The sequence below is a fragment of the Suncus etruscus genome, chromosome 5 (genome assembly GCF_024139225.1).
Source record: "Suncus etruscus isolate mSunEtr1 chromosome 5, mSunEtr1.pri.cur, whole genome shotgun sequence".
NCBI lineage: Eukaryota > Metazoa > Chordata > Mammalia > Eulipotyphla > Soricidae > Suncus > Suncus etruscus.
This window is the reverse complement of record NC_064852.1, coordinates 155,410,090-155,554,268: the sequence shown is the minus strand read 5'-3', so window position 1 is coordinate 155,554,268 and position 144,179 is coordinate 155,410,090. Positions and strand designations below refer to the sequence as shown.

General features: G+C 43.8%; 1 non-coding gene across 1 annotated transcript; it reads right to left on the bottom strand.

Annotated features, from left to right (window-relative positions):
* Nucleotides 1-73,587: 73,587 nt before the first annotated feature.
* Nucleotides 73,588-73,694, bottom strand: LOC126010440 (U6 spliceosomal RNA). The gene has a single exon (XR_007496470.1). It is a non-coding gene; the product is annotated as a U6 spliceosomal RNA (small nuclear RNA).
* Nucleotides 73,695-144,179: the final 70,485 nt, after the last annotated feature.

Here is a 144,179-nt window from a genome sequence, read left to right as displayed (position 1 = left end):
TGGATGTATTTCAGCAAGAAAAGCAATGAAATCTAGAAACTTGGGCAAGGATACAAATAAAATAAAGGACACACATAAAAAGAAAGAGAAAGAATTCAGTCAATTATATTGATAAATCAACTAACTTTTACTTTTAAAGACAAATGATACCTGCTTATTTGTTTTCATTTGATGTGGGCAAATACCAGATAGCGATGATAAGAGTTACACTATATAGGGGCATTTGTAGGTTAATTAAAGTATGATGAACATCTAATTCTTTAAGGGGCTTCAGAAAAATGATGAAAATAGCGAAACTTCATAAGTGGCTAGAGTTGTGTGTATATTTTGAAGTTGTAAGAGTATCTGCTAATGAAAAAGACAAAGATTCAGTCATCTGTATGGGCAAAGAAGAAATAATAAATCTCTGTTAACCTGAGAAAAATGCAGAGAATGAAAAAGCACACTGGTAGAAATGATCAGTGTTATTAGTAATTGCAATAAAAGTAAGCAGATGGGGCTAGTGTATTAAAAGACAGAGTGCATTAGATTTGACGAAGGCTTAGCAATTGGCTGCGAATCACCCAGTGGTCCCCAGGCTCCTGAGCACTACCTGGGGTCGCCCTTCGACTACCAAAATTAGAAATGGATCACTTCTTAAGAAACAAAAAAAATCTAAGGAATCATTTCCTAACTTTCTGAGGAGGACCCATATCGTCTTCCCAAGAGAATGGATGGGTTGACTTTCCAACCAACAGTGAGTGAGGGTTCATCCCCCTCCCCACATTTCCACCAGTACTGGCTTTTTTATTTAAATCAGAAAACATGCCACTCCTTGGATGGATCTGGAGCGTTCCATGCTCAGTGCACTGAGGACAGTGCAAAATGATCTCAGGAGAGAGATCAATCAAGAAACAGTAAAGATAACAAATGCCCAAAGGCAGTAGAAACTGAGAAATGGTTTTCAGTAGGAAGCTAATCACTATAGAAGGAATGGGGGGGGGGGGGGGAACGACAAGAGAGGATACAGGAGGCCACTGAGAGAATGAAGGAGGAAAGCAACAAACACTCTGGTGGAGATTGTGCTGGTGGAATGGTTTATGAATAAAACCCTGCCATTGTCAATATTGTAAATCATGGTACCTAAAATTAGAAAAAACAGAACCGGAAAAGGTCTCACTTATAATTTCAGTCTGGCTTTTATATCTAAATATAGGTTTTTGGGCCATACATGGCTGTGTTTAGAAGTCACTCCTGGCAGGCTCGGGGGACCATATAGAATGCTGATAATCGAACCTGGGTCCATCCTGGGTCAGTGGCATGCAAGGCAAACACCCTACCACTGTGCTATTTCTCCAGCCTATGGCTCTTCTATATTCTATTTATGAGAGTGCTGAGGCCTGAGAAGTGAGGCTCGGGACCCTCAAAGAGAATCACCCTCCCTTTGCTGTAATATTGATTATTCACATCAGAGTTAGACATGATAGGTAGCTTTGTTGATTGACTCAAGCACAATACGTCCCTGTGACTGAGCCTCCTTTTAATTGTTTTTCATTAATTTCATTCTTTCCATTCCAAGTGAATATGTTTTTTTTTTTGCTGTATGTTTATTTTTTTTTTAATTTTTATTTTGATCATAATGGTTTACATAGTGTTGACAATAATATTTTAGGTACATATTTACATAAAATCAGGGGGGATTCCCATCACCAAATTGTCCTCCCTACACCTCCGTTTCTGTCCTACCTCCCATTTCCTCTTCCCTCATCCCAGGTCGGCTAGAATATGTGGTCCCCTCTGTATCTAACCCACAACTTAGTAGTCTTGCACCTGTTTGGTCTTGATGCCTCCCTTAGTTCCCCCTCTAACTGGAGGCAGGACTAGCTAGTTCAATTTGCGTGGTTTTGTTTGAAAAAGAGAAAAGTAATAAACTGGGGTAAGGATCTAATACCCCGAAACTGGGCGGAATCCTTCTAGAGGCTCTCATCATCGATTTGAGAGATGGAGAAAAAGAAGGTGAAACACTCCACCAGTACCAAAAGAAGTGTCAAATATCTAGTGAGGGCTTGAGCCGTATCGCTAAGCACCACAAAAAAAAAAAAAAACAGGCAAACAAACAAACAACAAAAAGCAAAACCAGCAAAAACAAACAAACAAAAAAAACACGCCATGGTCTTGAAATGAGAAACATGGCATAGCACATAACAAAAGAAAAGAAAGGAAGAGAAAATATAAGTATGGTTGGGGACAATTTCAATAATCACTCCCAAACAGAGAAATCGACCAAAATAGATAGGTGAATACAAATAATAACAACAATAATAAATGGAGGTAAAAAATATATAGATAATAACCAAGGTTTTGTGCTTTTTGTATTTTTATTTTTTCCCTCCTGCCCTGGCACAGTAAATATTGGGGTCATTCGAAAAGGAGTGAATATGTTTTTACTGTAAAAAATTCAGGCCTGGTCCTGAGAAGAATGGGCATTCTCCATTCACCCCCGAACTAGGAAAGCCACCTACGAAACATCCAACATTGTCTATAACATCACCTGGCAGCAATCCTCTACCAGGGAAGACCCTACCACTGCTCTGACATCGACCTAATCAAAAGAGACTTCCCTTAACACTGAGAAGACTTAACAACAATAATGTCCTGCTTACTGGACAGGGCTCTCTGCATTGCCCTTTAATTGTGAGGTGAAACTAGAGGACACTTGACACCAGCCTGACTTCAATGTAGGATATGCAGATTCCAGGATCTTTTGCAAACAACAGAGACTGTTTGAAAATTAAAACTGTATTGGCACTACAGACAAGGACTTGGATTAGACAAACTATTCTGCCAGAACCTAGAGCTGGTCTTATGCCAGGAAACTTCAGGGGTAGGGTCTCCTTGTATTTATGCCAAGGCTTTTCCTTTTCATGTCACCCATATTTTGGTGGGCCTATGCAAACAATAATTGCCACTCTAACACCGTTTTTACTTTGCTCCTTTGACTCTAAACCTTAAATTAAAAAAAAACCTACTTAAACTTTTGAGGTTAACATAAACTAATATGTATATACATGGAAATGTAGAAAATATTATGCCTTCAATGTTTTAGGAGTTACACAAATATCATGGCTTTAAATTGCATTGTGTACCACTAAGAAATGTTATAATGTATATCTGGAGACTTGAGGGACAAAGTAATTGTACATGGGTTCTGTTTTATTTCTTCTTAATGTTCCTTGACTTTATGTTCAAAATTAAGGTGTCAGCAAGGGGATTTCTTCTGAGAACTCTGTTTATTGGTGATTGTCCTTCCACGGTAACTTTACCTTGTCCTCTTTCTTTGCATCATTGTTCTCATAATTAAAATAAATAAATAATTTAAAAAAATTCAGTCCTGTTTAAGAATGAAAGGCAAAACTTGCCTTCTCGACTTCCTATCCAAATCAATGCATCATGGGCAACTGCGGCTTGATGTGCACATAAGAACACATGAACATGGTGGGTGAAGGTCGTGCCTTCCACAGAGCCCTCCTCAATCACGCAGTGCTTGTGTCTCTTATAAAATGGGTGTCCAGTCTAATATTCAAGTGTTGAAACCCTACATCCCACCATTTCAGAAGTGGGTTCTACTTGGGGATAGTCTTAAAGTGCAATCAGGTTCAAATGAGATTGCTGGATGCATCCTAATCCAAAGCATTGTTTCTTGAAGATAATGTCATTTGGACCCATCAGGGAGGGGACTATCTTGGGAGAATACTAAGAAAACAGAATCCCTAACAGGCCTAAAGAGGCCTCCTAAGGAGCCCACTAACATCATCTTGCTCAGCCTTCTCAGTACCCAGAGCAGGGAAAAATATAAAGTTGTGTGAACATTCTGTTCAGCAGCACTTTGTTATGGCAACCTAAGCTAAAACTGGCCTGAACAGTCCTGGATCTTGCTAGACAAGCTCAGTCAGGGACTGAACTTGAGCTCCCCCCTTTTGAGAGGTTCCGTTCTGTGACACCTACTTCTGTGTTTCAGGAAACTTCTGAACACAAAGTTCCCTGACTTTGGAGAGTAGGCAAAGACAGCCAGTGAACCTTCAGCCCACAACATTACATGGTAAACCCACAAATAATAAGGACTATGTACCCACAAATCCTTTCACGCATTGCCCACATTTCCAGATCACTCCATGCAGAACTGAACTTTAAGCTACTGCACTGCAACTCACACTCCCTAACTTGCCAATTCCTGAAAAACCACTACATCTCTCCTCTTCAAATCCGCCTGACATTCCTGACCTTCCTGGCTTTGTTGTAATACATTCTTAAAAATCCCCTAAAGCTGAAGTGATAGCACAGCGGTAAGGCATTTGCTTTGCATGCAGCCGACATGGGATGGACTGGGTTCGATCCCCGGCATCCCACTTGATCCCCTGAGCCTGCCAAAAGCAACCTCGGAAGAGCCAGGAGTAACTCCTGAATGGTGCTGGGCGTGGCCTAAAACAAAAACAAATCCCCCAAAGCCATAAAAGAGTCTTCCCTATTCTGATCCTGCACATGGCCAGAGAAATCAGCTTGTCTTACTTTAAGTGTCTGACTGAATCCCTGAGGATTCAATTTGATCCAAATTTTCCTACCTTTCCAAGCTCAGTCACTCTCTCACTTGATGTGTCCCTGTGTCTCAGATCTCCAACAATATTTTGCTCACAATTTCTGCTTAGGTCTCCAACAGTTTCTCCCTCATAATTTCTCCTCGGGTCTCCAACACTCTCTCACCATCTCTCCTCAGATTTCTGATCATCTCTTCCTCTCATTTTCAAGTCTCCAACACTTTCCAACTCTCCCTCACTTCTTGGATATAACAATCCATTCTTTTCCTCTCCTCAGATCTCTGATTTTTTCCCTCACTGTTCTTAGATCTCCAGCAATCTCTCCCTCATCATTTCTCCGAAGGTCTTCAATAATCTCTCCTCCATTTCTCCTCAGATACCCAACAATCTCTCCTACTCCTCAGATATCCAGAAATCTCTCCTCCTCAGATCACCAACCTTCTCTTTCTCTCTCTCACCATCTCTTCATAGATTTCCAATTATCTTTTCTTTTCATTTCCTCAGGTCTCTAATGATATCTTTTCCTCACTCTTCTGACATTCAAGAATCCCCTCTCCCTCTCCTCATATCTCTGATTTCTCCCTCATCATTTCTCCTGAGAACTCCAGCAATCTCTCCCTCTCAGGTGATGGCATTGCTTCTGGCTTGAAAAATAGAAATGATAAGAAAAGAAATGCCACACGTTGGTACTCCCACACCTCCCCACCTTTCAGCATCTGTACCTACACCTTCTGCCTTCTCTTCAGGTCTTGTAGATAAATTCTCTAAGTGACATTTGGGGACCAGCCCCCTTCTCCATCTGAGGTGGAACCCTCTCTCCCCTTCTCTCTCTCCTACTTAAGGACCTGGCAACAGTGATTTTCCACTCCCATCTGCACGATCGCTTCCTCTTAGATCTTTTATATAAGCATGAAGCCACACTCTGAAATCTCACATCTGAATACACTAGTGTTGATCATCTCACTTTCTCTTCCCTCCTATGCTCCATTTCTGCTCTTGTTTTCAGCTAAACTCGCCCAAACACTGGTCTACTGCTCCCTTCTCCCAATCCTCTTCCTTTTGTCTTAGACTCTGAGCCTGCATCTGTCACCAGTCACTAGAGTGATGACTCTGGGCCAAATCAAAATTGGGTTCCAGGCTGTTCAGTGGCCCTGAAGTAATTTCTCAGTTTACTCTGAGTCAAAGTACAAGAATCAGTTAATATAGTTCATGTTGTCCCTCTTCAAACTTCTTTGGGTTTTTTTTTTTTTTTGACAATACATTCATTGGTTAGGGGCTCAGCAGAGAAAGAGGAGATATGTGATAGAGGTTTCAGCTATTTTTCCATAAGCAGATGATTTGGAGAGAAGTGAAAGAGAGAAGTGGGCTGAACTGGCAGAGGGTCAGCAGCCCAGGAACTCATCAGCTTCCTTCTAAACAAAAGGCTGCTTGACAGAAACACTTCTCAGGGACCCGATTAAGAGCTGAAGCTGAGATAAGAGAGAGAGAGCAGCTGTGAGAAAGGCTGGGGGGTACTCCCTCCCCCCCATTTAGGGCCTTGAGGAATCCTACTGTCCCCACTGCTCTCCCTTCCTTTTTCTCTCTTTCTCTTTTTCTCTCTCTGCCTCTGATTTTTCTCTTAGAAATTTGTAGGATCCCCATCTCCACCTGTACACAGTCCTGCCCCATTCTTTCCTCCGAAAGAGACTCCCCCAAAATATAGCATTGGCCCTTCCCCTCCTCTTCTTCAAGCCATCACTAAACGTCTCTTTGGGGAAGCATTTACCCAATTTCCCTCTCAAATTCACCTCCTGTCTCCAGCTCTACTTCCTGTTCTCCCCCAAACCCATATTTTCTCACAATGGCACCTCTGTTTCAGTACCACCCCTCATGTCCTCTTCTTCCAGACATGTTTTCTATTTTACCCATGGCCATGACCTCAGAGCAGGCTATCAGTATGTGTCTGCCCAGTGAGGCAGCTACAGTTGAGCACTGCAGAGATGAGTGTGGTTTTATGACCTTCGATGGGTTTGCACTGTCTGAGCATGTAGGCTAGTTAAGAAGGGATTTGAACCCACACAACTTGGAGGGTGTTGTTCTGCAGCATATGTGGTTCTCAAGAAAAATTCAACAAAGCACGACTTCCTAGTCAGGAGGAAACATTTGGGAGTGACTTAAAAACTTAAAAATGTTCTTAATCTTTTTCAAAAAACCTTCTTGGAATATTTTAGTCTCGCTTTGGGACTCATCGGGCCAGAGGCTTGAGGGGCAGACATGGGAACACGTAAAACTTTCCCCAGTTGAGGTTCCTTGCATGAAGCCCATCTGGGTTCTATCCCTGGCATACCATGGAGGTCTCCCAAGCACTGCTGGGAGTGATTTCTGAGGGTAGAGCCAGGAGTAACTCCTGAGCACTTCTGAGTGTGGCCCCAAACAAACAAAATATAAAATAAAATAAAACAAAAATTAAAATTAAAAAATAGAACTGTGACAGGGTAACCGGGGTCACTTGCCCAGCTCTTGCAAGCTTCAGGCCATGGCACCATAAATCTTTTCTTACCCATTTAGCTAGCCGATATGGGTGCCTGGAGGCTGCTGGTCTGAGAGTATTAGTTTGTGCCTTTAAGGATGTATTTTAGTGAAAGAACCTGCTGATGATGGCGCTGGATTTCAGTTTATTATCTATCTTCCAGGCTGTCAGACCAAGAAAGAAAAGAGGATGAATTATTTATTTTAACTTCAAATTATTGGACCATTTATTAAAGTAGATTTAAAGTCATGATCCATTATGCACCAGGTTTATAGCAGGGCAAAGGCGTAAATTGGTTTTCCTGGACCCAGAGAGTTTCAGCTCCATCGCCCTCTCCTACCTGCCGGTTGAGAAAGAATTTTGGCCTGAACCAGGGAGCATCCAGACCTGAGCTTTCCTGAACCCAGAAAAATAGGGCTTGGCTGTTTGTTAAAAGGTCATCTTCAAGTTGTACTTGTGTATGTTGAGTAGTAAAATAAAATTTTTCTCCACACTCATCCCTTTATGTATTTTTAAATTCAGAAGGAGGAGAAATTAATCTTTGAGCTTGTGTTTTTATTTTGTGGAGCATTCTGGAAAATAATGGAACTATTATACTTAATTTATCAGCATTGTAGACCCTCCCGTTCCAGTCACTAAGACAAACAGGAAAAAAGATAATGAACAAATTCATCACTCTCCACAAGTTTTTGGGTGACTCCCTCATTATCTCAGCCTGGCATTCTCCCTCTTCATTGTCACAGGTTCCCAAGCAATCTCGACTCAGCTTTCTGTCAAAAGATGAGAGAAAAAAAAAAAGTTGAACAGAATGACACAGCATGATCTGCCTCGTTTGGGGCCTCCCTGAATTCTGTCTGTACAGTTGCAGGAAACGGTGGCTGATTCTCTTCACAGTGGAATCCCATTGTGTGGACATTGCAGGACCCATTTCTACTGTCATCGAACCCATTTCTAGTAGTCCCTTGGCCAACAACATGTCCGTTTAAAAGTATTTGCATGGACTTCATTGCCCTTTATCTGAGGTAAAGTCCTCAGAATGAAATATTTTTTTCTAGAAATCCATTAAACTATATTCTGAAGTGATTAAACACTTTTACTATCCCACCGAGGAGTCTCTCCCAGGCAGAGCTGGAAGATCAGGTACCAGACACTTCCAAGGACCCCCAGGAAGATTCTCCTACCTTTTCCTGGTGTGGTGACAGGTCAGACCATACTGTCCCCAATAGTCTTCTGGTGGGTCATGCTGGGGGACCGGGTTCCTTCTTAGCTGGTAACAGACTGTGGAGGAACTTAAGATGTCAGGCCTTCCCTTTCCTCATCTGGGGGGCCCTGGGCGTGCCACAGGCTTTTCCTCTGCTATTTTCTTATAGTAAGGACATGATGGTGTCATGTGTAAAGTAAGACAGTTTGTTTTTTCTTTTCCAAGCCAAGTGCCTTTGGTACCTCCCTCCCCATCTCTCGCCCATCAATTGTATTTGCCTGTAGTATCCTCACTCTGTTCCCTAGGTCATGTGGAAAATAGTACTCTCTCTGCCCTTTCATCTCATACTGACTACAGAAATCTGTAAAAGTCCTTTCACCACATGGAGAAAGGCCCCTGGCCCCAAATTGCTAAGAACCACTGACCAGTTGACCAATATTTTGTCAAGTGCTTCTTTTTCTTCTCGTTTGTTTGAGGGCCATACATGGCTGTGCTCAAGATTCACTCCTGTCAGGCTTCTGTAGGGGAACTGGGGTCTGCCACATGCAAGGCAAATACCTTAACCCTGGTGCTATCTCTTGGACTCCTTGTAAACTGATTTTTCTGTACCTGTTGAGATTTTTTTTATCTTTTATTTTCTGAACATTACATTTCCGAATTACAATTGGTTTCTGAGGAAATGTCCAGTCTTCCATCTAGAGAGAAACCACACAGAGGCATACTTTCTGGTGTTTTTTTTTTGTTGTTGTTGACTGGTTTTGGTTTTGTGTGCACTGTTGGCTCTGATTCTGAACCTGCTGGTCTTGCTCTCCTTGAGGGAACTGCCACAGATTGGGATTGAGTGCTGATCTCTGCAGGTTGCAGCCTCCTGAACCAGCTGACCCCAAAAATGTGGTTTCCTTGGAAGGGACTTCCAGCCCCTCCTTCAGTGCTGGTGAAGAATATAGGATTCATCAGTAGGACAAGGAGACTTGCATTGGAAATATTAGGACTGACAGAGGGGAATCACTATAGATTGTTTCCTGACTCATCTGCCAAGAGGATGTTTGGTTTTATTGATGTCCTGAAAGAATTGGATTTTAATTCATTTGGATCTAGATTGATTTTCACTGAATTTATTTAATTGATAATGACTGTTATTTTCTTTTAGATTTCTTGAACTTTTGACTCTGTTCTTCATCCCTTTATCTGTTGACTTTTTAGTTTGCTCTTATTTTGGTTTTCCTTTTGCTTTTTGTGGGGAGGATGAAGCATACCTGGTGTAGCTCACATCTCACTTCTGGCTCTGCACTCAGGGATCGATGCTGACAGGTTCCAGGGACCATAAGTGGTGCTGGTAATTAAACCCAAGCCAGCAGTATGCAAGGCAAGCATCTTATCTAAATCCTTTGGCCTTTTAACTTACTTTCGCTTAAGCTGATTTAAATCAATGGGTACTTTAATATTCCAAACTTTGGAAGTACTACTTCACACCTCTGACTGTATATGGGATTCACCACAACCACCATCAAAATGCCAGCACCCTTCACCCCATGGTGAGAGCCTCTTGCTTCATCCTCTCTCCACACCACTCCTGTTTTCCCTTGCAAACCACCATAGTTTTCACCCAGTGTAGGAGTTAGTTCTTGAAGCAGAAGCTAAGATGAAGCCAATGGCATGAGATAATCCTTTTCTAATATACCTCGTAATGCTATAAATTTCCAGTAATGTCTCAAATACTTAATGACATTCTGGAAAATTAAAATGTAGTGTTTTCCTCACTGTGAAGTACTTTCTGATCTCCCTTTTAATTTCTTCTTTAAACCATATTGATTTAGAATTGTACTGTATACTTTCCAGAGATGTGGGGATGTGTGTATTGATTTTTACTTTTTATTTTACAGTACTTAGAGAATATATTCTGTACACTTTGAATCTCTTAAGCTAAGTCAGGCCTGTTTTTGGACAGGATGCGTTCTAGTCATAATAAATAGCCCATATGGATTCTGTTGGGTGGTGTGGCCTCTAAATATCTATCCATCAACTTGCTTGATGGTGTTAGTCAAAGATTTTATACCTTTACAAATTTTCATTACACTTGTTCTTTCAATGATTAAGAAGATGTATTGAAATGTCTGATGACAATTATGGATTCATCCATTTTTCTTTCATACTCAGTTCTGACCTCATTGATGGATTCTTTGTAGGTAATATACATTGAATATTTTTATCTCCCATAATAAATTGACCTATAAATTATTTAAAATGATGCTTTTCAGGCCTGTTAACCATTCATGCCTATGACACACATTATATAAGAATGTGCAAACCTTACACTACATTTCTCTTAGAAATGTATGAATGTCTTTATTCTTAGGGTATTACTTATTTCTTCTTTTTTTTCTTTTTATTCCTTTATTTATTTATTTATTTATTTATTTATTTATTTATTTATTTATTTATTTTTGGTTTTTCAGGCCACACCCGTTTGATGCTCAGGGATTACTCCTGGCTAAGCGCTCAGAAATTGCCCCTGGTTTGGGGGGACCATATGGGACGCCGGGGGATAGAACCGCGGTCCTTCCTTGGCTAGCGCTTGCAAGGCAGACACCTTACCTCTAACGCCACCTCGCCGGCCCCTATTATTTATTTCTTAATTTTATTTTCAGATCGTTCACAAAATACATACAGAACTTAGTTAACATATTAACCTTATATTCCATTCTGCTACCTTCTAGGCTTGTTTCTAGTACTTGTTTCCAACACTCATTTCATACTGAGTCATTAAGGTTTTCTATCCATTCTTTCGTGTCATCAGTGAGCAAAGGTAGCTGTACTTCTCTGGCTAGAGACGTGATATTACTTCTTGCTTTCCGATTTGTTCTTGTTGACCTGCCCTGGCAAAACCTTTAGAACAATGTGAGATAGAAGTAGTGTGAAAGACATCCTTGGGTGTGGAAGAAGCGCTTTCCACCTTTGGCAGTAATTATCTCACTCTCTCGGAGTCTTTGTACGGGCCTTTGTTGGGTTCAGAAAGTTCAGTTCTATGTCTGGTCTGCTGGGTTATTTTTCTAATCATGAAAGGAACTGTATTCTGTCAGATGTTTTCTTGAGTATATGGTTTATATCCTTTACTCTGTTTAGGTGGAGATTGTTACATTAAAAACTTTTTTGGAGGGGAGGCACACCCAGTGGTGCAGAGGATTTACTCCTGGTTCTGCACTCAGAAAGCGCTCCTGGCAGATTCAGGGGACCGTATGGGATGCTGGGAATTGTACCTGGGTCAACTGTGTGCAAGACTAACTCCCTCTGCTGTGCTATTGCTCTGGTCTTATGAGAATTTTATATGTTGAACTGATTCTGGGATAAATCCCTCTTGACTGTGGACTATGTTCCCTTCTATTTGTTGCTGGATTAGTTTTACTAGTAGTTTCTGGGGATTTTGCAGATAGATAGATCTGTGTATTCTTGTAAATGGCTTATTTCTCTTTACCAAGATAATACAAAGTTCATAGAGTAACTTAGGAAGTGTTCTCTTTTTCTGTATTTTGAGTGAATTTGAGAAGAATCCATTTAAGTTTAGGTATAAAATGAGGTCCAGAGAGATCAGCTCTCTCTGGATCGTGTCTTTGCCTCACACACAGTTGAACAATGTTCTATCCCTTGTATCCCACATAGTCCCCTGGGCCTGCCAGGAGTGATCTTTGGGCACACAGCCAAGAGTAAACCCTGAACACTGCTGCATGTGACACCAAAACAAACAAACAAAAAAATGATTGGCAAAATACACCTTGGAAGCCATTTTGGTCCTAGATTTCTCTTTATAAAAATATGATTTTGATTGTTGGCTCATTCTCTTTAATTGTTCTATATTAGTTGGCTTTCTATGATTGGGAATATGTTTATTTTTTGTCATTCTTTTTAAGAAATTTCCCATTTTACTAGGATATGTTGCCAAAATATTTTCAAAGTATTTACTTACTAACCTTTTTATTTCTGTCGAATTCCAAGTATCATCCCCCTTTCATTTCTGGTTTTAGTTATTTTACTTAAAGTTGATAATGATACGCCCACTTTCATTCCTGGATTTACTTAGGTGACTCTTTCCTCATCAGTCCTCACATTTTGTCAATTTGTCCGTTTTTTTCCCCCAAAGAACCCATTATTGGTTTGCTCTGCTGTTTTTCCCTTTCCTTCTTTGATTTAATCTTGTTACAGAAAGTTTCACTATGAACCACCAAAAACTAAGCCACTCACTCTAAGAAGTGGGAAGCCTGGGGTTTAAAGATGTCAGGGGTTCTATCAGGACTCATGCTCCAAAGACCAGACCCCAAACAAACACAAGAGCTCTGTTGTGTAGAATCGATAATGGGATGTTTGAAGACAGCTGACCAGAGGAGACAGAGCAGAAATTTCATGGGGCCGGAGTGAAAGCACATCAGGGAGGATGTTTGCCTTGCAAGAGGCTGACACAGGTTCTCTAGCATCCCACAGCGTCCCCCAAGCCTGCCAAGAGTAATTTCTAGGGCCTGGAGAGATAGCAGAGCGGCATTTGCCTTGCAAGCAGCCGATCCAGGACCAAAGGTGGTTGGTTCGAATCCCGGTGTCCCATATGGTCCCCTGTGCCTGCCAGGAGCTATTTCTGAGCAGACAGCCAGGAGTAACCCCTGAGCACCGCTGGGTGTGGCCCAAAAACCAAAAAAAAAAAAAAGAGTAATTTCTAAGTGCAGAGCCAGGAGTAACAGCTGAGCAGCACTGGGTAAGAAGGAAGGGAGGGAGGGAGGGAGGGAGGGAGGGAGGGAGGGAGGGAGGGAGGGAGGGAGGGAGGGAAGGAGGGAGAAAGAGAGAAAGAGGAAAGAAGAAAAAGAAAGAAAGAAAGAAAGAAAGAAAGAAAGAAAGAATGAATGAATGAAAGAAAGAAAGAGAGAGAGAGAGAGAAAGAAAGAAAGAAAGAAAGAAAGAAAGAAAGAAAGAAAGAAAGAAAGAAAGAAAGAAAGAAAGAAAGAAAGAAAGAAAGAAAGAAAGAAAGACGCAGGAATTTCCAAGCATATTATTATTTATTAGTAATTACTTTATTTGAGCACCATGGTTACAAATAGTTGATAATTGAATTTCAGTCATAATTGTACATTATGCTTCACCAGTGCACTGTTCCCACTACAAATGTCCCCAGTTTTCTTTTTTTTTTTTTTGTCCCCAGTTTTCTTTCCAACCCCACCTAACTCCATCTGTTCCTGTGGCAGGTATTTTGTGTGCGCACGCTCTCTCTCTCTCTCTCTCTCTCTTTCTCTCTCTCCTTTTTGGCACTGTGGCTTGCATTATTATTAATGAAGGGGTATCATGTATCTCTTTTTATCCCCTTTCAGTACCCAGTTCTTGTCCAAAGTGATCAGTTCCAGGTATCATAGTCATTGTAGACCCTTCTCTATTCTAACTGCATTGATTTTGTGGCAAGCTTCCTATCATGGACTGGTCCTCCTGGTCCTCATCTCTATTGTCTCTGGATAGTATTACCATACTATCTATATTTTTCTTATATCCCACAAATGTGTGTTATCCCTCTCCCTCCGACTCATTTCACTCAGCATAATAATCTCCACATCCATCGTTGTATAAGCAAATTTCATGACTTTTCCCTTCCAGCTGCATAGTATTCCATTGTGTAGATCTATCACAATTTCTTTAGCCACTCATCTGTTCTCAGGCACTTGGGTTGTTTCCAGATTCTGGCTCTTGTAAGTAGTGCTGTGAATAACATAGGAATGCAAAGGGCTTTTCTGCATTGTATTTTTGTGTTCCTACAGTACATCACTAGAAGTGGTATTGCTGGGTCATATGGAAGCTCAATTTCTAGTTTTTTTGAGGAATATCCATATTGTTTTACAGAAATGCTGGGCTAGTGTTATTCCCACCAGTGATGAATTAGACTCCCTTTCTCCTCATCCATGCCAACATGGATTGTTGCCAACATGGAACATGGTTGTTCTTATTCTTTGTAATGTGGGCTGTCTCTGTGGTGTGAGATGATACCTTATTGTTGTTTTGATTTAATCTCCCTGATGATTAGTGATTGCTGGAGTAACCAGTTTTCACTCTATGCAGGATGATTATTCTTTGCTTGTTACTCATGAACTGGAAGTACCTCTGGATTACTCCCTTACCCCACCTGATCTCTACCCAAGGAGGTAGTCTTTCTCTTCCCATAAAAGGCCTCAGGTCCTAAGGAGAAGCTGCTGGAGGTTTCTGTTTTCACAACTAGACTATCTGCCTGCCGGTTTCTTTCGCTAGTGAGTGGAAAGCTTGTGGTGGAATTTTCCTGAATCTGTTTTATTCTCTTCAACCTTGTGTGGATTATTTCCTGTGTCAGCATTTGCTTCCAGACCAGTTCTCTCCAATCCCTTCCACTGTAAGTGGCTTCCACTTTATGTGATGTGGAACATTTTTTCATGTGCCTTTTGGCCATTTGTATTTCTTCTTTGAGGAAATGTCTGTTCATTTTTTCTCCCCATTTTTGGATGAGGTTAGATTTTTTTCTTGCTAAGTTAGATCAGTATCTTATATATCTTATCATCAGTATTGGGTGAAAAGTTTCTCCAACTCCGTGGATAACCTTTGTATCTAGTTACTATTTCCTTTGAAGTGCAGAAGCTTCTCAGTTTAATGTAATCCCCCCCCTTTTTTTTTTATCTTCCCAAGCATGCTATTCTACAAATCAGGGTCTGGACCACCCTCAAGGACATGAACCCATTAGCAGGACACTCCAAGGTTACAAAGTGAGACTGTGGTTGTCTCCAGGGCAACTCAATTTACATTTTGGTTATGTCAGGTCACCCAGACTCAGCTGTCCTGCCCACTGTCCTGCTCACGTGGGCAGGGTTCCGTTGTCCTCAGCAACCTCTTTTCCTTCCTTACACTTGGGAAGAATTTCTTTCTGTTCTTTCTCTACTTTCTTAAAGTGAAAAGTTAAATTAGCAACTTGAGGTCTCTAATTTTGTTGTATTGTGTTTTGTGGATCTCAAATCTGGCAGAACTTCTCTAGCTGCTTTGGGGTTGCTCCTGGCTATGTTTGGAAGAATGTGTGGTAACCAGAAACTGAACTCGGGCTCCCCCAATATGCAAAGCACTCAGCCCTTTCTAATCCCATCTCAAACTCTCTCTAGCCCCTAGATCTCTACCCTGTAATAAGGGAGTGGGCAAGCTTTCATTTCCTTCCAAGAACTACTTAACCAAACTTTGTAAAACTTCAACCTGTTGCATTTTCTTTTATCTCAATGTATTTCCTTGGAGAGTTTATTTCTTTGACTCAGCTGATGTGATTTATACCTGTTTATAAATTTCCTTTTGTTATTGATTTCTCATTTTATTCCAATGTTCATCTGAGAATAGAATTTGTATCTTCTCATTTCCTTTCCACTTATTCAGATTTGTTTTATGAGTGGACACATTCTGTCCTAGGGAACGTCACTTCCCCCATAATCTTCTTTGGTTGGATGTAATTGTTACTGATTTGAGGCCTACTTTGGGCTTAGACTTCTCAAGTCTTCTATGTCCTTGTTGATCTTCTGTCTTGTTGCTTGGCACCTTATTGAAAGGGTGATATTACAAAATTCAATGGTCTTTATTAAATTGTCTGTGTCTGTCTTAAATTCTGACATGAATACGCTTTTTCCTATGCTCACTGCACGTTGACAGACTCTGTTCAGGATAAAATACTGATTGACAAAAGCCAGACAAGGAAAGAAATTTTCTGTCCTGACTTTGAATCCCGGTTGATCTTAGTGAATTGTGTCCAAAGTGGGGCCACAGAGGTTAAAGACTTTGCTCAAATCTTGAGAGAATAACTTTCATCCGGTCATGGAAACAAAGAAAAACACATGACAAAAGAAATACCAAATATGCAAGAAAATAATAAAACTCAAAATGACTAGACTGAGAAAGGAAAGAGGGCAATTTTGCTACAATGACGTGACTGGTTGCAATATAAGTAGTGAAGGTAATGCAGCGGGGTCTGATTTGTTCAGGCTCTTTTTTCTCACCTCCCTCCCAACATTCATTACCTCTTTATGTATTATTCTGAACTTGGATATTAGAGTGAGCTGTGTGAATAAAGTTTTCATTATTTCTTTTCCGGACACAAAAACATCCATTACCTATTCATCTGCTTTGTTTTTCTCCCGTTAGTCTGAAACAATACGTTCCATCTTACCAGTCACTGGGGGCCCTGTGAGTCTTAAACAAAAATAATTATGCCTTGGTTCAAGTAGACAAGATATTTTAAAAATTCACCTTTATTCCCCTAGTATTTCAAATAATCCAGTCTTCTGATTATCATGCAATCAAAGCAGGTATCAAAGTCTAAGAACCTAGTTAAGCAAAAAGGTCTTTATGAACAAATGTATAAACAAGAGTACAGATGATTTTTCCCAATTGGCCTTTCCTTGGCATCATCTACATTATCCAATAAGCTTGTCTCAAAGTCAAAGGCAGAATGGTTTTCCTGAGCTTTTCTACACACAAACCATCCTGAAAGGTAGAAGCTTTCTCATAACACCATTGATAGACTTAAGAACTAGTGATTTAGGGGCCTGTGCTGGGCTCAACTAGTAGCTCTGGTGAATTGATCCAGACGTGGCTGATTTTGATGGCAGCTTAGGCGAGGAGCAAGGAGAAATGCTACAGGGGCACCCAAGTTCCCTCGCACATGGTGTCCTGTCCTCCCCAGGAAGCCGTGTTCTGTTGCCATGGAAACTAGGCTCTAAGTGGGAAGGAGGAAGCTGATAGTCCCCTGGGGCCCTGACTGGAGCTGGGATCCATCTGAACAGCTGCAGCCTACTGGGCAAAGCAAGTATGAAGGAAAAAAGAAGACGCTCTTGACAGGAGTGTTGCCAAATCATGGCCACCTTTCTCCCTTTCTCAATCTCCCAGTGAGGCCAATCTAAGAAGTCAGAAAAGTTTGTGGTTCCTGACTATTTATCTCTGTCTGTTTTGACTGTTAGTTTTTTGGATAAATACCCCCTGTGCATTCCCTACTGTTTTAATTATTTAAGATTTATGACTGTTGCATCTTTAAAGGAACCAGGTCTCACACACACACACACACACACACACACACACACACACACACACACACACACACACACCAGGACTTTTCATTTCAAACCATCTTGGTCTTTTTGATTTAGTAAGTTGTAGCAACCCCTTTGTCAAGTTTGAGTCTTGCTAAGTTCAAATTAGTTTTGTATAAATATAAAGAAGCCGATTTGAAGTCCCTGCCCCCATCCCCTAATCAGAGTCAAAAAAGACCTGCCAATTCTACACTATTAAGCGTGCCTACTTGGGAGCATGTTCTGGATCTTTATTTATTAAAATCTGTGTGTCCATCCATCAGCTTTTGTCATATTTTAGCACATGGTGGCTTGTGTATCTTTGGTTTTCATTATTTTGTTTGTATTCAATGAAGTTGGGCTCATTTATTTTAAATTTGTCAAGGTATTTCATCATTTTTATTGCTCTTATGAGAGAAAAATGTTTTAATGTACTTAATAGTAAAATGCTCAGGCACATTAGAAAAAGCCATTAAGAAATACATCGTGGGATAATTTAATTAAGCCAGTGTCTGAGACGCTCCATGCTGCACCTCTTTATTAGCTTTTTCTGTGCATGTTTAAGAGCACTTGAAAACAGATGATCACATACCCCTGGAAACCGCTTTAAAATGCTCCCCTCAAATAGTCCCAGCCCACACCCCACTCCTTGAAGAGTTCGTTCCTCACTCCAACCCTACATTTCTGCCAGATCCTATTAACCCTTCTAGGTACATCCTGAAGTCCCAGCGGCACCTTCTCCTTCTGTGAATTGGCTCAAAATTATTCTTTATTTGTTTTTTAATTTGGGAGCCACATATAGTGATGCTCAGAGGTTACTTCTGACTCTGCATTCAGGGATCACACCTGGCAGTGTTAGGGAGAACCATGGGGGATGCTGCAGATCAATCTCTGGTTGACTGCATGCAATGTCCTATCTCATAGCCCTGATGGTCCTGGATTTCCAACTTAGCCCCAGAATCTTCCTTCCATGCTCTCTCCCCAGGAGAGTGTTAGACATGGCCTTGGCATTGATTGGGTTTGACTTGGCTCAGATAATGAGAAATATGAGCCAACAGAGCCAACAGACCAAGAAACAGCTTCCTATGACTTCTCGATTCCCACTGTGGGGAACCCACCTCCACATTTGTGCCTTTTGTCCACACTGAAGAAGAACAAAACAGACCCTCTCTCCTTCCAGTGAGCAGGCACCAGCATTGTAGGGCAGCTTGGAAAGGAGACTGGTGCCAGGTGCTCATTGGTGCTCTCCACTCTGTGCCAGCTGAGGCTTTGGCTTCCTTACAAGTATACCCAGTCACTATCAATATGCCTTGGGCTCACAGAGTGGGCAGACTGCAGTGGTGAATCACTCACTGTGCCTGGGCCTTGGAAAAGACTCCGAGTGACACTCATTTCATATCATGTTTGTCCCTCTGAGAAAAATGGTTTCACTAATTGGCCACAGCATCTCTTGGTTGACCAGATTTTGTTGCATGAGCTGGGGATGGGAAAGATCTGGCAGAGGAGGGTGCTCCAGGGCCCCCCAAATAGAGAACGTGAAGGACAGAGATTAGCCTCTTTGCCCAGAGCAGAAGGGCCTTCTTGGGGCCACAAAAAATCATATCTTCTTTTTTTAAGTTATTTAAACCATTGTGATTTACAAAGTTACTCGAAGTTGAGTTTTATACATCAATGTTACAGTACCAATCCCACCACCAGTGTTAACCTCCTCCATCAATATTCCCAGAGTCCATCCCATGTCACCATCTCCCTCCCCAGCCTGCCAGCATAACAGGCACCTTTTACAACTTTGTTTGTTAAAGTTTGGGTCACATGATTTCATTGTTGTTGACTCTGGCTTGAATATTTAGTTCTGTCCGTCATTAACCCCACCAATGCACCTGAGACACTTTGGCCCCATCCCTTGTCCTTTCATATTTGTCTTTCTCTTCCTCCACTTGATTTCTTTCTTCTCCTTATTATACTCTGGGGTCTATCGTGTTCTTGACAGTCCCCGATTTATGCCATTGCATTCCTTCAAGAAGTTATTCAAAACCACATATAAGAAAATTATCTCTTGGGCCCGGAGAGATAGCACAGCGGTGTTTGCCTTGCAAGCAGCTGATCCAGGACCAAAGGTGGTTGGTTCGAATCCTGGTGTCCCATATTGTCCCCTGTGCCTGCCAGGAGCTATTTCTGAGCAGACAGCCAGGAGTAACCCCTGAGCATCGCCGGGTGTGGCCCAAAAAAAAAACCAAAAAAAAAAAAAAAAAAAAAAAGAAAATCATCTCTTTCTGCAGTTCCAATGAGTAGGTTGCAGCATCCCCAGCACAGAGGAAGAAAACCCTGGACTCCTGCATAGCAAACATCAAGGCTTATCTGAGTAGTGGTGAGGTCTCCGGTGAGGGAGTTATTGAATTTGCTCCACCTAGGATTCTTCCCTGTGTCCTGAAGTCCAGGGCCCACATGTCAGATGCCAGGGCAGACAGACAGGCGAGGAGGCCCTGGGCTCATACTTGGCTCTTCTGTCATCTTATTGGTGTGATTGATTTTCTTGTCCCAGCAGACTTCATTGAACTCAAGGCTGTTCCTTCATACTGGCCATCTTCCTGACCTTATATTTTCAGTATTTTAACAATAATGCCTAATATTTTGGTATCGCTAAATAGTGTTTAATGCTGCTCAAATGTAGGCTCTGGGTCCAAGACTGTAAAATATATCACATGTTATGAAATCACCCCACACACTGTATCTCCAACCCCAGGCAAAGGGTTCTAAGGCAGGTAGGGTAGCCACAAAGAATTAATAAACCAAGCTAGTCAGGAGTCATGTAGTGAGTTTGCTTCTTACCTCATGGTATCTCTGTCTGAGCTCCATTTCTTTATTTTCCAATACAATTTAAACCAGATAAGGGATGGTAGAGTGAGGTCCAAGCTCTTTTACGTATCAAAGGGCTAGGTTTAAAAGAGGAAATTGGGGAATGCCTTTGTTTTGGGTTAATAGCTGGGTGTCATCTTACACAAGTCTGAGCAGATACTTTAGTTCAATGAACTCATGATGCTTGCTGACTCCTGTGCGGACAGACAGACAGACACTAGCTTCAGCCCCTTTTGCTCTGGAGAGGTGGAGGCCAAGATAAATGAATGACTTGCCACAGGCCATGCAGTTATTTGAGAAGAGCAAATTCAAGTCTTGGAACACTGGGACCAGAGTCCACAGTCCTAGACTGCATCCATAGCACAGCAGGGAGGGTGTTTGCCTTGTATGTGGAAGACTGGGGTTCAGTACCTGGCATCCCATATGGTTCCCTGAGTCTTCCAGGAGTAACCCCAAGTGCCCCCTGATGAAAACTGAAGTATAGCACAATGATGTTACACTAGTCAATAGAACAGAGCTACTGGTAAAAGCCTTGAGTATAGTCTATGCTTGATAGTGGTTATCACCTGCTGACATGTCATCATCATCATCATCATCATCATCATCATCATCATGCAGCCATCCCTTCCCACTGATCAAAACATTCAGACAAATAGACCAAACGCACACTGAGCCTTCATCGTTTCCCCATCACAGAGTTGCAACACAGGGTCTGGGGAAATGACCTTTTCTGGAGACAAGTTAGTCTAGAAAAAGTGGTTTTGCCTCAGGCTGCCACAGCCACAAGACCTGCACCATAGCTCTGGGCCGATCCTTCTGGACACTCCTTCCTCTACTCCACAGTTGCAGCTAGTTGCATGCTTCAGGATGGGCACTTTCTCCACCATGAAGACTTGTGGTGGGTCTGACTATGAGAGGATGTGGACAGCCACTACCACTTGGTGGGAAATACTTGTCATGGTCCTTCTGTAATTGAGATGCAGAGAACCAATCCCTTGCCGGGGTGTGGGGGAACTGGGCAAGCTTGGGGTGGGAGAGAGCCTGGGGGCACTCACTGAGTCTTTTCACAAATCAAAAAGGACAACCCAGTTGTGTGCAGGCACTCGTTCCCACAGATGTGCTCATCGGAGGAGGGAGGACAGCCAGGTGTGTGCAGAGAAGAATGATCCAGCTCAGAAATTTACTTTGTTGGAGCTAAAACAATAGCACAATGGAAGAGGGTGTTTGCCTTGCATGCCAGGTTCGATCCCCGGCATCCCATATGATTCTCAAGCCTGCCAGGAGTAACTTCTAAGGACTGTTGGGTTATCGATCCTACCCAATCAATAATTGTACTCCACCTTAGGGTGTGACTTGGTGTTCGTATATTGGATTATTCATTACTTGGTATTCTTCTCCCATCCTGATTCTTGTCAATAAAAGCAAGGGTCTGAGGAAGGCAAGGGCTCATTCTTCGGTCTTCTTCCACTGAGCCGCACTCCATCTTGGGAGCAGAAAGCTTTTGTGGTTTGAATTCCTTGCTTGAGCGCTGGATTTCCTGAATCTATTTTTGTACCTTTTCACTGTGTGAATTATTTCCTGTGGATCCCTACAACTGGAACTGTTCTCTCTGTCCTAGTCGGACAGGGGAATGAGAACTGCCTTTCTTGTCTGAGAGATTGGTGGGAATCAAACCTCAACCAAAAACGTGACATTTCAAGGACCACCAGGTGTGGCCCCAAAACAAAAACAAAACAAAATAAAAATCTGAGCTGGGTTTGGCACAGAGCAGCGTCATTTGAGTTCCTGGTCTAGGAACCCTTCAGCGGAGCAATCAGCCCATTCACACCCACCCAGAGCAAAGCTAGCCTGCCCAATTTCCTTCCTGCTTCCTCACCAGTGAGGTTACACAGAAGGATGTGTAGGGAAACAAAACTGTAAAAGGCCAGTAGAGGAATATTGCTCCTCTTCTGCTCCCAGGGCTCATCTCCATGAATTGAATATGGTGATTGGTCTGCAGCACCCAGAGGAAGCCTGAGGGGGTGCAGGGTAGGGGGTTCAGACAGGAAATAAGTGGAAGAAATAAGGAAGTCGCTCCTGGTCCTGAATGGCTGAGGGTGCAGATGTGTAGACCAGGCAAGGACAGTCCTGCCAGAGCAGGCATCTACAGTGAAGGGTTGATCGCTGCCCATTTCCTTCAGGCATAGCCAAGTTGTAAAATGTTTGCTTTTCCATGAAGCCAGATCGATATAGCTTATCTGCTTCCTTCATTCTCTGTTCCATGATGTGTGATTCACAGCACAGGAGGGAACCAGAAACAGCTTGCGGTGGTTGGTCAGGCAAACCCTCATGTCTTGGTGCGCCAGCTTCAATCAATGATAGCAGCCCTGTGGAGACCTCAGAAGGTGAGCACAGGCTTTGACTGCAGGATGTTCATTAATCCCCAACACTATGTGGTCCCCCCATACCACCAGGGGTCAAGCCCCAGCACCACCAGGACACCCCCAGCATAGAGCCATTGGGTTTTATACAAAACAAAGCAAAGTGGAGGGGCTGATCTCTGACCAGAGAGACAAGGAGCATAAAGTCAGAACCGAGAGGTTCAACAAGGAAGGGTGAGAGAGTTGGTCACACTAACATTCTGGAAGACCAGGGAAGGGCACAAAGGACTGCAGAGGCTGAGGGTGAACAGATGTGGGGCCTGGGTGAACTGATCACATTAATCCCTGTGATAACAGAGGAAGGCCTGGGTACCTGTGATGGGTCCTTTAGGGGCTGTGAACCCTGAACACTATATGCACATCTCATGTTTCTGGGGAAAGCGCCCCCTTGTCCACCCCTTCCCAGAAGCAATGCTTGGGGGCATGGCCAGGGGAGGGGGTATGAATACTTACCAGCCTGAGGTCAGTCTGTGCTCTGGATTGATTGGGACACCCTGGGGCTGCTGAAGGGTTTGGGCAGAATGTCACTTAGCTACTGATAGGCAGAGAGAGAGGGAGGGAAGGTGCCAGGTGCAGGGCAGGCATTCAGGAGGCCTGGCACTGGCTGGTGTCCCTGGAGACTTCAGAAGGCCTGAGCTGGAGCTGGCACATCAGCTACGCTGGTCTTTTGATTAGCGCACAGAGCAAGGGAGAGAAAAAAGGCCCCCCGACACAAACAGTTGATTCCCAGGGCCTGGAGGGGCTGACATAGAAGCTCTTTGCGGTCATCTCTACAGGAGGTAGGTACCCAACTCAGATCCCTGGAGCTTCCCTTAAGCACTTTCTAACCCACAATCTGTAATGAGAATGAGCCATAGCATACCTTGTTGAGTCTGGTGCACCCTGGCATGCCCAGTTGTGCCCTGGTGAGCTTTGGCATACTCTGAAGGGCCCTTGCATACTCAGATAATCTCTGGCATGCCTTGGTGATCCCTGATGAGCCCTGGCAATCTCTGGAGTAACCTGGTGTGCTCTGGTGAGGCCAGACATGCCCTGTTTTTGTGCCATGATCCCAGGGGCCTCCATGTGAAGCAAGCACCTCAGTGTGATGTGTGTTCAGGGAGGTCAACATGGACCAGCCCAAGAGCTGTATGAGAGACAAAGAATGGGTTGGGGAAAGTGATGCCTCCCATATTCCTTTTCCCAAGGGTTTTACTAGCTATCCATGGCCGTTAATTTTTCCAAATAAATTTCAGGAGTGTTTGATCCACTTCTTTGTAGAATGTCATGGGTATCTTTAGAGAGATTGGATTATATCTGTACAATGCTTTGGGGAGTATTGCCATTTTAATGATATTAATCACATCAGTCCATAAGCAGGGTATGTGTCTCCATTTCCTTGTGTCCTCTTTTATTTCTTGAAGCAGGGTTTTGTAGTTTTCTTTGCACAGGTCCTTCACCTCTTTAGTTAAACTGACTCCAAGATATTTGAGTTTGTGTGACACCAATGTGAATGTGATTGTTTATTTCAATGTCCATTATTGGTGTACAAGAAGGCCATTGATTTTTGTGTTAATTTTGTAGCCTGCCACTTTACTATATGAATATATTGTTTATAGAAGCTTTTTGGCAGAGCACTTAGGGTTTCCTAAATATAGTATCATGTCTTCTGCAAACAGTGAGAGCTTGATTTCTTCCTTCCGTATCTGGATACTCTTGATGCCTTTATCTTGCCTAATCGCTATGGCAAGAACTTCCAGCACTATATTGAATTGAAATGGTGAGAGAGTGATGTCTTGTAGCAGACTTTAGAGAAAGGCTTTTAATGTATCTCCATTGAGAATAATACTTTGTAAATGGCCTTGACTATATTGAGAAAAGTTTCTTCCATTTCCATGTTGATGAGTTTTTTTTTTTTATCAAGAATGGGTATTGGACTTTATCAAATGCTTTCTCTGCATCTATTGATATGATCATGTGATTTTTATTTTTATTTTTGTTGGTATGGTGTATTATGTTGATTGATTTATGTATGTTAAACCATCCTTGCATTCCTAGAATGAAACCTACTTGATTGTGGTGTAGGACCTTCTTGATAAGGTGTTGTATCTTATTTGCTAGAATTTTGTTGAGGAACTTCACATTTGTGTTCATCGGGGATATTGGCCTGTAGTTCTCTTTTTTGCAGTATCTCTGTCTGGTTTTGGTATCAAGGTGATGTGAGCTTCATAAAAACTCTTTGGAAGTGTTCCTGATTCTTCAGTTTTGTGAAAGAGCCTGAAGAGGATTGGGAGTAGTTCCTCTTGAAAGGTTTGAAAGAATTTATTAGTGAATCCATCTGGGCCTGGGCTTTTGTTTTGGGGGAGACTTTTGATTACCATTTTAATTTCCTCAGTAGTGATAGAACTGTTTAGATATTCTAGGTCATCCTGGTTTAACTGTGGAAGGTTATAAGAGTCCAAGAATCTATCTATTTCTTCCAGGTTCTCATGTTTCGTGGCCTAGAGTTTCTCAAAGTAGTCTCAGATTCCCCTTTAAAACTCTGCAGTATCTGTAGTGGTCTCCTTTTTTTTCATTTCTAATCAGGTTTATTAAGTTTCTCTCACCTCATTTCTTTGTAAGTTTTTCTAGTGGTTTATCAACCTTGTTTATTTTTTCAAAGGACCAACTTTTGCTTTCATTGATTATTCAGATTGGTTGTTTTTTGTTTTTTGTTTTTGATTTTTGGGGCCACACCCGTTTGATGCTCAGGGGTTACTCCTAGCTAAGCACTCAGAAATTGCCCCTGGCTTGGGGGGACCATATGGGACGTCGGAAGATCGAACGGGCGGTCGCGATTTTTCCTTGGCTAGTGCTTGCGAGGTAGACACCTTACCTCTAGCGCCACCTCATTGGCCCCCAGATAGTTATTTTGATTTCCACTTCATTGATTTCTCTCTAAGCTTTGTTATTACCTTCTGCCTACCTATTTTTGTTGATCATTTTCTAATTTTATAAGCGGTGTCAGTAAACTTTTTATGTAGGCCTCTTCTTCCTTTCTGATGTGTGCTTGCAGAGCTATATATTTTCCTCTATACATTTTGCCATATATTTTGCTGTGTCCCATAAATTCTGGTAATTTGTGTCTTCATTGTCATTTGTGTCCAGGAATGTTTTGATTTTCTCTTTGATTTAATCTCTGACCCACTGGTTGTTCAGTAGTGAGCTGTTTAATTTCCAAGTGTTAAAGTTTTTCTTCTGTGTCCCCTTGTAGTTCACTTCTAATTTCAGTGCCTTATGATCTGAAAAGGTAGTCTATATAATTTTTATCGTCTTGACTTTATGGAGATATGTTTTCTGGGCCAGCATGAGATCTTTCCTGGAGAATGACCCATGTGCATTGGAGAAGAATATGTATCCATTTTTCTGTGGATGAAGTACTATATATATATATATACACATATATGTATACATATATATATTATTATCGTTGGGTTTCAGGCTGGTTGACCTATCAAGGGGTGACAGAGCAATGTTGAGGTCTCCCACTATTATTGTGTTGCTATTTATATTTTCTTTCATATTTGTCAACAATTGTATTAAATATTTTGCTGGTCCCTCATTGGGTGCATATATGTTTAGGAGTGTGATTTCTTCCTGTTGTACATATCCTTTAATTAGTACAAAATGTCCATCTTTGTCCCTTATAACTTTTCTGAGTCTAAGGTTTATGCTGACAGATATTAAAATGCCCACTCCAGTTTTTTAAGAGAGTTGTTTGCTTGGATGATTTTCCTCCAGTCTTTGATTTTGAGTCTATATTTGTTCTTGCTATTCAGATGTGTTTCTTGTAGGCAGCAAAATGTTGGGTTCAACTTTTTGATATATTTTGCCACGCTGTGTCTTTTACCAGGTGCATTTAGTCCATTGATGTTGAGAGAGAAAATTGTTATGAGTTTTAGTGTCATCTTGTGTAGAAGTTTGGTGTGTCTGTTAGTCTGTCTTGTCTTAAAGTAGACCTTTCAGTTTTTCTTTTAAGGCTAGTTTTGAGTCTGTAAAGTTTCTGAGCTGCTGTTTAAATATGAAGCCATGTATACTTCCTACAAACCTGAAAATGAGTCTGGCTGGGTGCAGTATTCTAGGTGAAGCATTCATTTCGTTGAGTTTTGTCACTATATCCAACCACTGCCTCCTGGCCTTGAGAGTTTCTTGTGACAGGTCAGCTTTAAATCTTAAGGATGCTCCTTTGACTGTAATTTCCCTTTTTGATCTTGCTGCTGTAAGTATTCTATCCCTATCCTTGGGATTTGTCATTATGACTAGGATGTGTCTTGGGGTGCTTTTCTTCGGATCTCTTTTAGCTGGTACTCTTTGGGCATGCAGGATTTCATTGCATGCAGTCTTTAACTCTGGGAGTTTCTCTGTAATGATGTCCTTGACTGTTGTTTATTCCTGGGGATTATCTTCCTGGATCTCTGGGACTCCAATTATTTTTGTATTGTTTTTGTTGAGTTTATTAAAGACTTCTATTTTCATCTGTTCACATTCTTTGAGTAATTTTTTCATTGTCTGATAATTTGCTTAAAGGTTCTTTTCAGATATCTTCTGCTGTATGGAATTGTTTTCTATCTCATATTCCAGCTCTCTCTGATTCTGTCCTCAGCTGCTGTAGACTTTCTATTGAGGTTTTCATTTCATCTACCAAGTTTTTCAGTCCTGTTATTTCAGTTTGGAGTTTTTTTTATTTCTATCTTTGTGGTCTGTTTAGCTCTATCTATGCTTTCTTTGAGTTCTATGAACATCCTCCATATTTTTACTCTAAACTTATCTGAGAGGCTAACTATGCTGTTGGTACTTTTGAGGGCATCAGAGCTGCCACCTTCATTTTCTTTGCATGAAATTGTACTGCATTGTTTTCCCATTGACCCACTTGTAGCGTGGATTTTTCGACTTGTTGTGGTAAGGATCATGGGCTAGAGGATGTGTGTGGCCACAAAGCAGGGAGCAAATCAGCAGGCAGAGAGCAAAGCAGGAAACCCACAGGGAGCAAAGCAGAGAGGCCTTTTATGTCTTTTTTGTGCCCAAACACATGGCAGGAATCAGGCTCCACTCTTCGTGGGTGCAGTCAGTCTACCTTGTGCAGAGCCCTGAAGAAATTATGGCTTTAAATTTATTACAAAACTATCATCATTAAAACAGCATGGTATTGAAATAAAGACAGACCCCCAGGTCAGTGGAATATACTTGAGTATTCAGAGAATGTTCCCCAGGCATACAATAAATTAATTTTTGACAAAGGGGCAAGAAATGCAAAACAAAGTAAGGAAAGCCTCTTCAACAAGTGGTGTTGGCACAACTGGTTAGCCACTCGCAAAAAAGCGAACTCAGACCTCCAGCTAACACCATGCACAGAGGTCAAATGCAAATGGACTAAAAAACTTTGATATCTTACTTGAAACCATAGGGTATATAGAACAAACGTAGGTAAAACACTCCATGACATTAAACTAAAGACATCTTCAGGAGGAAACAGCACTCTCCAAACAAGCAGAAGCAGAGATAAACAGATGGGACTATATTAAGCTGAGAAGCTTCTGCAACTAGAAAGAAATAGTACATAGGATACAAAAGCCACCCACAGAATGGGGGAAACTATTTACCCAATGTCTATCAGATAAGGGGCTAATATAAAAAAATATACAAGGTACTAACAGAACTTAACCAGAAAAAAACATCTAACCCCATCAAAAAATGGGAAGAAGAAATGAACAAACACTTTGTCAAAGAAGAAATACAAATGGTCAAAAGACACATGAAAAAATGCTCCATGTTACTAATCATCAAGGACATACAAATCAAAACAACAATGAATGAGGTACCATCTCACACCACAGAGACTGCTACACATCACAAAGAACAAGAACAATCAGTACTGATGGGGATGTGGAGAGAAAAGAACTCTCATTCACTGTTGATGGGTATGCCATCTAGTCCAGCCCTTATAAAAAACAATATGGAGATTCATCAAAAAACTGGAAATTGAGCTCCTATATGATCCAGGTATACCACTCTTAGGGATATACCCTAGGAACATAAAAAATACAGTTCCAAAATGCCTTCCTCAAATTTATATTCAATGCAGCTCTATTTACAATAGCCAGAATCTGGAAATAACCAAGATGCCCTCAACAGATGAATGGCTAAAGAAACTGTGGTACATATATACAATGGAATATTATGCAGTCATCAGGAGAGATGAAGTCATAAAATTTTTCTATACATGAATGGACATGGAATCTATTATGCTGAGTGAAATAAGTCAGAGGGAGAGAGATACACAGGATAGTCTCACTCATCTATGGTTTTTAAGAAAAATAAAAGACATTATTGTAATAATGCCCAAAGACAATAGAGAGGAGGCCTGAAAGGATTGGCTCATGATATGAAGCTCACTACAGAGAGTGGTGAGTGCAGTTAGAGAAATAAGTACACTGACAACTATGGTGACAATGTTAATGAGTGAGAGAAGTGGAATGCTTATCTCGAAAACAGACAGTGGTGTTGGAGGAGGGAGATTGGGGACATCGGTGATGGAAGTGTTGCACTTGTGAATGGGACTTTTTTTTTAATTTTTTATTTTGAATTATGAGAACAAAAGATGCAAAGAAAGAGGACAAGGTAAAGTTACAGTGGAAGGACAATCACCCATAACATAATTCTCAGAAGAAGTCTCCTTGCTGATATCTTAACTCTGAACTTTCAGCTAAAGAAAGTTAAGATAAATAAAACAGAATCCATGTGCAATTACTTTGTCCCTCAAGTCCCCAGATTGTAGCACATTATAATATTTCTTAACAGCACACAAGGCAATCTAAAGCCATCAAACTTACATAACTCCTTAAACATTAGAGGCATAGTATTTTTTTACATTTCCATGAACATGCATATTAGCTTAAGTTAACCTCAAATTTTAAGTGGGTGCGTTTTAAGGATTAGAGTCAAAGGAGCACAGTAAAAACGGTGTTAGAGTGGCAATTGTTGTTTGCATAGGCCCACCAAAATATGAGAGGCATGGAAAGGAATAACCTTGGCCTAAATACAAAGAGATCCTACCCCTGAAGTTTCCTGGCATAAGACCAGCTCTAGGCTTCAGGCAAGTTATCGTTCAATCCAAGATATTGTCTGTTATGCCAACACACTTATCACACAGTCTCTGTTGTTGGTATCATGTTTCTGTATTAAAGATTCTGGAATCTGCATGTCCTACATTGAAGTCATGATGTGGAGTGCCTTCTCGTTTCACCTCACCATGAAAGGGCAATGCAGGAAGCCCTGTCCTGTAAGCAGGTTGTTGTTGTTAAGTCTTCTCAGTGTTAAGGGAAGTCTCTTTTGAGCAGGACGGTGTCTGAGCAGTGGTAGGGTCTTCCGTGGTAGAGGATTGCTTCCAGGTGATGTTATAGACAAACCTCACAATTAAGGGGAAATACAGCAAGCCCTGTCCAGTAAACAGGTCATTGTTCTTGTCTTCTCAGTGTTAAGGGGTGTCTCTTTTGAGTAGATCGATGTCAGAGCAGCTGTAGGGTCTTCCCTGGTACAGGAATGCCTCCGGGTGATGTTATATACAACCTTGGATGTTTTGTAAATGTCTTCTGTAGATCAAGGGGTAAATGGAGAATGCCCATTCTTCTGAGGCCTGTGCCAGGTCTTTATGTCAATGTTCAGGGTGTAAGGTCTCATTGCACTACAAGATTTGTGTGTTCCCATTTCTATTAGATAAGAACTTATTGGTATGTATAGTATTTTCCCATTTTAGTGTGCCTAAGCAAACAAGAAATAAAGCCACATGGTGCTATCAGATATATGGGGCGTAAGAACATTTCCAACAAGACCCATGACTTGGTTCAAACATAAGTATTAAACTGAGGGATTCTTTCACACCAAATTCCATATTGAGCAGTTCACAAAGAGACGATAAAAAAACATGGGGGTGGGGGGGATCGTCACTGTATAAGAAAATATTCAGCAAAAGTTTATAGCCGTCAAAGAAAACACCCATAAAATGTTGAAAATATATGTGTCCTTTTTATGCCTTTTAAAATAGTTGGGTGGGTGTTAACTCCAGGGCACCACTTTGGTCTGTGACTTAGGACTCAACAGTACTTAAGTTAGAAAGGGTAAATGAGGAGTAATGATGATAGGAGTTAAAAAAGTTAAAGAGAAATATGAAGTTATGAAGGGGTATGCAAAAGGGCAGAGTACAAAATGGACATTCTGCATACATAAAAACATAATTCAATGATAGTGAGTACTATTAATGTTTCTTGTGAGAGTACTATTAATGTTTCTTGTGAGAGTACTATTAATGTTTCTTGTGAGAGTACTATTAATGTTTCTTGTGAGAGTACTATTAATGTTTCTTGTGCTACTTGTGTGTTTCTTTCTACTGCCCCCGCGCGATTTTGAAAATATAGACTGGACAGAGATTACCAGTGACTACCCTAAGGAGCTGCATGGATGATGGGGGAAGGCCTAGGGTACCTTCAAGCTCCACCAAGGGACCCAACTCACCGGCTTGCCCAGGCATGTGGCCCGGGGAAGCCCTGGAGATCTGGAGCAAGGCGGTAGAGGGGTGCTGGGGTTACCCAAGTCCCGCACCTCCACTAGGCCTGGTCAAGCAGGCCTCCGGCATGGCGGGAGCCTGCCAAACCTCCTCCTGCTAGGCTCCCTGCTCCCAGGAAGGAGAGCGAATGGGACTTTTTTTTTTTGGTTTTTGGGCCACACCCTGTGACGCTCAGGGGTTACTCCTGGCTATGCGCTCAGAAGTTGCTCCTGGCTTCTTGGGGGACCATATGGGACGCCGGGGGATCGAACCGCGGTCCGTCCTAGGCTAGCGCAGGCAAGGCAGGCACCTTACCTCCAGCGCCACCGCCCGGCCCCCTTTTTTTTTTTTTGGTTTTTGGGCCACACCCGGCATTGCTCAGGGGTTACTCCTGGCTGTCTGCTCAGAAATAGCTCCTGGCAGGCACGGGGGACCCTATGGGACACCGGGATTCGAACCAACCACCTTTGGTCCTGGATCGGCGGCTTGCAAGGCAAACGCCGCTGTGCTATCTCTCCGGACTTCTTTATGACTGAAAACCAACTACAATCACATTTGTAATCAAGGTGCTTAAAAAATTAAACAAAGAGATTGGATAAGCATGCATCTGGGGTCCTCTTTACACAGAATAACATCCCCCACCCAGTAAGCCCCACACAGCACATAAGCAAAGCCTCCTTTTGTCCTCTGGACTAGCCAGTGCAGTTGGCAGATGAGGAATCTGAGGTTCTAAAAGGCCTAGCAACTTGTCCAGGGTTATTCTGCTATTGGGCAATGCCCAGGAGACCAGCCCCCAGCTGTATTTCAGGACTCCACAGGCTGCTGGGCTTCAGGTTGCAGCCCATAGACCCTTTCACTGCTTGAGGGGGTCTCCCTAAACCCAATGGGTATTCGGAATTTTCTGCTCCTGTCTCAGTTTGTGCTTCTCCTGAGCATGGCCAGGAGTGATTCCTGAGTACAGACTCAGGGGTAACCACTGAGCACTGCCAGGTGTGGTCCCCAAACAAGATAAAAAAGAATGGTTCCATTCAAGCTATGGTTGAAAAAATTGAATCAACCAGGAGATTCTTATTTCTGCTAGGACATTTGTAGAATTGTATGTTGATGCAGGCATGAATTTAGGAGGCAACCAGCTTTTGAAAGAAAAGACCAAAAATTGAGAAAGGGGAAGCCACTGAACTCTGCTGGAACTCAGATGCCAGCACCCCTATCTGCCGGTCTTCTGTGCTGTGCTGCATTTTTGGCCTGATTTCATCCTGTGTGTGGCTCATCTTCGGACGGCTAGCTTTCCCTGAAGGTGAGTTTACACGCCCAGAAAAGGAGGAGCCAGAGGAGGCTTCGCTTCGCTATGCGGCCGCGCACATCATTTAGCCAATGAATACAACCACAACACGTAGAAAAACCCACAATACAAGTGTGACAATGGGGAAACAACTCAGGCCAGTGCCAGACATAGAGAATGACGATGGCAGCTCTGATGACTTGAACATGACCAACAACTAGTCAGTCTCTCAGATAAGGAGTTTAGAGTCGCAATATGGAAGATGTTCAAAGAACTCAAAGAAAGTGTAGAAGAGAACACTAATAAGAACCAAGAGAATATGAAGATAGAAATGAGAAAACTCCAAACTGAAATTTCAGGTCAAATAATAGGTCTGAAAAACTCAGTAGATGAATTGAAGAAAAACATGGATGAGCTTTCCCACAAATTAACAGCAGCTGAGGATAGAATTAGTACACTGGAAGATGAGATGAATAACAACTCCATACAGCAGAAGATACTGGAAAAAAGCCTTAAAGCAAATGATCAAACAATGGAAAAATTACTCAAAGAATGGGAACAGATGAAAATAGAAGTCTATGATAAGCTCAACAGAAACAACTTAAGAATCATTGGAGTCCCAGAGACCCAGGAAGAAAATCTCCAGGAAGAATCAACAGTCAAGAACATCATTAAAGAGAAACTACCAGAGCTAAAGAATACATGCGATCAAATCCTGCATGCCCGAAGAGTACCAACTAAAAGAGACCCCAGAAAAAACACCCCAAGACACATCTTAGTCACAGTGACGAACCCCATAGATAGAGACAGAATTCTGAATGCAGCAAGATCAAAAAAAGAAATTACATTCAAGGGAACATCCTTGAGATTTACCGCAGACCTGTCACAAGAAACACTCAAGACCAGAAGGCAGTGGTGGAACATAGTGACAAAACTCAATGAAATAAATGCTTCGCCTAGAATACTGCACCCAGCAAAACTCACTTTCAGGTTTGAAGGAAGAATACATGGTTTCACAGACAAAGAAAAAAACAAAGAATTGTCTAATTTTGGTCTTCGCAGGAAACACGGGTTCACTCAGTTTCTAAAAATAGACAGTTCTTTGGGATGTGATTTCTAGTCCTTACAACTCCCCATTATGGGGAGTGTAGTTCAGTATACTTTAGTATATCTCAAGTCTGTATATCCATCATTGCATCTTAGTGCACTTCCAACATCCCCAAACCCTACTCATCCCAATTTCCTCCTTCTCCTCCTCATCCATCTCAGACCACCATGCCAGGTCCTGAGTTCCCTGTCTGGGGGCTAGTGCAGATAGAATTGTATGGTATATGGGCATCATGTTCAGCTTCTTCAGAACTGCCTTTATAGCTTCTCTGTCTATCGGGTTGGATCCCTTTTGCATCCCCCACATGTCTTTTATTAGGTGATGCTCAAAAATTCACCTATATGTCCCTTTACCTTCTCTTGAGAGCTTCCCTAAAAAGGACTCTGCTGATATTATGGTGACCCCAGGGCCAGCATTTGACAACCATGTATCACAGCTTCATACAGGACACAGCCACACTCAAGCTCCAGTCCACCATTGCCCACAGCCAGCACACATGGCACAGAGCATGGGCTCCTCTCCATTTACCACCTATTGGCTTTCATTATTTATGTTTTACTTTGGTTGGAGCTTGGGGCCAAATCCTACTGTGCTTAGGGGACACTTCTTGAGATGCTTAGCGAACCGTATGTGGTGCTGGAAGTTGTAATCAGGTTACCATGCAAAAGGCAAGTTCCTCACTGCACATATTTGGCCCTTTGCCTTTGAAAAACTGGCTCTATCCTATGAGTGCAGAGGATTGTCTCAGAATAGGTTTATTTTTCTTCTCTCAATGACTCATAGTGTCAAGCTCGCTGATAGCCCCCATAAGTCCTTCTGATAAAGGCCTGTTCAAATCTTTGGGCTATTTTTAACTGGACTGTCTTTGATTGCTGAATAGTAAGACACCAGACTCAAGGCCCTTTGTGGGCAGAGGGCTGGCAAATACTTGCTGCCATGTGGGGGCTGTGGGTTTGTCTACTGTTCTTTCTGAATGTTTTCTTTGGAAGCACCAACTTCTGCATTTCAAAATCCACGTAGGCTTTTGTTATCCCAACTAAGTCTTCATGACCTCCCCAGAGGTCACAAAGCTGACCCATGTTCTTGCTAAGAGCTGTATAGTTGTTCTTTCATTTAAGTCTTCTGGGCACACTTGAATTGCAGAAAAGCAACTGAAGTTCATATTTTTAAAAGTATGAGCAAGATGATGGAAAGCCCAAAAGAGCATGGTACCCACAAGTTGGCAGTGTCAGCTTTCTTGTTTGTTTTGGGGCCATACCTAGTGGTGCTCAGGGGTTACTCCTGGCTCTTCACTCAGAAATCACTCCTGAATCAGGGGACCATTTGGGATGCCAGGGATCAAACCCATGTCCATCTTAGCTGTGGCAAGGCAAACACCCTACCACTGTGCTACTACTCTGGCCCCTAAGGCAAATAACTTATCCGCTATGCTATTGCTCCAGATTTGGCAGATAGCTTTGACAATAAGTTCTCTGAAGTGTCAAGGAGAAGTGGTAGTTTGGGGAACATAAATAGGAGGCCAAGGACTCCTTGGAGCACAATGTCAAGTGAGGAGTCATGAGCTATCCCCATGGAATCTCCAGCACAATTGGGCAGCATGAAGGGAGACTCAGGGACACATCCAGGATGGATCCTCTCACCCCTTCTTTGGGGCTTCTTAGCTGCTCCCTCAGTCTTTACACATACCCTTACCCCCTGCCCCCCAGTCCAAAGAGAAAACATAGGACCAGCTGGAGAGGATTCAGTTGGCCAATAATGAAACAAGGCAAAGAACTGCATGGCTTGTGTTTGGAAACAGATCTTGGTGTTTGCTGGAGGAGCTGGAGAGTAAGTCATGGAGGTGTGGGATACTCTCCAGTACTCAATCTGAAGATATGATTTCTGGTGGGATAAAAACTAACTGGGCAGGGTGGGTTGTGGTCATGCCTTGGGACCCAGCTGGCGCCTGTCTTCCTGCCCCATGTCACATACATCCATCTAGGAAGATATGCTCAGGCAGCAGGACTGAGACTTTTTGTGAACAGCCCTTGTAGATGATGATCCTGGCAAGTTCTCACCCTGTTAGTCCACAGCTTATTTCACCCAAAACAAAGATCACCACTGGTTCATTTGTATCTATTTGTTTTAGCTTGGCTTTACACCAAAAGAGATATTGTCTTACATGTAAAACCTGGGCAGACTGGCTCAAGATAACCTGAGCTATCTTACTTACTCTGTCCTTACCATCTGGGGGTGGTCTCTGTGATCAATTAAAAAGACAATTCTGGCAGGCAACTTGCTTTCAACATGAGATAGAAGATTGCCAGAATACCTGTATTTCACCCTCAGCGTGGTCTGGATTATTTTATGTAGTGATTCTGCTTTAGACTTGTTCATCTTCGGTTGGAGATACAGCACGTGGGGTGATCTTATAGCGACCTTGCCTAAGTCTGTTTATGGTGCGGAGGAAAGCAGAGAACCAGAGTATGCATAGAATCAAAATACTGGGAGCTACTACAGTGAGACGACTCTTTATTAGCAAGGGAGGAAAATAATTTAAATAGTTATTCAGCTAACGGGATTTACCTGTGTAGGATAATTGAGCAAAGGGAAGAGAAGATCCTTACTGGTCATATGTGTGTGCAGTGAGGATGTGACCGATGTGACTAGGGAAACGTGATCTCTGTGATTAGGGGAAGGTGATCTGTGTGCCCCGGGGAAAGAGCAGGAGGTGAGTTTTGTTGTGACAGAGTGCCTCCTTTGGGGAGCTCCATTTTGAGGGTGTGAGGGTCTGCCTTCCTAGAGTGACAACCTCAATGGGATCCAATGGGATCCAAACCTGTCTCTGAAGGGCCCCAGCTACAAGCCTTGACTTGGGAGAATTCAGGGACAGAAATGGGAGCTATAGGACAGTGAGGAAGGCACTTGTCTTGCATGCAGATTATCCAGGTTTGAACCCCAGCATCCATATGGTTTCCTGAGCCTCACAGGAGTGATTCCTGAGTGCAGAGCCAGGAGTAAACCCTAAGCATCACTGGATGTAGCTTCAAAACAAGCACAAACATAAAAGGAATTATGGGGAAGTCATTGCCCATCTCCATCACATACTATATCACATACTATATATCACATACATCAAATACTATTCAGTCTTGTCCACATCACCCCTTGATCTCTTCGTCCATGGACCTTGTTGCAGCCTAACATAAAATCCCTATCTTTGCGCCCCTGAACACACACACACAACCCTTCTCCCCAGGCAGTCCCAACGCTGCAGACTCCTGCAGCCAGCTGCCCATGCCCTGCCTGCTTAGTTGAGTCGCATTCCCTTTGGGCAGCTTTTAACTTACCCCCTGGTATGCAAGATCAACCACTGAAAATACATCTGCTGCTGAAGATCTGGGAAATGGCAGAGGAATTGAAAAAGACCCAATTGAATTCACACACAAATATAAAAGTTAAGAATCAAATGGATACAGCATTGCAGGAATTCCCAGGGGTGGGTGGGGGGCACTATTGGTGTTCACAATTTTGGTGTTTTTTTGTTTTTTGTTTTTTTTTTTTTACCTTTTTGAAAATTGCACCAACTATGACTCATAGCCCTGTTCTCCTTGTAGAACCCAGGAACATACATGGTGGCAGAAATCAAATTCCTGTTTTCTGTGTGCAGGGCAAGCATATCGAAAATCTCTCCAGCTCTTCTTGAGGTTTTCAAAGTGCTGCCCACTGCTTGCTGCCAAAACCAAGTCTTCAAAGCATTGTCCTACCGCTCCCTAGAGCTCACTGACTTGGAGGACCACTGGTAAATGATGCGAACATCATTTACGCAGAGTTCTTTGTTGGCCAGAGGCATGGAGGGATGGTTCCCCACAGGAATGACAGGCATCTGAGGTGGAAGGTGGAAGGTGGTGACTTGGGCAGAGGTGTTGTGGACAGGGATGAGCCCCCTGACCAGAGAGGTCTCTGGAGAGAGCAAGGCTTAAGGCCTGAGAGAGAACCCTCAGGGAGAGCTGCTTCTTGGGATCAATGTGCCACGCCTGGTCCCTGCATGCCAGTGGTGTCCCTCAGGGTTGGTCTCTGTAGTGAGGCATTGGGAGTTTAAGTGACACAGCCAGATGGGCACCAGCCTTTGGTGGATGACAGGAGGGGAGAGAGAAAGTTGGTCCTTTCAGTCACTGGCATGTTGAACTCCTCTCACATAGAGCATCTCTGCCTCAGACTTTCTGCATTACAAATGTGCCAGCTACCTCAGTGTTCATGAGCCACTGTTGACAGAGCTCTCTGACAATGCCCCCACCCCAGTTCTTGCAGGGAAAGAGGGGTGCATTCCCCACCTTGAAATTCTACTACTACTGGACAGATGCCCTTTGCTTGCTTGCATGGTCTGTAATTTCCTCATGATGTTTCTTCTTGAAGCTATTTTTCATTTTGTGATGGTTCCAGAGTCTGGAGAACAGTCTATACCCAGAAACCCCAGCCCCAGTAACAGTATTAGAAATCTTAAATAGTGGCCAGAGAGCTAGACAGCAGTGGGGTGTTTGCCTTGCATGCAGCAGACCTGGGAGAAACCCAGTTTGACTCCCTGCATCCCATATGGGCCCCACGCCTGCCAGGAGCAACCCCTAAGCACCACTAGGTGTGGAACCAAAACCAATCAATAAATAAAGTTAAAAAAAAAAAAGAAGTCTTAAATAAAAGAAGTGTGTGTGTGTGGGGGGGGTATCTTTCACTTCAGATATGAAGACATCAGAAAATGAATAAGTTTAGCCAGAGAGATGATAATCTGAAGAGAGGGAAGAAAAAAGTGATTTAGAGATTTAGAGATTCTTAATTTCTTATTTTTTATTAATTTTAGTAATTTATTTTTATTAATTTTTATTAATTTCTTATTTAGAAATTCTCAATTTCTAATTATTGGAAAGCCATTACCCTGAGAGAATGCCCTATTTGTGGGGGTCCTGTAGTCACTCTTTTATCTGCTTCCTCTCCCAGATGACAATCCAGACTTCTGCATTAGTTGCCTGGGTCCACCTTTGATATGCATATGCATAGTTAGGTTAGATGAGCAGAGATAAGCATGTGATGTTTGCCCTTCTCCCAGTGTTTACTGGTTCTAAAGATAGTCAGGGCTCTCAGTTCACAAGGTTGCATTCACAAACTTCCCTGGCCCCCTGATTTTCTCTCAACATCTGTCTTATTTTCTTAATCCTTGAATCATCCTTGCATCAGGCCCATTCACCCAGGGCTGGTTCCCAGCATCACTTCCTAGTTCCACGGAAAGGAGGGGGAGGTGTCTTACAGCAGGCAAGAGGGAGAAGAACAACAAACCTGATTGCCTGAGATGTTCGTGATCACCCATGAGCCTTGATACACTTTGGCCCCAAACATTGCACACACCTTTCCACAGAAAGGTGGAGGACCACAGAATGCACCTAATATTACCATCGATTGGATTCCACAACATCTGCTTTGTGAGGAGAGGGTTTAGGATGTCTCAAGGTCAGAGGAAATTAGGGGGCATCTCACCTTGGAGGAGAGAGTGAGAAGAGGGGTGAAACAGACCATCCAGTTTCCCTGATGCTAGGACCACCAGCAAAAGTTCACCCCAACATGTACACAAGAAAAGGGAACTTGTCACTTTGCCTCGCAACCCCCAAGATTGTGGGTCTCAGGGCAGTCGCTGAAGAAGGCTCAGAAAGGAAATATTCATCATGTTGCATTTAGAAGCATGTCAGTAAACAAACAAGGGGGACGCTTCTATCAAGGTAACCTTGAATTTCCATCAGTTACTTATTTATTAAGTCCATCCTTGGAAGGCCACTGCTTATTTCATGCTCATTAACCTCAAACTCCTTGGGGTTTGAGTTTGGTGAGCTGAGAGCCTTCGTGATTGACAACACATTCGAACTCTTTCTTTATCTTGACCATGAGGCACAATCAAGAGAATAATTTGGAATTTCTGGGTCTCTCCCTGTTCTGGACAAATAATTTGTAAGAAGTATCCCCTCTTTTGAATTAAAGGTTCTAAATTTCAGCAACATTAAGGTAGATGATTTAGCACAGCCCACATCATATACAGCCACTCTTCCAGTATGGGAATTGATAAGTAAAATATGAGGACTGGAGAGAAAGTGTGGTAGGTAAGAGAGTTGCCTTCCCAGAGGCTGACCTAGTTTCATCTCCAACACTACATATGGCTTCCCTGAGCACCACCAGGTGTGATCCATGAGCCCAAGAACAAACAAACAAACAAACAAAAATGTTGGGTAGAGAATATAGGCATACACTATTAGACATTTATACCTTGAAATAGTTGTCTAATAAAGCACACAAAAAAAGACTTTGATCAGCCACAATCCTTATGAACCATGTGAGAAAAGCCCAAAGCTATGATTGGGTCTCTTAGTTGACCAGGAGAAGAAATATGGAAGAAACAAATTAACCAATCACTGGCAGTTCTCATGCATCCATGGATATTCCAGAAACTAAAGACAATATACTTGAAATAAATCAGAATTTTGTTTTCCCACAGTGTCCAAACTAAATGAATTTCAGAACTATTCCACTGTTGGAAATCTTTGGTTTTTTAATTCTTAAATATGTTTGGTTTTACTTTGGACTCGCATTCATTTATTCAACAACTGTTTAATTTATTTCCCATCTACTCTGCCATCCCTGCCTTTGGTGGACGACAGGAGAGGAGAGAGAGTACTTGGTTCTTTCAGTCACTGGCGTGTTGAGCTTTCATAGTGTCTACCTATATTGTAAACACGGAGCATCTAGAGGTCCAGCCCCAGATCTCTGCATCACAAATGGAAAGGCATAACTAAACAAAACCACAGAAAGGTATTCCCTAGAGTTCTTCTATTTAACTACATTATTGAGGGTTTTATTAATGGGAAGAGTATTTTTAGAATCATTTCAGTGGCAAATGCCTAGATATTTGACAGGTAGCAGCTTCAGATGGGAAGGTGTTTATAAGTTATCTAGCAAAACACCAGAAGCAAGTGGCCCCAGGACTGAATCTAATGTTCCCAGTACATCCTGGGTTTGGCCATCCCAGTGCTTTGTGATTCTGATGCAGCTGCAGGAACTTCCATCCTTTTACTGCAGCCTAGCAGGCAAGAATCAAAAATCAACCAAACAGTTGCATGGACTTGCTTCTCTTGTAAGTCTTTGGGAGACTCCTTTGTTGGAACTGCCAGATTTATTTTATTTTCCATGTTAACAGTTGCATTTATTCTTCATTTACCCTTTAAAACACTGATATATTGACTATTAAAATGAATCCATTTTAAGTAGGGAGCCAAGCCTTCAGTCCTTGGGTACTGCATATAAACGGACAGCAGGGATTATTCAGCAAGATCATTCATCATCAGCATCAAAAGGTCTAACACTGAAACTCAGATTACTCCACCTTTGGTCATGGCACCAACTTTCCCCATTAGGATCCAACCCCACCTTGTCCCTTTCATCAATCTCTTTGACTTCCTTCCTCTCAGGAAGAATGTTTTCCAGCCAAGAGAGCTTATCAGGAGAGAGAAAGCCATTCTCAAGGAAATCTGCCTTTATTTTAATGACAAGGGAAGTCTTTTCATATGCCTGGACTGAGCCCACACTTGGCATCTTCACCTTGATACCCTGGATGAGAGGGGATGACAGTGTTAAATTTTCAAGAGAAGACCATGGCTTTTGGAGGCCATGCACTTGAAAAGGTGGTCTCACTTTTGAAACTAGTATGGTCCTTCTGTACTTGTCCGATGCTTGACCAGCCTTTTTCTCTACGGCCTGAGCAGTCTATCTGACCCTCCCCCGTTCTATCCATCACTTCTTTCGCCATCATTTTCTTGGCCAGCAATGATTCATTCCCTGTCTGATGGGCAAATTGTGGCTGGGGGGGGGGAGGGTGAAGGGAAATATTACATCTGTTGGCCAGGCTGACTCTGTGCTTGGCTGCCTTATCTTTAATTTAATCAGTCTCCGCTTAAACATTTTCATTTTGAAAATTTTGTAAATATGACTCAATTGTTCTATGACATCGATATTGATGTAGAGATATTTGAGTCCTGATGATGTTTGGTTTTTAGTGATTTATTAGTTTTGCCTTGGAGAAAAAAAGATTGCTGAGTACATTCTATTAATTGGGATATGCCACAGAGTGGAAGCATTTGAAACCATTTTTCTTGGATCACATATACATTTCCATCTTCCATTTTATGTTTTAGAGGAATTTACCTCATATATATGTATATATACACATATTTAAATATGTGGGTTTGGGGGCCATGCCCAGCAACACTCCTGGCTCTATGCTCAGAAATTATTCCTGACAGGTTTGGGGGATACATATGGGATGTTGGAGATTAAACTTGGGTCAGCAGGCATGTAAGAAAAACGCTTGCTGTGCTATTGCTGCAGCCTCCTAAATCTTTTTTTTTAAATATGCTTTTTGTTGGATTTCTACTCTTTAGAACCACAAGTTATACTGGGTTTGGATTGCCTAACTAGAAATCAGCTTATCTCGAACTGCTTTAATATTTCTCCAGTTTGCCAGAAGTCACAGCATAAAGCTCAGACCCTACATTTATAGCTCAAAAGCCACCACCCTGCGTCTGCTTAATCAGCTTGTTCATTGGATGATGCCAACTTCATCCATCTTCCTTACATACTACTGAAGATAAGGCATAGAACAGATTTCTGCTTTGAAAGCAGAAAAAGATAAACGTGAGGCACAACTCTTCTTGTAAAATGAGAGCACTCTGTTGACATAGCCCAGCATGGCAGGCACTGAGCCGTGCATCAGGGCAATGCCAACTCACACTGGCCACGTCCATTGCCTACCTTAAGAGTGGTGTTCGTGGACAGATGGCAAAGCTCCACATACTATCTGTTCAGGATTCAACCAGGTGAAAGGAGGCTAGAAGAGTGAGAGGTGTGTCTTGTCTCTGTCCTCACCTGCAGGACCAGTGCTAGACAGTGGTGGTGTTCCTCTCTCTACATCCTTGGCTCTGTCAGGCAACACCCTCCCTACAGTCCTAGCTGGCTTCTTTCTTCCTCCTTCCTGATCATGACAGCTCCAGAGTGACTTAGGCTCTTGCATGTCTGCGAAGTCTTCCCCCAATACAAATACACACCTGTGGGGCCGGAGAGATAGCATGGAGGTAAAGCGCTTGCCTTTCATGCAAAAGGTCATCAGTTCGAATCCCGGAGTCCCATATGGTCCCCGGTGCCTGCCAGGAGCAATTTCTGAGCATGGAGCCAGGAATAACCCCTGAGCACTGCTGGGTGTGACCCAAAACCAAAAAAAAAAAAAAAAAAAAAAAAAAAAAAAAACAAATACACACATGTGCATCCACAGACCTTCCTTCATGCTTCCCTCTCGTTGCCTAAGAGGCCATTCACAGTGTTCCTCCTTTTGCTTTTTTGGAGCATGCCATCTGCTTCCTGTCTCACCTAGACTATACAGTGATCTCAAGACTAAAAAAATCTTGGCGTGGTGGAAATTGATATTCCTCAGGAAACACATAAAACCCTGGAAATCCAGATGTCTGCAGAGAAATGAGTCCCATGTGTTGACTTTGTGCATCTGGTGCCCCTGGCTCCCTCTCCCTGAGCAGCTCCCAGGCCACTGACTACCTTGGCAGCATCTCTGTCACTGAGCAAATGACTCAGTCCTTTCTAGAAGCTTTGATGAAATGAGGAGGGCTTGACTTCTGACTCCTCCTAGGTGAGACCTCACTTTGCTTTTAGAAGTGGATGGAGCCCTCAGCAATCCTGAATCAGATGATGGCCAGAGCTCACATTGCTGCTGCTAGTCACCTGAGAGATGCTTCGCTCACCTCTGTAAAATTGAGACTCCCTATTAGCAGGTCAAAGACTGACCAAATCTTAGTGGCTCATTGCACTGAAACTGGGCTCAGCACCAGAGAGAGGGTGCATCAGGGAGGCACTTACCTCATATGTGGCAAGTTTTCTTCCTTTTGCTTTTTGTGGTCAACCAAAGTTCGGTCTCCAGTCCCCCATAGGGTCCACCCAGCACTACCAGGAGTGATACTGGGGCACAGAGCCAGGAGTAAGCCCTGAACACAGCCAGATGTGGCCTTAAAGCTGATAGAATCCATCTATCCATCAATCCAACTGAGCTCAGGGGCCAGAGCAATAGTACAGTGGGGAGAGCATTTATCTTGCATGTGGTCAGCCTGAATTTGATCCTTGGCACTCCATAGGGTCCCTCCAGCACCACCAGGAGAAAATTTGGAGCACAAAGCCAGGAATTAGTGTTGATCACAGCTGGATGTGGCCCCAACGCCCATCCATTAATTCATCCATTGATCAACTTGTCCCTCTCTTCAGTCAACTGGGCTTGCTTCTAGCTGGACAGAAACCTGCAGAGTTTCTGGGGCCACCATTGGTGACCTGCAGATTCTGACTGGATTTTAAAAAAGCAGCTGTTCTGAAAGAAAATGGCCCAAGAGTCCTGTGTTGTAAAAAGCCTTGGTTCACAGGGATGAAATCTTAGTGGGGAGGAGAAGAAGCATTGATGGAAACAGAAAAGAGAGAAGCTGAACATGTGCGAGAACTCCAGCTCCCACTGCTCCCCAACACTTCTAGAAATAGCCCCCAAAGGTCCATCCCTGGCCTTCCCCAATTCCTGGGCCACACATTGAGCTACAAGAATGTGACTGGGGGGTAGTTGTGAGTTAACAAATATAACATCAAGCTTGTGGGTAGAAGTAAGTTAGCAATAAGAACATTGAAACAGCCTGGATCATTCTGATCATTCTCTTGTTCTATCTCTCTCCAGTTCAACCAGAAGGAAGGTCCAACTGGAAGGAAGATCCATATTTTCATTCTGCTCCATCTCTCTGGATTCAAAAGGTGACACACCATTTTTGCTTTGTCTTAGGGTCACCGTGGGCTAGTTTGGTCCTTTTACTAAGCACTGGAGGGAGTACTGATAGGATGTCACAGCTGGTAGAGTGGGAGGAGAAGCCACGTTGGCCTCCAGGAAAAGATAGGGCAATCTTTACTCTTTTGCTGTTTGACCAATAGTCATGTGGCCCTGAGGACTCTAGTGGCAAGACCATCCTAAGGCACCGTTCTAAGGCCATGGACAGACAAATCCCACACTGTGAGACCTATGGAGGAAGGTGCATGCAAGCTCCCAAACGAAGGTCTGGAGCATCAGATAGAGAGCTTTGTGAAAAAGGGCAGAACCAAGGTGCTACTGCACTTCCCGGGATGCAGACCCAACCTCTTTGCATCTACCAAGCCCTCGAGTTCCAGCTTCCACCCCTCAAACCCTGCTGAGGCTCTGCTAATGCCGTCTCAGTCTGCAATTTGCTAGAATTTCCAGTGCCAAGAAATTCCTTCCCAGGTGACCTCACCTTGGCGCACCCCAACAGCACCTGGAAAGCTCTTTGCTGCCCCCTACTGGCCCTCAGAAATGAGGATTGAGGATCTCTTGTTCCAGGGTCTTCAAGTAGGTGCTGCACCCCACTGTCCCCGTGTACCTCTAAAGATTCCATCCCATGGGCTGTGGGAAGGCTGTTGGCTAAGAGGGGGTCCTGTGGGGACTTACTTTGGAACTGTCCTAGAGAGCTTCACCCCACCCTCGCTATCCAACTCAATTCAGGGTCTCAAACTCAATTTACCTGGGGGCCACAGGAGGCAAAGTCGGGGTGATCCTTGAGTGCAAAGTCAGTAGTAAGCCTTGAACATTGGGGGGTGTGACCCAAACAACTAAAACAAAACAAAACAAAAAAAGATTCCTCTAGGGCAGGGCCACAAAATGCCGGGCCGCAAGTTTGAGACCCCTAAGTCTGAGCCATCTGATGGGGATTTCTCAACTTCTGCATTTCCTGGACTTTTCATGACCTTAGCACTTCTTTCTTTTCCCGTGAATGCAGAACTGAGCACTGTCCCGGGGAACACCCTACAGCATACTCCCACCACCAGCAGCAGCTTCCTACTAGTTGAGGCAAAGGGGTGTGTATACAACTACCACCGCCAACTTCAACAGAGCCCCCCAGGAGGTGTCTGGAGCCTAAATCTTGGGGAGTCTTGGCTTCAGGATTTGGGAAAAGCACTAATGGGATTGGCAGCGTGAGGCTGGTGTTTGCTGGGCTGGGGCCTAACAGGCCACATCATTGCCAATGCCCCCACCCCCAATCTTATCTAGATAGTCCCCCTTCCAATTCAAAGGAGATATCTTGGTGATTTACTTGGAGGGAGTAGGTGGTCATGCTGGGGAGACAATGCTTGCTGAGTGTGCATGTTTCTGAGTTTCTGGAGGTCACAGAGTGGCCCCAGAGAGGTCAGAGCTAAGCTAGTGAGTTGAGTTACAAGTTAAATTGAGCACAAAGCCCCCTTGTCCCAGGAGGTTGAGGCTCAGATCTCCTGACATGCTTTATTCTGTTTTCAGACATTATCTTTCATGTTTAATAGCGTACATCTCCTCTGGGTAAGTTCCAGTGTCATGCAAAAAGTTTCAGAAAGTTCCAGAAAGGTTTTGCACTGGAGCCAGCTCTGGGCTAAGCAGACTCTCTGGAGGGCTGGTTGTAGAGCACCTGGGACTCCAAGGAGCTAAATACTTGGGGGTGAGGGGGAGCCCTGTCATGCCAAGGAACACAGGCACTATAGGGCCAGTGGCAAAGGGGCCGAGACAGAGTGAGACAGATGCCCATGACTGGGTCTCGGGAGCTGCCTACTTGCTCCTGCTCCCAGCACTTGGTAGCCCACACGTTGTCCCCCACCACTCTCCTCACACTCCCCAATGCCTGCTCCACATCAGGCTGAGACACTGGAGTCTCTTCCATTTGGAGAAAAGGATTCAGCATTGAGAATAGCTTCAGCATGAGAAAGAAATGGGAGTTCAGTTTGTGAATTAGTCCTAAGACATCTCCACTCCCCTTTCCTGGCCTCATCAGACTGAAAATATTCTAGGTTCTGGGGATCTGAAATGTCCTTTAGGTGTTCCAAAGCCAAGGGTGATGACAGTTGCTTCAGACAGAGCAGGGACTGGAAAATGTTTTCTCTAAAAGGGTCTAAAGGAGCCTGTTAGGTTTTGGGGATGCGAGGTCTCCACTATGACTGCTCAGAGATCATGGGGGAGGGGGAGTCAGTGATGGTGATGTTGTTCCTTTGAAATCATTGATTAAAGTAGGAGGAGGCTCTGGACTTGGCCTACAGGGCCCAACGAGCTGGTGCCCTGCTCCCCACCACTGTCCCTCAAATGCCCTCATTAGAGCAAGTCCCTGGAGACTCTTGTTTACAGCACAGATCTGGGCTTGCTTTGGAGCTCCTGAACTGGGTTTAGCAGAGGCAGAGTGAAGTCATGAAATTTGCTTAGACATGGATGGATATGGAGAGGATTATACTGAGTGAAATGAGTCAGAGGGAGAGGGATCGAGATAGAATGATTGCACATTTGTGGGATATATAAAAATAAAGATAATATGGTGGTAATACCCAGAGACAAGGGTCAGGAAGACTGTTCCATAGTAGGAAGCTTGTCACAAAGAGCAGGGAGTGCATTAGGGCAGAGAAGGAAGAGAACTGGTTGACTGAGAGGAGGGGAAATGGTAGGCATGATAACCCTTCAGTAAGAATATTGCAAATCAGTGTCTAAAAGGAAATAAAAGAAAGAGAGAATGAAAGGGGAGAGGGAGAGAGAGAGAAAAAGAGAGAGAGAAAGAGAGAGAGAGAAAGAGAGAGAGAAAGAGAGAGAGAGAAAGAGAGAGAGAGAAAGAGAGAGAGAGAAAGAGAGAGAGAGAGAGAGAGAGAGAGAGAGAGAGAGAGAGAGAGAGAGAATGTCCCAGAGGCAGGTAGGAGAGGATGGGAGGGAAACTGGGGATGGGGGTGGTGGAAAACGTGCCTGGGGAAGGGTGTTGGACATTGTATTAATGAAACTCATGAACAACTTTGCATTTTGTGAAGAAGAAGAAAAAAAGGAACCTGTATTATGAACAACCTGGTAACCATGGTCTTTAGATAAAGTAATTAAGAAAAGATTGGAGCATCACAGGGATTCAGCTACCTCATCATCAAGCTCTGGCCCAGAGACCACCTGCCCCAGGATACTTCCCCCCAAAAGTGCTCTGAACACTCATTTCCCCCCCACCCAGAGAAGTAGCAGGGAGAGGCCTGAAGAGTATGAAAGGTCTGAAAATCATAAATACATGAAGAGTCTGAGGATCATAAAAACTAGATTTGGGACTAACGTGGCAAAATGCTGGGTTTCTGGAGTGACATGAATGAGAGCCAGTCATAAAACTGGCAAGAAAAGACATCCAAGCTCCCCTATCAGTGGGAAAATAGCAAAGAAATGCAAACTAATAACAGCTCCTTCACGGAGAATTGATTGTAATCAACAACAACTATAATAAATAAATTCCCCTGTCTTCACTGCACTTTATTCTTTCCAAAAGGAAATAAACCAACATCTGATTTTCTAAGAACAAGTTTGTGAAAACCAAAAAAAAAGTGTGTTTTCTATGTTTCCTTCTATCTCTGAGGTGCCACCTTGAGGGGGTGTTGGTGCCCTCCCCACAGCAGGCACCTGCTAGTGCCACCCAGTTACTCTGCCATGGGCACCATTCTCTCTCAGGCTTGCCTCCAGCCCAAACATGTGTCTCCCTGGCTGTGCCCCCACCTATGGCAGCTTCCAGTGGGGCAGGGGGCTCCCCCAGGTGTGGACTCCAGAAGACAGAAAAGCAGAGTCTAAGGGAGTCTGGGTAATTCACGAACCCTACTCCTTACATGGGGATCACTAGGAAATTACCCACACTGGAACACATGCACCAAGACAGTCCCTACACTGAGAAGTGGGCCCCAGAACCGACATAGAACTAGAAGCCCATGAGAGAAGAGAGTGGTTGCCTGGAGGAATAGTTTAGGAATTGACCCCAGCTCAATCCCCAGCATCATAGAGGATATCAGAGCACTGATACGTGTGACCCAAGTTGTCCTTCCCCCAACCCCTGCCAAAAATAAAATAAAAAGGAATACATGAATAATGGCTTCCCCACATGTGAACCAAAGAACAGGAGATAGTACTCTCCTCTCTTCGACCCAGAATACTCCTAGACTCCAGCAGGTCTGGCTTATTTTTCTCCCCAAGGAGCCCACACGACACAAGGTATAAAACACTGTCACTGTCTTGTCTATGATGGTTGGGTTGGGATCCATCACTCTATGCTCAATCCCAGGCTTATAGCAGTTGGGAAAATAGCAGAGCTGGGTCACAGTCATGGTGAAGGGCTGCTGAGTGGATGGAGAATAAACACAGATGTGACTTCCAGATCTGGGGTATGAATGGTATCCCCCCCCAATCTGTGCTAAAGAAGAATCCTGTACCAATGTCAGAACTGGTGAAGTTGTAGCAGGCCATATAATTCTGGAAATGTTTGTCCTCATTTGGTACAGGAGCTCTTCTGATTATAAATATAAAATATAAAAGTATAAAGTCCATGTGTTAGGTGAGTCCTTCCCTGGCATGGCACCTCTAGCCCCTTCGGCTAGAAGGGGTCTGAAAATGCAGGGTAATGGCGGAGAAATAATTCACAAGCAGTCAAAGTTTCATCAGTCAACTTGCCTTTTTTTTTTTTTTTTTTTTTTTTTGGTTTTTTTGGGTCACACCCGGCGTTGCCCAGAGATTACTCCTGGCTGTCTGCTCAGAAATAGCTCCTGGCAGGCACGGGGGACCATATGGGACACCGGGATTCGAACCAACCATCTTTGGTCCTGGATCAGCTGCTTGCAAGGCAAACACCGCTGTGCTATCTCTCCGGGCCCAACCTTTTTTTTTTTTTTTTTATTCCATGGCCCTATCCACCATATGCATTTCCTCACATCTGCTTTATTCTCTAAGTTTATTTTTGTTTTTTTTTGGGGGGTGATGCTTGGGGTTACTCCTGGGTTGGGGGACCATATAGAACATCAGGGATTGAACCCAGGTCTGTCCTGGGTCAGCGACGTGCAAGGCAAATGCCCTACCATTGCGCTATTACACCGGCCCCATGCTTTATCTGCTAAACTTTTTTGCTGCCTTCACCTCTCCCCAGCCTCTTTTTTATTCTTTATTTAAACTGGCCCACCCCACCCCAAGTGTGGTCATGTCAGATCATCCAGATGGGATTAATATCTCAAAAGGAAGTTTAAGTTAAAGGTCATTGGGGGAAAAGTTACAGGGCTCCATTTCACCTAGGATACAGGGTTTTTCTAGAGAGCATGAGGTGGGTACTTGAAGTTCACTACACTATTCCATCACCACGGAGAAAGTTTGCATGTAGGAGGGGAGATGACTGGAAACCTTTGGGCATAGATGGGTGCTTAACACTATCCCAGGAACAGGGGCAGCTGGAAAGGCCCCAGCTTCTGCTGGGGTGCTCAGACAGAATGTTTTTGCATGTTTGAAGACAGGAAGTGATGCTCATGTGACATATGGTTGTACATATGACATCCAGAGAGTAGTAGCCTGGAAGGGGAGCTGGATACCCCTACAGTGCCCAAGACATACACTGGCAAGCTTCACCCCCCCAAACCAAAGTTTCATCAAGAACAATGGGGGCTTTACTAGATACTGACCCAACACAATACCAAGCACAGGAAAAGCAGAACTGGAAAGAAAGAAGTAAGGGGTGTCAGTTTTGAGGCAATTCCATTGTCTTTTCTGCTCCACTCCATCTGTTTTTTCTGTCTGAAAGGTGCTTTGTGCTGAGTGATTTGGATCAAAAGTCTCCAAAACTCAGGAGATTTGGAGCAAAAGGTGGCAACCACAAGTCTAGGCATCTATACCACACAGTATTATTTCTTTATATTTGATCCATGATGGTGTGTGAAGTTGTGTTTATACGTAAATGCAGAGATGAATGGAGAATTAGCTCTTGTTCTGAACCTAGGGCTTGCACCCAACTTGCAGGAAACAGCACCAGCCAGCAGATAATGGTTGGAGTGGGGAGGGAGACTGGTTTGTGGTGAGAGAAAGCCTTGTCCTGGGATAGGAGAGAGAGGACTGAGGAGCTGCTCCCACGTGCTCAAGCTAGAAAAGAGGACTGGGCCAACCTATTACTCTAATCTGGTATTTTAGTTTAAACAGCTGAAAACACACAAAGCAAGTCTCCTCTGAGTAACAGCCCTAGAAACACTCACCTTGGTCCAATGGAGTCACCTCAGAATCCAATCCTTCCTGCTGTGTGCTCCTCTCATGGACTCATGTGTCTTCGTCAACAACACACAGAAGTCTCCTGAGTAACTGAGTCTATTCTCACTTCTCTCTCTGAAATCTTCTAGAATAAATATCTACACTTCAGAACTTAACTTCCAAGGAGACACTTAATGCTTCTTTTGGTGCCTGATTTGTGGGAAACCAGGAGATTTGGGAAGCATGAGAGAAGAAAAGCCTTTCCAGGTTATGCCCTCTTCCTACCCAACATCCGCCAAGGCTTCATCATGGCCTGACCTTGCTCCGTTCTCTTGTACAAAGTCAAGAGATTGCCTTCAAAATCCTTGGCAGCTGCCAGGGGACACTTACATAACTCGTTCAGAAATCACAAAATCGAGCAGGAATAGAGCCAGGATTGGAACATGAGCTGAGCGATTTAAAGACCAGTGTTCTTCAACCTTTGGCTATGACGAGGCCACTGTCTGCTACTGCCCTTGAGACACAGGAAAATTGGATGCCAAAATGCTAGGTTGGTGTTTGGAGTGAAGGGCTGATCCTGGCATGTCCCATGTCTGGGCACCCATCTCCTCTGGCCCCTGAGCCCAGACTCTGAGTCCATGGTAGGTGACATGGGCTGATGGAGAGTCAATGACCTCAGTGTTTTTCCAGAGAACAGCAGAAGCTTTCTTGTGACAAAACCACTGGACCATTGGACTCAAGGCACACTTAGTCCTGGGTCTTGGGAGCTGGAGGAGAAACCGCATCCATCCTCCCTATTTGCTGGTTCAAATTGTAATTTGGGACTGAGAAACACCTAGCTTAAAGGTATGTGATGAACCCAGGGATGAAGTTCAGGACACAGGCAGAGTAAGACTTGGGCTGCCCTAACCTTCCATCTGCTTTTATCCTGACATCAAGTTTAGGGGAGCCATCTCTGGAGGGCTTGTTAGAGCCCTATAGGGGGACAGTAGAAGCATCAATGCTTGTTGGGGACCCAAGGAGGGGTGGGACACTCACAGAGCCATAATTAGGAGACCCCAGCAGGACAAGAAGCAGACATAGGGGAAAGAAGCCAGACAAAACTGGCAGTGAGTGGAGAAGAAAGATGAGGGAAAGAAAGCAATGCAAGTGAAGATGGAGACACAGGGGAAGGACAAACCTAGGCCATGGCTGCAAAAATGGGTGCATAAATGGAAGGTTCTTTGTATTCCATTCTGTTTCTACTTAAGGAAAGACAGAGCAAAGTCATCCCTGACCCCAACATAACAGAACCCTAATGGTAGCATCCCCAAGGCCTTTAAAACCCTGAGTTCCCTTGGGTTCCCAGTCTGGGCTCCTGGGGGAAAATTAGTCCATACATTGGAATTTCCTCTCTCCTGCCCAAGAAGGCTTGTGAGCAACATGACTTGCATCTGAAGATACTCTTTGGGTTGATACAGGTCCCCAGGTCAGGTTTTCTAATCACCAGTTCAGAGCTGAGTGAGCCAGGTCAGGGGATTTCCCCATGTGGTCTCATGAAAGCAGGGGCACACTCAACCTCCCAGTTCTATTAGATCCCCACCATGCTTGCTTTCTGGGATTGGTGCTACAGTACACACACACACACACACACACACACACACACACACACACACACACACACACACACACACACACACACACACACACACACAGGCATGCACCAGCTCTTCCTGTCTTCAGCGCAGTCTTTTTCCGTGGGCAAGGTGAGCACCTTTCTTCTTTCCTCCTGAGAACCAGGTTTCTTTTTCATGATGGAAACATGCTTTTTCATCCTGGCCCTCCCAGCTCTCTGTCTCAGTGCATTCGTTTGCTTTAGACTGAGCAGGAAAGGCATTTCCTTTGCTTTGCCCTTTTCTGAAGGTACAATCCTGCATGCAAACACAGCACAGCCTTTGTTCTATCACCTCCCCTGCAGGCTCAGGGTCCCAGAGTTTTCACTGAAAGTATTTGATTCACTTCCCATGCAAATTAGCATCAGGAGGCATGTTACCTTCTGAAATTTTGGTTTCTATTTGGCCAAAGAGTTTTCTGGTGGGCTCGCATTTCCAGTCATTGGTTGATGTGCATTTAAATGGTTTCGTTCCCTTTATCCTATTATTCAATAGGCAGTGCTGACCCTGACACTAATTTTTAAAGGTTTCTGTTGATGGACGGTGGATCCTTGATCTATGAAAGTCCTCATTAAAATGGGAATAGCCACAGATTTGAGTGCCAGGAGGGAAGAGATAAAAGCAATAATAAGGTATCTGTGACTATCCTGTGCAACCTTGACAATGACAAATCAAATACTATCATACCAATCTATCTCTAAGGAGAACTAATAAAGAATGAAGGCCAAAAGAAAAAGAGAGAGGAAACTAATTGAACAGTAAGCTACCTTCATTCACTATAAAAGTGTATTTTTCCAGGTAAAAGAAAAAAGATTCCATATCAAATATATATATGGGAACAAAGTGTGGGATGAAATGGAAAAGCCCAAAGTTGATGTATTTGAGATACTGAGATTCACCTTAAAAATGCAAGAGAGAAGAGAGGGGTAGAAAGAGTTTGAGAATTTTAAATTTCATTCATGTAATCTTTTTTAATTTTTTATAATATCTTTATTTAAACACCGTGATCACAAACATAATTGTAGTTGGGTTTCTCCAATGCCCCCCAACTCCTCCCTCCCACACACCCCCGCCTCGTATTCAAGACAGGCTTTCTACATCCCTCACTCAATGACATTGTTATGATAGTTCTCAGTGTAGTTATTTCTCTAACTGCACTCACCACTTTTTGTGGTGAGCTTCCTATCTTGAGCCAGACCTTTTGGCCCTAACCTCTGTAATTATTTCACTGTCTTTAATTTTTCTTAAAAGCCATAGATGAGTGAGCCTATTCTATGTTTATCTCTCTCCCTCTGACTTATTTCATTCAGCATAATAGATTCCATGTACATCCATGTATAGAATTTCATGACTTCATCTCTTCTGATGAGTGCACAATATTCCATTGTGTATCTGTACCACAGTTTCTTTAGTCATTCATCTGTTGAAGGGCATCTTGATTGTTTCCAGAGTCTATTGTAAATAGTGCTGCAATGACTATAAGTGTAAGGAAGGGATTTTTTTAAAATAATATTTTATTTAAACACATTGATTACAAACATGGTTGTGGTTGAGTTTTAGTCATGTAAGAGAATACCCCCCATCACCAGTGCTACATTCCCATCACTAATGTCCCAAATATCCTTCACACACACACACACACACACACACACACACACACACACACACACACACACACACACACACACACCGTACTCTAGGCTTTCTATTTCCCTCATACATTCTCATTGTTAGGATAATTCGCAATGTAGTTATTTCTCTAACTAAACTCATCACTCTTTGTGGGAAGGTTCATGAAGTGAGCTGTAACTTTCAGCCCTCCTTTCTTTTGTCTCTGAAAATTATTACAAGAATGCCCTTCATTTTTCTTTTTTTTCATCTATTTTTTTTTGTTTTTGGCCACACCCGTTTGATGTTCAGGGATTACTCCTGGCTAAGCGCTCAGAAATTGCCCCTGGCTTGGGGGGACCCTATGGGATGCCGGGGGATCGAACTGCCGTCCTTCCATGGCTAGCGCTTGCAAGGCAGACACCTTACCTCTAGCGCCACCTCACCGGCCCCGCCCTTTATTTTTCTTAAGGAAGGGATTTTTTATTGAGTTTCTGAGTGTCTAGGGTATATCCCTAGAAATGATACAAATGGGAGCTCAATTTCCAGTTTTTGTGGAATCTCTATATTGTTTTCCATAAGAGCTGGACAAGATATGGACAGACTGAACAAGAAAAAGACATCTAACTGCATCAAAGAATGGGGAGAAGAAATGGACAATTTCTCAAAAGAAGAAATACAAATGGCCAAAAGGCACATGAAGAAATGCTCCACATCACTGATCATCAGGGAGTTGCAAATCAAAACAACAATGAGGTACCATCTCACACCACAGAGACTGGCACACATCACAAAGAACATGAAAGTCAGTGCTGGTAGGAATGTGGGGAGAAAGGAACTCTCATTCACTGCTGATGGAAATGCCATCATTCATGCAATCTTTTTTGGGGGGTGGTTCACACCCGGTGGCTATCATGGGTTACTCCTGGCTCTACGCTCAGAAATTGCTCCTGAAAGGCTCGCGGGACCATATGGAATGCCGGGGATTTGAACTACCATCCTTCTGCATGCAAGGCAAACACCCTACCTCCATGCTATCTCTCCGGCCCAATTCATGCAATCTTTTAAGCTCTGCTAGCTGGCAGTTCAGTGGGCCAACCAACCTCTATTCGTCCCTATTGAGTTTTGTCTCAGGAAGAGCTAGAGAACAAAGCTGTAGGTTTAATGAACCAGAGGTTCTCTGCTTACCTCAACTTTTGAGCAGGAAACCAACCCATGCCTGGTCATGAATGGCCTGGCAGGGGTCCAGTCAAAGTACCCTGAGATGCCATTTCTGGAGTCAAGGGTTTGGAAAATAGAGATTTCATTTCTGAGTGTGTCTATTTCTGGAATTCATAACTATGTCTTTGAACTATTTATCTATGTCTTCATGCCTGCTGCTTTTAGATTCATCTTTGGATTTATTGGACAAAATCCTCTGGCTTCTTTTTTCCCAACTTGCCTAAGCTACTCTTGACCTTTAGCTCCACTGCAAGGATTTGCATAGAGTTTGCCAAGTTCTTGAAAAACCCCTGAGAGGCCAAAGTTTGTGAGCGATTGGGAGGTTTGAAGTCTTGATGGACAGGCATGGGGCTACCTCATATATGAGTGTCCTGTTGGTTTGTGAAGACATGATATGTTAAGCAATGAAAAAAATTGAATGTTATTTTGGCTTTACTTTGAATCAATTTCTCTCATATTTAATTTATTTTTTATATTTAATTACTTTATTTAAACACTGTGGTTACAAGGTTGTTCATAATACAGTTGGTTTTTTTTTTTAGTTTCAAAGTTGTTCATGATTGAGTTTTAGTCGCACAATATACAACATACAATGTCAGACCACTGTGCATTTCCCATGCCGTCCATGTCCCCGTGTCTCCTCCCTACCCCCTGCCTGCCTGCCTCTAGGGCAATGCATTTTTTTTTAAATAAAGGATAAACCAAGGGTCAGAGCAATAGCACAATGGGGAGGGCATTTGCCTTGCAGGTTGATTGACCTAGATTCAATCTCAGTTATTCCGTTTGGTTCCCTGAACCTGCCAGGAATACTAGAGTAACTAAAAACAAACAAACAAACAAACAAAAAATAGATCAATCAACCAGGGTGGAGATATGGCACAGCACAGTCTTATACCTGGTTTGCCCTGGATCACTCCCTAGCACCCTATCTGATTCCTTGATTCCTCGAGCACTAACTCAAGGACTTAGTCAAGCAGTAAGCCCTTAGCCCAGACAACCTTTCCCCCAAATGAAAAGGAAACACAAACCAAGTTAGAGAGGATTTCCCCTGGTCTAGATAAGAACAGAAGCTCGAAGTATGGGCAGAACTAGGCTGTCACCATGGAATTCGCTCAGCAAAGCAAGTGTGTTTCTGCCTGACCTGGTGGCAGCTTCCTTCGCACAAGGCTTAGTCCCAGTCTAGGCGTAGGGCTTTGTGATGATTCTTTGGGAAGAACTGGCACACTTGGCCAGATTTCTTCTTAGTCCCCCAAAGCTCTGCCACTGCTGGGCTTTCGATGGCACGAAGGTCTCTGCTAATTGAGGTTGTGAGACACAGACCCAAGTTCCTCCTGGAAGCAGCAGCAGCCTGGCTTGGTTCCATTTTCTGCCACGCACACTGCTACCTCTGGCCGAATGACGAGATCCTTCCTCTCGGCAACGGCAATGTGAGCCTATTTCCTTCCTTTCCTTTGAGCCGGAGCAAGCCTTCCTGAATGTCAAGGACACTTGGCAAATGACATCATCCAAAGGCCTTTCGGTTCCACTTTGAGGGCACTCAGTCCCTGTCTGGGTCCCCTTAGGGCAACATCTTTCGCGATTTATGCCTCGAGTCTGAGGCAGGCGGTGTGTCTGCAGAAATTGTGCTTTGAAAAGGGGGGGAAAAAACCAAGCTCAGTCAATTGTCCACTCCGAAAAGCAAAACGAACAGATAGGAAACATCTAGAAGAGGCTAGAAATGTCCACTATGTAGAGCAAAGCTACGACTGAAGCTGCAAGAACAGACCTCTGGGCTTTCTCCCCAGGGCCGGGCCTGGACCTGTTTTGTGCCCCCCAACTCACCTCACAGCACTCACCACATCCTCGGGTTTGCTTACAGCCCCCCACAGTGGTTTCCCATTGCAAAAGGGGGTCTCCCTGAGGGTCACTGCCGGTAACATAGACTACCCACTGGACAGTTCACTACCCAGCAACATGGTTCTGCTCCAGCCACCAGAGCCAAGACAGCATTGTTCCAATGGCCACATGGTGTCGAGTATCAAAATCAGGGCCTCTCACATGCAAAGCAAGCACTGGGCCCCTGGGTCCTCTCCTTGGCCTGGAAGTCACATTTTGGTCCAGTCCCTCCCCACCTTGCCTGCCCCCCCCCCTCAGTCCTTCATAGAACCATGAGTCATCACAACAGGCCCCCTCTTTCATAGTGGATGAACCCTAAACCTGAGCAGAAGGCCATTCTCAGCCAGCCCTGTACCTGACCCCAAAGGCAAAGAGGTGCCCTAGATGCTAGGTCCCACCACGGCCCTCTCGGAGCCCCTCACTTTCAGCTCTGGCCCTCACTAATGTTGATGGTGTCTGGCCTTTTGCCCTGAGCACCTGCTGTGTTGGCCTTACATCGACCCCATGCACAGTCTCAGGGGCAATCCTTAGCTGTTTCTTTTGCTTTTTTTGACCACCTTGGGACAAAGGGCCAATAGTTGGTAGTGGGCAGTGGCATCTCTCTCCTCTGCCCTGGAAACTCTGGAGGAAGGCTGGGGCCGACACCACTGTAGGGACTTGAACGAACAGATCTAATTGATTTCAGGGCCAGGGCGATTGCTGATATGAAATGCATTGCAAAGCCCCGGCGCTATTTTTAGATCCGTCTCTTCTGCAGTGACAAGGGCTGCTGAGGTCCCCAGGCAGCCTTGCTCCCTGCCAGCAGTGTTTGGCACTGCTGGGAAGCAAGAGGGGAGAGAGGACGGATTAGTGCCGGGAAGAGCTGGGGTGGGGATGGGGGGTGGTTCCATCTTTGGACAATAATATAAAACCTGCGCTTGTCCCCCAATCCCTGTGAGTGAAAAGTAGCTTGGTTCAGTCAGCTGGGTGTTTCCTGAGCACTAGGTGCCGACTCTGGAAAGGCTGGTCTGAGAAGGGGAAAAAGAGATTTCAAAGGAAGGGTTGTGCCTTCGAACTAGGCTTGCTGCTTTCGAGTGTGTGGTTTTTTCCATCCTATAATTTCCAGCCTTTATTTATCTGGTTCTTCCTGGCCTGTTTGCAATAAGGAAAGAAAAACGTCTCAGGCTGGAGCAATAGCACAGCAGCCCTTCCTTTCCTCTTCATGGTCCACTGCTCCTTTCCCCCTCCTTCCTTCCTTTCTTTATTCCTTCCCTCTCTCCTCTGTCCCTTTCTTCCTTCCCTTCCCTCCTTTCTTCTCTTACTTTCTTCTTCCTTCCCTTTCCTTCCCTCTCTTCTTCCTTTCTTCCTCTCTTCTAATCCTGTCTTCCTTCCCCATGGAATCTTTTCTGTCATATTGCTCACTCTTATTTTCACTTCATCTCATCCACATCCTCTTCTCCTCCTGGCATCCATCCATCTATCCCAAGCTTTGGGGGTGCATTATGGAGAACTGGCTGCTGGCAGTATATGGCCTCTAGGCACAGACCAGGGCCAGCTTCAGAGAGAGAGAGAGGCCAGGGGAGAGAGTGAGGCCCTGCTGGCTTCTAGGGCCAGGCCAAAGTGGGGTGTGCCAAGGCTTTATGTTTGTTTATCCCAGAGTGGGGCGTACCAGTGCTCCATCCTGAGGTGAAGGTTCACAAGCCATAGCCCCAGGACCCATCAGACCAGCAGCTGCAGTTAGGGTTCCCGAAGCTCTAGCCAGAGCAGAGATGCAGCCTCCAGCAGTTCAGGATCTGCATAGGCTTGCAAACCAGTTCTCTCCCACCAGCCTTCTCTGAGGTGCTGTGGGATCTCTGGGCTATCTAAAAAGCACCTTTCAGAGCTGGATAGACAGTACAGCAGGGAGGGCATTTGAACTGCATGTGGTCAGTCCATGTTCAATCCTCAGTACCTCATATGATCCCTCAAGCCTGCAAAGAGTGATCCTTGAATACTGAGCCAGGAGATAAAATGAACAAAAAAGCACTGTTCTTAGCATGAAATTTGCTCTCACATGGATGGATATGAAGACTCTTATGCTGAGTGAAATGAGCCAGAGGGAAATAGACATAGGATAATCACACTCGCTTGTGGGATAGATATAAAAAAGACAGTATGACAATAATATTTAAAGACAATAAACAAGGGCCAGGAGGACTAATCCACGGTAGGAAGCTTGTCACAAAGAGTGGAGGGACGCAGTTAGGGAAGAGAAGGACCACTATGACAGGACAATGATAGGTGGAACTGATCACTGGAGGGAAAGTGGGGACATTGATGGCAAGAAATGTGTACTGGTGAAGGGTGTTGGATTGTATGACTAAAACTCAAGCACGAACAACTTTTTAACCACTTCACTGTGATTCAATCAAATTATTTATTCATTTCTTTTTAAAGGCACCATTTACTATTTCCCATTTCTGTTTCTTTTTTTTTTTTTTTTTTTGGTTTTTGGGCCACACCCGGTAACGCTCAGGGGTTACTCCTGGCTATGCGCTCAGAAGTCGCTCCTGGCTTGGGGGACCATATGGGACGCCGGGGGATCGAACCGCGGTCCGTCTCCTAGGCTAGCGCAGGTAAGGCAGGCACCTTACCTCCAGCGCCACCGCCCGGCCCCCCCATTTCTGTTTCTTTCTCATTGAGCATCACAAAATTCTTAGCCACCACCAGTGATACAACCTCGCCCATCTCTGACACCTCAGGAGCTGGACAAGACTCGAGCTTTGGGTGGTCAGTCTTGAGGCATGACGATGGCCATAAATTGACACGAGTGCTGATGCTGACCCCACTGTTCCACTGCCTGTGTGTTGAGCACCCAATTCTGGCAAGCCAGCCCTGCCAGGAATCCCCTAGCATGGTATTGTTCCTCCCACACACTCCTGAGACTTCCCTTCCTAGGCCGAGTAGGAGGGCAACATTAGAAGTTGGAGTCCCCCAAATCCATATTGCAATGCCCAGCTCCATTGTAGCTGTATCTTGGGTGTATTTAGGTTCTCAGTCACATCCAAAGGGTGAAGAGGAAAAGCTGTTCGGTGTCCATCTGGAGGAGAGCTGCTTCAGGCCCCCATGGAAGACTTCCCTTTCCCAGCTATGGAGAGAAGTCAGGAAAAAAATAGTGCAGGGCACTTTGATCTGAGCCACCAGAATGGCGAGATTTCTGCAGTTCTGGTCACCAGAAAATGGCATGGGATAAGAGCAGCACCACTGATAGCCACAGAGCCAGTCAGTCTCCTCCTCCCAGAATTCTCAGGATGCCACAAATGCATCTCTGGATTTGACATCCAGCTTGTCCATTTGTCCCTTTGCATCATCTTCCCTGCTCTCTGCACTGAATGCGTCTCCTAACCACCTCCAGGTTGTCTCTGAAATTTTACAGAAGAGGTTACAAAAAGCACAATCAGTGGGATGGATTTGTCATGAATTAGTTATCATATTAAATGTTTAATGTAAGCACCTTTTAAAAAACAGGATCATTTTTGAAACTTATTTTTATTTATCAATTTATCCTCGCTCTACAATTTTGTGGAACTCCTGGAAATTGCTCTATTCATGTATATGTGAGGGTGTCACCACCTCTGAAAGTGGGAGTTCGGCTGTGGAACATAGCTATAATGAAACAGCATGGGAACCCCCACTGGCTAAATTAATCAGAACTAGAGATTTTGTCCATAGAAGTGAGCTTGCCTGGAAGGAATCTGGAGACACAGAACCAGCTTGTTAAAAAAATAAACCTGGGGCCAGAACAATAACACAGTAGGGAGGGTATCTGCCTTGCACCCATATTCAATACCCAGCATCCCGTAGAATTCTCCAGCCTGCTGAGAATAATTTCTGAACATAGAACTTGGAGGAACCCCTGAGCATCACTGGGTGTGAGAAAAAGAAAGAAAGAAAGAAGAAAGAAAGAAAGAAGAAAGAAAGAAAGAAAGAAAGAAAGAAAGAAAGAAAGAAAGAAAGAAAGAAAGAAAGAAAGAAAGAAAGAAAGAAAGAAAGAAAGAAAGAAAAGAAAGAAAAGAAAAGAAAGAAAGAAAGAAAAGAAAGAAAAAGAAAGAAAGAAAGAAAGAAAAAGAAGGAAGGAAGGAAGGAAAGAAGGAAAGAAAGGAAGGAAGAATGAAAGGAAGAAAGAAAGAAAGAAAGAAAGAAAGAAAGAAAGAAAGAAAGAAAGAAAGAAAGAAAGAAAGAAAGAAAGAAAGAAAGAAAGAAAGAAAGAAAGAAAGAAAGAAAGAAAGAAAGAAAGAAATAAAGAAAAAGAGAGAAAGAAAGAAGAAATAAATAAATAAAGAAAGAAAGAAAGAAAGAAAGAAAGAAATAAAGAAAGAAAGAAAGAAAGAAATAAAGAAAGAAAGAAAGAAAGAAAGAAGGAAGGAAGGAAGGAAAGGAAGGAAGGAAGGAAGGAGAAAGAAAGAAAAAAAGGAAGGAGGAAGAAAGAAAGAAAGGAAGGAAGGAGGAAGAAAGAAAGGGAGGGAGGGAGGGAGGGAGGGAGGGAGGAAGGAAGGAAGGAAGGAAGCAAACAAGCAAGGAAGGAAGAAAGAAAGAAGAGAAGCGACGTGGAAACCTTCGAGTCCAACCCACTTCTTTGTTCATTTGAGAATCAATCAAGCATTTCTCAATGGTCCACAGTGCATAAGGTGTGGCAGACTTTAAAGATTCTAGAAAACTCACCTAGAAAGCAAAGAGAAGGATCAAGTCCCAAGTTATGAACATGCAAACTTACTCGGGGATGGAATTCATGTCAATAGTCAACAGTCCGGGGCTGGAGAGATAACATGAAGGTAGTGCTTTTGCCTTGCATGCAGAAGGACGGTGGTTCGAATCCTGGTGTTTTTTTTGTTTTGTTTTGTTTTGTACAGGTCTTTTACCTCTTTAGTTAAGTTGATTTTAAGGTACTTGAGTTAATGCAATCCCTCTAAGAATGCCCATGACATTTTTTTCAAAGATGTGGATCAAACACTTCTGAAATTCATTTGGAACAATAAATGCTAAATAGCATGAATAGCTAAAGCAAACCTTAGGGGAAAAAGAAGATGGGTGGCATCACTTTATCCAACTTTAAAATGTACTACAAAGCAATAGTCATTAGAACAGCATGGTATTAAAACAAAGACAGACCCTCAGATCAATGGAATAGACTTAAGTATTCAGAGAATGAACCCCACACATACAATCATTTAATCTTTTATAAAGGAGCAAGAATCACAAAGTGAAGCAAGGAAATTCTTTTCAACAAGTGGTATTGGAACAACTGGTCAGTAACATGCAAAAAAGTTAACAGACCTCTTTAAACTCTCTTTAACACCATACACAAAGGTCAAAACAAAATGGATTAAAGACCGTGATATCAGACTTGAAACTATAAGGTCCATAGAAAAAATTGTAGGCAAAACATCCCATGACATTGAGACTGGGAACTGACTCTGGACAGCCCAAAGCAGGCTTGAGAATTTACCATTTTCCCAGCAGAGTTTCCAGCTGCAGTGCAAGGCCCATCCTGGTGAATCCAGTTTGCTTTAGGAGAAATGGTGTTGAAAGCCAGAAGAACAATAAACACAGACTTATCTCACTTATATGTGGTCTTTAGAATGAGTATATGAGGGAATATAATAGTTTCAAGGGGAGTTGCCTAGAGCTGTGAATCTCCTACACAAGGTCAATGACCCTTTCCTTCTCAGACCAGAACCCCCACCTTGGACCCCTACCCTAGGGCAATCCATGAGGGAATCTGGTTTTCCCTACTCCCCAGCCTGCCATTTCCATTGCCCTCCCCTACAGCAATAACATGAATGTAAATCTCACTTTGGATCTCTCTGGTTCCTCCCTGAAGCCCAGGGTCTCTGTTCAGCCACAAGGGACTGTTAACTGTGCAGACAAGTCCCAGGGTGGCCTAGGAGGGGCCTTGCCAACTAGCCCTTCTGCCCACTCAGCACCCATTCCCCAAGTCTTCTGAGAGCCAACCATAGGGTACCACCTTCTTTCCTTGTCTCCTTCATATAATGTGACACTTTAGAATTTCGGAATCAACCTTCTCTTTGTGCCACCCATTGATATTCCCTCCAAACAAGAGCTGGGCTGGAGAATATTCTATTCCCTTGAAATGAACCCCCCCAAAGTCTAGAGATGTGTCTTGACCTGTGATGTAACCCAGCAGGAAAAACACGCATTCATCAGCAAGTTCAGAAACACTCATCAAAATATGAACATGATGTACATCAAGGGGGAATGACGATAACTCAACTTTCTGGGCGGGGTCGAGTGCTGGGTGGCTTTTGAAGATGCATCTGGAGCAGAACCCTCTTCTTTCACTCTCCTGCCAAAGTGCAGCATGTGGGGTGACAAGCCTGCAATGTTCTAGAAGGTTTTCTGATCCTGTAGCAAGACCAGGGAACATCATCTGTCTTCAGTCTGATGTTCCTTTAGGAAGCAGCTAGGGAGAATAACCGGGGCACATGAGGCGGATTCCAATGAGCAGCCCAGGGTAGGGCCCAGCCATGGCGAGGCAGCCGACCAGATCAGCAGCACTGCCCCAATTAACAAGAAAGAAAATTGATTGCACCTTTCTCCACCCTCTTCTTCCACTTTTGTTTCAGATCCCTGTAAACAGGCCATTCAGCTGGCATTCAAGAGGAAAGAAAATTGAATTTGCAGTAATTTGAAGCTTACCATGATTAATGTTGTGCCAGGTCAGGCACAGAAAGGACCACAAAGCTAGAGTCCCATCTCACTCTAGCCACACCTTTTTCCTTCTCTTTCCTGCCTCCACCTGAGGGGGGGGGTGTCCCACTAGGACAACTGACCGGGTCGGAGGGCCCAGTTCTCGCTTCTGATGTGGAAGAGTCATTTGTGGGGGAACCAAGATGTCAGGTACCTTGTTGCTGATTTCTCTGCCTCTTTCCTTGCTGAGTTGCACTTGCGCTTTGCTCCTGGAGCACTTTTTCCTCCTCTTAGGAGGAAATTCTACTATGGGGTCCCTACACTCATGATCCTTCCCTTCACCACACTGGCCCCTCCTCCGAGCACCATCCAGCATATCTTTGGGGGAAGTAAAGGCTTCAACCCAGGAATCTCAGGGGAACATAAACACCCTGTTTAAGTCTATGATTCTCCTTAATACTTGTGTGTACCACCAGTGGCTCATGCCTGGCAGTGGCTTCATCCACACAAAGCTAAGCACCAGGGTCTGTGAGTCAATGTGAGTTGAATCAAGACCGTTCTCTTTTTTTCTTAATAGTTTTTCTTTTCTTTTTTTATTTCTATTTCATTATTGTTTTACTTAACTACTGTGATTACCAAATTGCTCATGATTGAGTTTTTAGTCATACAATTGAATTTTAGTCAACACCTTCACCAGGGCACATTACCTATCATAAATGTCCCTCCCAGCCTCCTCTGTGCCTGCCTCTCGAGCAAATAGTTCCCTCCCCAGCATCTCATATGGTCTCTTGAGCCTGCCAAGGGGAATTCCTGAGTGCAGAGCCAAGAGTAATCCCTGAGCCCAGCTAGTGTGGGAAAAAAGAAAGAAAGGAAATGAAATAAAGAAAGAAGAAGAAAGAAAGAAAGAAAGAAAGAAAGAAAGAAAGAAAGAAAGAAAGAAAGAAAGAAAGAAAGAAAGAAAGAAAGAAAGAAAGAAAGAAAGAAAGAAAGAAAGAAAGAAAGAAAGAAAGAAAGAAAGAAAGAAAGAAAGAAAGAAAGAAAGGAAAGAAGGAAGGAAGGAAGGAAGGAAAGAAAGAAAGAAAGAAAGAAAGAAAGAAAGAAAGAAAGAAAGAAAGAGAGAAAGAGAGAGAAAGAAAGAAAGAAAGAAAGAAAGAAAGAAAGAAAGAAAGAAAGAAAGAAAGAAAGAAAGAAAAGAAAGAAAGAAAGGAAAGAGAGAGAGAAAGAAAAGAAGGAAGGAGGGAGGGAGGGAGGAAGGAAGGAAAAAGGAAAGAAGGAAAGAAGGAAAGAAGGAAGGAAAAAGGAAGGGAAAAAGAAAGAAGGAAAGGAAAAGAAGAAAGGAAGGAAGGAAAGAAGGAAAGAAAGAAGGAAGGAAAGAAGGAAGGAGAGAGAAAGAAAGAAAGTAAGAAAGACAAAGAAAAGCCCTAGACTAGCCCATACTCCCGAGCCTCAAGTCTTAAGGGTTCTTTCTTGCCCATTTCCAGAGATCTTAAAAATATTCCCAAATTTTATGCCTCGTATGCAATTAGCTAGATTGTTGTTGATGCTAAATCGAGGTGATGGCTGGTGGTGAGGCAGGTAGGCAAGGCCCCTTGGACGATGACAGTTTAGGAGGAGAGCCCTGGGCAAGCCTGTGATCTGCGGCAGGTATTCTGAAATGATCAGGAATGACACACCCCGGGCTGTCCTCCCTGGTCCGCCTTCCCTGCATCTGAAATGGCCAGGAATACCAATAGCACCAGGGGCAGAGCAGAGATTAGAAGCCTCTAGAAAGAGGATTAAAATGTGGCAATAAGACAGATCCAAAGAAATATGGCACAAGGGGGGATTCACAAAAGGCAACAATAAAAGTCATGAATGACTTTTTCCATCAGAGACGTCAAGGACTGAGATAATGCCACACATGTGTCATAGGAAGACAAAAGGCAAAAGGGTGTAGGCTAGGGGTGCAGCCCTGTCTTGAGGGGGTTCGGGTCCTTAACCTAGTGCTGAAAAAGTTCAAGTGCTACTAAGGAGACAAAGCTATTACCCTAAATGATGAAATGAGTCAGACACACTCGGAGGGCAGGTCAGAGGGCGGGTATGTTAGAGCACACTGTATTTTTCTACATAAAATTCCATTTACAGAGGTTTGGAATGATGGTTGTTGACTCTGTTGTGAACATCAGAAGTTGCACCGAATTCATTGCAGGGACCAACAGAAATGTTGGCATTTCTGCTGCTAGTAGGCCCATATGTTTTGGGGGGGAGGGGAACATCCCTAGGAGGTTTAAGCAAGAGGAAGATCTTTGTTAATATATTAAAAAGTTGGGGAGGCTCTGATTGGTATATTGAAAGGTCCAATTACATAGACTTGTAATCATGAGGGGCTGGAGAGATAGCACAGTGGGGAGGGCGTCTACTTTGCACGTGGCTGACCTGGGTTTGACCCCCAGCATCCCATATGGTCCTTTGAGCCTGCCAGGAGTAATTTCTGAGCATAGAACCAGGAGTAACTCCAGAGCGCCACCAGGTGTGGCCCAAAAACCAAAAGTAAAAAAGAAAAGAAAAGAAAAAAAAGGAAAGGAAAGGAAAGGAAAGGAAAGGAAAGGAAAGGAAAGGAAAGGAAAGGAAAGGAAAGGAAAGGAAAGGAAAGGAAAGGAAAGGAAAGGAAAGGAAAGGAAAGGAAAGGAAAGGAAAGGAAAGGAAAGGAAAGGAAAGGAAAGGAAAGGAAAGGAAAGGAAAGGAAAGGAAAGGAAAGGAAAGGAAAGGAAAGGAAAGGAAAGGAAAGGAAAGGAAAGGAAAGAGGAAAGGAAAGGAAAGGAAAGGAAAGGAAAGGAAAGGAAAGGAAAGGAAAGGAAAGGGGAAAGGAAAGGAAAGGGGAAAGGAAAGAAAAGAAAAGAAAAGAAAAGAAAAGAAATCTAATCATCAACACAGGCAGCTGTCAAATCCTGCAGTGCTATTCAAGGATCTCTTCCAGGAAAGGGGTCCTGGAGGCCTCACACAGTCCTGGTCAGGCCAAACTGCTGGGAACTGGCTAGTACAGGGCACCATGGGGGCAATGGGGCCCATTCTGTGTGGGAGCATCTGATGCCATCATGTCATCCAGCGGTTAAATTCAAAGGTTAAGTTTTTGTTTTCGGTTTTTTGGTCTTTGGATCATACCCGGCAGTGCTCAAGGGATACTCCTGGCTCTGAGCTCAGCAATCGCTCCTGGCAGGTGGGGGACCGGAAATCAAACTTAGTTTCATCTTGGGTTGGCCGCAGGCCAGGCAAACGCCCTACCGTTGTGTTATAGCTCTGGCCCTCAATGGCTAAGTTCTTGCTAAGACTTCTTTTGGGACAGGTTAACCGGGTTTCACCCTGTTCAGTATATATATGCTCCTTACTCATTGGCCAGAAGCACCATTTGGATTGGTGCCATAGAACACCAGTACTCCACCCAAGGGTGTGGCCCGGCGCTTCCTAAGAAAGACTCTAGGTCTCAGGAAAAGGCCTCGTTTGCAGCTTCTCTGCTTCTTAGGAGCAGAAGGCTTGCGTTTTGGAGTTCCTGAACCTGTTTTATCCCCTTAACAGTGTGTGGATTATTCCCTATGTCAGCATTTGCTGACCCACGTCTCTCCAATTCCTGGATTTGGGGCATAAGAAGCATTTGTCATGTCGTATCATCTAAGCATGTGTGTGGAGAGTGGAGGAGTGGTCGTGGTTGGGAAGCAACATTTGAGATGGTTTCCAACTAGAACCAGCTCTGGAGTTCCAGTGTGCAGCATGGGTGAGCAGTGGTGTTTCCCTAACCCGGATTATAAACCAACCACAAGAAAGAAGACATCACAGCGTTACTGGCCTGGGAGTTGATTGCACTAAAATATTTTAAAGAAAGAGCAAGGCCATGCAAAAGAGGTTGTTAGATGCCTTTCTCTGGGATCCCTTCTGAAGGTTCGCCATATCCCTAGTTTGACATTGACAAACTGAAAAATACCCTCTTCCCTTGAATACAACCTCCCACCACGAGCAGTCACACAGACACTAGCATGCTAATTTCATACAAATGTTCTTTGCATCAGATATGAATGCATTTCTTAAATGCGTCTTAAAGTCTGATCAAAGTGATTCTAGGGGCCACAGAGAGAGTGCAGTGATTAGGGCTCCTGCCTTGCATGTGATCCATCCCATAACTACCTATGGAGCCTTACCAGGAGTGACCCTTTGAGCACAAACCTGGGAGTAGGCCCTAAGTACTGCAAGGTATGGCCGAAACCCCTCCACCCCCCCCACCCCCAAATAAAACTCACATAGAAATGGAAAGTTCACAATTATCCTTTAGTCTCACCTCCAACCTTTCTTGGTCTCCCATGGTGTTCTAAAGAACATTTATACCCAGGGTTGGGGTTTTAGGACTTCACCCCCACTTCTCCATAAACGAAGTAACTAGTAGTTGGAGACTCCAGCTCTTAGAGTGCACCCTGTCCTGGAATCAAGTCTTTCAGGCTCTGTTCTGAAATACTCTCTTGTCGACCTCCTCACGCTGGTGTTGAGATGTAGCTCCAGTGACAGGGCTCTGGCGGCAACTCTGCAGCTGGCCTAAGGTCACAGGGCTTGTTGGTGGCAGCCCTTGTAACTCGAACCCTTTAGTCAGTGTCCCCATTTTGGTTCTTTGAAGGACAAGAGGAGTTGGAGTCTGGGTTTTCTGGTACATCTTCTCAGGCCTGAAAAGACTTAGGCAGGATCATGATAAATGGAACATCTCGAGCTGGCAGGCTTCCTGCCTGAGCCTCCAGCTCGGTTGAGGAGATAATACATAAACACTCAAAATAAAAGAACAAATTTCTGTTTCAATGCCACCGCCGAAGGAGCATTCATGAATCATGATGACTTGCCAAGTGACCAGCAGGGACTTCGGTCCAGTTCTGAGGAGGGAGCTGTGTGGGGGCTGACTGTGTGTGGGCAGGCCTCCAGGGAGGGCCAGGAAGCCAATCTTGGATTGGCTGCTAAGAAGACCAGAAAAACAAAAAGCCCAGAGAGACAGCCTGTTTCCAAATCACACTGACCAATGTCACCAGTTCCTCCTTGGGTAGGGGGTGAGGGACTGTGGCGGTAGAGGGGACACTGGACTGGCAGGACCAGGAGCTAGAAAGGTGGCTGGACTTCAGGGCCTAGAGGAGGGACATTGAGTTTGGGGGGAAGCTTGAATGCTGGAAAAAGTGAAACTTATGGTTGATATATCTTGTTCTATTTAGTTTTTCCTTCAATGAAACAGGCTGGCTAGACCAAGTCCTCTGGTCTTGGTTTGAGCAAAGACAAAATAGATGAAGGCACCAGCTTTATGTACGCGTGATTTCACAACTAGTCCCACTCAGTGGTGGCAAACACAGCCCCAAATACTACCCGTAAGCATTCTGGGCACAGAGCTTCCCAGTGAGAATCCTTCGGGCCCTCTGAGATTACAGGTTTGGCAACATTAAAGAGAAAACCAATGCCTCTGGGGCCTGGTCCACTTCCTCACCTCCCATGCTACTTCTGCCTTACACTCCACAGGGTCATCCTTGGAGTCCAAGCCAAGAGGTTAAGCTACCCACACAGTTGCTAAGATGCAGCATTGCAGAATATGTATTTCTGGGACATCTGCACTGGGTGCCATTGCTGTCCTGACCTTGACCTTTTTTTTGTATTTGTATTTGTTTTGGGGCTACACCTGGCGGCGCTCAGGGGTTACTCCTGGCTTTGTGCTCAGAAATTGCTCCTGGCAGGCTCAGGAGACCATATGGGATGCCAGGAATCAAACCCAGGTCTGTCCTGGGTTGGCCACATGCAAGGCAAACACCCTACCGATGTGCTATCTCTCTGGCCCCATCTTGGCTTGTTTTTATCTTTTTTTTGTTGCTCTACTGAGTGGGAGCCCCTAGAGAGGCAGGGGGTAGGAGACAGGCCAGCAAGTCAACCCAAGTGAGAGGATTCTTTAATCCTCTTTAAGATCATTTCTGTAATATGTTCTGTGTTCTCTGAGGGAAGATTCAGCCTTGGCAATGGTCCCTCTGGGGCAGAAATTCAATCTCCAGCCAGGAAAATGCCAAGGACCCCGCACAAACCAGGCAGATCGGAACAAGGCCTTGTTCTAAGAGACCTCAGGACATTTCCAAGTGATCCGAGTGAGGACAGCAGGGCTGTGGCGCCAGCTAAATCCGATATTCTCCTACCAGCAAAAGCCCTGCAAACAGATTGATCCAGGCACGTAGCCTGAGTGACTGGGTGATACCCCAGAATCCTGGGTGTGAGGGTAGAAGATTGCTGTGTGTAGTGTCTAAAGGAAAAAGCAAAAGGAAGAGGGGAGGGTTGTCTGCCCTAAATGCAGGCAGAGGGAGGTCAGGAGGAAAAGTGGGGACATAAGTGGTAGGGAAGTGTGCACTGGTGAAAAGTGTTGGGCATTGTATGATTGAAACTCAATTATGAACAACTTTGTAAGTGTGAAAAACTATTATGAACAATCTTGTAACCATGGTATTTAAATAAAGTAATTAAAGTTAAATTTAAAATAAAATAAATAATGAAGAAAGATTGCTCTTTGTGTGTGTGTGTGTGTGTGTGTGTGAAGCAAAATAGTTTTTATTGAAGTTTATTTAGAAAGATGTGCAGAGAGAAAGAACACGGGCTTCTCCAGAGTGGAAGTAAGCATAGAAACAGAGAGACAAGCAAGAGAGATATTCCAGGGAGAACCTGAGTTTGAAGAGTGAGCCTACTTTTACTTTTTTTGTGTGTGTGTGGTTTTTGGGTCACACCTGGCAGTGCTCAGGGGTTTTTTCTGGCTCCATGCTCAGAAATTGCTCCTGGCAGGCACGGGGGACCATATGGGACGCCGGGATTCGAACCGATGACCTTCTGCATGAAAGGTAAACGCCTTACCTCCATGCTATCTCTCCAGCCCCCTACTTTTACTTTAATGGCCATGCTGGGCCTACTGATTGTCCACATACAAGCATGTCCACACGGAAAACCACAGCTTCACAGCCACACCGTGCAAGACCATGTGAAGCGTATTTGGGCTTTAGGCATACAATGTTCCCATACCAGACATGGAGAAATCTTTCCAATTCATGGTGACTAAAATTTAAAATTATATATAATATTATGTATTTTTATATTAAAAGTATTTATTGGACCCAAGAGACAGAACAATGGGTAGGGTTCTTGCCATGCATGTAGCCAACACAGGTTTGAACCTGGGCATCCCATATAGTCCCCTGAGTATTGTCAGGATTGTTTCCTGAGTGCAAGACCAGGAGTAAGCCCTGCACATCACCAGTTGTGGCCCTAAAACAAAAAGTCCTGGGACAGGTAGACAGGGGCCAGGCTCCCCAAAGATCCTGAAATCTGCAGGTAGCAGACCAGCCACCATGTTTCTCATAGCATGGTTCCAGATTAGGGGGACCAAGACTCCAGGGCTGCATGTCTTGGGACCCAGAAAGATGACACAACACAGCGAGGGGAAAGAGGCTGTGGGTTCCAATGACATCACATCGAAGTGTGGACAGCAGTGCTGGGCAGTCATCGGCTGCACCGAGCATACCCATCAGACTGCAGGCTCTCTTTGGAGCTGCTGTTGTCTGGAATCTGGGGGAAGGTGTAGAGAGGGATATGACCCACTGCAGTGCTGCAGACTGTTGCTTGGACCAGCGGTGTGCACTGACCTGCATGAGACTGTGGAGGCATTTACCTTGCATGCAACTTACCCATGTTCAATCCTCAGCATCCCGAATGGTCCTCCAAACACTGCCAGGAATGATCCCTGAGCCGTGCTGGATGTGGCCCCTCCCCTGAAAAAAAAATAGATCAAAACAGGTAGGAGGCTGGAGCTTTAGAACTGAGAGGTTTCGTTTGTTTCTTTGTTTTGCCTTCCAGTTATTGTTTTTACTTTCTCATTTAAAAAAAATAAAACAAAAAATTTAATTAATCACCATAAAATACACAAATGACGAAGTTGTTCACGATTGAATTTCAGTCATACCATGTGCAAAATCCTTCACCAGTGCACATTACCTGCCACCAAGTGTCCCCAGTTTCTCTCTCCCCCTCTCTACTCTCATGTCCCCAACTTCCTTCCCACTGATGCAGGAACAGTGATGGTGGGTCTCTCTGGTCATCTAAGGTTCCCAGGTTCTTTAATATTTTCAAGAATGAAAATAGTAAGTAGGAATGATGAACAGACTCAGAATTAAATGTAGAAAAGTTTATTGGAAAGTTAAGAAGGAAAGGATCTCCCCACGTGGGAGGAACTTAGTAGAGGACCAAGTTAAAGGACTTGTGTGGGCCTTTTCAAAGGCCCCTTGTGGTTCTTATCAATGAAGAAAGAGGTTCCAGACTGGTCTTGGCTGTTTTGAATCACATTTGGCCACTTGCTTTAGATATTATTGTTTATTCTCTATCCCCCTTGGCGGTGCAGTTAGAAATGTTTCAAGTAGAGCTGGGCCTTTGGGAAATTGTTAACTCTCTGTTTATCAGAAAGAGCCCAGAAATTCTCAGGAACATGGAAAGCCTAGGATGGGAGCCATCAAAATTGGCTGGCAATAATAACTGGCAAGGGGAAACTGAGGCATCCTCTCTCACTCTCTGCCTACCTCGGTGGCAGCCATTTTTCTTGTCTGAGCAGCCTCAGCTGAGATAAGACCCCAGGCCTGGTAGAAGAAGAAGCTTCCAGGTGTCTTGCTTAGCCACTGCTCCTCCTCGGGGCCAACTGCAGCTCGTGTACTATTTTGTCTGCAGCAACCTCAAACGTGTGGCTCTGCCTGTCAATCAATATGGGACCTTAGTAATGTAACAGCACCTGCAGCCTGACCCCACAGAGGCCTTTGACAAGGCCTCAGCTCAGCTGAGATTCAGCTCAGAAGCCTGGTAAGCCACTGAAATGCAGAATTCCAGGCCTGTGCAGGACGCTTCTGGAGAGGAGAGGTGGCCAGCCTTGATCAAAGCCCAGGCAGAGCCGATCAAGAGCCCATCAACAGTTCCCAGCTCTTCCCCGTGGCAACCACCCTAGCAACGGGGAGGGGGAGGAGTATGGGCAACTAGTCTATGAAGACTAGAAAGTCACCTAGCCAGGGAAAGGACACACATGCCCTGCTATGTGTGACTATGCCCTTGCTTGCCTCGGCACATAGTTCCTGGCACAACCTACCACATCTCCCCTCTCTTGAGAAGTGGATCCCTCCCCTTCCTCAACAATCTCTAAATAAAAACTGCTTCACTCCACAGTTTGTCCTCTCCCAAAATTCTTTTCTATGAGGGAAGGCAACAAATTTGAAAAGTCTGGGTAAGGTCTAGGATTGACTTTGTTTTTCCTGCAATTAGATATCAATTCCTCACTTCAGCCTGAATCCACTGCTCCCTGAAAAATTAGGTGTCAGGAATCAGCTCCCATTTGCCATGTAGAACAAGTGTACTTGAGATACAGCTTGATAGCCCAGGGGTGGGGGTATGGCGGGGTGTGAGGTCCAGGTTGTGCAGGGGCTCATGGCAGATTTTTTTCAGTCCGACTCCTCCCAGGCACTTCCCAGCGTAACAAAAGTTGGGAGAGAGAAAGTGGGAGATTTCCTTCTCTATGTTGCCTCCACTCTCCTCCGCACTTCATCTAAACTGGCCTGAGAATCTCCACGAAGGCACCAAACACATACAGAATAATCTCTCTTCTATGGACACAGGGGATATGGAACTCTGTGGTGGTCCACAGTTCCCAGATTCTTTGATATCTTCAAGAATGAAAATATTGAGTAGGATAAAGCTCAGACTTAGTTAGAATGTAGACAAGGTTTTGGAAAGTAAAGGATAAGTAAAAGGAGCTCCCTTAAATTAAAGTTATGGGGCTTTGTGTGGGCCATTTGTTTTTGTTCTTTTTTAAAATATGGAACACTTCACGAATTTGCGTGTCATCCTTGCGCAGGGGCCATGCTAATCATCTCTGTATCGTTCCAATTTTAGTATATGTGCTGCCGAAGCGAGCACTGTGTGGGCCCTTTGAAAAACCCTTGTGGTTCTTCTGATCTTATCAATGAACAAAAGTGTTCCAGAGAGGGGCCGGAGAGATAGCATGGAGGTAAGGCATTTGCCTTGCATACAGAAGGTCCGTGGTTTGAATCCTGGCATCTCATATGGTCCCCTGAGCCTGCCAGGAGCTATTTCTGAGTTTAGAGCCAGGAGGAACCCCTGAGAGCTGCCGGGTGTGACCCCAAAAAAAAATGTTCCAGAGAGTGGTCAGAGCTATCGCAGAGCAGGTAGGGCATTTGCCTTGCACGAGGCCAATCTGGGTTCGATCCCCAGTACCTATATGCCCCCCTCCCCTAGCCTGTCAGGATTGATTTATGAGCATAGAGACAGGAGTAACCCATGAGCACCCTGGATATGGCCCCCAATCAAAACCAAAAAGATGTGATGCTCCAGAGAGGTCTTGACTGGTTTGAGTCACCCTTGGTGCTTTAGGTATTGGCCATTCTCTTATTCTCACTGATGGGGCAGAATTCTTTGGTCCAGTTAGAAATTTTTAAAGTATGATCCAGGCCCTTGGGAAGGAGGTGTTTGCTAGATTAATGGAAACAGATAGAACTGCTGATCAGGAGAAGTGGGGCTTTCTCTTTCAAGATGTGGGACTAAAAGAGACATAGCAAAGGAGCAGTAAAGGCCCAGAAGCATTACAACAGAACTGATCCACACAATTGGGTTGTTTTTGTGTGAATTCTGTATATGGGAAACCATCCTTAACAAAATGGTCAATCAGAGAATCTCAATTACTTATCAAGAAAGAATGTAAAAGGGAGCCAGAGAATTTCTTTTTTGTGTCAGCCTATTGAACTGGGAGAAGATATGGAGAAATCATGCATGGACAAGGAGTTCTTTTCCAGAGCACATAAATAATTCATACACCGTAAGAACAAAAAACCCACACTCCTAATCAAGAAGATGAGCAGAGGAACTGGGAACGTGGCTTAACACCTTGTGCCCCTGGATCTGATCCCCAGTGCCTCCATTCACACTGGTACGAAACCCCAGAATCCCAGCAGCAGCAACAATAACAGCAACAAAATGGTCCAGAATCTAAATAGACATTTCTCAGAAGACGACGTACAGGTACCAGACAACCACATGAATAAATATGCTTCATCTCTCCTCCTGAGGGGCTGCACAGTACCACAGTGAGCTATGGATTTACTCCTGTGAGAAGGTTTTTATCAAAAGAACAATAAACATTGGTAAAGGCATGGAGGAAAGGGAATATCTATCAGCACATTCATTAAGGAAAAGTACAAAGTTTCCTACAAAAGAACAAACGTGTCACCCAGTAATTTCACTTGTGGGGATTTATCACAATAACCTGGAAACACTAATTCAAACAACACATGAACCTCTACAATCATTGCCAGTCCCCCGAAGGTCCATCCAAGGCCCTGCAATGCTCTAACGTGCAACAGTATAGAAGGGAAAAGCCAAAGTGAATAGGAGTCAATTCAGATGTGAAAAGACACAAGCACTGGAGTGAACAAATAATAACAAAGACACGTGAGACCCTCTTGACTGGCAAGTAGTTATCAGAGGGGAAGGGGGCCAGAAGCTAATGTGGTAGCAGGCTCAGACTTCCAGTTCTGGTTCTCAAAAGTCAAAATTGAAAGCAACGGGCCAGAGAGCAAATGATAGAATTCAGTAAAATCTTTAGTTAGAGAAACCTTTATAAGGAAAATGAAAGGTTGGGGCCAGAGCAATAGTTCAGTGAGGAGGGCATTGTCCTTGCATACAGCTGACCTGGATTTAATTCCTAACAACCCATAGGGTCCCCTCAGCCTTGCCAGGAGTGATTCCTAATAGCAGAGCCAGGAGTAAGCATTGCAGGGTGGCAGAAACATATTTAAAAAATTAGTAATCTGAAAGGGGAAGACTTCAACCTTTCTCCAGAATCCTGACTTAGGAGACCCCTTCAATAAATATGGGATGGAGTCTATTTCCTTATTCTGTTCTGAGAACACTGGCTATGAAACAGGGGGGAGGATTTGAAGATGATTCTTTTCTGGCACCAGGTTCAGCAGACTCTTAAGCACCACTTGTGAATTGCTCACTCATCCTTGGTATGAAGAGAAATTAAACCAAGAATGGATTGGGTCCTTGACCCTGGATTAGTATGGAGATTACCAAGAGTAGAAGGTGAAATGGAAAAATGGTGTCACTAAATGTGTATGTAACCTGTGATGAAATGTGTTGCTCAGGTTTACTTGTTGTTGTAAATCATGGCACTTTAATAAAGTTAAATCAAAACACAAAATATTGATATTTGAGTTTTAGACACACCATGTTCCAACAGCAATGTCAACTTTCCTCCACTAGTGCTCCAAGGTCTCTCCCCAACTCCCCCTCCTGCACCCCCCCCCACCTGCCCAGCCTGCCATCTTGACAGGAACCTTTTTAAGTTTGGTTGGTAAAGTTTGGGTCTCAAAATTTCAGTGTTGTTGGACCCCATGGTTTGTAGATTTAGCTTTATCATTCTTTAACACCAAATCTCCTTAATCCTTACCCACCAACATTTGCTTCTCCTCTGTCTCCACTCTCTTTATTTCTCCTCCTTATATTCTAGACAAGGGAGTTCAATGATTTAAAGGGGCTAGTGGTGCCTAGATCATCCTTGGCCCTAGTTATTTGAAATATTACATATAAGTGATTATTATCCTGTGTTTTTTCTTCTGCTGGCTTAATTCACATATGGTAATTTTATGTATGGTACAATGGTAACATGGTATCTTCCAGTTCCATCCATGTACAATGAATTGCATGATTTCATCATTCCTTATGGCTATGTAATATTCTATTGTATATATGTGTATGTGTGGATGTATATATATTTACACACAAACACACAGCACATCTTCATGATCCACTCATCTGTTATTGGACATCTAGGTTGATTGCAAATCTTAGGTATTTTACTGAGTGCTACAATTAATAATAGTGTGCATACAAACTTCTGAATGAATATTTTTTCGTCCTGGGAAAAGATACCCAAAAGTGAAATTTCTGGATCACATGGCAGTTTGATTCTAAGTTGACTGAGACCCCTCCAGACTGTTTTACATAGGGGTTAGATCAGAGGACATTCCCACCAGAGGTGAGCAAGAGCATCTCCATCGATACAAATTGTTCCCAGTATTTTTGTATGTGTCATTCTCACTAATGTAAGATGATATGTCATTGTCATCTTGATTTTTTTTCTCTAATCAGTGATGATGAGCATTTTTCCTTTGATTGTTGACCATCTGTTGGTCTTCCTCAGAGAAGTGTCTGTTCATTTCTTCTCCCCATTTTTGATGTTTTTATTTGTTTTTGTTGATCTTCATGACTTCCTTATATATCCTGAATATTAACTTTTATCTGATTGCAAATATTTTCTCCCATTCATAAACTTTTTAATTTGATATAGCCCCATTTGTTTAGTTTGGATTCTGTAGCCTTTGCCAATGGCATATATTGTCAAAGGCTCCTTTGAGGTTTAGCTCTGGGAACATTCTGCTTCTATTTTTCTCAACATATTTTAATAGATTCCTGTCCGATCTCAAGATCTTTGATCTACTTGGAGTTAACTTTTGTGTCAGGTATGAGATATGGATCAGCTTTCAGTTCTTACATGTGATCACTCAATCTCTCAATACCATTTGTTGAAGAGGCTATCTTTTTCCATCTCATGCTCTCAGCTCTTTTATCAAAAATGAGCTGTCCATATATATGTGGGGGTTGTCCTCGAATATTCTGAAACATTAGTCTTTATACCAGGATCCCCACTGTTTTGTTTACTTTGCATTTGTAGTATAGCTTCAAATTAGGTGATGAAATGTCTCCTAGTTTCTTAGTTTTCAGTGTGGTTTTGGCTATGCAGGGCCCTTTATGGTTCCACACAAACTTTATTATTGACTGTTCTAAGTCCTTGAAGAATGTCAGGAATTTGGATGGGGATTACATTGAATACTTGTGATTGTTTTTGTTTTGTGTTGTTTTATTTATTTGCTTTTTGGGCCACATCTGGTGGCTCAGGGTTACACCTGGCTCTGTGCTCAGAAATCACTCCTGGCAGGTTCTGGGGACCATACAGGATGTCATGGATTAAACCCAGGTTGGCAGTGTGCAAGGCAAATGCCCTACTCTCTGTACTATTGCTCCAGCCCTTTGTCGTTTTTTAAATTTTGTTTTGTTTTTCAGCATCTGTTTTTGTATCCTCTGTTTTCTTTATCTGGCACCTCTAACTGTGTAGGTTCCCTCAAGTTGCCCTGACTACTCACTGTAATGTGATTTACCCTCTTGTGGTCCTAAAGTGGTTTATATTCCTTTGGGCCTAACTCCGTGTCCCCCTTTAACCTTTTCCTTGCTGTTAGGGATCAGTGAGTTAGAAAGTCACACATGCAGGATTCCAAAGGCCTGGAATATGGTTACTTTCCTACTTTGCTGGATTTATAAGTCTGTGTAAGAAGTAAGAGGGCCCCCAGGTACTCAGAGTTTAGTTCCCTGGGCATGGGCATAAACAAAAGTGCCTTTCCTAACCTCCTGGAGATCAACTCTTGGAAAGGAGATTTTCTGCTTCAGGGGGAGAAGGAGAGGAAGAATCCAGAGGTGTGACGGAACCACCAAGAGAACAGTGTTGAGCACTTTGCTGACAGTGAGGTGCCGTAACTGTCTGTTGAAACTAGACATGCTAATCATATTGTCATCATGTTACTTAACTATAATAATTGAAATCGAGTTGAGTGACTAGTCTGAGAAACATTCTCATTGTAAGGCAACAGATGCCAATCACGCGAGAACATATAGAACACTGGGGTTGCTTAGTGCACTCTACACAAGAATAATCCTTCCGACTGGCATCAGTGAAGTGATTGCCAGCAGCGACAATGATGGTATCGATGATACTGTGGACAATCCATGGTGCTGGTTGATTGAGACAGGCATTGAAGGGGAGGTGGTTTGTTTGTCATAAAACCAAGATAATCTGAAAAGGATTTTCTTCTACCACAGCCCAAGGTGCCAGACTTAAACCGACTCAGCCTGTAGTTCTTCAGAAAACTATTCAGCAGAAACCATCTTTGAATTTATGATCTCGTCATCTACTGCCAATAGAGCGGTTTGGGGGGACATGTCAAGAGGAGGTGGAGAAAAGAGTTTCACCAGGAGAGGGAGATGCTGCAACATCCCCATGTCTCAACACCAGAGGGGTAGGGGCCCTGCTAAAGAGCTTAGGGGAAATAATAAAACTTAAAAAGAAATTGCCCAGGCCCTGAGGTAGTCCAAAGGCATGAAAACCCAAAGGCATGTGTCCTCTTTGAGGTACACATCCCAAACTGTTTGGGGATGGAGAAACTGAGGTGACATCCACCTGCAGAACTCTGAGTCCCCACCTAGGGAAGGGTGAGAGAAGAGTCTTAGGGTCTTGATAAGAATATAAAAAGACCATCCAACAGTAGGTGGATTCCCTGTCACAGAGTTCACTTTGGAAAACAATGTCAGCTAGCCTCAAATGGCTTTGGGAGAAGATTCTGTTAGGGCCTGGAGTTAAAGGATGAGACCACACAATTAGAGTAAAGCTGAACAAAACTTTAATCCTTCTACCAACAGCCCCAAAGTGACCAGTTAGATTGTCTCTAAAAGGAGATGAACCTGGCTCAAGGTCATAAATAGGATTATATAGGGAGGGAAAATAGGGAGAGTTCACTTTTATGTATGCAGAAAACTCCAGGCCAAGACTATTTGAAGCAATGATATCGAACTGTGGGGTCCTGGGTTCTGAACAAGGTTCTGAACATTTTGTAAAGGCCACCTGTCAGGCTTCTCTTAGGTTCTGAACAGGGGGACACACCATTTTTTAAGGACCACATATTAGGCTTTCCTCAAGCCTATTTCCATTAACAGCATCCCAAGCTACCTGGCCACACCAGGTAGCCTATGGGGAAGAACACAAGGGACCAGTAGGAAGTTACCCCTAGACAACAGCCAATCATTTTAAAGATCATCAGAAAGCTAAAACCTTCCTATTTCCCCTCCCTATATAATTCTATTTATGACCTTGGGCCGGGTTCATCTCCTTTTAGAGACAACCTGACTGGTCAGTTTGGGGCTGTTGGTAGAGGGATTAAAGTTTTGTTCAGCTTTACTCTAATTGTGTGGTCTCATCCTTTGAGAATGAACAGTGCCAAGATGTTTACTTTACCCCAGTTCAATTTCCACCACCACAAAGGTTCCCTCAGTAACAGGGTTCACTACTGAGCACATAGCCAAGAGTAGCCCCTGAATACCAGTGGGTATGACCCACAGGTAAGGGCTGAGGATGCTAAAGAAGGGAAGCAAAGTCCCATGTTTTTCTCTCTGGACCTGTTTCACCTTCCTTAGAATTCCCTGTGCGTTATACAAGAAGCAAGCTTGGGGTGAGTTTACTAGCAGGTGAAAGCAGCCATTGGCATGTTCCCTCTGGGAAGAGCAAGATTTGCAGAGGCAGATCTGATTAAGACATGCCCCAACTTTCTCTGCAAAACAGTGACTTTGCATCACAATGAGTGGATCAGCAGAGCTGGAAGGCTACGGGCTTAGCTGGAGCTGCCTTTGAGCAAGCACCAGGTCCCTGCACAGGACAGGATGGTTATTGTTGGTGAGGATGAATTTTCAAAATCCTCCCTCAGGGAGGCTGAGGTATAATGAAGAATAAAAAAGCCACATCTGTTGTCCTCCTGAAATGCAAAGGAGTCTCGGGCCTTCTGGGAATTCTGGATTCATAAACTCTTCTGTCTGGTCTACCTTGATAGTGGTTTTAGGGTCCCCGTGAGACAGAAGGCAGTTTTTACTTCAAGGGAAACTAGAATGCCCCAGAAGCAGGAAGTGGATAGGGCGGGAAGGAAACTGGGAATATTGGTGGCTGGAAAAGTACACTGGTAAAGGGTGTTGGACATTGTATGACTGACTGAAACTCAATTATGAACAATTTTGTAACTGAAAAAGAAGTAAGATCACACACAAAATATTTTAATATACTTTGTGTGAAATAAACATAATTTAAAATGTTAAAATAAAGTTATGAAACTAATAAAACATACATACCAGAGGAATCGGGGTCAGAACAATAATACAGTAGGGACGACTTTTGCTTGGCATGCAGTTGACCTAGATTTGATCCTCAGTATCCCATAGTGTCCACCCAGCCTGCCAGAGTGATTTCCGAGCACAGATCCAAAACAATCCCTGAGCGAAACAGTGGTTCTGTTAGGGTCCAGAGTTGTGAGATGAGATCCTACAAGCCCCATACTTGTGACCAATATGGGCTATCTCCCAGAGAAGACGACCACTCCCAAGGTCATGAATGAGATTATATAGGAGGGAATTAAGGAAGGTTCTAGCTTCTGACGATCTTTAAAATGATTGACTATTGTCTAGGGTATCTTCTTATTGCTACCTCGTGTCTTTTCCAGATAGGCAACCTGAGATAGCCCGGTAGCTTGGTGCAGTGTTAATGGAAACAGGCTTGAGAAAGCCTAACATGTGGCTTACAACATGTAGTTCTTACAAAATGAAATCCCTCGTCTAGTTCAGCCCTTATGGAAAACAATATGGAGATTCCTCAAAAAACTAGAAATTGAGCTTCCATATGATCCAGCTATACAACTCTTAGGGATATATCCTCGGAACACTAAAGTGCAATACAAAAAATCCCTTCCTCACACCTATTCATTGCAGCACTATTTACAATAGCCAGACTCAACAGAGGTGCCCTTCAACAGACAAATGGCTAAAGAAACTTGGTACATAAATACAATGGAATATTATGCAGCTGTCAGGAGAGATGAAGTCATAAAGTTTTCCTATACATGGATGGACAAGGAAACTATGATGCTGAGTGAAATAAGTGAGAGGGAGAGAGATACAGAATAGTCTCGCTTATCTATGGGTTTTAAGAAAAATAAAAGACATTATTGTGATGATGCCCAGAGATAAGAGCCGGAAGGACCATCTCACTATATGAAGCTCACCTCAAGGAGGGGTGAGTTCAGTTAGAGAAATAATACACTAACAACTACCAAGACATGTCAATGAGTGAGAGAAGTAGAATGCCTGTTTTGTATACAGGCAGGGGCTGCGGGAGTAGGGAGATGCCAGGCATTGGTGGTGGGAATGTTGCACGGGTGAAAGGGCATGTTCTTTTTGTGACTGAAACTCAACTACATTCATGTTTGTAATCACAGTGTTTAAAGATATTATTAAAAAAGCATCAAAATAGGGCCCGGAGAGATAGCACAGCGGCATTTGCCTTGCAAACAGCCGATCCAGGACCAAAGGTGGTTGGTTCAAATCCCGGTGTCCCATATGGTCCCCCGTGCCTGCCAGGAGCTATTTCTGAGCAGACAGCCAGGAGTAACCCCTGAGCACTGCCGGGTGTGGCCCAAAAACCAAAAAAAAAAAAAAAAAAAAAAGCATCAAAATAGAAACTATTTAATACACAATTCAGTCTGTAATAAAAATGTTATGACATCATTGCTTTGTACATTTTCTTAAATAAATAATTTGAAATTCAGCTTCAAATGCTATCTCTCTTTTTACAGGTATACATTTAAAAATTAATAGTCTAAATTACCCTATGCTAATAAACAGGAATACACTTTATTTTTCCCCACACTTATGCTAATTGATTTTAAATAGAACATTTAGTAAAAATGAAAAATAAAGCAATTAAAATTTTGTAAGGCAAATTCTGAACATGCCTATAAAAGTACAAATGTGTGTTCTATCTTAAAAAGGGAATTAGCTTTATGTCAGAAAAAGAGAATGCTTAAGAATCTGCATTAATAAGTAAAATGTTATATTAAAAAAAATAGCATCCCTCCTTGTTCAGAACCTAAGAGAAGCCTGACATGTGTTACTTACAAAATGGTGTCTCTCCTGTTGAGAACCAGGTCACACAGCCCAAAAACAAACCCAAAACAAACAAACAACAACAGGAAACTTGAAACAGTAGAAACAGTTGAAACAGTAGCAAACCCCAATTTACTTAAGCACCAACTGGCAAAGCATCAGTGTGCAGCTTTGAGGTGCTCAGCAGTGGCACAAAATCCTGTGTCCCTCTATCTCCAGGGTCACCTCCCAGTGTGTATTCTCCAGGGAGAAGGAGCCAAAGAACCAGGAGACTCTGTCCCCAAGCAGAGTTGAAATCACACCTGGTGGTTCTCTGGTGAGGAAATTTGTCCAACCTTAGAGGTTACAGCAGAACTGCCCTGTGCTTCCAGGCCTTGAAGGCTACCAGGGAGAATGAGGTGATGGACATGGCCATGAAGTGGGTGTCAGGACCCTAGTTTTCTTATTCAGTGGAAGATGGGATTGTGTCAAGGTACAGATAACAGCTCAGATGATAAGGAGGCAAGATGCTCTAAAAACAAAATACCAAGTGATGCTCAAGGAATACCCAAATAGGTGTGCAGAAAATTTGGTGACCTTTTTTGTTTATTTTGGGGCCACACCTGGTGGTGCTCAGGGGTCACTCTTGGCTCAGTTAGGAATTACTTCTGGCAGTGCTCAAGTCAGGTGAGCACCTGCTGTGTTATCACTCCAGCCCCAATTTGGTGATTCTTTCTGGATAGTTTGCCACACTCCTTGTGGCAGTGGGTGACAGACTCAGAATATTTGGCTGCAGGAGAACATGGGGAAGGGGGAAATGTAAATGGGATGTTAGTAGGGATCTTCTTTCAGGGTCACCTCCGAAACATAGACCCAGAGATTGTTTCCTCTTGTCTGCTGCTATGATTTGAAACTTCTTTTTAAGCTATCTCTATTCCATAATTTAAACATCCTGAAAAAGGAACCAGAGCAATAGCACAGTGGTAGAGTGGTTGCCTTGCACGTGGCTGACCCAGGACAGATCTGGGTTCGATCCCTTGTATCACATATGGTCCCCCGAGCCTGCCAGGAGCGACTTCTGAGCTCAGGGCCAGGAGTAAGCCCTGAGTATCAGTGGGTGTGGCCCCAAACCAAACAAACAAAACAAAACAAAAAAATCATCCTGAGAAGGAAAGTAAGAAATTTCCTCAGACCATAAATTGTTCCCCAGAGCTGAGGTATTTATTGCTCATTATCTCTTGGTCTCTAGTGAGCACAACTGAATAGTCAACTAGGGAACCTAAAAGTCTACACCAGTCAGATATGGTAGGATCCTGTATTCTTGGGAACATTCTTATCCCTTGGCAAGTAGCACAAAGACCCATTTTTCCTATTTAAAAAAAATCCACAAAATGAACTACATTTACCTTAAGTTTCTTCCTCTCTTACTATTAACAGACTTCTTGATTCCTAAGTCTGAGCATCTTTATTACTCAATATTTTCATTATTGAGAATATTGCTGATCCTGGGAACTCTGAACAGATCACTTCTCCTGCATTATCAACCCCAGGAAGAACGAAAGCAGGGGAAACGATCACAAGGCTCCCCCAAATTTCCAATGTTTTAAGTTGGAAAATGGGGTCTGGGAATGTACATTGAGGAAAACATTGTGTGGAGTCTGGATCAGACCCATGGCATGAAGGTCTCTGACACACAATCTTCTGTTACTAGAAGAAGAGGAACTTTTATGCTATTCCAGAGCCCTGGACAGTTGATTTTAGGGTGTTGTGAATGTCCCAATGTGCTGGTATTTGGTGGAAAACAAAAAAGCTGGCCTCAAGGAATGTTCTGGAGTCTGCATTTTCATCTTTCTTCCTTTTCCTCCTCTGTGTCAACCAAGTTGGTCAGCAAGGGTCAACTTCCATTCTTCCAGTATGACCAGGACCAAGTACATTCTCCCCAGTTGAGGACCAGGAAAGAAGGGGTCCCAATCTGATGACCAGAGACCCTTTATTCCATTCCAACAATGTGTGCAGGGTAACAGAACATAGCAGAAGGATAGCCGGGAGGGAGGGAGGCACCAGGGAAAAGATAAGCATACACATTGGGGCTTAGGATTGTCTCATTAGAGCAACACAGTGGACAATAAAAATTGCTTGTAAGGCTCATAGATAATCTCTCCCTCAACTGGAGCTCTTTAAGCGGGAGGAGGGATGGCCTGGAGTGAAGCCTGAAAATAACCACTAATCATAAGGAGTTGGCACCTCTCTTTGGACTACCTTTCCCCATCTCTGAAGCTGTCTTCAATGTTTTTGCCCCAAAGAGAATCCCCAAAGCAGTTGCTCTACAGGTGATTCAAAAACAGCATCACCAGGGCTCCAACGCTCCTTCTCATCCGGGTCTACTTTCTCCCCTTCCTCCTCCTCCACAGAGACCCTAACTGGTTCCCTCACAGGTTCTTTAAGTAATCTCAAAGGAAGACAGTCAGTTCTTGATCTGGACTTTGTCCTCTTTCTCCAGAACCCACGTTCTTGGAACTATGCTGCCAAGGAAAACGGTGATTCTCAGACATGAGGGGAAGCAGAGCACTGGGGAATGTCCAATGCTTGTTAGGATCTATTCTAGCACGTTCTCCAGGGGCCTTGAGTGAGGAGTGAACCATGAGAGACTAAGGCTAGACTCCTTTGCAGGCTACACAGAACCAGGAAGCATGGACCGATGAGAAGCTTCTTTGCTCTACAGAGGGAAATGAATGCTGTCTCCTCTGCGTCTGCTGCCGCCTCACCCGTGGGAGCCTTAGTTCCAGCTCATTCCTCTGCGGCCTGACTCCTCCTTAGATCAGTTGGGTTTGTTCCTGCCAAGATTCGCTGTCATACCGCTTTCCTCCCTCTACAAATGTCAAATGAACGCGTCAAAAGAACTTATTAAATTCATTCGTTAAACACTGTGATTTTTTTTCCCCCGTTATTTTGAAAACTCGCTTTCAACTGCCTGGTAGCAGGGGAGGGAAGGGAAAGGGAAGAAAATGAATGTGCCCGTGAAATGACTCTGAGGAATGTGAGACGTGAATGCAAGATGCCAGTGAACAAGGCCAAGATGCACAGGGGTGCATATCTCTGGCTTAGGGGGTGGAGGGTCCTTGGCTATGCTTGGCAGTGCTCAAGGTCGTATCCAGGCTCTGTGCTCAGGAGTGACCCCTGGCAGTGCTTGGGGTACCATATGGGGACCAAACCAGTCTCAGCAGCATACAACTGCCTACCCCTCCGCCGGCTCCTTTTGCACATCTCTAAATAGTATCTTGAAGCACACACATCCATATCTAAATACACAAGCAAACAGTTTAATTATTGCTGTTTGGCCAAAAATCACATATGTTTCAAAAATTACATGTTTCTTTGATTTGAGTCTATAGTAATATTCCCAGGCCTGTCATTTTCCTTCCAGATAACAACAGATGAGATGAACATTTCCTTCTATCTTTCAACACTAATTTTTGTATCTCAAAAAAAAAAAATACAGGGGCTGGAGCATTAGTACAGCAGGTAAGGTATTTGCCTTGCATGCAGCCAACTGGGGTTCAATTTCCAGAATCCCATATGATCCTCCAATTCTACCAGGAGTAATTTCTGAGAACAGTGTCAGGCGTAGTCCCTGAGCACTGCTGGGTGTGGCCCAAAGCAAAACAAAACAATACAGGGGCTGTCACAACAGCACAACAGGTAGGGTGTTTGCCTTGCACATGGCCTACCTGGGCCCAATCGTCAGCATCCCCTCTGGTCCCCCAAGTCTGCAAGCACTAATTTCTGAGTGCAGAACCAAGAATAATCCTGGAATGCACTGAGTATGGCCAAAAACCACCACACCAAAAATATACAGTCTATCTATCAATAGACCCTTCATTTTTCGAAATTTTAACTCTGAGTCACCAAGACTATACCTGGTAGATATTTATTTCATTTTCCTCTTGATCTATTGGTCAGGAATACAGAATGTCAGAGGTTAGAGGCACAGGGAAGTGAGAGTGGACAGTTATAATCCATGTGCCCAGAGGTTTCTACTGGGGATAGAGCGAACTTCTGGATGCAAATCAACATCACAGGGCCTTCAGGCTACAAGACTATGTTGGAGCCAGTGACAGATCAATGCTAAGTTCAAACCTACCCTCAAACCCACCCAAACCCAACAACCTTCAGGACTAACAGGCCAGCCCAGAGCAGATGGTACCCAGCCCCATCAAGACTGAGGCTGTCAGAACCAAAAAAAAAAATCTGCTTTCCTGGGCTGAGCCCCACCATCCAGATGGAGTGTGGGCTCAAAGAGGCCACACACTGAGATCATTTCAATAATACTGCAGCACCCAGACTACTGTGCCACAGAACCTGAAAGCCTTCAGCCCCAAAAAGGAACTCAAAGCAGAGGGGCTTGTGCAGGGCTCAGTGACCCAGGACCTTGGAGAATGGTGGGAGCAGGCAAGAGGCACATACATGCCTGGCTAGGAAAGCCTGTGGCAGGAAGACCACTCTGGGATGTGTGCCCCCATGTGCCAGGGAGAAGGGGCATCTATTTGGACAGAGAAATTTAAGGGCCAAGGGGTTCAGGGCCAGAGACTCCCAGAGCTGGAGTTTGGGCTCAGAAGACCCTTCCGAGGCCCAGAGTTGTCAGGCATCTGGGGGGGGGCATGGAAACACCACTGTCACCCCCTTAGCAGTGTTTCCAGATGAGTGACTTGATCCAGTTCATTCCAACATCCCTAGATAATGACACAGATCTTTTTTTTTTTGGTTTTTGGGCCACACCCGGTAACGCTCAGGGGTTACTCCTGGCTATGCGCTCAGAAGTTGCTCCTGGCTTGGGGGACCATAGGGGACGCCGGGGGATCGAACTGCGGTCCGTCCAAGGCTAGCGCAGGCAAGGCAGGCACCTTACCTCTTGCGCCACCGCCCGGCCCCATGACACAGATCTTGACCTCTGAAGTCACCTAAACCACCCATTGACACCCAGGAACCCACGTGCCCCCTTGCTTACGGCTTTAGACATCATGTGCATGAAAGACAGCATGTGTAAATGCCCAGCGGCCAAGAGGAATCTTCCCCCACTGAGTCTGTATGCCTGGAAGGGAGGTACCAGATCAAGGCAGTGCTCTGGGTGCATTTCCTCTTCCCCTTCGTATTCCTGTCTGCTAGACACACTCTGGGGGGGGGGGGTGCAAAGAAGCTGGTTCACCTGCACTAAAGCTACCAATGCCCACATGGGTGAGAAAGCGGGACTGACCCCATTCAGCCCTTTCCGAGGAGGCAAGCAGAAAAGTGACCACCTACGGGGAGGCTCGATAACAGCCATGCCTGGGCCAGCTCTGGAGGCTGCAGGTCCAGGCTGGAGGACTCACAGGGCTTCTAGGGTGCTTCTAGTGTAGCACCCAATGTCAACTCTGTTACTGGGTCCCTGGAGGTTCCCGCCTTCCATCTCCTGCTTCTACCTTCACAGAATGCTCCTCTGCCCTAAGCACCGACCACCATTCAGAGGACACTGGTCACCTTGAATGCCTGATGACATCTCTAATTGCCATGAAGCTCGTGTGTAAGACTGGCAGTTCCAGCTTCCATCTCTGCTTGAGGGACTGTCACACAAGCCCTTCTAGATGCTTTCAGCAGCTGTGTGCAAGGTCCAACTGCCCTGTCTGGACGGCATGAGCCTATAAGACAAGGTCATCCTGGCACCTAGATGCACAAGTAAAGAGCTGCTTGCTTTGGAGAACAGTGAAGAGCTAACTCAAATCTTAGCTTGGATGGGCACAAAGGTGGTGGATGGGGGCAGGGCCCAGTGACTTTTCCAAAGTCACATGTGCTTGAGCTCCAAAGAGGGGCCAGAAGCCAGGACGTTGTGTGACTCCTTTTAGAATAATTCTGGCCACAATATTGGTTCTCACACCTCCTCGCAACTGAATCCATTGCCGGGACTGTAGGAGACAGTTTTAAAAGCTCTAAAAAGGGCTCTTTAGTGAAGCCTCCTGAACTCCTACACCCGTGGCAGCCTTCAAATGAATTTGCCGCAGGATGAAAGCCCCCAAGACTGAACCCTGCTTGGCCCCGAGCCACAATTTGCTTGAAAGCCCTGAGGATGCTCTTTCCCCACGACAAAAGGACAGGCGGCATGTCAAGGAGAATGAGGCCGAGGAGTGGAATGTATTCACCCAGCGAGACAGAGTACTTTCAATTCCATTAAGGATGGCGCAGCCAAAGAGGAGCTGTACTCGACTCAGTAGCATACAGATTTTCACACAGACTTGAACATTTTGAAGGAAACTTCCGATTACACTTCAGGTAGGGCAAGAGGGACCCCATTTATGTTCCCACCTTAAGAGACTAGAACAAGGACAGCCTATTTCATAGGAATGTAATATGGGCCCATTATGTCCCTGATGAACACAGCGTGCTTGCTTAACTATCAGGAACATGCATGGACAGCCTGAGAGCCTTGAAACTTGAGGCAAAGGAACTAATTACTTTTACCAAGGTCACTACTCACTAATGGAAGGCTCTGCAGAAAAGGGAGGAGCTCGGCAGTTCCAGGAAGTTGAGAAGGCAGGCTCGACAGAGCTAATTTACAGAGTTAAATGCCAAGAGAACTGAAAAGAGAAAGAGTCCATGGGTGTTCAAAGGGACCCTCATTGACAGGACATTGATCTGAGGGCAATTTGGGGTACAGTTGCTAAAGCAACAACCTCCCCCAGAACTCCACAAGAATTAACAAAGTAGCTCTAGTCCAAAGGCTTGTTTGGATGTTTAGTACCAGAGCCAAGAAGCAAGGGTCTTAGAGATTATTGATGTCAAGAAGTTAATTCATCCAGGCACCAAGCCAACACCTTTCAAAGGAACAACAAAGGCCAGCGTGAAGGCACCATGTGGGATGCGATCTCACCGACCAAGCAAGGAAAAAATAACACTGAGACTTGGGGGGAAATACAAGAGGAACAGACTTTAGGTAAAGCAGATAATGGAATGACCAGTAAGGTGGTAATTAAGACACAGTTATCAAAATCTGTCTCCAGAAGAACAGATTAGAATGATTATACTCATCATGAAATATAGAAAGAAAAGCCAGAGGATGTGAATCATACTCAAAGACATAGAAACTACGAGGGGAAGTGCAGTGAGGCAGAGAAGGGACCACTAGGACCGTGAGAGTTGGAAATGACCATTCTGAACACAAATCGGGTGCTAAACAGAGGGAAAGTGATCAGCAGGATACCCCTTCAGCAACAGTATTGTAAACCATAGCCCAAAAATGGTTGAAGAAACATGATGCCACAGGAAATGTAAAATCCAGTTTCCAAGAAGATTTCAAGGGGGAGTATATGGTTAAAGATGCTATTTTTTCCATGGTCTTATACATTTAAAATGTAGCCAAATGTTTAAGGCAAGAGTCATGCTAGGTCACTAGGATTAAGCCCAATGTAGAAGTAAAATGAATTAGAAACTAGAGCATAAAAGCCAGAAAAGAAGAAAAGTAATAGTACTATTGGAATTTGTATGACTCTATGTCAAGTCATTTCTTAGGTTTCTCTTAGAGGCACTTGAAGGGTTTAGGAATATTACATGGAGATCAAATGAAAAGTAAATTGACCTAATAGAAGGCAGGAGGAGAGGAAAAGAGGAGTAGAGAACAGATGGAGTACATTGAACACAAATAGCAGGATGGCAGATTGTAACTGGAGTGTATTGGTAAATACTGCAAATGCATAATAACCCAAAACAGAACCACAGAAGCGCCTGTGGAGGTGGAGATGCTCAGCATCATTGTGGTGGCTACTGGGCTGCATCTATGTCAATCCCACCTAACTGCACAACTGCAATTTTTGAACTTCTGGCTATGCATATTATACTTGAATGAAGTCAAGGACATAATCAGGGACCAGCAAGATAGCACAACAGGTAAGGAGTTTGTGTTGCATGTATCCAACCCCAGTTTCATCTTCAACACTGCATATGATTCTCTAAGCACCACCAGGAGTGAACCCCGACCACAAAGCCAGAAGTAAGGCCTGAGCACAACTGTGTGACCCCCCCAAAAAAAGAAGGAGGAGGAGGAGGAGAAGGAGAAGGAAAAGGAGAAGGAGAAGGAGAGGAAGGAGAAGGAGAAGGAAAAGGAGAAGGAGAAGAAGGAGAGGAAGAAGAAAGAGAAGAAGGAGGAGAAGGAGGAGGAGGAAGAGGAGAAGAAGAAGAAGAAGAGGAAGAAGAATGAGAAAAAGAAGGAGGAGAAGGAGGAGAAGAAGAAGAAGGAGGAGGAGGAGGAGTAGGAGGAGGAGAAGGAGAATAAGAATAAGAAGAAGAAGAAGAAGAAGAAGGAGGAGGAGGAGGAGGAGGAGGAGGAGGAGGAGAAATAGAAGGAGGATGAGAAGAAGGAGAAGAATGAAGCTCATCACATAGAGTGATGAGTGCAGTTGGAGAGATGACTACACTGAAAACTATCATAACAATGTGAATGAATGAGGGAAGTAGAAAGCCTGTCTCGAGTACAGGTGTGTGGGGGGGTGGGGAGGAGGGAGATCTGGGAAATTGGTGGTGGGAATGTTGCACTGGTGAAGGGGGGTGTTCTTTACATGACTGTAATCATACAACTATAATCATGTTTGTAATGTTTGTAAAAAAAAAAGGAGAAGAAGGAGAAGGAGAAGGGAAAGGAGATGGAGAAGGAGAAGAAGGAGAGGAGGAGAAGGAGAAGAAGGAGAAAGAGAAGAAGGAGAGGAAGAAGAAGGAGAGGAAGAAGGAGAGGAAGAAGAAGAAGAAGAAAAGAAGAAGAAGAAGAAGGAGGAGGAGGAGGAGGAGGAGAAGAAGAAGAAGAAGAAAAAGAAGAAGAAGGAGAAGGAGAAGGAGAAGGAGAAGAAGGAGAGGAGAAGAAGGAGAAGGAGGAGAAGGAGAGGAAGAAGAAGGAGAAGGAGGAGAAGGAGAGGAAGAAGAAGGAGAGGAAGAAGGAGAAGAAGAAAAGAAGGAGGAGGAGGAGGAGGAGAAGGAGAAGAAGAAAATCCCAAAAGGAAGACATACAGCAAAGAATAAAAATTGAACGGGTCCAGATCAAATGGAAGATCTATAAACAAGTTTTGGATCCTTTCTGTGATACTCGTCCCGAACAGGAACAGCCAGGCAGTTAGAACCCCATAGAGCTAAAGATCTGAGGGACCCCTGTAGAGCAACGGTTCCAGGTATTTTCCTTCAGGCTAAAAGCTTCAGAGACACCATTCCAGAGTGGGGAAGGACAGAACAAAGAGGGGTACAATCGCCCCATGATCAGCAGTTATTATTAGTTTTTATTGGTTATTATCTGGCCATCCTTCCTCTCTCACAGAGAGCTTTGGTTAAAGGAGAGATTACCTATCAACACTGCACCATTTCTACACCTCAATGTTCATGCTTATAGTCTCCCTGGCACCTCACCTACCCCTAGCTTATTCTGCAATGTCCCTTTTGTGTTAGGTTTTGCATTTTTTCATTATTGTTTGCATTATTGGAAGGGAATTGTTTGGAAGGGAATCATACTTGGAAGGGAATAAAGTATCTGGTCATCAGCCTGCTTATGCTTTCCCAAGCATCAGCTGGGGAAAACTCCCTTTGTCCTGGAAGACATGGGAGGGACAGAGGGAACAGCCCACCACAGGGCTGAGACAGCAGGGACCCACAAAATGTCTATGCAAGCACTTGTACATGTGAATCCTTATGCATAGGTACATATACACTGGCATGCATTGTATGTGCACTTGAAACTTTTTGGAAAAGCATAAAGCTGCTACGTTATCTGGAAAGTAGCAAATATCAAGAAGAAAGATGTTTAATTTTTTTACCATCCCATCCTTCTGATATTAGTGCTACTTTCGCCCCCTGCACATTTTGCAGAGCACAGATATGATCTCCCTGACTCCCAAATATGTTTTCTTTCCTACGTCCCCATATTATACACACAGCTTTTGAACCCGATTTTAGAAGCATCTTCTCACGTTGCTAACTAGAATGCATTTTTATAGGTCCACCATTTTAAGATCTGTCTGGGATCCCACTCAGTTTGTATCATATTTATATGTCATGTATTTATATAACCATTCCTTTTGCCAGATGGAAAGCCATTTTTCTCGTATTTTTTAGCTAGGCTGCTTAGTGATATGGATCATGCTTATTCTTGCATTGGCTAGAGTTCCTCAGCATAAATCCTTCAATTTGCCGCTGTTCCAGCCAATAGAATGTATGCTTGTCCTTAGAATCTTTACCTTTCCCTGTAGACCATGCCTTTTACAACTTTCCTTGTTGGCAGAGCAGGTAAACAGACACTCCTCCACTCTTGTGGACCCCAATCTCAGACTTTGTGCTCACGCTGGTCCCACGCGTCCTACCAGAGTCTGTGCCATGGGCGTTAGTTAATAAGGTTCAGACCCTGGAGAAAGGGAGGCTGAGCTTCCTGGGAGCTTGCCTTCCATGCTCTGTGTCTTACAACACACTTCCCACCTGCATGTACTCTGCAAGGAGAATCCAAGAAAGCCTGCTCCAGCATCATAGCCTGAGCACTCAACAGAAAGGAAGAGTTATAACATGATATATAAGAGCTTCAACATGATAGCAGTGGGGAATGAACTCGCCCACTCACACCCTCCAGGTGAGCAATGGCAAAATGTTTCTACAAGATTGCTCGGTGGAGAAACAAAGAAGCTCATAAATAGGCACCTGAACTGCAGAGCCATTTGGTTTCTTGCCAAATCATTCTGTGCACCTCAGAAGTGACCTGGGAGAACCTCATGGTCATGCTGGTGATTCACTGGCAGGAGGAGTTTTTTCTCTCGTATGTTCCTCAGATTCTTCCACAATAGCAGTGAGTGGCTCATCCGTTGTAGAGCAAACACCGCCAAGAAGTCAAGCCACATGCCTGCCAGGAGCCAGCTCTCTTCTCTGCTTTCATTTCCACATCAGAGCTAACCACAATGGTGTTGCTCCCCAGGGGGTGTGGGTGAGGAAATCGGGGACCACAGGAGGACAGGTCAGGGACACAAAGGACGTGGCTGATGGGGGCAGCACAGGTGGCTGAGCCCTCCTCTCACACAGTGATCAGAACCGAGCTCTATGTGTCATTGTGCAAACCCTCTGACTCCCTCTCCCTAAGCCCTGGGAAGCAAAACCCTCTATGCCTGGTCCTTGTACGATCTTTGTCTGCCCTCCGGCTTGGGGGCTTCAAAGCTGGGACCCTGCCTCTCCATAGCAGGTGCAAAACCTCAATGGGGGAGTCCCATGGAGGGGAACCACCTCCTTTCCCAGAGAACAAGCAACAAACTAATAAGAACCCTTCTGCCTTGGAGGAGAGACAGAACTTTCTCACCCCAATTCTGCTCTCCCTGCGGCAGCTGCACTGCCTGTGGGTCAGTGAGTGAAGTGGGGGTGTTTGTGATAGCTGGATCTAGATGGCAATATTGGGGTACACTCAGGAAGCAAGCTCCCTCTTGGGGTCAGGTGCCATTCTTATGGGACCCTGCTCTGTTTCAATGGCACAGCCAGCGAGAACCCACATCCTTGGGGCTCAGGTCCTCCTACATCTCCTTGTTCCATTGGCCTGGGTTCCCCGTCTGAGCCAAGGTCAAGGAGCAAGTTTGTTTGCAGGGCCAGCTCCACCTTTGTTGGAGAGTGGTTCAGCCTCTTTAGAATTATGGGACGTCGGTTCCTGCAAAAAGCCAGCACCGTGGGTTGTGTTTGCCAATACTTTCTTGTTCAGGGGAAGTTAGGGGGTTCTCCAGAGGCCTGGACACTGAGTGTGAAAGACCAGCTGGAAGCTCATGATGCATCAGTGTGTGGGGCAGACATTCCCTGCAACACGGCTTTGAACCTGATCACAGGCAACAGGTGCTGCTCTGGACATCGATGTTGTTTCAGGCGCTTCGAGCTGGTGGACTGTGCGTCACAGACAGGCAGCCTAGCCCCCCACATCTCAGAGGGCCCCTGCAGGAGTTGACTATGTGCTGGCTCTCCAAGGCTCTGACAGCTTGGAGAAGTTGTTTTTCTTCTGAGGCACTCAGGGACCCTGCTGAGGGGGACTGGATCATGCAGCTGACAGGGTTTTATCCCCAGCATTTCATATGGTCCCCAGAGTCTGCCAGGAGTAATTTCTAGGTGCAGAGCCAGGAGTAACCCCTGAACACCACTAGGTGTGGCTCAAAAAACAAAAGCAAACAAAGAACCCAAGCTCCATGTCTCTGTCTAGACTTTGAGACTCTGGGCTGTGAGGTGGCATGTTGGGGGAATGGACACCCCATGGGGCTCAGCCTTTAGTTCTTGCTGGCCCCTGAGCCAAGACTCTGAGGGGTGCCACCTGCCCATGACTTCTACTGACCAAGATGGTCACCCTCTAGGAGGCTCAGGGGTGAGGGACACACCAGAGTTCTGCTTGAACTCTCCTCAGCAGAAAAGGTGGTTGACTTGGCCCCACAAGCATCAGCTTGAATTCTGAGTCCACCAAGGGCTTCAGGGACTGGGCTGGCCCCCCATCACCATGTTCAGACTCTGGTGCCACCTGCTGGTGCCTGGTCCCTCAGGATGAGCTTGGGGGAGGATCTTACAAGAGGACAGCCCTGTGCTCTTTCCTGCTCACCCAGTTCCTACAATCTCTCAGCTGGAGCCTCCTAGAACACAGGCTAGAAGCGACTACACACCTAGAAGTTGCCCGTGGCCTCTCCCAGGGAGACATCCAGATTGTTCCTGGCTTCCTGCAGGAAGAATCCTCTCTCCATGGCACTTGCTCTGCACCCAACTTTCCCTCTCCGGCTCCTCCTCTCTGTTGCCCTTCCCAAGGGTGTCTCATTGGACTCATTTCTTGCAGACATGGGGCATTCTTACCTTGTCGGGGCTCAACTCACAGTGAGAAATGTGGAGGAACTGAAGGGCCAAAGCGACCACCTGGGGTCAGGGCCTTTCTCTCCTCGTGTGGCACACATCCCACCTCCATGAGAGATTCTATAGGAGGGTCTGATAGGTCCTGTCGCAGCCCATGGTGGAAGAGGCTGGATGGGGCGTCTGAAAGACCTCAGCTTTGAGCATCAGCCGCATCACATCCAGACCCCACCTGGCCATGTCCTGAACCCCCGCACTGTTCAGCTGTGGCTGCACTGACCACTCCTTCCTGTCTCTGGACAGCCCGGGGCTGACCTGCCTTCTCCTGCCAATTTCAGAGCCAAAGGCTCTTGGGAAGTCCCTGCCTGTCCTTCTTAGCTCTCCTCCCTGCTCCTCAACTGGCCACTTGAATATTTGCTCATTTATCCCTAGAGCAAAGTCTGGAGGGGACGGGAGTGCCCTGCCTGCTCTCACTCTTAGGCATGTGGGCACCCAGCCCAGAGCTTCAAGGGCAGAGTGAGCTGAGGTACAGCTGTGAGCCACTGACTGGTGCCCTCAGCACGGTGCCAGCATCTGAGCTGCCACTTCCCAGGCACAATGCCCCTCCAGGGTGGTGGCAGGGCTCCTGGGTCATCCGTGTCTCTCTGTCCCCGCTGACCCGGCTGCCAGGCCTTCTGCTGGCAGGCAGGGCAGGGCAGGGCAGGGCTGGGCGTGGAGGCCGGATGGTGCATGTCTGCCGGGACTGAGTCATCTCATCTCATCTCTCCCTCCCACTTTGTCCCCTGCCCACTCAGAATGTGATCACTCCTGGGGATGGTGGCACCCAGTGTGGGCTGCATAGTGAGGAGTGAGCAGTGATTGCTTCTGACTGGTACCCGGAGGGGCCTGTGAGGCACACACACACACACACACACACACACACACACACACACACACACACACACACTGGACTGTTTACTGTTTTCTCTGCTTCTCTGGCCCTCTAACCCCTCACAGATGAGGCCTCTTCATGGGGTAGGAGCTACAACCAGAGTCCCTCTCCTCCTTAACCCCTTGGGACAAGAAGGAAAACTCATCCCCAGATGGTATTGTCTGAAACAGGTGGCAGGTGGCCCCTTCTCTCAGTGTTGAACCCCAGCCCTGCCTTCTGCCCCCTGCAGAGTTGCCTGGCAACTGGGATCTGCAGACAGAGGCTGGGCTGCCTGCTTTGCAAACACATCCTGAGTGACAAAGGATGACAGCCCTTCAGCAATGAAGCCTGTCCTCCTTCACCCAGTATGCACCCTTCTTTATTTCTAGGACTGGATAGGAGAGTCCCACAGGCTCACCTATACCCCTTTCTGCCAAGGTTCCCCAGGGCAGCAGCTTCTGCCTGCTACTGCCTGCCACCCATGGGAAGCTCAGTCCAAAGTGAGGCATCAGCTGTGACCCATTCTAGCTTATCAGGGTGCTGGGGGACTGGCAATACTGAGCATCACAGGCCTTACGTGTTTGAATCTTCTGTAGGTCATTATGGAACTGCCCCTGGAGGCAGATTTCTGTATGTCTGAGACAGCAACTCCTTCTCCACTTCCTCTTCTTCCGTCTCTGCTTCCTCCTCTCCTTGCTCCACCAGCCATACTGCTATTTCCCTCTCCTCCCATCCACCTGCCCTGCTCTGCTTCCGACTTCACTTGTCTTCCTTTTATTTACCTGACTATACTCGCCCATTAGCTGTTTCTGCTCCCTGAATGGCCAACCTACAAATACCCACCCCCTTATTTTACATGTGTGATCTGATTGGTCTTTCCTATTGAATGAGCTCTTGGAGGGAGATGGTCACCAGCAGCAGTGATGGGACTCACCTTGAGGGGAAGGAACTTTGTTTTCAAGGTGTTCTGCACTTGTTGAACCAGGAGAAAGAGCCTTTTGTATGCGAGAGGCCAAGATGGGGTGAAGAGACCTGGAGACTTGAGGTTCTAGAGAGCAACTGTCTGGACAGTCCCTCTTCATTTCAGAATTGAGACTGGGCTCCCTGTCAGCAGACCCATTGACTGATGGCACCAGCTGAAATGAAGAGTTGAGCCTGCCCCATCAGCAGCAGGATGACTCTGCCCTGGTGTGCGTGCGTGCGTGCGTGCGTGCGTGCGTGTGTGTGTGTGTGTGTGTGTGTGTGTGTGTGTGTGTGTGTGCCCAACAGGCCTTGCTTTCCCCTGTCTATTCACTGACCAGAGCCTGATCATGCTCCTCCCTGGGCCTCCATCACACTAAAGGGATGGGCACTGTTCCTCAGATTATAGTACAGCCAGAGAAAGCTCCATCCAGGTAGACGCAAGACCAAATAGCCTCTTCCTGTTTATTTAGACATAATAGGCAGATAGATGTGGCTTCTGTTGGAGGCTGGAAGAGTCTTCATGCACCTGGGCTGCTTCTAGGAATCAGCTAAGGCTTTTGTTGGGACACAGAGGACTGCCACAGAGAGACACTAACCTGGGGATTCAGACAGACAGAAGTCAGACAGCACTGGGAAACGTGACTCAGCGGGGCTGGCTAGCTTGCAGCCAAGTAAAGGGCTGTGTCTGCCTCAGCTCCCCAAGCCCAGGGCTAGTTTGCTTGAAATGATTGAAAATAAAATGTCAACACAAGATAAGAAAGACCCTTTGGGCTCAATCATTGGCACAAAAACCCAAAATCAAAGCCAAAAAAAAAAAAAATGGGTGTGCTAAGCTCAATCAGTGAAAACAATAGCACAAAAGGCCTAACAACAGCTCAACAAATCCTGACAGTAGCTTCAGTAGCTATTCAGTAGTGGAATTATGTGTTGTAACAAGCAATATGAAGCCAATTATTTTGTGCCTGCTAAGAAGACAGGTGGGATAGGGGAGGAGAAAAGTAACTTGGGTGACTGGTAGAGGAAAGGTCATACTGGTGGTGAGACTGATGTTGGAACAGTCAATGTCTAAAGTGACTATATAGTGAACAACTTTGTCAATCACAATGTTTATATAGCGTTTCAAATGGAAAAAAAAAAGACACTCATGTTCCTTTTACAGTAGCTGCTTCCCCATACTAGTCAGTGAATTGCCAAACCCAAGCTCTGGGAATGGGGATGGACAAGTTTCAGCTTCACTGTCCTTTCCAGGCCCTCTCAGAAGAGCTTAGAGGGTCCAGGGCACAGGGAGAAGATAAAAAGTTTGAGTCCCAGCACTATATACGTTCCCCACCCCACCCCCAAGTCCTGCTGGAGTGACCTCTGAGCAGAGGAGCAAATGTGTGATCCCAGGAGCAAGCCCTGAGCACTGAGAAGTGTGGCTCCAAACTAAGATAGTGTGTGTGCAGAAATGGGTTAGTAAGAGAGTAGAAGGGATTTTTGTGAGCAACGGATGGAAACTTGACTTTTCGTGGCAATAATGCTGGAGCAGAGGCTGAGGTTGAATTTGAAATATGAACAGTTGAAACCTAGGATTTGGACAGTTGGAACCTAGGTCATGTTTTAAATGAATGGGACTTCAAATAATTACCATAATCCAGGAGTTTGGAAGGGTGGCTGAATAGCACTAGGCATATCTCCTTCCAGATACACAATTAAATTCTTCTCTAGACACACACAAGAGATCTTGGGCAACATATCAAGATAAGGAGGGAGGAGATGAGGGCAAGAAAAAATGTTTTTAAAAGAAATAGTTTCGGGGTCGGAGAGATAGCATGGAGGTAGGGCGTTTGCCTTGCATGCAGAAGGATGGTGGTTCAAATCCCGGCATCCCAGGTGGTCCTCCGAGCCTGCCAGGAGTAACCCCTGAGCGCTGCCAGGTGTGACCAAGACCAAAACAAAACAAAAAAGAAAAGAAACCGTTTCCCTGGAGTGACTCTGGACTCACAGCCCACACACACTAAGTGATCCAGAGCCTTTAGACACGCTGGTGTAGAGAGAGTTGAGAGATGGCAGGAAAGGGCAGAGGAAGGAATTCAACAGCTGTTCATGCACTGAGAACTTTATGCACCCACAAACAATCAAAAATGGACAGGGGGGCATGAATTGATGCCCTGGATCTGCCTGTAAAGGGACAAAGAAGTCTTAAAGTGTCTGAGGCTGCTTGTCGTCCAGGGGGTCAAAAGAGACAAGTTTGGAGGCAATGTTCCTTTCCTTCGTGGAGCAGCGTAGAGCAGGCTGAGGACCGTCCGCACATAATTAAAAGTCTCCCGGCCTGGCGAGGCCCTGTGGCGGGCTGACCACTGCCGCAGGCGATGCCTTCTCATTGTTTTTGCATTCAACAATTGCTTCTTTATCTGCCAGTGCCGTGCATTAGAGTCCATTTACCTCTGGAACATTTTTCATTTTCCTTTCCAGCCTTTATTTATTTCAGGCAATTCATCTTTCCTCTCTGTGCCCTTTGCTGCCACCTAGTTAATTGCTTGTTGTTCAGAGTTTTTTGTGTTTAGGTGCTGCTTTTGTTGGGTGCCCAGGAAGTAGAGCTGTAGGGGGAGGTGGAGAGTTCTGGGAGCAGCAGCTTTTCTGTTCTTCTCGTGCCTTTCTTTTTGCCTCTTTCTCAGGGGAATGTTGCACACAGTGGGGGTTTCCAGTGCCTTCTAAGGGAATCTGCCATGGAAGGTCTGTCTTTCGCCATGTCTGTGCCAACAGACAACACCACAAACTCATGAAACTCTCGAAAGAGGCCCAAAGAGCAGCAGAACCTCACTGACATACCGGCCTCACAGTTGATCACACTGAAGGGGCTGCCATGAACCATTCCTATCAGCCTAGCTCCACAGATCCTCAAAGTAGTGGATCAACAGCCACTTCTGCAGCCACATGACACCCCCATTATTTTAATAGTCATTTCCCAGCAGGAATACACCAAATGAGATGTGAAGTTAGCACAGAAGCTCAACGAACAAAACCAACAACAAAATGCTCAACCGAGCAATACAGACAATGACCCATTGCAAAATACGGTAATTTTCACAAATTTTCTTTTAATGAAGTTTTTTTTAAGTGCTATTACTATTTAATTGTATCAATTAATATAAAGTCAGTTATTCACACCTGCCAAGGAGCAGGCTTTAGGAGGTTGGGAAACTAATAACAAGGATGTGGGGAAAGTTATTCTGGTGGTGGGATTGGTATTAGAATATTGAATATCAGAAATAATTATTACAAACAGTCCTGTAAACCACAATGTCTAAAACAAAGATTAAAAAAAAAAAAAGAAAGGTCTGGTTCTGTGGGCCCCAGATCACAGTCCTCAGAACTGCTTTCTTAGAACCAGTGCAAACATGCCCAAAGGTCAGTTCTGCTATGGTTTTGAAGTTTTGCAGACCAAAGTTTCTTACTGTGACGTCCCACATCCCATCAGAACATAGGACAATCTGGGGCAAAAGACGATTTGAAGAGCTGCTGCCTAATATGGGTGTCTCCAAAGTCAGGGATTGTCAGAGATCAGGACAAGAACTCAGAACTCCAAGTTTCAGATGTCCCAGAAACAATGACTGTGGTCCCCTTCAGACAAGGCTCCAGCCTCTGCCCAGAGTCTCCTCCCCACAGGCACCCTCCCTGTCCTGGCCCAAACCCACTCAGTGCACCCCCAAGCTCCACTCTTAAGGATCAGTGCATGGTGCCTCCTATCCATGAGACTCTAGAATTTTTGTTTCTAATCCAAACGCTGTGACTTCCATGGAAGCGGGGGTTTCTGGGTGCCCACCTCCGTCTCTGCAGGAGACACTTGAATCTGGCAGGAGGAGAGCAGAAGAATCAAGTCTCCGACAGAATTGGTCAAAATAATGGGAAATAGTTCCGTGAAAACAACGGTGACTTTAGTTGTTGATCATGATTTATAATGTGAATGGGGCTAGAGTGATAGCACAGGAGGGAGGAGGGTGCTTGCCTTGCACAAGGCAAAAACAGGTTCAATTCACATCATCCCCTATAGTTTCCCCCGAGCACCACCAGGAGTGATTCCTAAGTGCAGAGCCAGGAGTAAGCCCTGAGTATCCCCAGGTGTACCCCAACTTGCCCCCTCAAAGAACCACTGTGAAAACAGGATTAGGGTATTATTTGAAGGGACTTTTTTAAAGGTTCCTGACTTAAGTTTCCTAAGAAGCCTATACACATTCTATGGTTATCATTCTCGTTTTGTTTTTGGTTTAACAACATGAAGGCTTGGGTCATAGTCAATGTGTTCAGGGCTTACTCCTGACTCTGTGCTCAGGGATCATTCCTGGTCATGCTGGGGGGACACTTCATAGTGCCAGCCTCATGTAAGATAAGTGCTTTCACCCCATTTCAGAAGTGTAGAAAGAACTGTCCAGGTTGATGAGGCTGAGTCCCACAAGAGCTGTGTGACCCTGGCCAAACCCCTGAGCTCCAACCCCAAACCAATAAACAAGCTGCTCCTCAATGCTCTTCCTTCACCCAGCATGTCTCCACACTCCCATCCCAGAGCCGCCCACCCCAAAAGAGGTCTGAGGTACATTCTTCACAGAATGTTAGAAGGGGGCAGAGGGGAGAGAGGACATGGTGGACATCAGTCATTGCTCCCAGGAGCTGAATTGAGATCTAGAACATGGATCTACCTGGCTGGTTGGTTACAAGGATGATGGCAATGTATCTGGTGGTGGAGATGCACCATGCTCTGGGGCTCTTTTATCTACTAACTCATGAGTGCCCCTGGATGGAGCCTAGGATGGATGGATAGATGGATGAGTGGGCACCGAGACAGCCTGTAAAGAGTCTGTGCCATGCAACAGAGAATACCATGTCATCTAGCGCGTCACAGCCTCACCTAAGCCTGAACTATGTGAGATGCTGCTGGGCTGAGCTCGATTAACTGTCTTAACAGATCATCCCTCATGTTCGTTCTCTTTCCTGTTCCTGTTTAATACAAAATAATGACTCCAAGATGCTGCCAGACAATGAGAAAATTAAAATGAGTTAAAAAAGTAGTGGAACAGTTTGGACCAGAACTGGATGCTGAAAGGAGGGAAAGTGATATAGGATACCCTTTCTGTAGCAATATATTGCAAACCAGAATGCCTAGAAGGAAAAATATAGGGACAGAGGAAAGGTGGGGGAAGGAGAGTGAGAGAAAGTCTGTCACGGAAGCAGTCAGGGAGGAGGGAAATTGGGGATATTATTGGTGGTGAGAAATGCATGCTGGTGAAGGATGTTGGCCATTGTATAACTGAAACGCAATCATGAGTAACTTTGGAACTGTATCTCATGAGGATACCATTAAAATTAATTTTTTTAAGAAAGGAAAAAAGTAGAAAAGAGAAACCAGAATGACAACTTTTTCTTCTTCTTTGGGAGTGAAATCCTGAGCCAGGTGGAAAATGGCTGTGAGCTTCTCCAGCAAGGACTGTGTCCTTGATGCCTGACCTCCAGCCTGGTGCCAATCAGCTGGGGAAACTGTTTCTGGAGACAAGTGGGGAGACATGTGTCTCCCCTGGAAGAGGTCCTGGACCTCATCTGTCCCACAGTCTTGGGATTTTACAGCCTTATGGGAAATGCTTAATCCGTGTGCCACATGCACCTTGGATGGGCTTTAAGAGATATCAACCTCAGTGTCTGACCTATGGCTGTGGCAGCTAAGGTCGTAGGCCTGTCCAACTCATTCCTAGTGTTCCTTTGTTTTTGTGCACAGGGTACTGCTCCCTTAGGACCCCTTTTCGTCATGCGGGCCACTGCTGGTTTGCATCTTACAACCTGGTTTCACCCAAAACAAAGACCATCCCTGGTTTCTTTGCATCTGTTTGTTTGTTTACAACTTGGTTTTACCCAAAACAGAGATTTTCCTACTTTTCATATTTTACATGTCTCAGGCAAACCTGGGCAGAACTAGCTCAGGCTAGGCCTTCTGTCCTTATCTCCCCACTCAGGACTGATCTCTGTACTCAATAAAAACTGCAGTTCTGGCAGGCAACTCTCTCTGCCTCTCTGTCTCTGTTAGTCTCTGTCTGTCTGCCTGCCTGTCTCTCTTTCCTCTCCCTCTGCAGAATGTGTATTTCATCCTCAGCTTTGTTCGGATTATTTCCCATAGAGACCCTTCTTCAGACCTGTTTTCCCTGGGTGAAAATATGGCATTTGGGGCATTACAGTGCACAATACACTTGGCTGGCTCTGTACTAGAAAGCACAGGGGATCTTGGGGGATGCCCATCCCACACTGACAAAATTCACCCCAAAAGATCCATAAATATCAACATTCCTCCAAGGGACTTAATTTCCTCCATCACTTTCATTAACCACATTTATGTTGTGGTGCAAAAAGGCAAATATACTCGGATGCCCTTTCCCTGCGGAGATCACCAAGTATGGAGAGGGAATTCTGGCCCCTCAGGCTTTGCAAGCTGGTTGACCAAAGCTCAGGATGGGTAAAATAGGACTACTGAAGCAGGCGAGTGTGGAGAATCTACACAGCCATAATCCTCAGTAAATACAGCAGATGTATACACCTTAAGCCAATGGAAGAATGGGGGTGGGAGGACGAAGGGGTGCTGAAGCTCCTAAGAGAAGAGAGGGTTCCCCCAGCTCACAGCAAAAGCTCTAGAATGCACTTGCACCCCAGCATGGTGAACTCAAGGAGAAACCTATTTCCGCAGATAATCCTCACTCTGGGCGATGCCTCCAGTTTCCTTGTTCCAAGCAACTAAGGACACGGTTGTGTGAGTTTCTCACGGGCCTAAAGGGACTCCACTGGCTTCATTCAGTTCATGGGCCTAGAAGGGTCTGGTGAGGGTGAGGGGTGTGATGTGCGGGGTAGGGGGTACAGGGATGTACTTCACCTTCAGCAGGAACCCTGCTCTCACCTCCTCACTTCCCAGACCACTCTCCAGTCCCAGCACACAATAACTTATTTTATTTAATTTTTACTTAAACCATTATTTATAGTTGGGTTTTAGATAGACAATGATTCAGGACCAATTCTACCACCAATGTTAACCTCCCTTCACCAATGTTCCAGAGTGAATTCCATACCGCTTCCACCCACCCAGCCTGCCAGTATAACAGGCCCATTTTTCATGTTGGTTGTTAAAGTCTGGGTGTTATTATTTCATTGTTATTGACTCTGGATGCTCGGATATTCAGTTTTGTCCTTTTTTTATTTTTTATTTTTTTTTACTTTTGTTTGTTTGTTTTTGGATCACACAGCAGTGCTCAGGGATTACTCCTGGGTCTCTGCTCAGAAATTTCTCCTGGCAGGCTCAGAAAACCCTATGGGATGCTGGAGATGAAGCCTGGGTTGGTTGTACACAAGGCAAATGTCCTCCCTGCTGTGCTATCGATCTGGCTCCAGTTCTATCCTTTCTTAATGTACCTGAGCTTCCTTGGCTCCTGTATCCTGTCATTTTATGTTTGTCTCCTCCCCCCACTCAATTTCTTTCCTTCTCCACTATATTCTGGGACTTAGGCTGTTCTCAAAACTCCCATTTAAGCCAGTGCATTTCTTCATGCAGTTATTCTAAATACCACATATGAGTGATATCATCTTCTATTTATCCTTCTTTTGGCTTACTTCATTTAAGATAATATCTTCTATTTCCTTCCAGGTTGCAGCAAATTGCACGATGGCTTCATTCCTTACAGCTATTCCTTCTATGCTATTCCACTGTATATATGTACCACTTCTTCACGATCCACTCATCTGTTGTTGGACATGTGGGTGGGTTCTGACTCTTAGCTATTACACTGAACGTTGTGATGAATAGTGGTGTGCATACATCCCAGTCACTCTTACAAAATCACCCTATTGAGAACCCAAGAAGCCAAGTGGTGTGGCGCCTTCTGCAAGTGAAGAAGCATCACACATCAGCAGAGAAACATCTGCCCTTGCTGGCCAACCTCTGGCCCTGTGCTCACTCACTCACTGCTGGGCCTTTTTTTACTGCGATGCTGAAATGCAAACTGCCTCGTCGCTTCTGGCTTATTTGGGCTGAGTCACTTCCTCTCCCTGGGCCCCTGCCAGAGCTAGCTGTGCTGTGAGCCTGGGAGGGCTCTCGGCAGCACGCAGCCCCAGCAGCTCCTCGTTCTGTCAGATGCACAGCCCTCCGCCCCCAGCCCTGTCACTCGGGGGTCTCATCGATCCATCTCAGGCTGGAGCACCAAGGCTGGGAGTGAATCACCCGCCTCCTTCGCCAACGCCGCCCCCGGGCTGCTCTGAGCCCCGGGAAGGCATCATTTGGGTCTGAGTCTGAAGTCAGGGGATGCTGCTGAGGGTTTATATATAAATAAATTATTTAATTGAATTCCCGCAAGCTACACAGGTACAAAGTTGTTCGTGACTGAGTTTCATACAATGAAAAATACCCATGCCTTCACCAGAGCACATTTCCTGCCACTTATGTCCCCAGATTCCCTTCCCTGCCTAACTCTATGGGAGACATCTTTCTTCTCTCTCTCCCTCTCTCTCCCCCCTTTGCCTCTTTCTCTCTCTCTTCCCCCCTATGTCTCTCTCCCCCCCACACTGTCTCCTTTTTTCCTTTTTAAACACTGGTTTGTAATGTTGTTACTGAAGAGATACCATGCATATCTCTTTCCCTTCTTTCAGCACCCAGTTCCTGTCCAGAGTGATCTTTCCCAACTCTCCCTGTCCTAGTGGTCCCTTCCTTGACCTCACTGCCCTGCCCCACTCTCTGTGCTCTGCTGTGGGTTTTCTGTGTTCTGCTCTATCTCCTCTCACTTCCAACCCTAGTGCATGGAAGACTGATTCTGCACCAAGCCAAGTACCAGGCTGAGTCCACCCCCAATTCCGTGACTGCCCCAAGGACAACTGGGACGCCCTTGTGGCTCAGGGTGAGGATGGCCAAGATCAGCAAAGATCAGCCCTGATTACTCAAGAAGAAGGTAGAAGGCTTATCAGAGCGCTCCCCCAACCCCACTTTTCTTTCCTTCTTCAGCTATTGAAAACAGGTTTTGAGGTGCCTAGCAGTGGATGAATGAGCTGTTCAGAGCCCAGGACTACTCCTTCCTATCTCTTGAGCATCATCCTTCATTTGCTGCCAGACTGTGGGCCAATGCTGGCATCAGGATGCTGTGGTGGCTCACGTGGGAGATAAGTCTCCCCTTCCCCATTAGTTCAGGGCACACCTTTCCACAGTAGCCAGGCTTATGGGGGACTCAGCCTCAATGACCAGGAGAGACACAGTTTGGGCTGAGTCTTGGGGAGAGGGGAGCCAGCAAAAAGGCTGCAGCTGAGAGTTGGCAGAGTAAGGCATGGGTATACTCGCTCATGCGGATACAGTCTGCTAGTCCTGGAGCTTCTGTTCTTTTCAGTCACTCCTATTCCCTTCAGCTGCCCTCGGGAGAGATCAGAACCATTTCAGCAGGGACTGAGCCTTCCTTTGAGTTAGTTTAAGGGTTTAATGATATAGTGGGTGTGGTCAGAGTGAGTAGGCAGACCAGAGCAGAATGCAAAGGAAGTGCATGGCTGAAGCGGCTCCATCAGGCGAGATCTTAAATGGCCCCATGGTACTTCAAGAGACAAGAATAAGAAGAAACACAGCCAGAAATAAAGATGAAGCCGTTGAAAACATGAATGAAATGAAGCTGGGTTTGGGAAATAATATGCTGACAAATGTTTCTGATTTTATTTGAAGGTTTTTCTTTTGCTAAATAATGCTCGGGGATGTGGTAGAGCATTACTACGTGGTGCCCTGGGTTTGGTCCCCAGCACAGCAAAGGGAGCCCAAAAAACGGCACCCAAAAAGTAGGGGCCAGAGAGATAGGGTACTTGCCTTGCATGCAGCTGACTATAGTACAATCCGCAGCACCACCTGGGGTCTACTGAGCCCTTCCAGGAGCAGTGCCTGATCTCAGAGTCAGGAGTACCACCAGGTGTGGCAAAAAAATATCATGTCTTATTTCTGTGTACAAATGATAGCAAGATGAGTGTAGATATTTACATGCCAACAAATTAATTACCTAGAAGAAATGAATTTCTAGAAACAGCACCAGCCAAGTATAGGTCAAGTAAAGATATGAACAGTCTAGTAAGAAAATTGAAGAGTTAAAAACCTTGGATAGGCCAATACCAGTGCTGCCATCCATGTTCATGAAAGCAGATTCAAGTGTGAATCACCTGTGGTACCTGCTGGCATCGGCGTATTGAACACAGAGAAGTCCAGACCCAGATGGTTTCACTGGTCAAGTCTGCCCAGCAATCTTCCCCATGTCATTCTCCAAAAATTCAAAGCCCAAGAAGTGGGGCAGGGAAACGGTTTAAGGACTGTAGCACATTTCTTTCTGTCTGCAGAGACCCTAGAATAAAAGGGTCCTCTAGCACCAAACTTTAGCCTCACACAACAGGCTACTCTTCAGCCCGCTGGAGAGTCCTTATGCCTTGATAAAAGAGAGATTCCTAAACACATTTAGCAAGAGCAGCATCAGCTGATGTGCCAGGACCAGAAGAGGGAGTTTAGGAAAGTTTTGACATCGTGATGTACAGATCTCAACTTGCCCAATAGAACAGACGGCACATTAAAAATGGACAAATGTTCATCAGGATCCAGGGGGACTTATCTGAGATGCAAAATGAAAATCTAGAAGGACACAGAGAATTAACAGAATAAAAGATAAAAGCCTTAGGATTGTCTCCGTGGATGTAGTAAAAGCATTTAACAAAACTCAACACTTTCACTATAGAGGAACTTACCTCAACATAATAAACTTTGCAGCTAAAAGCACATTGAATGATAAAAACCTGAAAGCAATTTCTTTAAGATTATGAAAAAAGACAGGGGTACCTAATCTACCATTTGAACATCAATTGGAAGCCCCAGTCATGGAAATTTTTCAAGAGAAAGCAACGAAAGGCAAGGGAATTGAAAGGTACAAGTAAACTGTTCTACAAATAAGGTTATAAAAAATCCACCAGAAAATACCACTGGAGAGAAAATATGGCCAATTTACAAGGTACAAAAATTAAATCCACAGGGCCAGAGCAGTAGCGCAAGCGGTAAGGGGTCTGCCTTGCCTGCCCTAGCCTAGGACGGACCATGGTTCAATCCCCCAGTGTTCCATATGGTCCCCCGAGCCAGGAGCAATTTCTGAGTGCATATCCAGGAATAATGCCTGAGCATCATGGGGTGTAGCCCAGAAACAAACAAATAAACAAAATCAAATCTATAGCTGCATTGCCTTAAACAATGAATTCTCTAAGAAGAAACTTTCATTGATAGTCAGATTAAATAAAAATACTTAGTTAAGTTAAAATCAAGGAAGTCAAAGATTTGTACCATGAAAACTCTAAGACACCACTTTAAATAGACACAGTAAATGGCAAGACAAGGTGTGTGTGTGTGTGTGTGTGTGTGTGTGTGTGTGTGTGTGTGTGTGTGTGTGTGTGTGTGAAAGAAAGAAAACTATTCAAATGTCCAGCATACTCAAAGCTGGCTATGGAGGCAGTTGCAATTCTTAGCTCAGTGCCAAAGGCTTTCTCTAAAAATGCGAAAACTATTCTGAAAAGTCACGTCGAACTGTTCATTTCTTTGAATAGGAGAAGTTAAGCTCTCAAGGCCTGCATTCTGATTTCAACCACAGCAGCCTTCTGATGAAATGATGACAAACCTGGGTACCCAGGGAGAGAACCAGGGCTGGAACCAGTCCATGCGTAGGGACTGGAATTAGCCTATGCATAGGCCATCAACTAGCCTTTGACCGGGTCACAAAAATAGTAGTGGGAAAGAGATCTCAGGAGAAATGTGATCTACAAAGAATAAGACGAGATACTTGATTCTAGCATATATAGTAACTCCAAATAGACTAATGTTGAACATGTAAAAAAATAAAACAACAACAAAAACAAAAACTCCAGCTTCTTGACTTGTGGTCTCAAATCTAAGAAGTCATTTTCAAGGACAGGTAGAGGGGAAAAAAGACAATTAGGGCAACAATAACCTAAAAAAGTCTTTTTTAGAATAAAAAGAAAGAACTAACAGAATGAAAAGGTATCTTACAGAACAGTGGGAAACATTGCAGCTATCTATCTAGAACAGGGGTCTCAAACTCGAGGCCCGTGGGCCACAAATGGCCCTCCGTACAACATTTTGTGGCCCTGCCCTAGAGCAATCTTTTTTGTTTTGCTTTGTTTTAGTTGTTTGGGTCACACACTCCAATGTTCAAGACTTACTACTGACTTTGCACTTAAGGATCACCCCGACTTTGCTTCCTGCAGCCCCCAGGTAAATTGAGTTTGAGACCCCTGAAGAAGGACAGTAATTAGGGTCTTAAAGACACATTCACTAACTGTGGTACATATACACAATGGAATATTACACAGCTGTCAGGAGAGATGAAGGTATGGAATTTTTCTATACATGGATGTACATGGAATCTATTATGCTGAATGAAATAAGTCAGAGGGAGAGAGATAGACGTAGAATGGTCTCACTCATCCATGGGTTTTAAGAAAAATGAAAGACATTTTTGCAATAATTCTCAGAGACAAAAGAGAGGAGGGCTGGAAGGTCCAGCTCATGACATGAAGCTCACCACAAAGAGTGGTGAGTGCAGTTAGAGAAATAACTACACTGAGAACTAGTATAACAAAGTGAATGAATGAGGGAAATGGAAAGCCAGTCTAGAGTACAGGTGGGGGTGGGGTGGGGAGGAAGGAGATTTGGGACATTGGTTGTGGGAATGTTGCACTGGTGAAGGGGGGGTGTTCTTTACATGACTGAAACCCAACTACAATCATGTTTGTAATCAAGCTGTTTAAATAAAGGTATTTTTTTAAAAGGGGGGAGGATGAAGAAGAGGAGGAGCAACAGGAGGAAGGAAGAGAATGTGGAAGAAAAGGAAGAGGAGGAGGAAGAGGTAGGAGGAGGTAAAGGAGAAGTAGATGGTGAAGGAAAATAAAAAAAGTGGAGTAGAAGGAGGAGGAGAAGGGATGTAAGGAGGAGGTGGAGAAGATGTAGGGGAAATAGGAGAAGAGAAAGAGGAAAGGGGAAGAGGAGAAGGAGGAGGAAGAGGAGATGAAGAAGAAAAATAACTGCCTTAGGCATGAGAAAAAACTGGGAATATTGCCTTGGGAAATGTGTACTGGGATAGGGCACTGGATGACTGAAACACAATCATGTACAACTTTGTAACAGATTTTATGGTGTTTCAATAAAATCTATTAAAAAATAAAATAAAACAAAAAGACACATTGACTCTCATGCCTATTTCACATTATTTACAAAAGCCAAACTATATTAACAACCAATAGAACCGGGCTGGAGAGATCGCACAGCTGTAGGGCATTTACCTTGCATGTGGCCCACCCAGGATGGGCCCCATTCAATTCCTGGCACCCATATAGTCCCCCAGCCTGCCAGGGGAGATTTCTGAGTGCAGAGCCAGGAGTAACCTCTGAGCACTGCTGGATGTGGCCCAACAACCAATCAATCAATTAATTAATTAAATAAAAACAACCAATATAACTACTGATGGGTGAATGGAATAAAAAATAGGTATATAGGGGCCAGAGAGATAGCATGGAGGCAGGGCACTTGCCTTGCATGCAGAAGGACTGTGGTTCGAATCCCGGCATCCCATATGGTCCCAGAGCCTGCCAGGAGCGATTTCTGAGCATAGAGCCAGGAATATATCCAAGTCTATAATATGGTATTGCTAACTACATGAAAGGAATTATTGAATGTTCTTGCCAAAATAATCAAGAACTCCTCAGGAGAACCCAGAAACTATGTGAGGGTAACTCTTTTATTTAGTACCTAGACTTCGTATCATAGATACATGTCTATATTCAAGCTCAACAAAGTATACATAGATATGAACCAAGAGGCCCCTCAATATTTTTCAACAAAGTTAGAAACTGAGGCTAAAGCAATAGGAAAGTAGATATGGCAATTGCCTTGTAAGGGGCCCACTGAGGTTTAATTTCCAGCACCCCATATAGTCCCCTGAGCCCCGCTAGGAGTGATCCCCAAGCATAGAGTCAGGAGTAAGCCCTGAGAATCTCTAGATGTGGTCCCAAAGCAAAATATAAATAAACTAAGTGAATAGTTAGTAAATTACTGTTCCTACCAAAAGTGAATGAAAGTCTTAACTTTCATTACTCTAGATCAGTGGTCGCCAACCTGTGGCTCATGAGCCACATGTGGCTCTTTACACTTTTCTTAATATATTAAGATTACATGCATGATTGTGTTTGGGGTTCAGTCATGTAAAGAACACCACCCATCACCAGTGCAATGTTCCCATCACCAATGTCCCAAATCTCCCTCCTCCAAAACCCAACCCCCGCCTGTACTCTAGACAGGCTTTCCATTTCCCTCATACATTCTCATTATTAGGATAGTTCAAAATATAGTTATTTCTCTAGCTAAACTCATCACTCTTTGTGTGAGCTTCATGAGGTGAGCTGTAACTTCCAGCCCTTCTCTCTTTTGTGTCTGAAAATTATAATTGCAAGAATGTCTTTCATTTTTCTTAAAACCCATAGATGAGTGAGACCATCCTATATTTCTCTCTCTCTATGACTTATTTCACTCAGCATAATAGATTCCATGTACATCCATGTATAGGAAAATTTCATGACTTCATCTCTCCTGACAGCTGCATAATATTCCATTGTGTATATGTACCACAGTTTCTTAGCCATTCGTCTATTGAAGGGCATCTTGGTTGTTTCCAGAGTCTTGCTATGGTAAATAGTGCTGCAATGAATATAGGTGTAAGGAATGGATTTTTGTACTGCATTTTTGTGTTCCTAGGGTATATTCCTAGGAGTGGTATAGCTGGATCGTATGGGAACTCGATTTCCAGTTTTTGGCGGAATCTCCATATCGCTTTCCATAAAGGTTGAACTAGACAGCATTCCCACCAGCAGTGGATAAGAGTTCCTTTCTCTCCACATCCCCACCAACACTGTTTGTTCTCATTCTTTGTGATATGTGCCTATCTCTGTGGTGTGAGGTGGTACCCCATAGTTGTTTTGATTTGCATCTCCCTGATGATTAGTGATGTGGAGCATTTTTTCATGTGTCTTTTGGCCATTTGTATTACTTCTTTGTCAAAGTGTCTGTCCATTTCTTCTCCCCATTTTTTGATGGGATTAGATGTTTTTTCTTGTAAAGTTCTGTCAGTGCCTTATATATTTTGGAGATTAGCCCCTTATCTGATGGGTATTGAGTGAATAGTTTCTCCCACTCAGTGGGTGGCTCTTGTATCCTGGGCACTATTTCCTTTGAGGTGCAGAAGCTTCTCAGCTTAATATATTCCCATCTGTTAATCTCTGCTTTCACTTGCTTGCAGAGTGCAGTTTCCTCCTTGAAGATGCCTGTAGTCTCAATGTCCTGGAGTGTTTTGCCTACGTGTGGTTCTATATATCTTATAGTTTCGGGTCTGATATCAAGATCTTTCATCCATTTGGATTTTACCTTCGTACATGATGTTAACTGGGGGTCTAAGTTCAATTTTTTGCAAGTGGCTAGCCAGTTGTGCCAACACCACTTGTTGAAGAGGCTTTCTTTGCTCCATTTAGGGTATCTTGCTCTTTTTCAAAAATTAGGTGATTGTATGTCTGGGGAACATTCTCTGAGTATTAAAGTCTATTCCACTGATCTGAGGGCCTGTCTTTATTCCAATATCATGCTGTTTTGATAATTATTGCTTTGTTGTAAAGTTTAAAGTTGGGGAAAGTAATTCCTCCCATATATTCTTTATCCTAATGATTGCTTTAGCTATTCTAGGGTGTTTATTATTCCAAATGAATTTCAAAAGTGCCTGATCCACTTCTTTGAAGAATGTCATGGGTACCTTTAGAGGGATCGCACTAAATCTGTACAATGCTTTGGGGAGTATTGCCATTTTGATGATGTTAATCCTGCCAATCCATGAGCAGGGTATGTGTTTGCATTTCCGTGTGTCCTCTCTTATTTCTTGGAGCAGAGTTTTATTGTTTTCTTTGTATAGGTCCTTCACATTTTTCAGTCAAGTTGATTCCAAGATATTTGAGTTTGTGTGGCACTATTGTGAATGGGGTTGTTTTTTTAATGTTCATTTCTTCCTTATTACTATTGGTGTATAGAAAGGCCATTGATTTTTGTGTGTTAATTTTGTAGCCTGCCACCTTCCTATATGAGTCTATTGTTTCTAGAAGCTTTTTGGTAGAGTCTTTAGGGTTTTCTAAGTAGAGTATCATGTCATCTGCAAACAGCAAGAGCTTGACTTCTTCCTTTCCTATCTGGATTCCCTTGATATCTTTTTCTTGCCTAATCGCTATAGCGAGTACTTCCAGTGCTATGTTGAATAGGGTTGGTGAGAGAGGACAGCCTTGTCTTGTGCCAGAATTTAGAGGGAAGACTCTTAGTTTTTCTCCATTTAGGATAATATTTGCCACTGGCTTGTGGTAGATGGCCTTAACTATATTGAGAAAGGTTCCTTTCATTCCCATCTTTCTGAGACTTTTGATCAAGAATGGGTGTTGTACCTTATCAAATGCTTTCTCTGCATCTATTGATATGATCATGTGATGTTTATTTTCTTGTTGTTGATGTTGTGTATTATGTTGATAGATTTACATTTACGGATGTTAAACCATCCTTGCATTCCTGGGATGAAACCTACTTGATCGTAGTGGGTGATCTTCTTAATGAGGCATTGAATCCTATTTGCCAGGATCTTTACACTTTTTTTTTTTTGTTTTTGGGCCACACCCGTTTGACGCTCAGGGGTTACTCCTGGCTATGTGCTCAGAAATCGCCCCTGGCTTGGGGGGACCATATGGGACGCCGGGGGATTGAACCGCGGTCCTTCCTTGGCTAGCGCTTGCAAGGCAGACACCTTACCTCCAGCGCCACCTACCCGGCCCCGATCTTTACACTTTTAATTTGGCTCTTCTGCGTGCCAGGCGGCCACTCCAGGAGTCAGAACTCTGCTCCTAGCCTCCATCAGTGTGCGCCCTGTGTGGCTCTCAAAATAAATTTCAATCGTGGTTTTGGCAAGATTTGGCTCAGATGAAAAAAAAGGTTGCCGACCACTGCTCTAGATTATAAATCCAGTGTATGTAGGACTGAGAAAAAGTTTATTCGACATCGAGGCGATGTCTAACCAGAAGTCCTAAGGAGCCTTTTGTTGTCAAGATCTAGAATGCAGACTTACAGAGAGGAGCTGGATTGATAGCACAGAGGGTAGGCATTAGCCTTGCACATGCTGACCTAGGTTTGATCCCCGGCATCCCATATGATCCCTTGAGCCTGCCAGGAGTAATTCCTGAGCTCAGAGTCAGGTGTAACCCCTTAGCACCCCTATGAGTTACCAAGTTACAAAGTTAACCTATGGTTGTTGGGAGGATTAATTCATCTGGAGGTGCAGACAATGCACTCAAAGGACTGTGGCTGATTATGTAAACAATCACTTTTCAAGATTAGGAAGGTCTGTTTCTTCTCAGCAACCCTGGGCCCAGTTGGCCAAGTCCAACAGAGGAACAGTGATGGGACCTGTAGATATCTCTCCCCAGATGGAACCTGCCCTAAAGGAGACCCCAATCATCTTGGTTTAGAGACTGGAGGGGACAAACCAATGGGCTCTTCGCTTTACCTTTTCTGAATTGACTGTTCACAGGGATCTCTTATTTCAGAGCTCTCTATTACAGGATCTAGGTGAAAGATGCAGCACTCTAGGGCTCCTGCAGAGTCCTCTGGTGGAGACTTAATATCCAGGTTTCTCCTGTGAGGGAGAAATCCTCTATCAGCTTCTGGCTTCTCTGGAAAAGGACACCTCTGAATTGCTTTGTGCCATTAGAGGGGACAGATTTGGCAAGTGGTAATGCTGGGCACTCTGATCTCCAGTAGATACTCATGAAAGACATTGGTCCATCTTTTTCTTTCTCCCAGATAGATAAAATAGCTATGATCCAGGAGAAAAGTGAGGTCTTGGTTCCCTCAGTACCTATTCATGAGTCATATTCCCACAGTCCCAAAACCCATATCCTCTCCCCAAGAGTTCTCCATCCAATTGCAGGAGAAAAAGGATAAAAGGGTTGCATGACACCATCTTGCCATTCCACTAGTGCTACTGTGTACTCATGATCATATTCTTTTGTGTTTGTTTGTTTATAAATCAATTTATTAAAAGATCATGATTTACATAGTTGCTCATAATACATTTATTTCTGCCATTCCATGTTCCAGTACCAATTCTACCACCAATTGAAAATTCCCTCCACCATTGTTCCGGATTCCTACGCAAGTGTGCCCCCTTGGCAGGCATGAAATAATATATTTTACATTGCTTGTTTTCAAAAAAAAGTGGTGTATTTACAGTACAGCAAAAAGAAAATTTGTGAAAATGATTGTATATTAATGAGGTCATTAAGTATTTTTTGTATTTTTATTTATTTATTTTTAAAGAAATTCTTTAATTGAATCATTGTGAGATACACAGCTACAAAGTTGTTCTTAATTGAATTTCAGTCATACAATGTAGAACATCCTTCACCAATGCACATTTGTTACCAGTTATGTCCCTAGTTTCCCTCCCTGCTGCCTGCCTCTATGGCAATCTCTTCCCCTCTATATTTTTTTAGACACTGGTTTGACCCCATTTTTTTATATAAATAGGATGCTATTTTATTTTTTATTTTTAATTGCTTTATTTAAGTACCTTGGTTACAAAATTGTTCATTGTTGGTTTTCATACAATGCACACCATCCTTCACCAGTGCACCCTTCCTAACACCAATCTGTTTTCTTTCGTATCCCCTACCCCATCCCTACCTTGCTCTAGGTCAAGCAAATTTCTTCTTTCTCTCTCTCTTCCTTTCTCTCTCTATCGCTCTCTCTCTCTCTCTCTCTCTCTGTTGCTCTCTCGACACTGTGTTTTGCACTATTATTAATAGAAGATGCCTTGCCTGTTAGTTTTGGTCCTGACAACCACACCCAGGAGTGCAAGGGACTATCCAGGAGGGAATGACCTACCACACCCAAAGTACTTTGCTCTGAAGTACTCAGTGGTCAACTTCGCACACTTCTCTCAAGGGTACTTAGAAAGTTAAGCAATAACATGACCTTTAACCTGATAAATAAATTGGCCTAATAATTTAGATGAAAAAGTTTTAGGGCATCTTATACATAGAAGAATATTATTAATATTCAATTATTAATAGTATTAAAATGTTAAAATATTGTTAATATTTAATTTTTAATAGTTAATTTAATTGTTATAGTACTTGGTAAATAATACACAAAAAATTTTATTTTGGAAAGTTTTTATTTAAAATTTATTATAATTAACACTAAATTTTATTTGATAAGTTTAACATTTATTATTTAAATCTGACTGAATCAATAACTAAAAACACTTATCACATTATAATCAAGATCTCATATGGTAATCTAAATCATATGAATAATAAAATATTACTAGTATTGACATTTATAGAAGAGTAAGATAATCATAATTAAAAAGAGCCTTCCCTTTTTCTTGCTTATTCCTAGAGAATTTTATGTACTGAGCATTCTTTTTATATATATAATATCTTTATTTAAACATCTTGATTAAAAATATGATTGTGATTAGGTTTCAGTTATGTAAAGAACACCCCCCTTCACCAGTGCAACATTCCCACCACCAATGTCCCAAATCTCCTTCCATCCCACCCCACCCCCACCTGTACTCTAGACAGGCTTTCCAGTTCCCTCCTTCATTCACATGGTTATGGTAGTTCTCAGTGTAGTTTCTTCTATAACTGCACTCACCATTCTTTGTGGTGAGCTTCATGAAGTGAGCTGGAAGTTCCAGCCCTCCTCTCTTTGTCTGAGGATTGTTGCAAAAATTTCTTTTATTTTTCTTAAAACCCATAGATGAGTGAGACTATTCTGTGTCTATCTCTCTTCCTCTGACTTATTTCACTCAGCATGATAGATTCCGTGTATATCCATGTATAGAAAAATTTCATGACTTTATCTCTCCTGATGGCTGCATAATATTTCATTGAATAGACAAAATTTTGAGCCAGAGCAATAACATAGCAGGTAGGGTGTTTGCCTTGCATGTGGCAGACCTGGGTTCGACCTCTAGCATCCTATATGGTTCTCAGAACTCATCAGAAAAAAATTCTTGAATGCAAGGCCAGGAGTAAACCCTGAGAACTTATGGGTATGGCTCCAAAACCAAAAAGAAAATCTCACAGAAATTCATTCAATGGTCAACATAATGAGTCCAATGAGACTACTATGTAAGAAACAGAGGAGCAAATGTCTTTCCTGGGTGTTTTTTTAGGGGGGGAGAGTTTGAGGTTTATTAAAAGAAATGGAGTTGCTGGGTCAAAATCCAGCTTATTGTCAGTGTGGAAGGAAGATCTGAAGGTAATTTTAGGTGGGTGGGGGGAATCATTCTAGACTGGGAAGTCTGGCTAACCAGCTTGGTGATTCATTGCTGCATAGTGAGAGGCTGGAAACTTTAAAGCCACTAAGATTCCCAAGCCAGGGATAAGCACAAAATCTCTTGGACCAAAGACAGCTGCATCTGAGCCCACGCTGTCATCTCGCAGGGGGTGTGGGGGATACTTAAGCCCGTGGTGACTATCTTCCTAGATTAAGTAGAGAGAGATGTACATGTCTCTAAGCTCTGGTAAGGATGTTGCTTGCTAAGGTTGAGAGAATTCACAAGTCTCAGCAGAGTGAACATTTCCCAGTGTTTCATCATAATTCTCTTCCCCTTCATCATTGCACTTAAAACTGAACAAAAGTTTTTTTCACAGTTGAGAAGAAATATTGGATACTACCTGAATCCCTCAATTTCCTTAGAGTAAAGAGAAATGCACCAACTGTGGCCAAAGTTAGTGAAGAGCTTCATAACTCAGGATTTTACCTGAAGAAGGACAAGCTGCCAACAGGTCCAATCGAGGCAGGTTCTATTTGCCATCAATAACTCAGCTGGAGTTAACACAGCCAAAAAGTTTTCCTCTGGCATCTCCACTGGGAAGCTGCAGCTATCAATCAATCCTCTTCTGAATTTTTGTGCTCCCTTCTCAGGGTACTGGGGAAAGTTCAGCAAACAAATAAAAGTTCTGCTAAATTACAAAGCTGGTTGACTCAGCAGCTGACACGGCTTTGGATGGCACAACCATGCATTCATCTTTTTTTTCTGTTTCTTCTCTTTACTGGAGCCAGGTCCCTGGCAAGGGCCAAGTCTGGGGAAATGGAGCTTCTGAGGTGAAACAACAGCCACAGCTTTTCTGAGTTCAGAGGAAGCTACCATATTTTCCATCGTATAAGATGACTGGGCGTATAAGACAACCCCCTACTTTTCCTGTTAAAATATAGGGTTTGGGCTATATTTGTTGTATAAGACCTCTCTTTTAATGCACACAAATGGAAATTAAAAAATGTAAGAGCAAAAAATAGAACCCTCAAAGTTTAACAGTATATATTTAATAAAACTAGATTTTGGAGTGCCAACAATCATTTTACATTTGTCTTTTGTAGTGAGTGGCTGTGATTTTTTTTAATTGTGATCTACATTAGAGCAGGGAGAGGGGGCTCCTCCTAAAGCTGGCTGGGGTACAGTGATTAATAGAACAGCTAGAGGGAGGCAGAGTGCCTCCTCTGTGCCCCATAAAAGATGAACAGAGGACTGAGCACCAGAAAGCCTCATACCAGCGATGACACCCGGTGGCTGGATGGGATGCATGGCTCGGCAACTCAGCTCTTCTGAAAGATGAATCAGGACAAGCAGAGGACTGGTGATGACGCCTGGCAGCTGGATGGGATGTGGCAGTAAGAGAGGGTGGATCACTCATCCCTGAAGATGGAGTAAGTTTCAGCATGTTGTATACCAGTGTATAAGATGGCCCCTGACTTTTAAGAAGTTTTTTTCTTTCTTTCTTTTTTTAAATGAATATCTTTATTTAAACACCTTGGTTACAAATATGGTTGTTGTGGGTTTCAGTCATAAAGAACACCCGTCTTCACCAGTGTAACATTCCCATCACCAATGTCCTAAATCTTCCTCCTCCTCACCCCATCCCCGCCTGTACTCGAGACAGGCTTTCTACTTTCCTCATTCATTCACATTGTAATGATAGTAGTCAGTGTAGTTATTTCTCTAACTGCACTCACCACTCTTTGTGATGAGCTTCATGCCATGAGCTGAACCTTCCAGCCCTCCTCTTTCTGTCTCTGAGGATTATTGCAATAATGTCTTTTATTTTTTAAGAAGTTTTTCATGGATTAAAAAGTCGTCTTCTACGCCAGAAAATATGGTACTTCCTGTGGTTTTTCTGAAGCTTCCAAGACAGAGTAGCAGCTGCTGGGAGCAAGAATGGAGCGTGAATACTTAATTTTCCACAATTCTGGTACTCAGGGTTCAAAGCCCACCTCCCAGGAGAGAGGTCAGTGAGATTGGGGGTGAGGCACAGAAGCAAAAAATCCAAGGTTTGGACAGACAATGAGAGATGGAGCACAGATCTATCAACTGATGGTGTTCGGGGTTCCCAGAATAGCCTCAGGTAAATCTGGTTCCAGGTGCTAGTTGTAAATCCCAGTTCCTTCAACTTCTTTGTCTAACTCCCAGCTAATGCTTCAAATTTTAGTTGAAGGGTCCTCCCTTCCCCTTTTATGATGAGCTTTAAATCAGGCAACTTTTCAGAGGCCAAATACCTCCAGTTCAGCTGTTGGCATCCACCACAAGGCACCTGGTCTGGCCCCACCCAAGTCCTCTCCTCAGCAGGTGGCAATCCTGCCACTTTTGCTCCACTGATGCTCTTTAAACTTCTCAACACTAAGTGGTCATAACAGGAGAGAAAATAGCATCATCTCTGGATGCACCATTAAAATTTACTGAGCACCTACTCCGTGTCAAATATTTGTCTGAATACATCTCCCTTGTTCGTTATAGAAACTATCTCTGAGCATGATGAATTCAGCAGTCTGGGTCTAAAATATGTTTTAAAAAGAGAAAATAAGGGCTGGAGAGATAACATGGAGGTAAGGCATTTGCCCTGCATGCAGAAGGTTGGTGGTTCAAATCCCAGCATCCCATATGGTCCCCCGAGCCTGCAAGGAGTGATTTCTAAGCATAGAGCCAGGAGTAACCCCTGAGCGCTGCCAGGTGTGACCCCCCCCCAAAAAAAAAAAGGAGAGTGAGAGAGAGTCAGGGCTATAGGGATAAAAAGTCAGGGCTAGAGTGGGTAGGGTGTTTGCCTTTCATGCAGCCAACCCAGATTCGATCAACATCCCATATGATCCCTCAAGCATGCCGGGAGTAATTTCTGAGCACAGAGCCAGGAGTAATTCCTGAGCATCGCTGGATGTGGTCCAAAAGCAGAAAGAAAAAATAGAAAGTAGAAGAAAACATGGTGGTGCATCTTGCCTTAGGAGAAATTCCTGCTCCCAGAGGCATGAAGATAGTGGCCACAGAATTACAGTCAGATATATTTCCTAGCAATGAACATTATCTCGACAAGAGCCCCAAAAGGGGAAATCTAAGGACACCTGAAAAACAGAAGGCATAGATAAGCATATTGTCTCAGAAAAGTGTGGCACAGGGTCTCCCAGTATTGGCACATGGACATCCTTTACTGGGTCAGTCTTTCTAAGTGGTCTTGTGGTTTGGCTGAACAAACCAGCAGTACCTGGAGATATTCTACACAGTGGTCCAGCAAAACCTGAGTCTCAGACTCACCATGCAGAGGGGTCTTGTGTTTTAAAGATGAAATTTGTTGGAAAATTCTCAATTTCAAAGAAGTTTGGAAGCTGAAAGTGGAGGGTCCTGGTCCCTCATGAGGTGGCTGAAAAGAGAAGGGAGGCACTCATGAAAAACTCTCACAGGCATGCCCCTAGGCAGTGAGTTGTAGAGATGCCAAATGCAGAAAGAGGACTTACATTTCCCAGAGGTATAGGAGAGGTGCCATAAGTGGTACAGAATGGACAATGACTCATAGGCAATGACACACATTATTTCTTAATGCTCGCATTGGGGAGTTGTGAGCAATAATGAGACCAAGATCTGTGGACCAGGAGGACTTGGAGGTCAACCCTCTGGAGTATGGCATCATAATCTCTTGCTTAAAATAAAGCATCTCATGAAGAGAATAACCTTCAGCCAACTACCTCCAGGTATCCTTCTAGTCTAAATCCTCTCAAACCCTAAGAATTTCATGGAGGTGTTCAAGCCAACTTGCCCAAAGTCACTGGTGACATGGATGGCACTTGGGCAGGACTTGACCAGTGCTCAATCCCCCACCCAACGTTGGTCAATGCTGTAACCTTCCCTCTCCTCCGGAGACTTTTCAGGGTGTTGCAAACTTGCTGGCACTCAAGGCCATGTTTAAATAAAACTGATTCTTAAAGAAAGCACCAGTATATAGCCTTGCCTTTAGAAACCTGCTGGACTTCACCTCCAGAATGTTCTTCATGTAAGACTAATGGCTCTAGGGCAGGCGAATGGCCAATGTGATACTCTGTGTGGTAACTGCATCTACAGACATAGAAAATTGCATACTTGTTTGTGGAAAATGGCATGCGTGTTTGAAGAACTATTTCTTAGAACTGTTCTACACATAGTTCCCCCATTCTGGTTGCTTGTGGTTGGTTGAATCAGGGCCCTCATCTGCTATTATTAGTCTTTGCGTTAATGTGCATTATTCATGGTTATTGAGTTGGATAACTATGGTTGAGGGCCTTCTATTTTTACTATAATGAAAGGGTTTATGGGGGAATACATTTCACTGTTTTTGTGCCCTCATATAGCCCTGTTGGTTGGGGCAAAATAACTGACTTAGAAAGTGTTTCCTACATTAGATGCTGACAAATTTGTGGGAGCAAGATGTGAAGGGATAAGGACATGGGGAAGGGGTTTAGAGTAAAGGAGTCTGCTCTGGCCCAAGGTGCTGAAGGGCACATTGGAGAAGTTTTCAGCTCATAGAATCTCACAGTCCCAGGTTATCTATCCCTTGCTCCATTAGACTTGGAAAGCATCTGAGTGTCAGGTAGAATTGAAGCAAAAACGCAAAGAGGGAAATGGATTGAGACATACCCTCAGTTCCTCTTCTTTCCTTGACAGGATTTGAAGATACCAATGTAAGAGGAAATAGATGCTCCAGAGATTGCCAGGAGGGCCGAAAGCCCACACTTGTGGACTCTGAAAGCAGATTTGTTCAAACCCATATGTTGGAACTCCCAAGACCATGACTCTATGAGCATCAATTTCCTTCTCTATAAGTTGATGGTGACCGCAACCTCTATCTCAGGCCAGGGTTGAATAACAACCTAATTTCAAAATTACCCAAGATTATCAACTATCTTTGCTATTAAACCTCAGAGATCCAATATCGGAGCAGCTTCTACAATGATTCCTACTTCTTGGGTTAACCCCCATCTGATCTTGCCATAACTTAGGCTCCCTCTGAAGTTTCCTTCTGTAATGTCCACAGATTATAGACATGTACCAAATAGCTTCTTGAACAGTAAATGTGCATACAAGTCACGTGGGCTCGCCACAGCATGGTTCTTGGGCCAGGAGCATTGGCTCATCTGGGAGCTTGTTAGAAATGTAGATTCTTGGAACTCTGGGATCACCATCTGTCCACTAATTAGCTGTACATATGACTTATATAAATATTAATGATTCAGAAGTACCAGCTTAGAATACAATCATTAAGTGCCCTGCGATAAATGTTTTTCAGGACCACTGCATTTCCTGCTACATTCCCTCACCCTCTTTCTTTACATTTTCCATGAATTTAATCCCTAACTCCATTCCAGAAGATACATAATTCTACAGGTGAACAAACTGGCAATTCATACAAATCACCTAAATTCACATCATGAATAATGATTCAAATGGCAAGGCCCGGATACAGTCTCAGATGTCAGTCAATAATAGGCTTCCTACTTTGTTACCTAGCCATTACCAAGTATAGCACCTTAAAATCTGTCCAACCCACCTGACAGCTTGTTTTGTCTCTTTTTCCAGACAGAACATGTAGAACAAGTGGCACTCATAAAGGACAGTCTTCTGGATAGCAAAGAACAAACAAAGAAATAAAAAATCTTTCACCCTTTGCTTTTTGCAATTCTCCTATGGTAGGTCTAGGTGCTGAATTTTCACCTCTGCAGGAGAGTTGAGAGTTGGGACATTTAATTGGGAATCTCCAAACCAGATAATGCCTGGAGAAACCCAGGGGCTGGAGGCCATGGGAAAAGAGTACTAAATTTCAAGCTCAGCTCTCCCCTCTGAACCTCAAGAGGAAGGGAAGTTAGAAACACTCACTTCTGTCACACAGATGAGCAAATGGGGCTAGACAGCCTTCCCTACTGCCGCCCACTGCCACTAATAATATCAATAGGCCAGCCATTTCCTCAAACAGACAACAAGAGTATTACTTCCTGGGATCTACGTGTTAACCTGAGATTTTGGAGGTCTAGAGCTCTACTCCTCCCAGTTCATCACTGACAACTGAGCTTAGCCTATGCGCTGTAGTCCATTGAACACCATCTTAAATGAGAGCTTTGCATTTAAGGTATTTGAGTCATCATCCTTGTCATCAGCGATGACTAACGTGGTCATGTGGCAGCCACAAGAGCCTTCACTGTGCTCATTGCTGAAGTTGCTGTTGATATCTGTTCCAACCAGGAGACTGAGCTCTGACTCATCTTCTAGAGAGAAAGCTAACATTTTTAACAATGCTCTCCAATCCCCAGAACATCCACATTCATCACTTGAAAGCTATGGTAAAGCCACATTTTATTACTCATGAAACTGAAACTCGGGGCTTAACTGGCTCACCCAAGGGCACAAAGTTGGAAAACGAAGAATTCCAAATTGAGCACAGGTTTGAGTCTGGATGTCTCAATTTCAGAATTTTGCTCAGGTTCATCCACAAATGTGTAACAAGCAAAGGATAATTTTAGAAGCTTATTAAACTACTGATTCTTGTCTTCCTGACTATCATTTTCAGGGCTGGAGTTGGGATGTGCTGTTTGAGAATTCACCAGTCATATTCAGAATAAGATGAACAGAAATTTCCTCAACAAAGAACTACTAATGGCATAAGGAAAAAATGTTTCACATCATCAATCATTGGAAAGATGCAAATACAAACAATGAGGTCCCACCTCACACCATAAAGACGGGCACATCAAGAAGAACAAGAATAACCAGTGCTGGCACAGATGCAGGGAGAAAGGGACTCTCATTCCCTACTGGGAGGAATGTCAATTGGCCCAACTCTTGGAAAATATGGTCATTGCTCAGATAGTAAGTTGATCACCTGACCATCCATTTCCTATTTCCCCAAACTCATTCTCCTTTGGGGACCACATTCCATTCCACAGTGCAAACGTTCAGACACTGTTCCCTTTGTTTTTACTGCCTGGGTACCATCTCCTTGGGAACTCCTTGTCTGTTGTTTACAAATCTGTCTGATGCTAAAATTCTGCTTCTCCCCTACTGCCTGCAGCCATCCAAGTCGCTCCACTGGCCCCAGACTCTTGAGTGTCCCCAAAGCTGCCCAGGTACCTCCCTTTTGTTGATAATGTCCCCATTTACTTTCTATGCCATGGCTTCCTGCCCAACTCACATGTGCACCCCTGGTGCCCTGGCCTGGTTTTCTCAGCACACTCTAGGCAACAACATGGACCCATGGGAACACTCTCCATCAACATGGCTGTTTCACTCAATTCTGCGTACTTTGGAAACAAGTAAGGTAGCATCAAATAGCTCCTGGAATATGCAACAACCCCGCCCCCATTTCTGTTGCTAATGAAAAATAAAGCAACCAATTTCATAAGTGGGGCTGAGAACAGATTCATTTCTTCTGATTTATAGCAGACTAAAGTGAGACTATTCCCTGGTTACCTACATAAGAGCTGTCACGTAAAAGCAAAAAAACTGCTTTGTTCATTGCCTTGAACTCTAGGCTCTAGATTCATATGGAACCTGCTAGATCCCAGCCTTTGGCAAGTGAGATTTGAAGGAAAACCTTCTCTCAATTACATTAGCAGCCCCATCAACACATGAGCCATAACTTCCTCAAATGGACATTATCAAAGCATTTCACTGACAAATGTGGCTCTCTACTCTCCACAGACATGGTTCAGCAGTGTGTAGGGCCACATATCCAGACTTCCCTGAACATGAAGCAAATGACTCACTGAAAGATGCTTTGTGGAGCAAGAAAGAGCCAGTGCCATTCAGCGACTGTCTGGGGTCTTTTTCCACATATAACCTACTTTATTCTTCTCTCCACAGTGCCCTGCTTTCCCACGAAGTGACCATTCCTCTCCCTAACCCTCAAGCTTCTTCTGACATGTGTTATCTGAATTTTCAAAACTACTTTGGCAAATAATCTATGTATGTTTGATGCTGAAAGTCAAGAGCAACTTTCTCTGAGACACAACTTTCCTTACCTTTCCAATGAATCTGCTCTTCTTGTTGGGTATATGGAATTTTTCTGGCAGGCAAAAATCATGCCATACATTAAATTTTGCACCTGGCATTCACCCTACTTACCAGCCTACTATTTTCCACGTCACTTTAGCATGTTTTCAATTCATTTTAAGCAGCTGCCAGTCCACAGTACATACTCACTCTAATTTATATACCCAGTTCTCTGTTGCTGATTATTTAAGGCTCTTTTTAGTTTTCCCCCATTAAAAATAATGCTTCAGGGAAGATATTTATGTAGCTGCTGCTTTTCTTTCTCAGACATAGAATTATATCCTTAGGCTCCATTCCCAGAAGTGAATTATTGGATCAAAGAAAAGGAATATTTTCATGGCTCTGGAAGTATGTCGCCAAATTGCTTTCCAAAACAGTCATTACAATAAAGGGGCTGGGAGCATTTTTATGCAAACTCCAGTGATGTGTTTCTCCTAACCCCTGATATCTTAACAAGCAAACACCCTCCCATCGTACCTCTCTTTGTTCTGACGTGGCCTTTGCTGTACTCTACAGTGATTTTTGTCTTAGTTGTAATGCCCACACCTGACATTTCCTCTGTAGTGGGGGCCTCTCCACAGGAGTTGGCAGATCTAAGGACTTGGCACAAGGCAGGTGGCTTGTACAGGCGGTTCTAGTGGGGAGGCAGGAGCCTTGGGCACTGAGGAGAACAGGTTTTGAGTAACTGAGCAGCAATATGAGGGGAGCTGAGATGGGGGTCCATGGGGTGTGGTGCGTTTGGCTTGGTGTGTAGCCACATGCCAAACAGCCAAGAAAGGCTTGGAGTATGTAATTAAAGGCCAGGCTCCATAAGTTAAAGTGTGAGATGGGACAAAGATTGGGAAGATGTTCAATGCCTTCTATGCTACAATCTGTCTAGGTGCACAACTGCCTGCTTAGAGCTTGAGCCAACTAACTGTTAACTCCAAAGAGGCCACCACTTGGCTTGCATCCATGTTATTATCCTAAAGCTTTCCTTACAGCAGAAGACGATGGGACTGTCAGACAGACAGGGAGAGAAGTTATTGCACAAATCAGACTGATTTCTTCATTGGCTGAGACAACATCTTCTGGTAGCCATCCAATCGTGTATCAATGGTGGCATGTTGTGAGCTGCCATGCTTCATGGAGTTGCATCGAAGATCAAGACATTCCTGAATGCAGAGTGATGGCTTAAGGGTCACTATGGGGATGGTCTATTTCCTTCTCTTAAGGCCTTAAGGTTATCTGGCCATGCAAATCTTACATTGGTGAAGTATTTGAAACCCACACAAAGTCGCAAATACCAGAATCGACGGAACATTTAAGGATTTCCCATCTACCAGAGAGTCCCTTTCATCTCTAATAGGCTGAGGAGTTGAAGATGCGGTTGCTCAGCCATCATGGAAAACAAGGAAAATGCATCTTGAGGATTCTAAATCACTTAAGTCAGTATTCTGAACCTCCAACAGAGATCTGAGCTTTGACAGCTCAGACAACCAACCTGTCAACCTGCCACAAACACAGAATTGGGGCTAAACACCTTAATTGAAGCTTTACACAGATAATAACAGGTTCCAACACAAGACTCATTTATATTAAATTATATTTATATTATAAATTAGATTATATTTAATACAGTTAAAACATTTAATATATTGTATTTAATATATAATATCATGTCATATTATATATTCATTATAAGTTGTATTTATATTAATCATTAAATTATATTAAATCCACTTATTTATATTAAAATTCAAAAAGCATGAGACAGGAGACAGCTCGCAGACCCATTGGTCATCACCAAGCCAAAGGCACAGCCAATGTCACTGAAAGACAATTTCCTGCAAGCAATATCCAGCAACCAGAGGGGATCAAGAAGTGCCCCAGATGACTGCTGAGGAAAGGGGTATCTGAGATCATGAAGCTTAGCCAGTGTTTGCAACCAGGTACCCCTCCCTGATTGATAAGCAGGTAAAAGTTGGAGGGGAACATGGGTGCCAGTGCTCCAAGATGAAGAGGAGTCATTGGTGTTGGGATTAGGTAAGAGATCGGTCCCCGAACAGGGGAGCAGGCATACTCTAGTTCAAGTCTAATAAATAAAGAACCAGAAGCACCTCCCACCAGCTCCAGCTCAATCAACTTTCTGCATTAATGCCTGTGTGCATCAGATCCCTCCTGAAATCCCAAGAATTGGCAAGACCCAAACTTCTTGAAATTGGCTGACAAGTCGTTTCAAGTGAATGCCACCAAACCCACCTGTCTGAGAGCCAGAAGCAGCGAAGGTCATGTTGTCCAGTGGAAAGAAGAATCAAAATTAAAGGTTTTGATCTTCATGTATTATGACTATTATTATTTATTTAGGCAGTATTTTATTTTGCTCAATACAAGATAAGTATTCACCTAATACAGATGAGTACAACAGAAAAGTTAGGGTAACTAGGCTCAGGAAAAGGAGGTGGAAGGAAGCCGGAGCCATGTTGTCTAAACTACCTCATCTATTTAGGTCATAAATCATAAGGTTCTGACTGGAAGATAAAAGGTCCAGACCCTCATGGATGCCATGGAAGGGCAGATGGGACCACAGAAGTAATACATATCATTAGAATATATTCGGATGGAACAATGGAACTTAAAACAACAGATCACCCAAAAACTCCCAACAACAAGGGCCCCATATCTGAGTGCTTCCCCAGGTCCCTGCCTCAGCATATCTCAGAGCATTTTCAGGAAGCATCCTGATAATCAAGAAATTCCATGTTTTTGCTCTTTTCTTCGTCCCACAAGTAAGCTATGTTGTTGGGATCTTTCTATATAAGAATTTGCCTCGTCCTGCTCTGGGCCTTAATGTTAGGTGATGGCCTAGCTACAGTCCTTCTACTCATCAATAAATTATATCTCTTTACCATCATGACTAACGGAAGTTTCAATGTGATTTGTTAATGTGAACCCCCACTCCCATATAATGTCTTATCTGGAATTACCTGGAGCACCAGGTTCATAGACCCCAAAGCTGCCTGTCTTAAGCCCCAAACTCATCCTGTGGCCAATCAGAACCAAATACTAGACAGGCCTGCCCCCAATTTCGCCCCCTATACTTTCGCTTCTGCCCTCTGCCAAGCCCTTGATTTCACTTGGTTCAGGCAGGATCTGACTTTGGTGCTCAGAACCCAATGCCTCCAGAAAATGCAGAGAAACTCAGGAAACAAGAATAGCAGCAGATCTGTGTCTGCAGAAAAGGGGCTTGCCCCTGGCCCTGACTGCACCTTGGCAGTGCTGGAATTTAGACCCCGGTGTGGGGGCTGGGGGGTGGACTGGAACATGCCCTCAGTCCTGCACTTCCTGTGCCCATAATACAAAATGATTTGCCATCTTCCTGTCAAGTCTGGAGCTGGGGTTGGATGTGCCCCAAGTCCCCTCCAACCTTGATGGAAGAGAATCAGGTACTTTTTTCTGGAAGCAGTTGAGATTGTTTGGACCACACCAAGAGTGAGGCATCCAGACTGTCTGGGAAAGAACATTTGGGCAGTGTCCCACTCTTCTGTCAGCATCTGGTCTGCTTTACCAAAGAAGAGCAGGCAGGAGTGACTCCCCGACCTCCAAGGCCCAGGAGCCTTTTTAGGAAAGGCAGGTCCCCTACTGTGACAATACTCACGTGTCTATAGCAGGTTCCACAGAGCATCTGTGGGAACTGAGCACATGAGGAAGCCAAGTGTGCACAGAAAACTCAATCAACTACCTATCCTTGATAAGCTGTTCTTTCACATGGGAATTTCATTTCCTGCTTTAAGTCAGTGTGTTTCCTATATTTTCTGTTATGGTTAAGAAACTTTCATTTAAAATAAAATTAGAGGTGTCAGTATTGGGATACCATGTTTGAATTTCATTAGCAGCTCCTGGAGGGCTGAGTGCAAAGGGAGACACAGCCCAAGTCATGCAACTCTGAACTCTGTTGCCCAGAGACAGGCCAATTTGAGGGACTTGGTAACAGCAGATCACCAAGGGACACAGTTTTTGTGGTTACTGACAAGCTGAGAAGTGCCTTTTTTTAAAACTTTATTCATTTATATTGATTGATTGGTGTTTGGGCCACACCCAATGGTCTCAGGGGTCACTCCTGGCTCTGCACTCAGAAAGCACCCCTGGCAGATTGGGGGGCCTTATGCGATGCCAGAAATCAAACCTGGTCCCTCTCAGGTCGGCCACATACAAGGCAAATGCTCTACCACTGTGCTATCTCTCCAGCTCCTGAGAAGCGCCTTGAATGCTACCTTCACTGGCCCTCTGAGATAGCTGTTGTGCCAGCTAGGGAAGCTGCCCACTTGTATGGCTCAGTGCTCTCCAGCTAGAGCCATCCATTCTGTGTTGGGAGAGATTTGCACCATAAGAGTGTTGAAGTAGGAAAATGGTCAGTGTTCCAAGAAACCAGATGTGTCCAAGGTATCCCTGCCTCTCACTTGTGATGGGATACTCAGCACATGGCAAGTGCTAATGAAATGCTAACAACCTGGCCTTGGCTCCCAGGTTTAGGCGATCTTTCTCTCTTGGGATACCCACTTTCACAGAAAGAGTGCCACCAAAAAAAATCCAAGAGGTGCTCTGAGGAATAAATTGAGTGAATAAAAAAAACATGGTTGGCACCACATAGATACTCCATAAATATTTATCAGGAAGCAGACTAAAGTGTGGAGGGAACACAGCCAAGATCTATCTGACTTGGATGGATAAAGTCCATGACACACATCTTTCTCTTTCTCTTTCTCTCTAACTTATTGATTCCAGCTTTGCCCCTGTGTCTTCCAAAGAGACATCAGATCTCAGGAACTTTCTTCAAGTTGTGGTAGAGATTTCAAATAAGTCTACATTTAATCTGCATTTACTAAGCTCCTTTTATTTGCTGGGTAAAGCAGTAAGGAGACTGATTCCTTTATCCATGCACATATGACATATTTACTGACCATAGAGCCTGCCATCCTAAGTAGTGGAGAGAGTTTATTGGAACCTCAGCTCTGGGGAGACAAAATTCCCATCCTGCGAACTAACCAATTGCTCACTCCAGCTGTCAAATGTGAATAATTAAAGCCCAGTTTAGTTTTAGTTTTAGAACTAGTACATCTAAAAGTCATTGGTAGTACAATTTCTGCTGAGAGCAAAGCCTTTTGGACCACACTCTCCCATTATTCAGAGCTTGGTGAATATAGATACCTGAGTTTCTTGGTGGCATTTGGCAAATAAGGTCAACCAAGGGAGTCTACCAACACCAGTGCTTAGAGAATCAGACATCCCATCTCAGTGCTCTTGGTGGGGGCCTCTGTGACTGAAAGTGGTATGGTGAGAGTTGTTTAGAGATCACTGGAACCTCAGGGAATCTCATGCATCTGGACCAGAAGCATTCCACACAAGTGTCCTGGGCACCACAGATCCTGGGATCCAGAGAACTTTTGTGGGTGAAGAGTTCACTGGGTTTTCCTGTCTTGGAGGCCAAGTGAGATCTGATGATGGTGTTCAGCTAAGTAGGAAGGTGAAAAGCTCAGGGGAGGAGAGAAGCGTCCAAAAAAGTAGAAGAAATGGGCTTCACACTTCAAGCCAAATATTTCTGGTTGAGTGAAAGTTGAGGTGGGGGCAGTGTGGATGAGGTTCAAGGTCTGTGTGATCCTCATGCCAGCGTATTGGGGACAACAGGAGGGGAGCCATTCAATACTCACCTGACAACTGTCTTACACCAACTTATAAGCCTCCTCCACCTTCCCAAGACTCACATTGAACTGCCAGAAAGCATAGCTTAGAGAGAATCAGAAGCTGGCCTGAGACACCATGTGGGGATGGGATTTATTCTGAGACAAAATTGTTGCTTCCCAAATATGGTCCAGTACTTGTGCCTATGCCCTGTCCTGTTGGTCTAGTCCAAACTGTACCTTGGGTACTCATGTTTGGGAGTGGCAAAGATAGTGCAGTATGACCAGGTTCTGCCATGCCTGGGACCCTCGGTTCCAACTGAATGGATCAGGGTTTATGCTACAAGCAGAGGTCATCCTCAGTGAGTGTCTGGAAGCAGTGGGTGGCTGGAAATCAAAGATGCAAGAACCCAGGGAGAGACATCAGCCCTGCCAGCTCACTTCCACCCAGCTTTGACCTTTTGTGTCCCTTACGGAGGGACCTGTAGTCTTCACCACTCAGATTTCTGTGAAGCTTGACTTTTCTATGGGACTCAGCCAGCATTTCAAACCATAACCTGACCCAATGTTAGATCCATTGGTCTGGGGATCCCTATAGGACACTCCTTTGGCCCTAGCAAAAAGAGAATTAGCCTTCCTAAAACAGTCTGACACTTTAGTCCAGCTGACAGAATGAGAATCAGTGGGCTGCAGGTACAGCTGCCATCAACTGTAGAAGAATTTATCTCTGATCTCCAGCAAGCACTAGTGTCTCAGGACTGGTCATTCTAGGGTTGGGTCCCCAGCAACACATCATGGAGAGGCACCAGCTTATGGGGGACCCCTAACCTCACTCCAAGGGACTCTTAAGAAAAACTAACTCTTGGCATAAGCAATAGTGCAGTGGTAAGGAGTTTGCCTTGCATGCGGTTGATCCAGGATGGACCTCGGTTCGATCTGCAGATGTCCCATATGGTCCCTCAGCCAGGAAAAATTTCTGAGCACATAGCCAGGAGTAACTCCTGAGCATCACTGGGAGTGGCCCAACAAAAAAAAAAAAAGAAAGAAAAGAGAGAAAGAGGAAGGAAGGAAGGAAGGAAGGAAGGAAGGAAGGAAGGAAGGAAGGAAGGAAGGAAGGAAGGAAGGAAGGAAGGAAGGAAGGAAGGAAGGAAGGAAGGAAGGAAAAAAGGAAGGAAGGGAAGGAAAAAAGGAAGGAAGGAAGGGAGGGAGGGAGGGGAGGGAAGGAGGAAGGAAGGAAGGAAGGAAAGAGAAAGAAGAAAGAAAGAAAGAAAGAAAGAAAGAAAGAAAGACAAAGAAAGAAAGAATGAAGAAAGAAAGAAAGAAAGAAAGAAAGAAGAAAGAGAAGAAAGAAGAAGAAAGAAAGAAAAGAAAGAAAAAGAAAGAAAGAAAGAAAGAAAAGAAGGAAGGAAGGAGGAAGGAAGGAAAGAAAGAAAGAAAGAAAGAAAGAAAGAAAGAAAGAAAGAAAGAAAAGAAAGAAAGAAGAAGAAAGAAAGAAAGAAAGGAAGAAGGAAGGAAGGAAGGAAGGAAGGAAGAGGAAGGAAGGAAGAAGGAAGGAAGAAAGAAGAAGAAGAAAGAAAGAAAGAAAGAAGAAAGAAAGAAAGAAAGAAAGAAAGAGAAGAGAAAGAAAAGAAAGAAAGAAAGAAAGAAAAAAGAAAGAAGAAGGAAGGAAGGAAGGAAGGAAGGAAGGAAGGAAAGAAAGAAAGAAGAAAGAAAGAAAGAAAGAAAGAAAAAGAAAGAAAGAAAGAAGAAAGAAAGAAAGAAAGAAAGAAAGGAAGGAAGGAAGAAGAAAGAAAGAAAGAACGGATGAAAGGAAGGAAGGAAGAAGAAAGCAAGAAAGGATGGAAGGAAGGAAATAAGAAGAAAGAAAGAAAGAAAGAAAGAAAGAAAAAAGAAAGAAAGAAAGAAGAAAGAAAGAAAGAAAGAAAGAAAGAAAAGAAAAAAGAAAGAAGAAAGAAAGAAAGAAGAAAAAAAAAAAGAAGGAAGAAGGAAGGAAGAAAGAAAGAAGAAAGAAAAAAGAAAGAAGAAAGAAAGAAAGAAAAGAAAGAAAGAAAGAAAGAAAGAAAGGAAGAAGGAGGAAGGAAGGAAGGAAGGAAGGAAGGAAGAGAAGAAGAAAGAAGAAAGAAGAAAGAAAGAAAGAAAGAAAAGAAAAGAAGAAAGAAGAAAGAAAGAAAGAAAAAAAGAAAGAAAGAAAGAAAGAAAGAAAGAAAAGAAAGAAAAAAGAAAGAAAGAAAGAAAGAAAGAAAGAAAGAAGAAAGAAAGAAAGAAAAGAAAGAAAGAAAGAAAGAAAGAAGGAAGAAGGAAGGAAGGAAGGAAGGAAGGAAGGAGGAAGGAAGGAAGAGAAAGAAAGAAAGAAAAAGAAAGAAAAAGAAGAAAAAAGAAAGAAAGAAAGAGAAAAGAGAGAAAGAAATAACAGACACTTTGATAAAAAAAGAAATACAAATGGCCAAAAGGCACATGAAAAAATGCTCCTCATCACTAATCATCAGGGAGATGCAAATCAAAACAACGATGAGATACCACCTCACACCGCAGAGATTGGTGCACATCACAAAGAATGAGAACAACCAGTGCTGGCGGGGATGTAGAGAGAAAGGAACTCTTGTCCACTGCTGGTGGGAATGCTGTCTAGTACAGCCTCTATGGAAAGCGATATGAAGATTCCTTCAAAATCTGGAAATTGAGCTCCCATTCTACCCAGCTATTCCACTCCTAGGGATATACCCTAAGAACACAAGAATACAATACAAAAACCCCTTCCTATATTTATTGCAGCACTATTCACAATAGCCAGGCTCTGGAAACAACCAAGATGCCCTTCAACAGACAAATGGCTAAAGAAACTGGTACATATACACAATGGAATATTACACAGCCATCAGGAGAGATGAAGTCATGAAATTTTCCTATACATGGATGTACATGGAATCTATCATGCTGAATGAAATAAGTCAGAGGGAGAGAGAGATGCAGAATAGTCTCACTCATCTATGGGTTTTAAGAAAAATAAAAGTCATTTTTGTAACAATCCTCAGAGACAATGAGAGGAGGGCTGAAAACCAGCTCATTCCATGAAGCTCACCACAAAGAGTGGTGAGTGCAGTTATAGAAATAACTACACAGAGAACTACCACAATCATGTGAATGAATGAGGGAACTGGAAAGCCTGTCTGGAGTACAGGTGGGGGTTGGGTGGAATCGAGGGAGATTTGGGACATTGGTGGTAGGAATGTTGCACTGGTGAAGGGGCTGTTCTTTACATGACTGAAACCTACTCATAATCATTTATGTAATCAAGATGTTCAAATGAAGAAGAAAAAAATAAAAAAGAAAAATTACAAAAAGTCGCATTAATCATTTAATGCGGAACTGCTCGGGGTATGCGAATGTTTAATACAATTTTTTTCTTACTAATTCGATTTTTATTGTGATTATTCAGTAAGCAAATAATTGCGAATACTGCGATATTTGAAGGCCGGCCATGGGCCACAAAATGTTGTATGGAGGGCTGCAAATGGCCACGGGCCATTCCATACTATAAGCTAAAGGACAAGAAGGAAGTAATGGATGGGAATGAATGAGTGAAGTAGAAAGCCTGTCTCAAATACAGGCGGAGGGGGCAGGGGGGCATTGGTGATGGGAATGTCACACTGATGAAGTGGGGTGTTCTTTATATGACTGAAACCCAACTACAATCATATTTGTAATCAAATTGTATAAATAAAGACATGAAAGAAAGAAAGAAAGAAAGAAAGAAAGAAAGAAAGAAAGAAAGAAAGAAAGAAAGAAAGAAAGAAAGAAAGAAAGAAGAAAGAAAGAAAGAAAGAAAGAAAGAAAGAAAGAAAGAAAGAAAGAAAGAAAGAAAGAAAGAAAGAATGAAAGAAAGAAGAAGGAAGGAAGGAAGAAAGGAAGGAAGAAGGAAGGAAGGGAAGGAAGGAAGAGAAGGGAAGGAAGGAAGGAAGGAAGGAAAGGAAAGGAAGGAAGGAAGGAAAGGAAGAAGAAGAAAAGAAAGAAAGAAAGAAAGAAAGAAAGAAAGAAAGAAGAAAGAAAGAAAGAAAGAAAGAAAGAAAGAAAGAAAGAAAAGAAAGAAAGAAAGAAAGAGAAGAAAGAAAGAAGAAAGAAAGAAAGAAAGAAAGAAAGAAAGAAAGAAAGAAGAATGAAAGAGGTTAGTTCCTCTAAGATCCATGGAGAGGGACATAGACCTCTGAAGAAATACTGACTCAGAGCTGAATTAGCATCATAGTGAGCCCTGACGGTTCCATAGGACATGAACAGGAAGATGGGCTTTGGATCTGAGGACTGACTGGCAGCTAATTGCAAGCTTCTTCCACTGCACATAGTGAATGTCATCGATTCTGACTCGTGAATCACTTCCTTTGATCACTAACAAAGCCAGCCCAGGCGGGCAAGGCTGTCAGAGCTGGTTACCCTCGAGGAGACCAGAAGACGAGACAGCAGCTTAGATTTTCAGATCCTGTTCCTCCTCCTCCATATCTCTGCCAACTCTTGCCAGCCCACAGTGTATGCAAAAAGTGATCAATCACGGTGTTAACTTCCAAGTTGTGCTCTCTCCTTAGTGAAGAGAACAGAGAGGAGGTGCCTCCCCATTCACGTGTTAGCATTTTCCTCCTAAAATAACAGCATTGGCATGGTGCCAACTAATCATACAACACCACCAGACAAGCCCATGGCAAGAATGCAAAGTGTAACTTCCATTTGACTCAGAAACTCCACTTCTTGGAATATACCCCTCAAGGGACTGACAACGCATCTACATCTATGTTTATTGTGGGACTTGTCTCCCAATAGGCAAAATCTGAAACCATCCAAGGAGCCAAAAACAAATGACTGGATTAAGAAATATATAGCACATCTGTCAATGGCTTATTACTTGGCCATAAGATGAAATTAGGCAATTTTTTCTACTATGTAGATGAATTAATTAGAGAGAAACATAGCAGAAGAATAATGTCCAAAGTAAATAGAAATAAAGGACATGAGGCCTGGGCTGGGGTGTATGTGGGGATAGGACAGGGAAGAGAACAATTCAACAATGGTGAGGGAAATGATCACTCAATCGTAAGAAGGGGAGCAACAAAGCGAAGGTGCTTTAAAGTGCTAAAGTGCTGAGTATGAACTATCAGCTAGCAGCAAGGGGAACCCACAGCACCTAAATTTTATAACTAAAGTGCATGTCCTAGAGGCAGGCTGGGCAGGAGGAGAAATGGGGACCTTGCTGGAGGGCTGTGGACACCAGTGATGGGATTGTTACTGGAACATTGTATAACTGGACCCCCAAAATTAATAATTTTAGAATTCATGGTGACTAATGCAGGCAGAGGAGAGGGCAGGAGGGAAACTCAATCTACAGGGTCATCTGAAGCCTCCTGGAATTCCAAGAAACTTTGATCGTCAAGGCAATGAGGAATAGGGATCCCCTTATCTTATGGGGATCAGAACCGAGCAGATGGTGAGACAAAGACCCAGCAAGAGCTGAAGGAAGCTCTTCCCATCATAGGGTGCAATGAAGAGCCACTGGAGAGTGGAAGGGAGCCGAGAAAAGGAGGAACCCAGCTACATTTGGATGTAAAGCAAATGCTTTCTGATAGCCCCTGCAGAAAACCTGGGTGATGGTCACCTCCCTGGCAGTTCCCCACCACTGCTGAAAGTAACAGGGTGGTGTATACAACCTCTGTCTATAGGCTGAGAATGGCTCATTGTGGACTCAGTTCTGGCAGTGTGAACTCCCTTCACAGCTACCCTCTCGATTCAAAGGGCCATGGTGTCCCCTCTGCAGCTTTTTATACGACTAAAGAGTCTAAAAATAACATGAGGAGCTGGAGCAATTACACCGTGGACAAGGCATTTGCCTTGCATACAGCCAATTGGGCTTGATCTCTGGCTTCCCATATGTTCCTCCGAATCCACCATAAGTTATTTCTGAGCACAGAGCCAAAAGTAAGCCCTGAGCACTACAGATATGGCCCCAAAAAATACAGACTAAAAAATAATGTGGAAGTGTAGCCAGAACCTAGTACAGTGGGTAAGGTGCTTGCTTGCCATGTCACAGCCAACCCAGGATTAATCCCTTTTATCTCATATGGCGCCCTTGATAAGGATCAGTGACAGCAAGTCTCTTATAGTCATCCATGGTTCTTAGGTTCTTCCATATTTTCAAGAGTGAAATATTGAGTAATCACAATGTTTAGACTCAGAGTTGGAGTGTAGAAAAATTTGTTAGAAAGTAAAGAAGTAAAAGAACTCCCCACATGGGTAGAAATAGAAAACCAAGTTAATATAGCTTTTTGTGTGTGGAGGGTTTTATAGAAAAACTGAGTCTTTTAAAAACTATAGGCTTGCAGTTCTAAAATGATATCCTGACAACGAGGAAATGAGAACAACTTGATCTAGAAGCAAGTTGTCCTTCCTCACCAGCCAACAATAAGACAAAATCAGAAGACTTGCCACCCTTTGATCTGTGCAAAAGCCAAGATCACTATCTACAGATGACTGGTGGTTACAACCATGACTGGATAGTATGCATCCTGGGACCAAAAACAACAACAACAACAACAACAACAAAAAGCTTTAGCCTAGGTTTTTGTCTACGATCTGTTCAACAAACAAGATATCCAATTCCAGAGATCTGACTGATACAATAGCAACTGAACTGGTCTTCCGGAAATAACGAAAGACTCTATCCCAGACATAACGAAAGACTCTATCCCAGGCTCCATCCTAGGAGCAGCATAATGACCAAGACAACCAACTACAGAAGATGGATTAAAACAACACTGAAGAAACAGAACTGCTAGAACCTCAAAAAAAGACTTCATCATAAGCGCCATTCCTTGAGCTGTACAGACACCAGGATCTCTAGATGCAGAGGTCTGATTTTACCATCCATGATGAAGCAGAAGTCTTCCATACACCACAAAAACACCGAGGGGAGAGTAAATGATCATACAAGGAGTCTATAGTTAATCCAATGACAATATACTTTAATGGTAGAGAAACCCTGTATCTCCTAGGCCAAGGGAATTCCCTCCATAATGTCTCCAATAGTTACTGTGCCTATGCAGGGGAAAAAAGAAAAAAAAGCAGAAAATAATCCTTTTATCCACTTATATATTTAATTATTGATTGATCTTTTGACTTCTTTATTTTGGTGTAGATATTGAAGTTGACGTCTCCAATTTTATTTTATTTTATCTTTCTCTTTCTTTTTGCACTCCGGCATGGTTTGATTTCAGGGCCATGACTATTGTGTGGTGCTTGTCTTTATTGCTGTAGTGCTCACTGGATATTTTATTTGATATTTCTTTCTGTATTGTTGCAGTGTTTCAATTACCTTTTTCCTGTCCTCTCTCAAACTAAGGTTGAAAGCCTCTAGAAGGACTCTGCCCATTTTCAGCTTATTTGATTTTTTTACCCCCATTCTATTGCTTTCCTTTCCTTCAAACAAAACCACATAACTCAAACTATCTAGCTCTGCCTCTAAAATAGAGGGGGAAACAAGGGAGGGTACCAGGACCAAACAGATATATGATCACTAGTAGTAAGCTAGACACAGAGGAGACCACTTACTCTAGCAGCCCAGGGGCTGATGGTGGGGGGATATGGGTTGCAGAAAGGGGACGGGGGGGGGTTGGAGGGAGGACAAATTTTGTGATGGGAATTCCCCTGATTTAAAGTTAATATGTACCTAAAATACTACTGTGAAAGATATGTAAGCCAATATGGTCAAAATAAAAATAAAAAAAAATCTATAGGCTTGGGCCAGAGAGAGAGCATGGAAGTATGGCATTTGCCTTGCATGCTGAAGGATGGTGGTTCAAATCCTGGCATCCCATATGGTTCGTTGAGCCTGCCAGGAGCAATTTCTGAGCATAGAGCTAGGAGTAACCCCTGAGCACTGCCAGGTGTGACCCAAAAACAAAACAAACACAATAAAACAAAACCCAAAAGACTATAGACTTGTTTCCTGATTCCTATGAGCTACAGTGACACAAAGATCCCAGCATCAAAGCTCTGAAGCTCCCAGCAGAGGTAGACTTGTCTCCACCACAAAGGGTGGACCCAGAAGAATGTGGCCACTCAGCTTCGCTTCACAACTATACACGTCTTCTAGAACATGAACTCCATCTCAATACATAGTAAGGACCACAGTACAAGCATGGCAATGGGGAGACAATTCAGGACTACAGCATGTATAGAAAATAAATATGGCAGCTCTGATGACCCAAAAATACCAACCACCTAATTAGCCTCTCAGATAAGGAGTTTAGAGAAAAAATATTGAGGATTCTCTTAGATTGAGCTGAACAGAACACAAAACTAGAAATCAGTAAAACTCCAAACTGATATAACAGGGACTGAAAAACTTTGGGAGATGAAATAAAAAAAACTCTATTGAAAGCCTCTCCAACAGAGTAACAGCAGTTGAGTATAGATTTAGTGAGCTGAAAGATGAGATGCATAACAATTCCATACAGCAGAAGAGATTGGAAAAGAACCTTAAAGCAAATGATCAGATGATGGAAAAAATACTCAAAATTGTGAACAGATAAAAATAGAAGTGTTCGGGCCGGGAAGGTGGCGCTAGAGGTAAGGTGTCTGCCTTACAAGCGCGCCAAGGAACGGACCGACCGAGGTTCGATCCCCCGGCGTCCCATATGGTCCCCCCAAGCCAGGGGCGATTTCTGAGCACATAGCCAGGAGTAACCCCTGAGAGTCAAACGGGTGTGGCCCAAAAACCAAAAAAAAAAAAAAAATAGAAGTGTTCAATAAGTTCAACAGAAACAACATAAGAATTATTGGAGTCCCAGAAACCCAAGAATAAAATCCCCAGGAAGAATCAACAGTCAAGAATACCATTACAGAAAATTTCCCAGAGCTAAAGACTACATGCAACCAAATCCTACATGCCTGAAGAGTTACCAGCTAAAAGAGACCCAAAGAAAAGCACCCCAAGACACATCCTAGTCACAATGATGAATCCCACAGATAGGGATACAATACTGAAAGCAGCAATATCACAAAAGGAAATTTTATTCAAAGGAGCATCCTTAAGATTTACAGGCAGGGCCCGGAGAGATAGCACAGCGGTGTTTGCCTTGCAAGCAGCCGATCCAGGACCAAAGGTGGTTGGTTCAAATCCCGGTGTCCCATATGGTCCCCCGTGCCTGCCAGGAGCTATTTCTGAGCAGACAGCCAGGAGTAACCCCTGAGCACCGCCAGGTGTGGCCCAAAAACAAAAACAAAAACAAAACAAAAAAAGATTTACAGCAGACCTGTCACAAGGCCAGAAAAAGTGATGGGATATAGGGACAAAACTCAACGAAATAAATGCTTCACCTAGACTACTACACCCACCAGGCTCACTTTCAGGTTTGAAGGAAGTATGGCTTCATGAATAAACAACAGCTCAGAAACATTATAGACTCCAAACCAGCCCTAAAAGAAAAGCTGAAAGGTCTACTTTGAGGAAAGAAAGATCAACAGGCACAACAGACTTCTACACAAAGATGACACTAAATCCATGACAATTATTTCTCAATGCCCAATGGACCTGTTAAGAGACACAGAGTGGCAAAATGAATCAAAAAGCATAATCCAACAGTTTGTTGCCTACAAGAAACACATATGAATAATCAAAATGAGCACAGACTCAAAATCAAAGGCTGGAGGAAAATCTTCCAATCAAACAACATCCTTAAAAAAGCTGGAGTAGGGCCAGAGAGATAGCACAGCGGTGTTTGCCTTGCAAGCAGTCTATCCAGGACTTAAGGTGGTTGGTTTAAATCCCGGCATCCCATATGGTCCCCCGTGCCTGCCAGGAGCTATTTCTGAGAGCTAGCCAAGAGTAACCCCTGAGCACCGCCGGGTGTGGCCCAAAAACCAATAAATAAAAAAATAAAAAGCTGGAGTTGCCATATTAGTATCAGGTGAAACAAACTTTAGACTCAGAAAGGTATAAGGGACAAAGATGGTCATTTCGTATTAATTAAATGGTATGTACAACAAGAAGAAATCAGACTTTTAAACATATATGCACCCAACGATGGACCAGCAAAATATTTAATACAACTGTTGACAAACCTGAAAGAAGACATTAATAACAACATAATAATAGTGGGAGATCTCAACACTGCCCTGACACCCCTTGATAGGTCAACAGGTTAAAACCCAACAAGAATATACTAGCTCTGGGGACTGGAGCGGTGGCACTAGAGGTAAGGCATCTGCCTTGAAAGCGCTAGCCTAGAACAGATTGTGGTTTGATCCTCTGGCATCTTATATGGTCCCCACAAGCCAGGAGCAATTTCTGAGCCCATAGCCAGGAGTAATCCCTGAGCGTCAGAAGGGAGTGCCCTCACAAGAAAGACTATACTAGTCTGAAAAGAGAATGGGAAGAAAGTGGACTAGTAAATATATATAGGGCACTTTGTCCCCAGAAAACCATATACACATTCTTCTCCAATGCACATAGGTCATTCTTCAGAATAGACAATGTGCTGGCCCATAAAACATAACTCCATAAAGTCAAGAGGATAGAAATAGTACAAACAACCTTCGCTGATCACAAGGCACTGAAATTAAAAGTGAACTACAAAGAAACACAGAAGAAAAACTTTAACACATGGAAACTAAACAGCTCACTGCTGACAACTAGTGGGTCAGAGATGAAATCAAAAAGGAAATCAAAACATTCCTGGAAACAAATGACAATGAAACACACATTGTCAGAATTTATGAAACACAAAAAAAGCAGTACTAAGAGGAAAATTTATAGCCTTGCAATCCCAAATCAGAAATGAAGAAGGGGTCTATACAAAAAGCTTAATGACATAGCTTTTAAAATTATAAAATGATCAACAAAAGGATCCAAAAATAGGTAGGCGGAAGGAAATAACGAAGCTTAGAGCAGAAATCAATGTAGTGGAAATCCATAAAACAATCCAAAAGATCAATGAAAGCAAAAGTTTGTTCTTTGAAAAAATAAACAAGATTGATAAACCATTAGCAAAACTCACAAAGAAATAGAGAGAGAAAAATCTAATAAACCAGATTAGAAATGCAAAGGGGGGAGATCACCACAGATACCGCAGAGATTCAAAGGGTAATCAGGGGCCTGGAGAGATAGCACAGTGGTGTTTGCCTTGCAAGCAGCCGGTCCAGGACCAAAGGTTGGTTCGAATCCCGGTGTCCCATATGGTCCCCCATGCCTGCCAGGAGCTATTTCTGAGCAGACAGCCAGGAGTGACAACTGAGCACCGCCGGGTGTGGCCCAAAAACCAAAACCAAAACCAAAACCAAAAAAACAAAAAAAAAACAAAACAAAAAAAAAAAAAACAAAGGGTAATCAGAGACTACTTTGAGAAACTCTATGCCACGAAACATGAAAACTTGAAAGAATAGATAAATTCTTGAACTTCTACCAATCCTCTTCAGGCTCTTTCATGAAATGGAAGAATCAAAAACACTTCCAAATAGTTTTTATGAAGCTAACATCACCTTGATACCAAAACCAGACAGAGATACTGAAAAAAAAAAGAAAAACTACAGACCAATATACCTGATGAACACAGATGCAAAGATCCTCAACAAAATTCTAACAAATAAAATCCAATGCCTCATCAAGAAGGTCATACACAACGACCAAGTAGGTTTCATTCCATGACTGCAAGGATAATTTTACATACATAAATCAATCACCATAATACACCATATCAACAAAAAGAAAAAAAACCTATATGATCATATCAATAGATGCAGAGAAGGCATTTGATAAGGTCCAACACCCATTCTTAATAAAAAAAAAAAACTCTCATCAAGATGAGAATGGAAGGAACTTTTCTCAATATAGTCAAGGCCATCTACCACAAGCCAATGGCAAATATTATTCTCAATGGAAATAAACTAAAAGCCTTTTCTCTAAAATCTGGTACAAGACAAGGCTGCTCTCTCTCACCACTCCTATTCAATATAGTGCTGGAAGTTCTTGCCACAGATATTAGGTAAGCAAAAAATATCAAGGGCACCCATAGGAAAGAAAGAAGTCAAGTTCTCACTGTTTGCAGATGACATGATATTATATTCAGAAAAACCTAAAGATTCTACCAAAAATCTTCTAGAACAATAAATTCATATAGAAAAGTGGCAGGCTACAAAATTAACACACAAAAAATCAATGACACAAATACACAAATAATGATAAAAAAGAAATGGACATTAAAAAACAACCCCATTCACATTAGTGCCCCACAGACTCAAATATCTTGGAATCAACTTAATAAAAGATGTGAAGGACTTATACAAAGGAAACTACAAAACCCTGCTTCAAGAAATAAAAGAGGGTGCCGGAGAGATAGCATGGAGGTAAGGTGTTTGCCTTGCATGCGCAAGGAAGGTGGTTGAAATCCCGGCATCCCATATGGTCCCCAAGCCTGCCAGGAGTGATTTCTGAGCATAGAGCCAGGAGTAACCCCCTGAGCGCTGCCGGGTGTGACCCCACCACCACCATCAAAAAAAAAAAAAAAAAGAAAGAAAGAAAAGAGGATACATGGAAATGGAGACACATAGCATGGATTGGCAGAATTAACATCATTTAAATTAATTTAAATTTAAATTTAAATTTAAATTAAAAAATAAATTTAAATTAAATTAAATTAACATCATTAAAATGGCAATACTCCCAATGTATTTTACAAATTTAATGCAATCCCTCTAAAGATACCCATGAGAT